This window comes from Lissotriton vulgaris, chromosome 7 (genome assembly GCF_964263255.1).
Source record: "Lissotriton vulgaris chromosome 7, aLisVul1.2, whole genome shotgun sequence".
NCBI lineage: Eukaryota > Metazoa > Chordata > Amphibia > Caudata > Salamandridae > Lissotriton > Lissotriton vulgaris.
The window spans coordinates 1,583,334,893-1,583,479,071 of NC_141695.1; the positions used below are offsets into that span (position 1 = coordinate 1,583,334,893).

The 144,179-nt window shown below is 43.1% G+C and overlaps 1 protein-coding gene across 1 annotated transcript; it reads left to right on the plus strand.

Moving 5' to 3' along the window:
* The first annotated feature begins 98,667 nt into the window (after positions 1-98,667).
* Positions 98,668-99,738, plus strand: MC3R (melanocortin 3 receptor). The gene has a single exon (XM_086929019.1). The coding sequence runs from the start codon at positions 98,776-98,778 to the stop codon at positions 99,736-99,738; it is 963 nt and encodes a 320-aa protein (XP_086785145.1). The 5' UTR covers positions 98,668-98,775.
* The last annotated feature ends 44,441 nt before the right edge of the window (positions 99,739-144,179 follow it).

Here is a 144,179-nt window from a genome sequence, read left to right on the forward strand (position 1 = left end):
TAGCCTCTGTAGTCTGTGGAGTCTATCAGCAACGCCTCTGGTCAGCGAGAAAATTGCCCCAACAGGTGATGGTAAGTGACGCCTTTAATAGCACAGGGAAGGCGGGGGGCGGGCCAGCGGGGAGAGTGGACCGGATGCTGTCTCCGTGGTCTCGCAGGGACTCCTGGTTGCTGGAGTCCCCGCACGCTCGCAGCCCCGCCGAGCCTCTCGCCCTTACCTCTGCCTTCCTGCTCCTGTTGCCGATGGATGGTAATCAGCGTCCTCCCGTGGGACGCGGCACCCGCGAAGCAGGTGCGGCGAGGAGTTGGCCTTTGGAATTAGCCTCTGTAGTCTGTGGAGTCTATCAGCAACGCCTCTGGTCAGCGAGAAAATTGCCCCCTCTGTGGGTTTTTGTGAAGATTTCCCTAGGACTTGTTTTTCCAGTCTTCTATTTTATAATATAAAGTAAGAGACTTCAAAGCAATGCATTCTCAAGAGATGCTGATGAAGATAGTCTTGCTATATTCTGGTGCATCATTCACAAGAACAGTACAGCGAGTGTAAGCTTAATACCATGGGCTGACGAAAAAAGAGACACATCTCCGCAGATATTGTGCTTCGAGGGAATTTGCTTCGGAACTTATGCTAAAGGCACACTTGAATGCAGTCAGTATTGGCTACTAGGCTCGCGCCAGTAATGTCTCAGCTCGTTTCTTCCCAGCAACACGGATTTATTCCAAAGCGAGACACTACAGCGCATATTAACATGGCTATCTCTGCTTTTGATGCTGCTCGGACTCAGTCCGCCTCATTCGGTATGATCCTATTAGATGCAGAAAAGGCATTTGACCGAGTGGGGTGGGGCTTTTTATGGGCGGCACTACAGGCATTTGGTGTTAAAGGCCAGCTCTTGAGATGGATTCAATCGCTTTATGAAAACCCTATGGGCAAGGTATCTTATATGGGAAAATGCTCTTCTATGTTCCCAATTAAGAGAGGGACAAGGCAGGGGTGTCCTTTATCACCCTTGCTTTTTGCTTTAGGTATGGAACCTTTCTTAGTTGCACTTCAACGTCAGGCTTTAATTAGTCCTTTTTTTATTGGCTCAAATAAACTTGATATCACTGTGTATGCGGCTGATGTCGCAGTTTTCTCTTCTGATGTGCCCCAAGCCCTGAAGGGTATTATAATAGAAGCGGGTATATATGGCTCTGTTTCTGGCTATAGACTTAACACCACTAAAACTCAAATTGTTATGAATTATCAATCCTCTGCCCCCGTTCCAGGAATTTGTTGTGTTGCAACTTATTTGGGGGTTAAAGTTTCTTCGGATATTGATTTAATTGTGGCATTAAATTATGAATCATTACTAAAAGAGACTGCTATGCAATTTAAGAAATGGCATAAATTGCCGCTTAGTATTATTGGCCGAATAAACTTAGTTAAGATGAAAGTTTTACCCAAATATTTATACCTATTTCGAGCAATTCCCCTACGGGTAAATAATTCTTACTTTCTCATTTTAGAGGAAAATATTAGTAGCTTTATATGGGGATATAAAAAAGCCCGGCGGGCTGTCTCTCACTTAAACTTCCTTTCAATCAAGGCGGACTGGCCCTCCCGGATTTTAAACTCTATTATTGGTCGGCTTTTTTTACTCGTTTTCGTAGCCTAATGGTCTCCGATAAATGTTTGTTCTTCCATAGATTCTTACTTGGACAGGATGCTAATATGTTCCTTTACAGGCTAAATGACCCTAACTATTTTAAAAGGGTTAAATTTAAGACGGTACAAGATACAGTTACTATCTGGCGTTCCATTATGGCTAAGTGTAATGTTTTTCTTCTACATTATAAAACACCTTTGTGGGGTAATCCCGGCTTTCCTGAAATTTTTCATGATTCAGCTTGCCGCTTACTTTTAGATTCCGGTATTAGATTCTTGGGTGATTTATATGATCACGAGGGATTTATGGCATTTGAACAACTAAAGTTGTGCTATAATTTACCAGAATTGGCTAGGTTCAAATGTTATCAGATCAAAGATTATCTAGTGCGGAAATTCGAGTTTACCACGGTATTAGATTCTGAGGTCTGGGATTGCATCTATAGAGAAGCAGATAAAGCCATGATTAGCATAGGATATAAGATCTTTTCTGGCTTTAACACTAGTGACATTACAAAATTGACTGAGAAATGGAATAGAAAACTGGCATTGAATGTACCATCTGATTTAATTACTCTATCTCTTAAAAGCCTAAATGTATCAGTTCAATCTTCTAGTCTTAAATTGCAAATGTTTAAAACTGTATGTCAATTATACCATACCCCCGAGAGAATTCTTAAATGGGCAACAAATAATAATTTTAGTGAGCGTACAAAATGCCCAAAATGCGATCTAAGTGGTGCTGATATTGTCCACATGTTTTTTTCTTGCCCTCATCTTAGTGAATTATGGGATGGAATAACTAATGTGGTTTCTGATAGACTTGCTCATCCTATTTCATTTTCATCAATTGATGTGCTGGTGGGTATATGCGGGGGTACTCGTGTATTTAGTGATTTGTTGAATATTTTAGTTACTTGTGCAAGACTTGTTATTGCTAGAGCTTGGTTTCAAAAAAATCTACCAACGGTTATGGAATGGTGGAGCCTGGTTAAGGAAACATACATTATGGAGTTTGCCCTTGCTGCTACAAGGGGCCTGCAAGCTAAACGAAAAATTGACAGAATCTGGGGGTTAATCATGTCTCAATAACAGTATACATTCCTTTCTTGCCTTTTTTTCTGTATGACCTCTACATTGCTTATGATTTATGGAATATATAATGTTAATTTACTGCTGTTGCTGAAACTTCTGCAGACAAATCTTGTTTATTAGGGTTTTCTCTTGTTTGTCCCCTTTGATGCAAATACATTTTTAAAAAAAAAAACAAAAAAGGAACTGATGCTAAAGGCACACTTGAATGCAGTCAGCAGGAAGTGTTATTATAAAGATGTATGTGGGTAAATAAAATGTACATTCCTTCATGCCTGCTTTGTTTCTTTCAAATTCATTGTAGTAGTGAGCAGTTTATATTTCAGAAAAATTATAGACAGTTGATCATGCTGTAGAATACCAATAAAGATGCTTGATGTGATTTATTCTCTAGTATCATTTCATAAATACAGATAAATGGAAAGCCACTAGACATGGGCAGTAGTTTTTCTTTTTTCCATATTTTGCAAAGCACTCTACAGGTGTTTCCTCAACTCTCAGGAAAATCTTAGAAATGCTTACCATCTTGGATTCAAGGGTTAAATTGGGTGCAAAGGAATTTATGCTTGTTTGAGCACTTGCATCTTTGTCTGCTCTGTTTTAGCACCTTCAATTCGTTGGTGTTAAAAATTAGGCTGATTATGCAGAGGTGAATTAAAAAGACAGTTCTCCTCCTACCATTCCAATATACAATCGTTTCTTCACATGGCCACCTACATTAATCCTTATCATCTACTGAGTCCCGTCAGGATTCACAATGTCTCTTGTCATCTTCATCCTCTACATGGAGCCAATTGTAGCTCTACTCAAAGTTAACAGCATCAAAATTCTCCAATATGTCCAATATGTTGATGCACAACTCTCCTAAAAGTCTCCTCTGCTAAGAACAACAAGCAAGAAACAGTACAAACCTGACTCAATAACAAAAAAGTAACAACTTTGAACCCCAAGTTTCACTGAGTGCCAAGCCACTTGTATTCACCTTGAACACTAACCTCATGCTCAGGGAACACATTGCCAAATGCCATAAAGATGTCCTGATCCAAACTCTCTCTTCTAAAGAAAGTGAACCCGTTTCTTGCTGAACGTGACTTCAGATTTGCTGTTCAAAACACCCTGCTTCAAAGTCTCCCAGACTCCACACAGGCACGCTTTAAGGGCATTCTACACACAGCAGCACATCTCAATTATGGCAAGAAGAAAGATGATCACATCAACACCTTCCTGTTAGAACTACCTTAGTTTCCTTTGCCAGCCCACAACATTTGTAAAATAAGGTGCATCATGTACAAAGATGTAATGACCAACACACCGCTTATCTTGTGGACAAGCACACCACCTCTGTTGGTTCTTGGCACACCCACAGCCAGGCCATTATCTGACTGGTGACTAAGAAGTTCAAAAAAACAAGTCAGGAGGGCTTTTCCATGTATGCATCCAGGATCTGGAACTACACCTCTATTTCCATAGGACTACATCAGTGTTGCTTGATCTTACAAAAGAATTGAGGATATACCTCATTATAAATACTATATTATAATGCAGTAGCAATCCAAAAACAAGCTACCTTTCATATTACTCAATGACTGTATGCTTGCCATTGGTAAACATACATAATATCAAGTTTTTTTTTCAACCTACAGTAATATCGAGTTTATAGTATCGAGGTACAAACATATTGAAAGGAAGAATATCATGGACCATAATCCATAATATCAACAGTAAAGTAAGACATATCAAGTTGTTTATTATCGAAGACAGTAATACCATTTGTAAAAATATTGTTAATAATATTGATGTTTTTTATTATTGTTATTTATTTTTGCATGTATTTTAAATATATGTATTCTAGATTTATGTTTAAGTATTATATTTATTATTTAATATATGTATTACATTTTTAGAAGTTGTAATTATTTTTTAAATCCATTTAGTGTTTTAGTTCCGTAGCAGGTTTTGGGTTTATTGGGGAATAGGGTGGGAAGTAATTTAATTGTAATATATTTAGTTGATTATTAATTATGTATTTAATATTTTATATTGTTAATTGTGTTAATTCATTTATTATTAATTCGTTATTAACTGGCTGTTAATTATTTATAATTAATTGGTAAATATATGAATTGTTTTTGTACCAGGATGTGGGTTTATAGGGGAATACAGTGGGAAGTAATGTAATTATAAGAAAGTAGTTATTAATTTGTATTTATTGGTTTTGATAATTAATTTATTGCTAATTAATTAATAATTGGTAATTAATTTGTATTAATTGATTAATTGATTAATTGATAATTATTTTAATTGTGTTTTTGTTTTTAGGAGCGGGTTGTGGGTTCATGGGGAAATAGAGTGAGAAGTAATTTAATTTGAATAAAGTAATGATTCTTTTTTATATATTGGTATTGATAATTTAATTAGTGTTAATAAATTAATAATTGTAATTAATTTTTATTAATTGATTAATTGATAATTATATTAATTGTGTTATTTTTTTAGGAGCGCGTTGTGAGTTTTTAAGGAAATAGAATGGTAAGTAATTTAATTATAATGAAGTCGTTATTAATTTTTCTTCGTTATTATTTATAAAGAATGTATTATTAATTAATTAATTTTTTTTCAAACAAATTTAAATAATTATTTAATTAATAAGTATTTTAATTTTAACCCTCTTCTATCCAACACTTTCCCTACTGTTGCACTCTCTGGTGTGGGAATAGTAAATGTAAACCCTTCGCTATCCAACACTTTCCCTACTGATGCACTCTCTGGTGTGGGAATAGTAATTTTTAGCCCTATGCTATCCAACACTTTACCTATTGTTGCACTCTCTGGAGTGGGAATAGTAATTTTGTCCCCTACACTACCTAACACTTTTCCTACGGTTGCACTCAGTGGAGTGGGAATAGTAATTTTTACCTCTATGCTATCCAACACTTTCACTATTATTGCACTCTCTGGAGTAGGAATAGTAATTTTAGCCCCTCTGCTGTCCAATATTTTCTCTACTGTTTTAGCTAATGTAGTGTATAATGTATTTTAAAAAGATTAAAAATATTTTGTTTTTGTAATTTGTTATATATATTTTTTATGTTTTGATTTATATTATTGGTGTATGTGTGTGTGTGTATATATATATATATATATTCACTGAAAAAACCATAGGTTTTAGCCCATATATAGTTAGGGATTAGCATTTACAAAACCTTAATTTACTCGCACAAAACCATAGAAATTCGCATATATAGTTAGATGCAATAACTATATATCGCGCAACCGCAACCCACTGCTGATGATGTCACATATTACTTCATTCATGACATGGTCAGTGACATCACTGATGACATCACTGATGACATCTCAAATGACATCACTGATGACATCACTGATGACAACATCCAGTGACTGTATGTTTCTGTAAAGTTAAAATATGTCTTACATATTAAAGAATGAGTGGATGTATAAGTGTCTGGATGAAGCATTTAGTAGGTGCATGACTGACTGTATGAGAGAGTGATTAAATGAGTCTCACTGAGTGCATGGGTTAGTGACTAAACTGTCTTAATTTGTGCATCATTATATCTGTTGTTCTGTAAACTGCTGCATGTGTTGATCAGTAGCTATATGAGTAACTATATGGGTTATTGATTGGTTGCACAAGTATTTGTATGGGAGATTGTGTGTGTGTGTGGGTGGCTGGGAGGTGTGTGACTCTGTGCATAGATGTGTCAACAGTTGATTCACTAGATGTATGGATTCAAAACTGCATGTGGAAACAACTGTATGGGTTGTTGACTGTGTGCATGAGTGTATTGGTGAGTGAATGTATATCTCAGTGCTACATGTCAAAGTAAGTACATATGTAAAACACAGTACATGTGAGAGTTGTCATATATAAATTACTGTGCATATGAGCCAGTGAATGTGTGAGTGGCTGTATGGATCATTGTAAACTTGTATCAGGGATTGTATAAGAGAGTAAATATGTGTTAGTATATGTTTGAATAAGTAAGGTGTGTATAACTGTATAGTTGAGGAAATGGAGGTGTGATTGATTTTCTGCATGAGTGACTAGGTGTGTGAGTAACTCCATGGATGAGTGACAGTCTGTGAGTGTCTGTTTACACTGATTGTATCTAAGATTATATTAGAATCTGAAGAGGTTCATCGTATTATCACATGAATGATATCATCAGTGATGTGATGAGTAATGTCAAATGAGATGTCATCAGTGATGTCATCAGTGATGTCATTTGAGATGTCATCAGTGATGTCATAAGTGATGTCATTTGAGGTGTCATCAGTGATGTCATCAGTGATGTCATTTGAGATGTCATCAGTGATGTCATCAGTGATGTCACTGACCATGTCATGAATGATGTAATATGGGACATCATCAGCAGTGGGTTGCGGTTGCGCGATATATAGTTATTGCATCTAACTATATATGCGAATTTCTATGGTTTTGTGCGAGTAAATTAAGGTTTTGTAAATGCTAATCCCTAACTATATATGGGCTAAAACCTATGGTTTTTTCAGTGAATTTCAATGGTTTTTTAATAGCAAATATCAAAAGCTGTCAAATGTCAAGTACGTGATAGGTAAAAACTTTTTCGTGTTTATGCACGCTGATGTGCTTTGAACGCTGCCCACCCCCCCTCTTTTCTCTTCGTAGTACTCTCTCTTTGCAGATAGTGAAGGGTAGTTAACGCAGGCCTTTGCCCCCGTTGTAATCCGTCGTGCCTGCTTGTCTCGCCATTTGATTGATTGTTATCCAAGCATTTACTGTTTTAGAATTGATTCTCTTTGGTTCATTCTCTATTTACAAACAAGCACAAAGTCGCAATACTCTGTTTAGTCTTTGCAGATAGTGAAAAATCGTGTAAAAAAACAAAAGTAATCGAGCAAAATCAGTAGGCCACTAATGGGATCTCTTTTTGACCTCGCTAAAATAGAAACATTAGGAACAACCCTTCGTGAGAAATACGAAAATAGTGAGATGAACTGAGCTCCACACCATGATGGCTGCAAGACAGCTCGGCTCCGCCACCCACCCCGCCCAAAATAACGATAAACTCTATGCAAATATTATAAATATATACAACACACCAGCAAAGTAACAGGGTAAAACATTTTATTAAATAACTATTTACATAACTATTTTATACTTTATATTGCCTGGTCCGGCTAGCTCAATCGATCGAGCATGAAACTCATGCACTCTGATAGCAAGCGTTGCTGCTGATGCTATGCAGACAAAAACTGGTTTTCAGTTTGTACATTCTTCAAGATTTTTCCATCCAAGGCTGGTTGAGAGTTTGTAGAACAATGGCTTTAGATCTTGCCCTCCCCTCTTTTGACTGTTGTTTCTTGTTGCCTATCTCTTTTGTTGTCATTTTACTGAACCTTTTTTGACTGCCGAAAGGGGTTCTGGTCCGACCGCTGGTTGGTGGAGACATTTTGACTATATCCTGGACCTGCCCGGCCTCGCCCAAAATGGCGCCGGTATAAGCAACGCTTGAGTCAGCTTTGTGTGAAGCCGCCATTTTGATTCAATCAATAGCGTCCCCCTGCACACATTCAGGGACCTGGTCGTGTCTTCAGGTCAAACGGATTGTGGGACAAGATGCAGAAAGGAAAAGGAAAAAAGTTCCGCCGGACCTCGGGAGCCGGCCGCCTATGTCATGGGCGATTTTTGGCCACACCAGGGCAATAGTGAAGCTGCAGCAGGTGCAAATAAGCTTCAGACAGTGTTACAAGCACTGCTCAGAACTCTCAACTATGGCACCCAACATCCAGGACTTGCCATCCGGATCTTGGCGCCTTGTACTGGTTCCGACCTATTCACACATTGGTCCGCTACTGACACCACCTCATAAGCCAACGGGGCACCCCACGCCGACTTTCGGCGCAGCATTGTAGGATGGCCACACCAGTGCGGCAACTTGCTAGACACCACCTCGGTGCCATCCAGATCTCGGCGCGTTGTGCTGCCTTCGGCCTACTGTAGCCGCAAGTGCGGACGCAACTCAGCTGGATAGCGAGTGAAACACCAAGGGGCGCCCCACTGCAGCCGAGGAGCCTCCATCTTGGGGGCGACGCACAGCATCACATTGCTTTCCAATTCAGTCAGATCCGCTACTGACACCACCTCACAGGCCAACGGGGCGCCCCACGCCGACTTTCGGCGCAGCATTGTAGGATGGCCACACCAGTGCGGCAACTTGCTGAACACCACCTCGGTGCCATCCGGATCTTGGCGCGTTGTGCTGCCTTCGGCCTATTCGCACATCGGTCCGCTACTGACACCGCCTCACGTGCCAACGGATTTTCTACGCTTTTTATAGCAGCGCGTAACGTAAGCATAACAGGTCATGTGACTTGTTTATAAAACTTTTCGTTGGTTCATTTTACTTTTGGTTTCCTAATGATAGAAGGCTTGATCATATGACCTAAAAATAACACTTTTCATTGGATTAAAACATATTTTTTTCCCAAACTATGAAAGCCCCACCTTGTTTCTGGATGTTTCAGACTGAAGCTGGCGTCAGCATGAGAGCACCACCATCTTGTGGCTCCGTCGTGGTCATTCCGCGAGCAATCATGGCAGCCGCTCCCCACCGGAAGCCTGCAGGAGTCGGGGGCCCCCAAGACTTTTGTAAAATCTTCAAGGCTCAGGGGACATCCGAGTTCCAAGGTGTCCCAGGGCCATTTTAGTGGACCAGGCCCAAATCCGAAGAGCCGTCCGCCATTTTAAGAGTCCTGTGGCAGCCGCCTATCGCTGCACCGCAAGAGTGGGCGCAACTCAACTACATGGTGAGCGAGACGCTGTAGCCGCAAGAGCGGGCGATAAACAGCTGAATGGAGGATGAGGCACAGTGTAGCAAAAGCGGGCGGAATGGCAACTGAAACGGTAAAGGGGCGCCCCAGTACAGCAGACGAGCCTCCACCTGGGGAGGCCCGTTCACGCTGCCTCACCCCCCCTCCCCGGGGCGCCCCACGCCGTTTTTCGGAGTAGCATTGTAGGATGCCAAAACCAGTGCGGCAACTTACTGGACATCACCTGGTTGCCATCCACATCTCAGCGCGTTCTGCTGCCTTGGGACTATTCGCACAACAGACCGCTACTGACGAGGCCTCCCCCCGCACCACCCAGGACGCCCCACGCCGTTTTTCGGAGCTGCATTGTAGGATGCCAAAAACCAGTGCGGCACCCAGGTAACATCACCTGGGTGCCGTCCAGAACTCAGCACGTTGTGCTGCCTTGGGACTATTCGCACAAAACACAGCTACTGACCATTGTTGCTTCTTTTTAAAAAAAATGTTTAAATGTATTTACTGTTTTTGTTGCGTTGTATATATTTATAAGTTATTAAAATGTTATAATCCTACTACTTTGTTGGAGTGCTATATATTTTTAATGTGACACATAATTGTAAAAACTTAGATGTACAAAGAGGCATCCCTAGAATCTTCCGCTTCAGGCTCGGACCCACACACCCTCACAGTGAGAATCCCCTCCCCAAGCACAATACAGGATGGTTATCAGATAGTAGGAACGCGTGTGGTGTGACGGATCTCATCGGGTGGGGGCCTTGATCTACTGTAACTCCTTTGAAGAGGGGTGATTCTCTACAGCTGGGGCCATAAACTACACCTGCAGGGCTAGGTGATAGCCTGGGACCGGCCTGGACAATCGGACACAGAGGAAGAGGAGTGTCAGAGGGTGCGATAGTGAATAGGGTGAAAGGGTGGTGTCGGGCGGGCACAGGGTGTGATTCTCAGGGAAGAGCAGCGCAGATGGGGGAGGTTTATGGCCCATGCATGAGAGAGAGAGCGGGGGTGACCAGTGCGTGGGGGAGATGCTTGCGAGGGTGGGGAGACATGCTGAGGATCGACGGCGTGCAGAGAGTGGGTCTGGTCAAGGCATCTAAAATGGCTGCCGTGCTCAACAAAAGTGTGGCATTGCAAAAAAGACAAGATGGCGCAGACAATGTTTATCAATAAGGATTAATTTATAACAATTATTTTTTACAAAATATTTACTTGCAGTGACAAAATGGCGGTCAACAGTTCCTGATTTCCATCGAATCAAACGTTAACAGACGTCACGCAGCAAAAAAAAAACGCTCACGCACAGCCGCTGGAAGACATGTATCAACATATATGAGCCTCCTCAGCCACCCTCAGAAAACATAAGGGGTCAGAATACGTCTCCCGTACCCCCTTATACCTAGAGGAGTGTCAGAGGGTGCGGTAGTGAAGAGGGTGAAAGGGAGGTGTCGGGCGGGCACAGGGTGTGATTCTCAGAGAAGAACAGCGCAGATGGGAGGAGGTTTCTGGCCCACGCATGAGAGAGAGAGCGGGGGTGACCAGTGCGTGGGGGAGATGCTTGCGAGGGTGGGGAGCCATGCTGAGGATCGGCGGCGTGCAGAGAGTGGGTCTGGTCAGGCATCTAAAATGGCTGCCGTGCTCAACAAAAGTGTGGCATTGCAAAAAAGGCAAGATGGCGCAGACAATGTTTATCAATAAGGATTAATTTATAACAATTATTTTTAACAAAATATTTAATCGCAGTGACAAAATGGCGGTCAACAGTTCCTGATTTCCATCGAATCGAACGTTAACAGACGTCACGCAGCAAAAAAAAAAAACGCTCACGCACAGCCGCTGGAAGACATGTATCAACATATATGAGCCTCCTCAGCCACCCTCAGAAAACATAAGGGGTCAGGATACGTCTCCCGTACCCCCTTATACCTAGTAATTTAATTAAATCGAAACACAAAATGGCAAATTCACGTTTCGCTACCAGTTTGCGACCCGGTTCGCGAACCGAGAAGCACTTCTACCGCGAAAAATCAAATTTTTATTATTTGCCCCACGGGACCCTTTAATAACCCCAACATCATTCCTAGGGGGTCAAGAAGATCTACCGTGCCCCCTTTCATTAAATTCAACCCTTCGTTTTTCTCCTCCTCTTGTCTCTCGATCCTACCGAGAGACAAGATGGCGGCCGCACCGGACTGTTTAGAATGTTGACAGACACCGGAGAGCCAATCAGCTTCGCTACGCAAAGCTCCGGTACGCGAAAAGTACGCGATCTGGTGCGCTATCTGGGACGCTGTCACAGATATATCTGTTTTTTAAAACGTTAATTTCTCAAAATCCACTGGAGCACATATATTGAGACCCAGCAAAGGCACATCGGGCTAACAGTCCCTACAATTTTGCCAAGTTTTGTGTAAATCCATTCAGCCGTTTGAGCTAAAAGTGAGGCCAAAGGCCCAATGGAAAAATGAATGGGAAAAACGCGTTTTGGGACCCCCTTTTTTCTCGGCCCCCCCTTGACGGAACCCCCCCAAATTTTCAGGGGCTGCTCCGAAACAAAATGTGCAATTATCCTGAAAATATCAGCCGATTCCGTCCACAAACGCTAAAGTTATTAGACATAGAATTTTCAAAAGTTCCATCGAGAAAAAATCCTAACTATATATACCTACTGGCGACCGCCAGTAGGTAATATATTTATATATATATATATATATATATATATATATATATATATATATATATATATATATATATATGCTTCACTCGACGGCAACCTTTCTGTTTGGATATATATATAATATGCTAATCGACCGATGGATACTGTGTGTGCCTGCACGTTGGCGGAAATCCTTACCGCTTGCCGAGGAGAAGAACTGTTCGCCTCTGTCCCGCCTGCCGAGTTCTCCCGCCGCCGCGCTTGTGTCAACTGCGGGCGGCGCGAGGAGAAACTCGCTTTCCCAGGGGCCTCTACGCCGGCGCACCTGGAACGCGTCACAATCTAGCGCCAGGAGGAGCTACTAAGGAGGGGCTCGCCCGGCCAATTGTGGCTGCTGCTAATCGACCGAGGGATACTGTGTGTGCCTGCACTTTGGCGGAAATCCTTAGCGCTTGCCGAGGAGAAGAACTGTTCGCCTCTGTCCCGCCTGCCGAGTTCTCCCGCCGCCGCGATTGTGTCAACTGCGGGCGGCGCGAGGAGAAACTCGCTTTCCCAGGGGCCTCTACGCCGGCGCACCTGGAACGCGTCACAATCTAGCGCCAGGAGGCGCTACTAAGGAGGGGCTCGCCCGCAACGCGGGACGCGAGCGGGACGCCCGGGGCGAAGCCCGAGCAAAGGGCTGGCCCTCTACGGCCCTCATCGGCCAGAAGAGGCTGGGCTGGGCCAGAGGTCCTGGTACGAGGATTACGTAAGTCACAGTTTCTGTTTTGTATCTACTTTGCCATTACCCTTCATCACTGAATGGCAACTGCGGCTACAAGCCCTGCTCTTGTGGGGTCGGACAAAAATATCACTAATCGAACACTGGACGATTACTTTCTCAAACCAGCTGTAGAAGGGAACAAGGAGCTTATGCTAGCTGAGAGGAGGGCAGATCGCCGTCGCTCTATAGAGCGCATCAAAAACAGAACATTCTCAGAACCCATAATGTCTGTTTCTCTGGACGACGATTTGATTAGCACCCCAGCAGACAACACCTCACTGACTCCCAGTGTACCCTTGCTCCTTCAAGAATGTTTAGCCCCGGCAGTGTCTTCCACCCAAATCCAACAAACCACTCCAACAGTGACCAATGACCTTAATAACACTTCTAAGATCTTGATATCTCCTACAATAAGGCCTGGTAAAGTTGTAAGAGGCAAAAACTCGAGGCTAGTGACACAAAAAACGCATGGGCCCCCTCCATCTAAAAGAAGAAGGAAAACAACAACTGTGAATAAGCCCAAAATAAGTCACACCGAGTTTGGTAAAAAGATGAACACTGTAACTATAACACCAATGGGAGCTCCTGATACCAACCAAGCCATAACAGTCAGTCCTATTCCCCCGACATCTTTAGCTCAAGCAATTACAGAATTAGACACTACTCACATCCAGATGGAGGAGGACTCGCAATCTGCCACCCCCAAGTCACTTCTGGACAATATTGAGTTGATTATACGTAGCTACATGCTCGCATTGTCAGAAAGATTTAAGGGGATGGAGTTAAGACTAGGTAAAATTGAGGGGGACTTGTCTGTGTTAGGAAATTTTGTACGCTCACAAGGACAATCTAAAGCACAACACCAACAAGTCATCACAACAACCCAATCCCTCCTAAAAAATACTGTGGGTCCCACGCCATCTAAACCCAGTACAAGCAATAGCCAGGCAGCAGTAGCAACCCCAGCTGCCCCTAATCCCTTGAACGTGGCCCCGAAAGCACATGGCGGCAATACCTGTAATAATTCTTCATCAACAGCTCCAACTGTTGTATAGGGTAGACCTACCACTTCAATACCATCCAGTAACACAACCACTTCCGCCAACATTCCATCCAGGGAACCTAGTACTCTCACGGATAGACTCCCTAGACCCGAAGGGAAGGAGAATAACTGGGGTAGAGGGGGCCAGCCTAGGACACCACCTACAGAACTCCCCCCAGAAGCATTACCGTACGTGGTTATACTCACTGGGGTCCCGGAACTGCCTAATGGTAAAAGAGAGGGATACTCACAACTAAAAAATAAAATAACACATTGGCTCTCTCTCTATAGACCCAAACCCATTGCGATAAATGGAGAGATAGTCCATGTCCGGCGCCTGTCTTGGTTGGGGGGCAGAGCGAAGGACATTGGCGGTGATGTTGTGGTTATAAATTTTAGAGACAGAAAAGCTGTACATCATCTTGAATTGGCCATATGGCAATGAAAAGAACTGTATAGTACCACGCCCCCTGACGTACTTTTACCCCAGATCCACTGTTTTCCCCCCACAATACCATAATAACAATACCTTCACCACTTCCCAATTCCTCAACATTGAGTCTGCTTTGAATCCTGTATACATGCACCAACTGGCTCCACCACCAGTTATACATGGGTGGAACACTATACCTTTTAATCATAAAACAGGATTTAATGGGAATATGTCAAACTTGTTACCATTTACGCCCTTAGAGCTCTCTAACAGGTTTGAGGCCTTTAGCGGCCTGGAGGATTGCGACTGATGTTTAAGGAGCGCAGAAGCTACGGGGGGTGGTGAAAGTGCCTCATGCACTATAAGGTCACTTGAGAAGATGGGGTGTTGTCGCAGTGAAAAAGATACACACACTGCTCTAACAATTGCTGTCAAAAACAGTAGTTCCCCTAAAGTATCATCTACCGTGTTTTCTGGGGAAATTGAGGTGTCCTCAACACTCCTACTAGATACAAGGCCAGTAAATGGTGACACCGAAAGTGGCGCCGATAAGACAGAAAGCACAGTAGGTAACCACGAAAATCACCCCAGTACACTATTGTTAACTATGGATTCTCCATCTAAAATCGAGAACTCTCACACCCAGCACGGGGCATCTGTCCCTATCTCTGAGCATCGGGAGTCAGTTGCAATGAGCACCGCGGGTTTGGTGGTCGCAGGCGCAGTGTTGCCTACTCCAACATCTACCCCAATTACCAGAGAGTTTGTTATTTGCCCTGCACCCGAAGACTGTGTAAACTTAATCTCATGGAATATTGCAGGCTTGGCAAAAAAGTTACGAGACCCAGTATGGCTAACATTCATCAGAAAATTTAGCATTGTGTGCCTCCAAGAAACTTGGATAGAGGATACAAACGTCCATATCGAGGGTTTTCTAAGCTTTATTATTCCAGCGGTTGCCTCGCCTAGGGGCAGAGCCAAGGGTGGCCTGGCCATCCTCATTAACCTAGGCCTGCGCTGCAATATAAGTAACTGCCACAATGTTAATTTGAATATACAGAAGATTGACATAAAAAATGGCAAGAATGTGCTGACACTGGTTAATTTTTATAATGCTAACAGTAGTAATGAAGTATGTAATATTGCCTCCCTAATTGATATATTGAGCAAAAATGTTCACACTGTATCACGGTAGTTGTTGATAGCAGGTGATTTTAATGTCCAACCATGTGGTAACCCAGCTAGTACGCCAATGGGGTCCTTAGGGTGTAATATTGAGGAAGGTTTTCACTTCTCCCATAGTAGGGGCGGTAAGAACTTAAACGACTTAGTGAATGAATACAACTTGACTATAGCTATGTCGTTGGTTCCCGATACAAAAATCTTTGACACCCCAACTTTTAAAGGACACGGGCAGGGATCCTTCATTGATCATATATTAATATCTCCAGATGTTGTTCAATGGGTCTCGCACTTTACTATTCTCACTAGTGTATACAGTGATCATAATCCCCTTGTCATAAACCTGGGTGGACCATTATTTGCAAAACGACAGTCACGCATTGATCATGGCACGCTAAGGTGCGTAAATGGCAGGCGTCGCATTAGATGGTCAATGATAAACCAAGATACCCTGTATACTAAAATAACCAGCGTATGTGAAGAGGAGCTGTCTGTTTGCCTATCGTCTGATTCAACCCCCTCGAACATTTTGTCCAGGTTTGAGGGGCTGGTTACCAAAATTGGTTCCATGCTCACAGCGCCAACAAAGGGACATAGTGAGAATAATTCCAAATGGTTTGATCATAATTGCTCAAAGGCAAGTAGGGATCTGAAACACGCATTAAAAATTAAACCCAGAGATTGTGACCTGATAAAAAATCTCCGCTTGGCTTATAGGAAAGCAATAGCTATTAGAAAAAAGGAAATTAAGGCCAACGTTATTGAATCCCTTTTAGACCCATCAGTGTTGGGGAACAGCAGCAAGTTTTGGCAAATAATTAACAAACCTTTGTTTGATAATCCAAACGACACAGCCCTTGGAAAAAACATCCCAGAGGGGGAGTGGGTGTCCCATTTCAGCACAATTTTTAAGAGTAATGAGCATCGGGAAGACTATGATTTTTTAACTTCAACTGCGACTCCACTGTGTTTCACAGTACAAGAGACTGTTAGGGGAATACAGGGTCTAACCATCAATAAGGCCCCGGGTCCGGATGGATTGCCGCCGGACCTGTTTAAGTCCAGCATCCCTTTCTGGGCTCCGGTTCTCACGGCTGTAATAAACGCAGCGGTGACAACTGGATGCCCAAGAATATGGGGTCTCTCGACTATAGTCCCCATTTTTAAGAAGGGCGACCGCAGCAGCCCGTTATGTTACAGGCCAATCTCTTTAATAAATTCAGTAGTTAAAGTGGTGGGGGGTGTAATTCTTAACAGGTTATCTACTTGGGCTAAAGATAATAACATCCTTTCACCCATACAATATGGGTTCAGACCTGGTCATTCGACCATTACGCAGTGCCTGAACCTATACCTTATTCTAAGCAAGTATACACTGGCGAGACAAGGCACTGTCTACATGGCATTTATGGACCTGTCGTCCGCTTTTGACTGTGTAGACAGAAGCCTATTATGGGCTACTTTGCTGAGAATGGGTGTAGAGAGGAACCTTGTCAACTTCCTCGCTGATCTGCATACAGATACAAGAGCGAACGTCCGTTACTCCCATGACCTTAATGTAACGGACGAATTTAAAATAAACCGGGGTGTTCGACAAGGCTGCATCTTGGCCCCATTTTTGTTTAACCTGTATATTAATGAACTGGAGGAATTTCTTCTAAACGTAGAAGCGGATTACCCCTTAGTTGAGCGCAAAGGGGTACCTGTATTACTCTACGCCGACGACGCTGTTCTTATTTCTAGAACAGCAATCGGTTTACAGAAACTATTAAGCTCCTTTTACAAATTTATGGAGTCACGTGGCTTAAGCATAAATAACTCCAAGTCCTACGTTATGAAAGCAGGTAAGGGTGTGTTGAAAACTGACTATTTCAGCATAAATGGGGAGAAAATCCCATCAACCAACTCCTTCTCTTACCTCGGGGTCCTGCTAGATCACAAGTTATCATGGGGCCCAGCAGTCTCTAAGAAGAAGGGAGAAACAACAAGGGTCAATGCGGCCATTCTTGGCTTTGCAAAAAAAATAGGCAATTGCCCGACGGCCGCATTGCTTAAACTGTACCAGGCAAAAAGCGTTGCTGTTGCCTGCTATGGGAGTGAGCTCTGGGGCTATCGTAAGATTAAAGACCTAGAGGTTACAGAAAATAACTTCCTAAAAAAGATTCTGAGACTGCCCAGGGGCATTGGGAACTACTCGGTACACGAGGAGCTGGGGATCCCCTACTTAGGCGACAGAATAGCAGTAAGCCCTGTCATATGTTGGTTGAACTGCTGGCTGAATAACGACATTCCATTAACACATGCCCTACTGAAAGAAGCCTTACAGCTAGATGGAAGGTTTAAAGTACCGTGGGTGAAGTACATAAAGGACAGCCTAACGGCAATTGATCGACAGGATCTGTTCCATGCCCCAAACTCAATTACAAAATCTGATGTGATCTCGGTTAAGAATGCTATACTACTGTTAAGATGTACTGACAGAGAAGAGGTAGAGATACAGAAGGTCAGTGTTAGGAATCATCTATTATTAAAAACATGCTTGCAAATGGAACCTTACCTGACATGGCCTATGTCTAGCTATGAACGGTTTCTGTTAACAAGGTTCCGCTTTGACCTCTATCATCTTCTACTGGCAGTTCCAAGTGGGGCACAACGGGGCGAAGTGTTGCCAGCTTGTGGCTGCGACGGAAAGTCTCCTCAAGATCTGGCACACTTCCTTTTTATCTGCCCCTATTACTCTACCCCACGGAAATTATACCTTAAACCGTGCCTCAAAAAATTGAGTTTCACACAAATTAAACCTGCACTTTATTACTTACAACTACTGAATAGCGATTGCACTTTATTTGTATGTAACTTTTTTTAAAAAGCCATTTGTTTTAGGAAAAGCATGGATGGCTAACCACGCTGCAAAAATTTTAGGTGCTTTTTAAGAATACAGTTATTTATATTTTTAACCATATATTGCCCATGCTCATACCATCTGATGTATTGTACTGTATACTGTGTCATTATTTGTCATCTGAAATGAACTGTTTGTAATGTTTTTAAATGTGCGTTCATAAATTGTACTTTTATGATTGTAAAACCTACAATCGAATAAAGATTTTGAATGAATGAATATATATATATATATATATATATATATATATATATATATATTGAACACCAAATGCCCGAAAGCTGTTTCGGAGGGTCACTCTGCCAAAAGAACATCATCCGGCTTGACTTTTCCTGCTCCCCACCGCGTGCTTGAAAGTTCTGTCTGCCTTACGCGTTTCGATGCACCTTGCATCTCATCAGAGGCTTGCTGTCACAATTCAGAGGAAGTGGCTTTCTTTTATTTCCATTAAGAACCGGCTTGATTAGTTCAGCCCCGCCCCCCGCATGGCATGCTGGGAGCGGTAGTTCCTGGAAGATTGCCTTGTTATTTTCCCTCAGTGGGTACCTCTTGTAATTGTGTAATTGTCCGCTTAACTTTCCCTGGTAGGATCAGTCACGAGGTGGAAAGACAATGTACTTGGGTCTTTCGGCGCTGCCTTCCATGAGTTGGTCTCATGGTGCCGCTTCTCAGTTGATCATCGGGGACGATCAATTTGTTTGTAAGAGAAGGTGCTCCCTCCACGACGTGGGCCGCCGTTGATATATTGAACACCAAATGCCCGAAAGCTGTTTCGGAGGGTCACTGTGCCAAAAGAACACCATCCGGCTTGACTTTTCCTGCTCCCCACCGCGTGCCTGAAAGTTCTGTCTGCCTTACGCGTTTCGATGCACCTTGCATCTCATCAGAGGCTTGCTGTCACAATTCAGAGGAAGTGGCTTTCTTTTATTTCCATTAAGAACCGGCTTGATTAGTATATATATCATTTTTATAATGTTGTTTAACAATTTGTAAGTTATTAAAGTAATTATTTATAAGTGTTATTAGGTAAGTATATATTTAATATTTTATACATATATATGTTTAACTTATTTTTACATTATATGTATTAGTTATAATTTTAAACATTTTAAATTAATTTTAACGAAATTGGGCCGTCTTTCAGCTAGATTGATCCACCCTAAACTGGGTGGCTTTCCTATTACACAATTGGATACGAAGGCTGGTGGAGTGCAGTACTGCCCCAATGACATTAATGATTCCTTTGCCGCATATTATGAACGCCTTTATACGGCTCCGGCGGAGGTCACTTGTTCTGTGTTTGGAGAGTTTTTGGAATCTTTGCCCCTTCTGGTGTTGGCGGAATGGGGTTGGGAGGAGCTAGGTGACCCATTTACCCTGCAAGAAATTAAATCCGCCATTCATGCCTTTGCGGTTGGTAAGATTCCGGGGCCGGATTGCCTTCCGGACGAATTTTACCAGTGCTTCTCTGATACACTGGCGCCACAATCGTGATGTATGCAGATGCCTATGAGACCGGGGTTCTACCTGACTCCACTCGGTGCACCCTCGTAATCCTCTTCCTAAAAGCAAGTCGCCGAAGGCCAGAATCAAGGATTATAGGCCCCTTTCCGTGCTCAACCTGGATTTCAAGATCCTGAGAAAGGTGCTGACCGGCAGGTTGGCCCCTTACTTGGAGGTGCTTGTGTATCCAGATCAGAATGGGTTCATACCTAACACCTCCTATAACCTTCGTAGGCTTTATTCCGTACTGTACTATTCTGATGCTCCGCTTCACCCTCGAGCTGCAGTGCTTTCTGTTGACCTGGAAAAGGCCTTTGATACAGTGGGATGGAAGTTTTTGTTTGAGGTGATGAGGCGCATGGGGTTAGGAGACGAATGGACCCGTTGGGTGCGGTTATTATAGGAGGCGCCTTCTTCCAGAGTCCGAAGGAGTCGGACAACATACAGGGAATACGGTGTGTTTCGAGGGACCAGACAGGGGTGACCCCTCTCCCTCCTTCTTTTCGCCTCAGCGATCGAACCTATAGCCGAGAGATTGCATCAAGGGGGTATTGGAATTGGACTGGACTCTGCTGGGCAGATGCATTACATCTACCTATATGCAGATGATCTTCTGGTGTATCTCGGGGATGCTGTGGTGGGTGCCCCAACAGTAATGCAATTATTGGATGATTTTGCTGGCCTCTCGGGCATGCAAGTTAACAAAGCAAAAACGTACCTATTCCCTGTGGCAGGCCCCCTTCCTAGGCCGGCGCCTAATATTGTATGGGCTCAGCACATGTTTGAATATCTGGGTATACAAGTGTTCCATTCATTAGATGACTTGAAGGAGGGTAATCTCGGAAAGGCGGTGCGATCACTGCGAGGGAGTGTTCAGTTTTAGTGTACGTTGCAGCTGCCAGTGATGTCCAGGGTCTCTTTATCCAAAATGGTCAGGCTTCCACGCTTGTTGTACTTGTTGTCAATCTTCCTGTCTTCATGCCTAGCCGGTGGTTCCACCCCCTTAATGCTATGCTTCGTGATCTGGTGTGGGGAGATGGCCGTTCCCGGGTGTCACTGGCAACGCTGCTGCGTCCGGCTGCTGAGGGTGGTCTGGGTGTGCTGAATTTTGAATACTATATGCTAGCTGGTCAATTACAGTGGCTGGCGCAGTGGTTAGAAGAGGTAAATGAGGAATGTACATTCTTGGCACACCTGGATGCCCGTCCTACATTGGTAATAGCAAAATTGCTACAGCCTAGGACGCTTACACAGTATTGTTCCTTACTACAATGCACTACCTTACAGGCCTGGCGGAGGTGTGTGAACCGAGGTCGGCAGATCGCTAAATACACCCCGGTGCTGCCCCTGGTGGGCCTGCTGCATGGTGATCCCCCAGTCTGTTTTTACCATTGAGCAACTGGCCCTCTGTACAGACGTGGTTCAAGATTGTTTCTTGGACAGGTCCCTAATTCCCTTCTATGGCTTAGTGGAGGATAGTGGTCTGCCCCCTGGCAAGTTCCTGCATTATGAAGCCTTGGTCCGAACTTTTGCACAGTTTTGGGAGGTGGATAGAGACGAGCCGGAAACACATCCGGTGCTTCACGCCTTGTTCACACTCGACACAGTGAGGCACCTTGTGAAATGGTTCTATGTGGCCCTTCAGGAGGCCTCAGTACTCCCCTTGACCAGACTACATGCTAAATAGGATGAGATTGGGGGTAAAGAGTTAACAGATGTGGAATGGTGAAGGGTCTTGCATTATCCCAAGAAAATCTCTCAAAACAATCGCCTCAAATATATTCAGTTTAATTATATGCATATGGCCTACATGACCCCACATCGATTCAATGTGACTAATGGAGGTGATGTTCATTCTTGCCCCAGATGCTCTCACCCAGATGCGGACTTTGGTGACATGATCTGGGAGTGTGGTGCCTTGCGACCTTTCTGGGAGCCAGTCCTGTGTAAGGTAACTGAAGTACTGGGCAGAGATTTACCTCTCACATTACAGACTTGCATTTTGGGTCTTATCCTAGGCCATGGAATCGTAAGGTGGGAAACAGACTTGTGGACCTATTGCTGGGACTAGCGAAACGCTGTATTGCACTGGATTAGAAATCTGCCAGGGGTCTATGGTTTGCGACCTGGCATAGAGATGCTATTGTGTCGGGTGGAGCAGAGAGTAGAGCACTCACAGCTAGATTCATGAAAGAAAAATCGGCTCGCAAAGGGCCGGATTCTGCGAATCTAGCCCATTGCGAGCGCAATTTTTGCATTTGGGATTGATCATCCCAAATCCAAAAATCGCTAATTGCAAAATCGCATATTTGCAAGGAATTACTAGATAGAGATTCCTTAAATGCAATTCATTATCCATTTATTATTTGCGAATTCGCTATTTCTGGCCGCTATTTACCGCGAAGTGTAACTTCGTGGTAAATAGCGAAAACTTAGAAAAATGCACTTTAGTGCATTTTTCAAAGTGGTATGTTACACACACACATGTCCTTTGGACATGTGTGTGCGCAACATCAGGCTACATTTACATTTCAGGGATGCAACAGGGTGTCCATTGGACACCCCTGCACCCTTGAAATCGCAAAATCAAAATGCGAATCGCTAATAGCGATTCGCACATTGATATGTCTTCCCATTCATTCCTATGGGCCTTTAGGCCCATAGGAATGAATGGGGAGTTATTCCATATTTGCGATTAGCAGTTTGCTAATCGCAAATAAGGAATGTGTAGGAATCACAATTTATTTAGCGATTCCTACATGAATCCTGTTTTGCAAGTCTGTAATAGCGATTCCTTATTATTCGCTATTACAGACTCGCAAAACATGCAGATGATGAATCTGGCTGTCAGTCGGGAAGAATCTAAGGGCATGAGGAAGCTCCCCATGGCTAGCCAATAAAGGGAAGTACTGGCGATCTGGGAGAATCCAGAGGGACAGTAGGAGAGGGAGATGGGTTTGGGCCCCAAATCAAATACGGATACACACCCAGGGGCGGCTCAGCCTACGTCACCTACCGATACTTGAGAAGGCTTGGGGCCCTGATGGGGCAATATGTCCATTTGCTGAGTGAGCGAGAGCTTACAGAGTCTGTGTAACCTGGAGGAGGCACCTTTATTGGTAGCTATGGGCATTTCACCTATGTGTCAACCCTCATGTTCTCTGCTGTAATTTCTTTCTATAAAATTCCCCCACCACAAGCCGAAATAAATGTACATGATATGTTTCCCCGTCTGCAGAAGGTCTTTTATTTGGGGTTTGTTGGGCCATTTGTTTAGGAGTTCTTTTATTATCATGCTATTGGAATTATGTTTTCGATAATTGAAGTGGAACTTTGCAAATTCAAATTGTTATTTGGGGTCGCTGGTAGATTGATGGTTAGCCCTACACTGCACATTGTCAAGTATTGAGTAGGACGGGCCATGTATTGTGACCTATGGCAAATATTATGCGTTGTGGCTATGCCGATAACTGTACTTAGGAATGTTTTGAATATGCTTTTTTTATAAGATTTGTATTGTAAAAATTGAAAATGGCAATAAAGATACTTCTATATCCAACAACACAGGAGTGACTGAAGGTTCAAAAAATGTAACAACTAATAAGAAAAAGTGGAGTGATACGTAAAAATAAACAACGTTTTTTTGTATAACCCTCACTCACCTGTCTATTGGGTGACATGCTTCATCATTGTTTTTTTTTCACCAGGCAGGTAAAGAGCCTACCTGGTGTGCTACAACACCCGCAGTTGCAGTGGAGCTGGACAAAGATAAAAACAGTGAAAAATGTGATAGTGATAAAAACTAAAAGGTGCGAACATTGATCAAAACCAAACTTTAATAAAGGTCAGTGTGGGCACGCGGTTAAAAAATTAAAAAGGACAGGCTTGACTGTGAATTTGAGTCACATTGTCCTATTCAGTAGGTCAAATGGTCGACATGTTTCTGCTCATTAAGGCCGATTTGGCCGAGCTTTCTTCAGGACCAGAAATACGGTACTAACACTGGGCGGTGTGTGCACTCTAAGGCGTACCCTAAACTCAGTGTTCTTATGAAAAATACAAAACTCACCGTTGTTAATACCGGTTCAGCCTGGTGTATCCAGGTTTGTAAATGTGAAACCGGAATCTGTCGCACTTCATGGGAACAGTGGCAGGGGTTACTTCCCATCGAAAAATACCCCGCCCGAAAAGATACTTCCCCAAACTTTTTTTTAAATTAATTTTAACTATGTTTCTTTTAATTATATGAATTATTTACATTATTTTTTAAACATTAAAAAACAATATGTTAAACAACATTTTTGTTAACAATATTTTTTTTCTCTATATTCTTGTACTTACCTTTCGGTAGATAGGACTTCGATATTCTGGACATCGATATTTCGGGTCTGATATTTTTTTCGTTGATATTCTTGTCGTTGACAGTCTGTCAGTGATTCCTTGCAATTGACCCAGTAAAGGGCCTTTTTGGCTATTTCTGTGCCATTCAAGTACCACATAACACATACATACAAAATGGATGCAAAAAATTGCATCGGCCTCCTCTGGCATATAATTTTGCACTGAACCCTAGTTTTCTAATTAGGTATTTGAATATGGCAGTAATGGCTGTAGTGGCTACAGTGTCACTGACTGACAATAATGCAATCTTTAGATGATGCTCTTTAATTTTGGAGGTGAGCCTGGGGTCACTTTCAGACATTATCAAGAGGTGACTTAAATTACATGACACCTCTACGTACTTTCCACAGTAACTTTAATGCAGTGGAACGTTAAATCATAAGTTTAAATTATGTGCCAAAATTGTGCAATCCATAATTGTTAGGTAGAGCTTTAGCACCTGATTTAGCTTATTGACTGACAACCAGGGTCAGGCAAAATAGTAATTAGACACTACAGTATAGCTTGATTCAGAAAGATTTTGCTATGAGCACGTGTGTATACTCTTGTATTACTCCTGGCCTACACCTGAATTTCAGGAATGAGTCAGAATTGTGACTTTTAATTTTAATTGTAAAGATTTGGAAGGAAGCTTGGAGTACACCACGAGTATGTAAAATCCTAAATAGGCAATAATTGCACATTCAACAGCTGCCCGTAGCTATCAGGACTGAGTTCAAAGCAAGCTTTGACAAGCTTTTGTTTATGCTAGAATATTTCTACATAATTCATGGCATTTCGCGTTATGATTGTTACGTGAAATGGCCAAGATTACACCATTGTGCCAATTTGACAGGTTATTCAGGTAAAAATCCTATTGTGGGAGCATGGGAATAATGCGAATGAACAGAACGCGAATGGCTGTTCACATCAGATGAGATTTTGCGTTTTTATTTACACAAAATGTATCAATGAAAGAATGAATTATGAGCTATAAATTTGATGGACCTGGATTGTGAGAACTTTTGCATAATGTTCGGTCAATTTTCCATACATTGCAGAAAGAAAATCAGCCGAATTTCATTCCGGGTTTGATCAAATTGTAGTGCCTTGACTGTCAGGTGAGATCTATATGTATCTAGCAGAGAACATGCAAAAGGGAACTGCACAGCAGATTAGCAGTTTGTGCTTCATCAGTGCTAATGATGACCTCTATCAGGAGTGCATATAATGAGCATTTATTATTGCCTTGATTTTCTTTGACATCATTTACTGCTGTTTTATGACATTTTACTACCTTCTGTATCTGTGTTTGCATTTTCTTTTCAGAACAGCAGCAAAATGGTGCCTAAAAAAAGAAATACAACATGGAACGGATTGCATCGCATTGACAACAAAAAATAAAAACATTTGACATATGTTTGTTTGTTGCTGATTGGCTACATCATCTCACCTGCGTATACACTGGCCTTGGTACCTTTTGAAAGGTTACTGCTGAAAGGAAAAACTTACTTTAAGACACTATAGCACAATCAGGCTTAAATTCTACTATAAACAATGACCTCTTATAAATAAAGAATGGCATGAATTCATGGAAGCTTCCTGTCCTTGTGAATAGCTACTTCAGGCGACATCAGCGACCAAGCCATATCCTAGGAAGTAATTTAATATTCAGAAAATGAAGCATTTACTCTTTTAATACGATTTATGCACAAAGTATTTTGTGCAGCTTTTTAAAATTGATAATTGTAGGAAAGTGCCCTTTTTGTCTGGCCACCCACCACTTTTGCTCCAAATGCTGAAGGTTATGACTCAGTGCACCGGAGTCTGTGTCCCTGACCCCAATGCCTGTGCTCTCTTCCAAAATTGTTATGCTCTACTTGATCATCTCAAATTGGTAAAGACTCTATCCCTTTATAAGTCCTTTATATCCCCTTATATATTGTCCCAGGGCATAGGTGGTAAAGGAGGCCCCACAGCTGCAGGACAGTTTTGTGCCACCCTGGGTGATCCAAACAAACTAATGGCATCAGAAACCTGCATTTGCAAACTGTGGAAGCAGTGCAAACTGCTCGAACTCAACTGTGCCCTCACCATCTGCGGCACACCCTATACACTATCTATATGTCAGGCACCCCTAATGAAGGCTTTCTCAGTCCAGGGGCAGGGTTCATTATAATTAAGGTGTGGACATAAAAGTGCAAGTCATATATAGTGGTGTTCCGCTTAGGAAACTTATAAAAGTGTAAGAGGTCTATAGGATAACATGGGCTTCAAAATGGGCACCCTCGAGATTGACAGCTCCATTATAGTACAACTAAAATATGTCATGTTTGGTATCAAACACCATGCCTTCTCACCTCTGACACAATTCGCATGCCCTGGGTGACGTGGCATGCACCCAGGTGGCTCCTTAGATGTTGTACACCTGGATGCCCCAGCTTCACTGTCCTCTGGCTGACCAGCCAGTGCTTTTCCACCTGCTGCCACCAAGACAGGATTCTGACCTCATGCTAGTCAGTGTGATCCCTCCAAGCAGTCAGGAACAAAGGCTTGAGCAGGAAGGAGCTCGCATCTCCCTCCTCCCAAGGAGGCTAGTAAAGTGGTAAATCAAGGGGGTGAGCTTCATAGGCTGCACTACGTCTGATATACATCTGGGATATCTGCCTTAGGAAGATATAGCTCTCCCCTTGCTCCAGGTGCACTTGCTCCAGGGCAAGGCAGGACGTTATATATCCAGGAGGTGTACACCTCCAGGAAGTCTGGACACACCTCTAGGGCGGGGAGTGCAGCCTGATCTGTACACCTAAAGTAGTCATCTTAGGGGGGCAGAAATAGTGATTCAAGTTCTTTATTCAAGTGTTTAGTAATTTAATTTTTCAGCACTATGAATATAAAAATGTAGACCTGGGCAGTTGTGGCAGATAGATTTATTATTATTTATTCTTTTTTTAACATACTTTGTTTGTCAGGTTTTTTTTTCTCCTGAAGAAGAGCATTATTAATCAATATCTTTACTAGATTTCAGTAGAGCTACATTGTAATGAAGCTTTCGTGTAAAATACAGTGTTCGCTTTTATGCTTCTTTCAGGTTCATAGTTAAAAAATATATGTAAAAGCAACCTGGTAAAACCATTATTAAATCATTTATAAAATTGTAACCCCATTTGAGTCTTGCGGTTCTTTTTTATGAATTCAATAACCCTGCAATAAATGAAGACCAAATTTGCTGTTAAGGGGTAAAGGTCTCCCATCAAGGTAAGGCCTCAATAGATGTTAATTGATGTAATTGTTCTTTGAATTTCTTTAAAACTGCTATGCTGTGATGACAGATGTTTCTTTGTAGCTTATATTAATCCTAGGATTTTTTAAAGTACTAGTGCCTTGTACAAGTTTGGATCTTGAGGTAGATGTTGCTAGGATGACTCACTCATTACTAAGATATGGGTGATCTTGAATGTTCTCCAGTGATCGGTTCACCCTTAGGTGATTTTATATTGTTAACCTTTAGTTTGTTCTATTCGGTTAAGGTTCATTATTAAAAAATGGTAACCTTGCCAACGAGAAGAGGCACCTAACCAAGTGACTAGAGCTTGCCTACAGGATCAAGTTTTCAGTTTTATGAAAATTGCTTTCAGACGTTTTTTTCTTTCTGTCATGAACGTCGGGCATGCGCAAATAATGTGAGTTAATGTTTCTTGCTTATATTTGCACAGTCAACATTCTTGGTCTTGCAACCAGTCCTTCCAAGTGGGGAAACGCTCTTTTGTTTCCCACATGCCAAAATGGAATTTCAGAAACTAGTATTTTGTGGACAATGACTAGTGAGCTCAAAGATATTTCTGGGGCAGCACATTTTTAAATGAATTGATAACTGTGCAGGGGTGTCGTCTTGTGTGAGGGTATTCTTGTCTATTGAATGAGGCACATATTTGGTTGCAGACTTTATTGCTTGATTAGAAGTCAATTTCCAAATGCCCGCACTCCAGGCTTCGTGTGCACCTAGTTCCTCGATAGCCTGGTTTAGGTGGAATCCTCAGGATCCTTTATTGCTGATCTGTATTTGCGCCTCGATTTCCTGCCAGTGCAGGTTATTGATAGATCCTCTTATAAATGCATGCAGTCTCCAGCATAGTTCAATTCATGCGCTTTTACATTGAAATGTTTGGCTTAACAAACTGAACTCTAGGGGGCCGATTCCGATACAGTAAAAAGCGCTCCGAATAGCCGTTCGGAGCGTTTTTCCCGTACATATCGTACCCTGCAACGTCCCCCGTACGTACGATGAAGTACGATTCGTACCAGGAGCTGGACTCCTATGAATCGTACAGAGACCGTACGACTCTAATCTCCGTACGAGTCTCACTCAGAACCCGCTGTACGCGACATCTGTACGGTTCGCGGCTGCTTTATATGACCCAGCAAGTATGATATGTGTCGGGTACGCACCATACGACCCTTTTTCTACGGGAGCTGAAAACAGCTGTAAAAGCAGAGTTCACGACAAAACAGGTATGGAACGGCCCCTCCGGGTACGGTGCGTACCCCCCATGATCGCATGGGTACCCCTGCGATCATGGGGGTACGCACCATACACCCAGAGTACATGGGGTATGCACCGTACCCCATGTACGCTGGGTGTACGGCGCATACCCCATGTTCGCTGGGTGTCCGGCGCGTACCCCCCATGATTGCAGGGGTATGTGCCGTACCCCTGCGATCATTGGGGGTACGAGCCGTACATTGTGTATGTGATTGTGCGCTTTCCGCATGAATCGCCCTTACCTGACGTGGACCGCACGACTCGTGTCCTGATACCCCGGTCCGGATCATACTCGTTGGGTCATACGGCGTGTGTACCATTTGTACGGAGACGGCTCCAGATGCGATTCGTACGGATGGTAATTTTACTGGATCGGATTCGGCCCCTTGGTGTACTTGGGCTGAGGATGCTGATATCGAGATGGTAAAAACACAGATTTGTATCTTGTAGGATGGCTGCTTAATGACATTTCCATGCCATGTCACTGTTGACATTAACTGGCATGCATGATAGTTAGCAGATGGCCAAATGAAAGGCAGCACAGTTTTTGTTTTTAGTAGTTTAAAGCCATAGGTTAGGGATTGAACTTTAGCTGGCAGAGCTACTAAATGCTGTTTACCATTCATTTGATGTTCCACGTTAAATCCCAGGTATTTATATGTATCAACTACCTTGACAATTTTTCCCATCCAAGAATCAAGAGTGTAACTTGTGTTTCGAGTCTACCAATCATACTATACTCTTTTTCAAGTTTAGTGCTAGATCTTGTTTATCCATGTAACTTTTTAGGGCCTTCATTCTGCGTTGTTGTCCCATTGGCGTTTAGCTTATTATGGCAATCTCTACATATTGAAGCCATCCTATTTCCTCTTGAACCAAGGTTGGTGGGTGGCATTTGTTCTTCGGGAGTGTGTCTGTAAGATATAGTTAAATAAGCATAATGCTAGAACTCGCCCCTGTATTAATCAATATTATGTGTTGATTTTATTTTTCGTAAGAGTGCCATCTCCAATTTCAACCAGAGCCCAAGTTCCTGTATATAGCTCTATGATTGGCCACAATAAGCTGTTTGGAATGCCACATTTGCCCATTTTTTTGCCACAAGGTTCCCCGAGACACTCAATCAAATGCAGACTTAAGATCTACAAAGCAGACAGAACGCAGAGTTTTTCTTTTTTGGGCCTTTTCTGTTAGACGTGATAGTGCTGTTAGATTCGATTGTGTCCCCATGCCGCCCCTAAACCCCGTTTGGAACTGAAGTAAGCTTGTTGTCTTCTATCCATGATTTGAGATGCTCAAGTAAACATGCATAGAGCTTTGCTTCTATGTTCATTAGTCCTATGAGCCTATAGTTTGTTGGTATTGTCGGATTTCCCCTTTTAAAAATCGCTTGGAAAATGCTGCCTTTCCAGGATTCTTGGATGCATTTAGTATGATATAGCTCATTAAAAAGTGGTGCAAAATAATAAGCCCAATAAATTATGTTTTCTTTAAAAAGTGTGTTGGGGATTCCATTTGGGCCTGCTGTGCCTTCTTGATTTTAGATTTTTTTGACTTTTGTCAATGGTTCTATTTCTATGACTAGGAATAGATTTTTCGTACAGTGAGTTGTATTCATGTTATCCCTTCCATCTGTCTGTCTTGCTAATGCTAGACCTCTGCTCATTTTGGTTTTTCCATCTGTCTGTCCCACTTCTCTTTGGTCTCTGATTCTGTGTACATTTCGCGAATGCGTTTTTCCCATGTGGTTGCATTAATCCCTGCGTTTTGGTGTCTAGTCTGTTTTAATGACAATGCAAAATGTTTTGCTGTTCGGTTGTTTGCTTCATATAAGAAGTTTGTTCCATAATTCGACTTGGTGTCTTGTATTTACTTTGCAACAGTTTTTCTTTTATAGGGTTCTTAGTTCACGTAATCTGCTATTGTATAGACTTATTCCTTGCTTTAGCTGCTTTGTGATTTTTCTAGATTCTCACAATATTTGAATTTTTTGATTTCTTAACTTGCTGGTGTACCAAGTTTGCATTCTGTTTCCCCCATTGTGCCACTGCAATTGTGCTTGAGTGACTGATCTTTCGTTGGGAATTTTTCCAAAAACGTGTTATTTATTGGGTCCCATGCCTTTTGTCGCTCTCCTTCTTCTAATTGCTCATTTTCCAGATTTTTAGTAAATTTTTTATTACATCAATGATTCCGGCACGTAGATAGACCTCAATCATCAGCTGCTTTATCCCCTTGCCCTACATTTCAAGCTTTTTATGTTAAATGCTACAGGGGCCAAGATTAGGTCTTTGGTTAGTGGAATTAAATTAAATTTATGATTTATTCACATGATTTGGGGAACGTGGTCAATGTCCTTGCTGGGAGATTGACATACCTGTAACATTGCAAATTGGCTTACTAGCATGTGATCTATCGTTGAACTTTTGCTTCCACTTAGAAAAGTGATTGATGCATGTGAATTCTCTTTTGTATTTCCATTCAAATGCCTTAATCCTAGTTTTTTCAGCTGGATTCTGTGAATCTGTGTTAAAATCTCTTGTGTTGCCTCTCAATTGTCTTAATTATTTCAAGCAGGATTATCATATACTTCCCTTTTTTCTCTTTTCTGGGGTGAATATAAACATTTATTAACAGGACTACTGTTAGCGCCGTACTTGTTTTTCTGTCTTTCGATCTTAGTCTCTTGAATCCAGTTTAACGCAGTTTCCAATTTTTCTATTTGCCAGTTGAATTTTTCGAACAAATAAGGGCGAGTCCCCCCCTTGGGATGACCGAATTTTGATGACTTCATTGCCAATTCTTCCTAATCTGTATATCCTATGATGTGTGTTGGTTCTAGATACCACCTTTCCTGCATCAGGATTATGTCATAATTCTGAAGGAATACCATGACATTGTTATTATGCATCAAGTTTTGTAGCCCATGCGTGTTCCAGGAGCAGGTATTGATCCCATCCTGCACCATGTCTGGTCTTTAGTTGTTTTTGTTTGGGCTGAGTTATTGCTTGATAATTGTGAAGCCATGATCTTTCCTGATTTTTTGACGTGCTAATTTCATAGTGCACCTGCGGATCAATGCCCAGATGTGCCTTTCTTGCAAACTTGAAAGGGTCTCTGATTCGATCCTGCACCTGCTACTCCCCTTAGGACTGTAAGCCCTCTTTCTTTTGGGGGAAGCAGTGGTCCTAGGTAGTGGGGGCGGTTGATCTTTTGTAGCTCTATCCCCGATGTCCTGAAAATTCGTTGATTTGTCAGTATTTGATCGACTATTTCCTTTGTGGCCCAATTTGTCACTGTTGCCTCACTGTTGTTTCTGTGAGGATATCTGAATTCTACAGATATGAAGCTGAAAGATTTGATATGGGCAAGGTCCCTTATTTCCTCTGTTAACTTTAAGATAGTACCTCTTCTTAAGGTGTCAAATAGCCCTCTTGACATATAGGGGCATATTATCAAGGACAGGCGATACATTATCGCCGCTTTTATCGGCAGGAAACTGCCGATAAAGCAACGATAATGGCCTTGATAATATGCTCTATGAATTCCAATCGAAGCCCATGTTAGATGTGAACACATCTAACATGGGCTTCGATTGGAATTCATAGAGCATATTATCAAGGCCATTATCGCCGCTTTATCGGCAGTTTCCTGCCGTTAAAAGCGGCGATAATGTATCGCCTTCCCTTGATAATATGCCCCATAGTTCGGAACTAGTAGGAGTTTGTTTGCTTGGAGGCCCCATTTTATTTGTTGCTTCTCCTGGTGACTATTCCATGAGGAGTTAAGATATTGTTGCGGGGTGTCCTCCTGCTGCCAACTTTTTTCCTTGTCTTAAGATGTCCTTTAACTTTCTTCATATTGTAATCGTATAAATCTCTGGTTCAGAACTGCCCTTTGACTTTCCTTGTTCTCACGACAATTTCGATTATCCTTGGGTTCAGATGCTCTAAATGCATCTGTTTCTTTCGAACTTTGCTGTGGCATGTCTAGCTGCTTGGTCTCTTTTTTTGGCTGTGTGTCGGTATCACCCTCCTGATGGTCTATAATTGTCATATCGAGAGCCAAAACCCATTTGTGTTTATTTTTTCCTGCTGAACTTGGTTTTGATTGTGCCATGTTTGCTGTGATTTTGATCCCTCGCGTGGTTTCCTGTCGTATTTCTTTAGGTTCTAGTTCCAACTTTTTTAATTTCTCAGCCTCTAATCTTTTCTTTCTTGTCTTTTTTTGCCTTTCTTTCCCTTTTTGATACCTCCTGTTTTACTTCCTCTGTGTTTGGCTTTACATTCCTTTTTTTTATTTCCCATGCTGGATATGGCTTGTCGACTGGACTTTATATCTCTTGAATTCACTGTTTGATATTTTGCCCGAGCAGGGGTTTGGATGATGGAAACACAGTCATCACTTTTTGTGGGGCAACTCTTGTATATCATTTGTTTTTGTTAATTGTTTTTGCTCCGTCCATTATCTCCTTGTGTTTGCTTGTTTGGCCTACATTGGCAGGGTATGTCCAGACATGGGTCCCTTGCTCACTTTGCCACTAAATTCAAGCAAGCCTGGCCGATGAGGGAAGCTACCCTGAAACTGGTCCCAGGATGCATGTTTCCGGTCCAGGGAAGACCTGACTTGGCAGTTCGGGCTGGACTGTTCCCATGGGGAACAGGGTCAAGACTGGTTTGCATATGGCTGGGTCTTAACTGTGGTGGTGAAATGAGATAAAGATGGTGTTATGTTATGTTATGTTATATGAGTTTGTAAAGCGCGCTGTTACCTAAGGGTGTCCTGGCGCTGAGCACTGTCTACCTGGAAAACCTCCATCCCTACAACCAGACTGAGGCTAAGCTGGAAACAACCATGTTTTCAAACCTTTCCTAATTGAAAGGAATTCCATGGCAGACCTTAGGTAAAACGGAAGGTCATTCCAGGCATTGGTGGCTCTGAGAAAAAAGCTCTTACCACCTCAGTTAGCCTTTTTAGCCCTAGGATTAGCCACCCATTGAATGATGGATTCAGCCTAGATCTGTGACTGGGGGTGAGTGTCTAAAAGATTTCAGCACTATGTCCATCATCTCCTTGTGTTTGCTTTGTTAATTTTTTTGCCTCCTATTCTTAAACTCTTAGCCTCATAAGCTGTCTTTCTGCTTGTGCCCTTATGTTCTTCAATATATCAGTGAGATGTGATGATAGAACTTGGGGCTTGTCACCTAAGTTTGCACACTGGCATGTAACTTGCTGTTTATTATTGTGCTTATGAGCTCTCTGAATAAGGCCACTTAGTGCCTGTAACATTTTGTCAATGCCCGCAATGTGCACTGCCAGGAAGTTTAAAAGGTCCACCTGAAGGTCCTGTTTGTCAGCTTAATGGTGGATTGCTGATGACATTGCGTCCATAGTCGAACAAAGTGCCCTCCATGTTTTGGCTGGAACTTTAGCTGCTGGATACTGGGCCCTTTTATTTATTTTAACTTCTACCTGTTGTCACTTTCTCCTCTAACTCCATATTCCTAATTAGGGTTTTGGGGACATATTTCCAGAGATTCATTGTTTTTTGTCTAGTGAACTGCTGCTGCCTGCAACAAATGGACTTAGGCTGACTGATCATTGTCCATCTGTCTTCCCTCCTCTACCTGAGAGACTAGCAGTGGGACCAGTGGGTAATTGATCCGGAATTGACTATTCTCATGCATGAGTGGTGTTGTTCCTAAATGTTCAATTAGGGGTTGTTCCTGTCACTCCGGTGGTCCTGATGGTGCCTGGTAATTTTTCTGTTAGTGCCCTTTGGCTCGAACAGTTGTAGCTTCTGAAATTGAGGGGAAGAAAGGACTCTCTTATACTTAGGTTGTAGACCTCTGCTTCTGTTGCCACTGTCTTAATTATTGCAGTTTCTTGCGTAATTAGATCTGCAGTCAACTCCTCTTGACCTTGACTACTTGACCAGGGGACACTTTTACTCCCTGCTGCTGACTTACTTTTGGCCCCTGATTCTAAAAGTAGGCTACTCTTTGTATAATTTAGCTTAACTGTGAGTTTCGCTGTTAAGAAATCTGTTATCTTAAACCCCTCCTTCTTTTCTGTTACCAATGCCTTTGCTTTGTTGAGGACTGATGTTTGAGGGGGAAATTTCAGCTCTTTTCCACCACCTAGACATACCACTGATTCCGACATGAAGTCGGCTTGGGGGACTTTTGCCTTGCTCTTTCTGTTTGTATCTTTTCCTCCTGACCTGGGACCCCTCAACTTCTTCTGGAGTGCATTACATTTATTTTCCCTCGCTCCTCTGGTTTCAAGATTTTTCTGTGCCTGCACTTCCTCTGATGGTGGACACTTTTTCTGGAAGAATTTGTGCTAAATTTGTTTTTGCTGTTTGCTGTTTGTTGTTTTTTGTGAGATATTCTTTTGTGTCCTTGTTTGCCACCCTGCAAGAGTATATTCAATGTCTTTCATTAAGATCACCTTCTTCCTGGGGATCAATAATCTTCTGCCTGCACCTCCTTCGTTGCCCTTTGCCCGTTCTGGTGAATAACTCTTTCTTATTGCGCCTGTTATTATCTTTTTGGCTGCTCTCCAATTATGCACCGGCCACACAGGACTAATACTGGCTGCTTTCATGCAGCACTGGGTCTGTTGTGGCCATTGCTATCGCAGAATGTACCTTGTCGTGCCTTGCCTCTTGGAGAGCTTTTCTGGGCAAGACAGACTGCGCACTGATTAGCCACTTGCGATATACTCCGTATTACCTCAGTCTACTCTGGGCTAGTGCTGGGTTGGACAGACAGCTGCGGCACAACACCTCAGTTGCTCCACGCAACTTCCTGGCTCCTCGCTGCTGCTACTGCTAAAATTAGGTGGTGGTGCAGGTGACAAAGCGGGTAATGGCAGTGAGGGGCCTGATGCTGTCAGTCCATCACTTGCTTTCAGTCAATTCCCCATAGCAGTCAAGGATGCTGAGGTTGTTTGGACAGAAGATGGATCTAGGCAGGAGATGGGGTGGTGGAAGTGATAACGAGGGGAGGGTGGGGACCAAGCAGGAGCCACCGGGCCAGCCCACATGCTGTGCCCAGACCTGTCTAGACTTCTTTTGCTGGGGCCTGGGCTTGCACTCTGAAGGGAGTCACTACACCCCCTCCACTCAGTCACGCTTTGCCTTACGGATGTCCTTGTCTCTGATTCCACTGCCGCCTGTCCTTGAACCTGGAGCCAGGACTTGCTGTCCAATTGCACCATACCAGACTGCTCCCTTCGGTCGCTCTACTCCCTGCGTCTCCTCTGCTCTCCTATGCTGAGGAACGCGGGTGTCGACCCTGCTTGACTCTGATTCTGCTTTCTTCTTGTCAGGCTTGCTGGATGGTAAGATTCATCAAAAAATGTTAAGGTATTCTCAAATCTGCTCCTTTGACATCCTTCAACCAGTTTAGTATTCAATGCCACAAATGACATGTGTCATCCTCAGACAGAGAAATCCGGTAGCAGAGTCTCATGGGAGCAGCACCTGTGGCCGGTGCGGGCACTGAGCAACCCGTGGAGTCAGACCAGAGTGAGCAATGCTTCTAACTCTCCCAAGCCAGCACCACAGCCCACAGAGGCAGTGCAGCAGACTGCATGGAAAGCACCCAAATTACATGGAGAGAAGGAAACTCCCTCACATCCGCAGAAATAGTGGGTTCCGGGTAGAAAAAGTGACCTACACAACTGTATGTGTTCAGCTCAGGGGTGGATTAGCTGCAGACACTAACCGCTCATTGGCTACTAGCTCCCACAACCTAAATATAGGATTTAAGGCCCCCCTAACACCAGAACCTCAGATCTGAACAACGTATTTGAAAGAAGGGCCAAGAGGAGACCTGTGATGCTGTCAACAGGACTTTGGCCACAGCACAAACAACAAGAGGGATACTTTGTTCCAGAGGCAATAGACTTGGAACAGAGTGAACGAGCCACATCCCTGGCTCAAACCCAACACTCCTAAAGAGAGTGACCATTGTGGAAGCCAAAAGCACCCTCAGTCTCCCATGGACTAGTGGTACTAGTCTCCTGCAAACTACAGGTAAAAGCACTCACTGGATCCAAAGAATGACTGTTCGTCAGGCCCTCCATGGGATTACCCCAATCCAGGTGGTCCAGTGCCTTTTTGGAGCTTTAGTGTCACCTACCCCAAAGTTTCAGGTCTCTGCATTACTCTTTTGGACCCACTGAAGTTCCAGATGCTTTTTGCTGTGCGTACTGCTGCCAGGGATTGTTGGCCACCAATCCGGTAACCGACCCCCACATGCGACGCTGAATCTACAGGGAACACTGTGTAACCATCATCCTATGTCAGCAGCTGTGTATCTGTTGTGTGTTTTGGCATTCTGTTTGCTGCAGCACCGTATAAGTGGCACAAACAGCATCACCATTACCTGCCTTTCAGCATCAAGGACACCCAGAACAACTCTGCACCCCGATTCCACTGGCTATGTAAAATTGACCTGACTGTTGTGGCCTGGACCTGGGCCCGCATGACATTAACCCTGGAAGGGTTCCACATAACTCGATCTGCAAGTGATTGATTGTCACTAGAGGTTTTACCCATTGATCGAAATCTTAATTTGTCTTTGTATTTTACTGCAATAATATATTATTGCTTCAAAAATCTATAACTCCGGTTATATGTATGCTATTCCATTAATTTTGGTGTCCAACTTAATATAAAAATAGACTCTATTTTTATAAATTGGTGAAAGATTTCTTGTGAGTCGTGTTAGTTACTTATCATCCATGTTGGTACTCTGCAATGTTTAACAAGTGTTCCCCTTGTAAAGTTTGACTGCTCTTTGCCACTGTACCACTGAGCTAAGGATTTATTAGTGTGAGTCCAAGGACCATCTTTGGGGGATTGTGATAATACTAAATTGTCTGGCTACCCAGTCATACCACATAATATTTCCCTTTCCTACAATAATATTACCATTGTACTACATTGTGTATATGAACCACGTCACTGATTCTATATTAATGTATTTCTTCCTTTTATTTTCTTTTTCTTTCTCCTTCCCTGTTCTCCATAGTTTATTTATTACCTTTCTTCTACACCTTTTGCAGACTTCATTGTATTTTTTATTGTTCATGGATTAGAAGCACTAAATACATGATTATACCTGAATAGTTAATATTTACATCTTGTATACTTTTGTTTTTTCAGACTTGTATCAAAATGTATAACCTGGTTGGCCTTTATTTAATCTCTGCTATTAGACCTGTCAGCATTAGGGTGGTCTTCCTAAAAACGTTTTGGCTTCATCCTTCTATTTTTCTGACTTTTTTTTGCTGTGCTTAGGACTCTGTGCACTTTACCAGTGCTAAACAGTGCTGAAGTGATTGTTCTCACTCCACAAAATATGGTAACATTGGCACACAATAGCACAGAAGATGGCCTCTTCCTAAAAAAGGCGTTTGCTGATTTTGATGGGCACCTCTCCTATTGTTGAGCCACGTAGATTCAGGAAAGATTCAGAATACAGGAAGCCCGGACATGTGCTTTTATTTACTCAATTGCAATTCTCATTGCTTTCTAAGAAGAAAATTTTAAACTAGCGTCTCACAGGCACCTTTTGCCCTTACAGGTCCACGATTCAATCCTGGCAATCTACTCTATGCAGAGCAATTACAAGTAAGCTTCTTTCACTTTTCACTTTTCATCGTCTCACCCTTGGGCCCACAGACATCTTTAAAAAGTTCTTTTCCCTAATTTTTTCACAGATAATACACAGACTTTTGTACAGCAGTAAAATAAGTGTATTGTCCCTTTAAAAAACTCCTAAGGCTGGCTACTTTGAGAGTATAAACCCATGGTTTTTATTGGTCTTCTTGTGCCCCTCTTTTCAGTTATCAACGTCCGGTGTCTGAATAATTAGTGCACACCACTCTTTGCGAAGGTAAGAGGCATTTGTCAATCAGGGCAACTAGTAGTCTGTTCCACTATATCTCCACATTTAGTGACCCAGGTCTCGTTTTCTCTCTCCCCCCACTGTTATGAGGTCCTGATGAGAACCCCCCAACCTGTCAGGGGTTCGAAACGCGTAGACCGTGTGTTTACACCATAAGATCTCTATTCACTAAATTGTGTTCCTGATATTCTTTAATACTTTTTGAGTTAATCAAACAAGTTTCTTTGGTGTACATTTAAATTTCTATTTTGTGACATTGGAATTGTAAATATTGACTTGTATGATTGTGTTGTGTGTGAGTACGAGAATGGAGTGCTGATGTTGATCAACTACGTCTAATTGATTGTTTTGTTTTTTATGCAAATTTTTTAGGCTAATGTCATTTTTATCAAAATTATTGTATGTAATGTTTGTTTTGTAATTTCCTCTGTGTATTTTTGGTGAATAATAACCAACAAAAAAACTTCTAAAAATCATATGACAAATAAATAGTGATTCATTCGAAAAAATAGTTTGAATCCGAACTCAGTTTAATTCTCTGTGTGAGACTATTTAGTTTAGTTTAGTAGTGTTCACGGTACTGGCATCTATTCTGTTATTTTGTGACTAGAGGATCTGCAGAACATATTGTATCTCCCTCCTAAGTATTCCCTTAAAACATATAGGGCCCGATTCACAGAATGAACTTATGACTCAATCCTAAACTTACTACTGTTTTGGTATTCACAGATTGCACTTACTACTTTTGGCATTCACAGAATGAACTTACTACTTTTGGCATTCACAGAATGCACTTACTACTTTTGGTATTCACAGAATGAACTTACTCATTTCGGTATTCACAGAAGTTAGGACTCCTAACTTTAGGACTCCTAAATGCCTTCTGTGAATACCGAAAGTCTTAAAATTAGGATTTTTCTCAATTTAGTAGTAGTAAAGTTAGGACTCCTAACTTTAGGACTCCTAAATGCCTTCTGTGAATACCGAAAGTCCTAAAATTATGATTTTTCTCAATTTAGTAGTAGTAAAGTTAGGACTACTAACTTTAGGACGCCTAAATGCCCTCTGTGAATACCGAAAGTCTTAAAATTAGGATTTTTCTCAATCTAGTAGTAGTAAAGTTAGGAATACTAACTTTACTACTACTAAATTGAGAAAAATCCTTTCACGTGACTAGATGTCTGAGGTTGGAGCTTTCATCTTTTAGGCGCTCAATTTTTTACCTCAAACTTTAGAAATGCATAACTCCAGTTCTACTGACAGAATATTTGTGACTTTGGTGTTAATTTATTAAAATGCACTCTATTTTATTAAACTGGTGTGGGTTTTTTCTTCTTTTGATTTTAACTTTATTTTTGTTTGTATGCTGCAGAAATACTTTATAAATTGCTTCTAAGTTAAGCCTGGACACTACAAGGGGGGTTGCTGGCCTCTTGGACCGCCCTGAGCAACGTGGACTGTATGCCACAACATCCTGTGTGTATTGAGGTGCTGGTGCACACATGTCATCTGGAAGTGGTGGGGAGCCTGAAGAACCTTGGAAGCTACAGGGGGAGGTTCCTGGCCCCCGTAAACAGTCCTGAACAAAGGGGACTCTATCCCCCATCATCATGTGGGTCTGGAACCGCTGGTGCACACATGTTGCCGGGAAGGGGGCATGGGCTTGGGAAACGTGTTATCGCTCTCAGCAGCAGTCCAGCTGCCTGAGGCACTTTCGACAGTACAAGGGGGGCTTCTGCCCCCATGAACTGCCCTGAATGAAGAGGTCTCTATTCCCCAACATCCTGTGTGCCTGGAGGCGCCAGTGCACACATGCTGTTTGGAAGGGGGTGTGGCCTCGGGAAATATGCTGAAAGCTCTCACTGCAGTATTGCTGCCTGAGGCACTTTGGACGCTACAAGAGGTGTTCCTGGCCCCAATGAACTCGCCTTAATGAAAGGGACACTATTCCCCAACATCCTGTGAACCTACACGCACTTGTGCACACACATCATCAGGAATGGGGCATGGCCTCAGTAAACGCACTACTAGCCCTCACTGTGTGGAATCAACAAGGGCCACACCTAGGCATAGCCTGGGCCAAGGGTGGGCCCGTCCTGTGCACATCAGAGCCTGGAGGAGGCTGGGCCACCCCTCTAAGCTGAGCATTTTGGGACATCCAAGGTACTGTGACTTCTGATGAATACCTTTTGGGACTGGTTTGTATTCCCATTTTTAAGCGTTATCTTTTTTTGTTTACAGACACTAGCTGTTTATGAAGGACTGATATTTTAACAACTTGGTGGGGTCAATTTATGAAGTATTTATTTATTATTACTGTTTCACTAGGTTTACATTCCGCTAGTGATGATTTTTTTTTAGAAGTTGTGTGATCTAGTCATATCTCCATCTCCATTTGCACAGTGCTCACAAAATGACTTTGATCTAACCAAACACTGCATTGGCACACTTAAATCCAACAACTGTACTCTTTAAGAAATCAACTGCTTAATAGACAAGGTTAAAACAATCATAGATGTGGATTGTTCCTCATGAGGCATACCAGGGGCTATTCCCAAAAAGCATGGGCAAAGATTGAAAAGTTACTTTAAAGGGAACTCCAATAGGAAATCCACTGCTAAACTCACCGCTCCGCCAAAGCCTGCTGTTGACTCAGCTTGTACTAGAGTGGCATCAGGACCACATTCCCCTGAAGATATTCTACCCTACACTAATTGTTTCTCACCCCAGGTAGAAATGGCCGGGGAGCATGAAACCATGGAAATTTCTAGCATGCCCATAGATGAACCAATTTTGCTATCTTCCACACCAGATGACGCGTCACAACTTATATCACAAATAATGGTGCTTGAGGCAAGGTGAGGGAACTAAAATATTGATTCTGTGCCATCAAGCACACTGACTAAGCAAGTAGTAGATTCAGATAGTATTTGCATGCAACAAACTGACCCTGGAACTAGGCCAGTTTGCAATCCCCCTTCTGTAAAAACACAAGAGGCAGTTTGTTTGCCTTACGACAAAGTTCATCTTAGTAGATCTGAGAGGTTGGAACCCCATAATAACCTATGGCCCTGAGACCTCCTGGTTCTTTCCAACACACCAAGCATTCCAGTAATTGCAATGGCAACTGGTCACAAGGTAGCCCTTGCCATAATGGACCTAGGCAAACTGTTATGTGCTTGCCTGGTCCCTTTGATGGCAAGAGACGTATCCATTCAATTAGCTCTATTTTCCTAGACAATCGTCCCAAATTACCTTTATACCAACGCTATGAAGGGGAGGACATGCGAAGAAATAAAGTGAGGGGGTGTCCTTCTGTCATTTGTAATGATATTATCAGCACCAGAAGACACTGGTGAAAAAATCAGGTATTTGACAGCATCAAACTATCCCTCAGAGACGGGGATTTGGTTGATAATCTGTTCGCCTTTGACATCAGAACCTCTCCTGCCCATAATGCTATCATCCTCCTTAAATACCAGCAGACTGAATATTTTACCCAGAGTGCTCCATGTAATTCCTCTTCTGAGGCTGATGGACAGTCTCCATTGCAGGAAGTCGACTGACTAACATTTTCTAATATCAACCCTTTTTATCTGTCAGTGACTACTCTTTCAGCTGATTTTTGTTTGCCAGGAGATCTCCCAAGCCTTTTTTTCCATACAAGGCTCTGACTGAATTTGAGCATGGCTACCTGGCAGACTCTACTTCAAGTACATTTAACCATGATGATCTGGCGTTCACAAATCTCCCTGGCAGTAGCACTCTAAGGTCTAATAATCCTGCAGCGTCCGATGCGTAATGGAACATGACTGGCCTCAAGACCAAAGTTGCATGTACTAAGTTCAAATAATTTCATAGAATCAGACAACATCTGCATGTTCCAAGAAACATGTTGTTTTTATCCCATTTTTAGACCAGGTCTAAACTTTTATATTCCAGTAAAGTCAAGAGTGATTGGAAGACTGTCTGGTGGGCTCATGATCTGGCTTAGAGCTTCTTTCGAATGAAAATTCCCAAAACTTGACATTGACTGCTCGAATATCTTAGGAATCCATCTAGTTAGTGACAAGTGTCTTAGCATCAAAATCTACAATGTCCACTTGGGAGGGGTTAAGGGTGGCTTGGCTTCTCAAACTGTCCAGTGCTTGGAAGACTACCTTGGTAGGCCAATCAATCAATCAGGTCATATTTGCAGACCAGTTCTTGTCACCCTGGAGGGTCTCCAGGTCCTTTTGGCTGGTCTTAGTTGAACAGACATAGCCCATTCCTGGACTTCGTCAGTGATGGTGCAGTGCGAAGGTGAAGGGCTAGGGTGTTCCAGTTTTGGCAGCAAGGCGGAAGATGGAGCATCCTCTGGTGTGGCTGTGACAAATGATTGGAATTTATGCAAGAGTGAGGTGTGCTGAGCGTATGTTCCTGAGTGGCTGGTGGAAGTGTAGGCAGTGGTTCAGGTAGGCAGATCCTTGATTATGGAGTGGGTCAAGATCTTGAAATGGCATCTTATCTGAACAGGGAGCCAGTGAAGGGCCTTCAAGTATTGTGGGTTCCTTTGGACAGGGTGAGGATGAGTCTGGCTGGTGCATTCTGGATCTACTATAGTCTTTTCATGAGTTCAGTGGTGGTGCCTATATAGAGTGTGCTGCCGTAGTCCAAACAGCTGCTGACGTGGGCCTGCGCAACCGTTTTCCTGATGTTGATGGGGAGACACTTGAATATCTTGCAGAGCATGTGGAAGCAGGCTGAGGAGACATTTCATGGATAATTCACCATCATGGATGATGCTGAGGTCACAGGTGTGATATTTTGGAGTGGGAAAGAGTTTTGATTACCACCACAAGTCGTTTAATGGGGTAGGGTGCTTGCCAAAGATTAGGACTCCTATTTTATCTGTGTTGAGTTTGAGGGAGTTGTCACTCATCCAGTCTGAGACATTTTTCATACTGTTGTAGAAGTTGGTTTTTGCTGAGCTGGAGTTGCCTGAGAGTGGTAGGAAAAACTGGGTGTCGTTGGCATAGGAGATGATGTTAATATGGTGAGATCTGACGATGTCTGTGAGTAGTGTCAAGTAGATGTTTAAGAGGGTAGGCAGAGGGAAAAACCTTGTGGTACGCCGCAGATGTTGTGTTTAGCCTGTGATGTGAAAGGGGGAGTTAGGCTTACTGGCTTTCTGGGTGCGTCCTGCAAGGCAGGATGCCATCCATTTGAGAGTGTTGTCTATAATGCTGATCTGTAGTTGGACCTTGATAAGAGTGTGATAGGAAACTGTGTCGAAGGCTGCAGAGAAGTCTAGCAGGATCAGGGTGGCTGATTCTCCTCTATCCATTAGGATTGAATGTCGTTCGTAGCGGTGATCAGGGCTGTCTTAGTACTGTAGTTGGTTCTGAAGCCTGACTGTGAAGGGTCAAGAAGGTTATTATTCTCCATTTGTTCGGTGAGTTGGAGGTTGATGGCTTTCTCCAGGACCTTTGCGGGAAAGGGGTGCAGGGAGATGGGTCAGTAGTTCTGGGGCTCACTGGGGTCTGCGGAGGGTTTCTTGAGGAGTGGTCTGACCTCAGCATGTTTACAAGTGTCTGAGAAGGTGGCAGTGGTTAACAAAGCATTGTGGTTGGTGGTGAGTTGGATGCTAATCTCGCCTCTGCCGAGGTTGAAGATGTGGTTGGGACAAGGGTTGGTGGGTACTCCTGAGTGGATTGTGTTAACTAGCTTGGATGTGTCTGATACGCTGAGCTCTTTCCATTTAATGAGTTGGTAGTCAGCAGTGGTAGTTGACTGATTACTGACGAGGTTGGTGGGTCAAAGCTTTTATAGATGGTTGTTATCTTGTTGTGGAAATGGTCAGTGAGGGTATTCAAGAGTTCCTTGAAGCTGGAATGGCATTTTTAGTGGATGATGGGCCGGTGAACTATCGGATGATGGTGAAGAATTGTTTGGCATGGTTGGAGCTGGGGTTGATTCTGTGGACGAGGGTCTCCTTTTTCGCAGCATTGATCTGTTTGTGATATTCGTTAAGCGCTGTTTTGAAGGTGATTCTATAGTCAAGGTTTTGGCTTGCGTACCATTTTCTTTGAAGCTTTTTGCATCTGCATTTTGACTTATGTAGCTCTGGTTTGTACCAGTTGCCTTGTTTGAAGGGTATGCACTTTTTGGCTTGTTTGATGGGGCCGACTTGGTTGTGGCATTCGTGATCCAATCATTGAAATCATGGACTGCCAGGTCCATGTTGGAAAAGTCTTTGGGCTGTGTGGTGCATAGGGAGCCAATCCACTGTTGCTGGGTAACCTTGGACCATGTGCGGGAGTGGGCTCTGTATCTTTTTAGGGGGTGGGCCCAGCTATGGGTAAGTGTATGATGGAGTGGTCTGACCAGGTGAGTTCAGAGGTGTTGGGGTATCTAATTCTGATAGATAGGGTCCAGTATGAGTTCTGCTTTCTGTGTAGAGTCTGTGACTTGCTGCTTGAGTCAGATGTTGTCCAGTATTTCCAGGAGGGCGATGGCACTGGTGTTGATTTTTTTGTCCAGATGGAAGTTGAAGTCTCCCAGAAATACACTGAGTTCGGATTCAATGGCAAGCAGTTTAATGAATTCAGCGATGGTGTTTCTGAACCCTGATTGTAATCCTGGTGGTCTGTATGCAAGGGTGCCTCTGATGGTGTTGTTTTTATAGGTGCAGAGCTGAAAAAGCATATGTTCCATGATGGGTATGGTTTCATCAGTGGAGTCAGTGCAGAGTATTTTTTTCTTGTGTATAATGGCAATGCCTCCTCCGAGTTTGTTTGGGCAGTCATGCTGCTTCATTGTGTAGCCGATGGGAGTTGCTGTGGTGATGTCCAGTTTGCTGCTGGGGTAAGCCAGGTTTCTGTGATGAAGGTCACATCTGGGGAGAGGGTAAAGATGGTGTTCCATATTTTATTTGCATACTTGTTCAGTGATCTGTCATTGAGCAGGAGGCAGGCGAGTTTTCCCAGGGTGGTCTTGACTTATGGTGGTGGAGTGGTGCTGGTTACGGTTGTGGTGTTCAGCTGTGGGATTGAGGTGAACTGGTAGCAGAAGTAGGAGAAGGGTCCCTTTGTGGAGTGAGATGAAGTGAGGCAGCAGTTGTTGGTTTGTCCAGGGTTGAGGGTGCAAAGGTCTCTGGCGGTTTAATGTTGGGAGTGTGGAAGTGTTAGGGGCCCTAGCCCTGGTTGCTGCCCAGGCACGTATAGGCGCAGACGGGCTTGCCTGTGGCACGTCTTTGGCGTGCCAGCTTCAGACTATGCAGCAGCCTCCATGAGTAGTCCTGGGAGGGGTTATCTAGGAAGCAGGAAGGGGTGAGGAGTGGGAGGTCCCAGCGTCATTCTCAACTTATAATAGCAGGGGACTTTAATACCGCTTTGAGCCCCCATGTGATGATGTTAGTTTATCTCACAAAGAGGAGGCACTATGGGCTATCCCACAACTCAATCTCTGTCCAGTCAAAGCTGAACCCAAACTGCTTTACAGCTTAAGATGCTCTTGCTAGAATTTGGGGTAAGGGCTCAAAATGGACGGTCAAAATCTGATCTGAAAGGGGCTTTAATTTTCAACAGACCATTTAATTTGAGACCCATTGACTATATACTAGTTGATTTGCGACTCTGGCCACATGTTATTGATACGATGGTCAGGGAAAGTTCCGAAAACTATTGTAACCATTTGTGTCTTAGATTACCTGAATTATGTTGAAGGCATTCTACTGACTTTACAATCTCTTGCCTTGCAAGGGACCTAGTGACCTATAATGATATGCAATGGCTTAAATGGCACCATATATCTGTTCTTCCAGATAAATTATCTGCAATCGGTTCAGCTTTACAGTCCAGTTTGGATAAGCTGGACAGTTTACTAAAGTCGTGAAGGGAACTGAGTTTAGTCAGTGACCTACATCTTAATTTTTTCACACAGATACTGACATACTTCTCTGAACTGGTGTCCTATACTCATAAACAGGAAATCAGAACCAACACCTGGTTCAGCAAGGATTGTCATCATGTGTGCAGTCATCTGGCTTTGGCCATGAAAACTAAAGACACGTCCACCAAGTGTCCCACCTATACAAACTGCTCTGACCCAAGACCTCAAAGCTTAATAACAAGACAACCAGATACTGGGAATCACAACTAGGCACCACACTCACTGAGCAGGAGATACACACCCACTTGGGCTTCCCAGTTGAAAAACATGATCTCCCCTGTTATAGCTCAGACGAAATTTTGGCTACTGCATAAGACATACTGGACCCCAGCACGCTTAGCGTCGCTAGGACTGAGAGAGAACGATTCTGCTGGAACTGTAACTTAGAGAAAGAGGACATGGCGCACCTTATCTTCCAATGTATTAGGGTTAAATAATTCTGGAAAAGAGTCTTCACATTCATAAATAAGGCCTTGGGCTGCACACTAAAAGAAGAATTTGCCACACTCACCACTGCACTCATAACAGCGGACTTAGCCATACAACAAGACATAAACCTCCTAGACTTCCTCTTAGCAGCAGCAGCCAAAACAGTGCTCATCAAATGGAAAGACACAGCCAAAGCCACATTTAAGGGGTGGCTGAACTGGGTAACCTTCCTTAGGGGAGCCGACATTACAGCGCTAAGAAACTCACCATGGAAGAACCTCAACAGAGTGATGTGGGCAACCCTGGACAAATTTCTAGACCCCTACGAACCCCAATGAAGGAAAAAAAACAGTTGGTACTAACCAGTGTCTCAATCTACAAAACGAGCAGCGATAGCAGGTCAGAGTAGTTGACTTGACAGGGGGCTGTACACACGTCAGACTCGATCACTCTCAGCAGGCAGGAAGTCACCACTAGACTAAAAGCCAGTACCTATATGTTTTGTGTTAAATGTTACACCTCTTAAACCTAGAAAAAGCGCCATTACCTATATGTTTTATGTTAAATGTGACAAACTAGAGAGGCAAGAAAGCTGAGGCATATGAACCTTCCCAATGTCCTACTAAACCCAGCGGCCAAACCTCATTGGCTGGGGTCCTTGCAAGAACATACACAACGAAGCCTATATGTTAAATGTCATATGTTGTAAATGTAAAAAATACCAATAAAAATATATTTTAAAAAAGAAGAAAACTAAAGATACTGCTCAAATTAGTTCTCTGTGAAAGAATTATGTGTCTACCTTGATCAAAGCTAAAAAGGAACAGAGTGATCTCAGGTGGTCAGACCGTAAAACATCCTATTATGCAAAAGATTTCATAAAAGACTGGTCTCTTGTCATCTGGGGTGGTAACGGTCCGCTTTCTCCCCCCACAAACAATGTATCTCCAGCTGACTAATTTGACTACTTCTCTGAATTGCATTCTGAAGGATCACGAGTTTCTGAGGTGGGAATGCTCTTTGCAGCAGAATCTTCCATCCATTCAGCTCTGGTGTTCTCTAGAACTTAAGCACAAAGTCACTGCTTTACACTATATTATTTATGCTGAAAGGTTGCATACAATTACTTGGCTCTCCCTCATCAACAAATAATGTACTCATTGGGCCTAAAGGAGCTCTAGGAGATCCAATTACATGACTATCCCTTCAAAAGTAATGCTGAAAAAGCAATATTGGTCCTGCCTTATGCAGAGTAACGTTGCCAAATCTGCCAGAGTCACACAGCCAGGGAGTTTCTCGATTTTAAATACTTTAGAGTACTAGAACACTACTGGGGTTGTATAACCAACCCACTGCATAGCAAATGTTATTTCCAATTCCTCTGTAAACATTTATTTGAAAATGGGGGTCCAATGATAGCTCTGGTTTGTGCCCCACATGCAATAATGCTGATGAAACCATATCCCTTGTCTTGTTCGCCTGCCCTGATTACTGCTTACATGGATCAAGCCTCTCTGTAAACAGTTGGGTGCATGCAGTCACAGCACCGCCCTAAGTTTGGGTTGCATGTGGTTCTTCAGAAGAAGGGCATCTGCTTCTTCGAAATATCAGAGGCCATTTTTGCTTATGAGGCACCAAAATGTCTTATGCACTTTAGTGTATTTTTGCACACTAGGGTTGTTTGTCATATTGTTGGAGGAATTTGAGAGCTTCATTCTACCCCTCAGGAATCATGACCCCAATGCATGTATAATTGGTTTTGATCCCTGTATCTTGTGAAGAAGTCTTTGTCTTTATGAAGTGCCTTTTCACACAACCTTCTTTATTCATTGCATTACTTAGTGTTTTTTCCTGTTTTAAATCACATTGTGCATTATATCATGTATTCCATACTTTTATGGCACTTATTTGCTGAAATAACATTATTTTGAATTACGCCTGACTTCTTTTGTGCCAAGCTACCAGAGGGTTAAGCATAGGTTAATTTATTTACTTTTGTGGTTCACCCTGACCAGGAATATGGCTATTGCTTGAGCCAGGTTAACAACCTACTCAAACCACAACCCAATTAGGCACATCTACATACTGAAATTTCAGATTTTAGAACATTGAGACTCCTTTGTGCTCTAATTCTGACTTTTATCTGTACCACAAACCAATCTAATAAGTTCTTAAGGACTACGTGAAAGCACATGAACTTGTCATGCACTTTTCATTTTGTTAAATGTAGATGTCTGCCTCTCTGCCTGAGATAACATTGCTGGAGAATCTCATGTTTTTACCTCATGCCTGTCTAAGCTGAGATCCCTAAGGCCCGGGCCTTCACCTCCCTATGCCTTTTAATATTCACAAAAGACCTACAAAACATCTGATTAGTTTGTATACTCTTATTTCGTATTATTTTGTGAATGGCATGCAGCTGCTTCTGGTTGTGTTCATCTCCTACCTACAACCAGAATAAATGCTTGAAAGGAACTCAATGCAAACATAGGATTACTGGATATTTGCCCATTACAAGTCCTGCATGGAATTTTCTGTTTGGATGTAGTACGAGTGGAATTTTAACCTCTTCTCTTCACATATCTATACCAAATGATCTTCAACTTCCCAAAAAGAATGGACTATCACGAAATTTAATAAGTTAATACAATACGGAAAATGAAAAAGCGAGCACTACCCAAACCAAACATAAAGCAACTACAAACACTCTCCAATAAAAGACATTTGCAGCCTACAGGAAATTAAGTTCGACGTTGTACATGATATGAGGCATGCACAAGTGCACAAGTAATAGGTCCACAATTTCCCCCATACTATCCCTATTTTAGCACTTTAATCTCTCATGATTCTATCAATATTTGTTCAGTCAGTGCTTTTTCTTTAGAAAAAGAAAAATACAATTATTACACACACACTACTGAATAACCTTCATTAATTTACAAACATGCATAACGCAAATAGAAAATACCTTAGATAACAGTGACATCTCTCATGGTAGAAAAGCAGAGCAGTCCAAAGTCTACTCAGAGGAGGTGTTGTGGGCTAGTAATCACCATCATTGGGACGCAATAATAAAATTCTATCAATATTTGTTCAGTCAGTGCTTTTTCTTTAGAAAAAGAAAAATACAATTATTACACACACACTACTGAATAACCTTCATTTATTTACAAACATGCATAACGCAAATAGAAAATACCTTAGATAACAGTGAAATCGCAATTGACTCTTAGGGTGATGAACCAAAAAAAACAGTGCCTCCTACCTATACCAGACACATATCATAATATAGAGTGGTGCAATTTAAATAAATCAGCCCATTTGGGATTATAAAGTGTTAAACGTATTACCAGAGAAAGAAATCATATGTTAAACATACCATTGTTTTCTGCACTCAATGATCAATATTACCATGCATAAATGTAATTATTAATATCAGTAAAGCATATCAACCTACATCAGTAATTACGGTTAGCATTATTATGCCATTAAAACATTTTAAAATGAACACAGCACTAAGTTTGTGTGAATTTTATGTAGTTTCAAACGATATAAAAAGCACTTGGCCTCAAAAGAGCACCATTTTCTGACCACAATAAATGTAGTCATTGAATCAGTCCCTACAGGGAACTGCACTCCCGACTGTAGAACAAAAACTCCAGCCTTGGAAGTGATTAAAAAAAAAAAGAAAATCCTATAGGGTTATGGTTTTCTTAAACCCACAATCATAGGGTAAATGTTCAAGTATTCCTTCTGAGAGGCTTCTGTAACTCCTACAGCCACTCTACAATACTTTCCTAAATTGTTAGTGGTACTCCTGTCCTTCTGGGGCCAGGTGGGAAAAATATGTAAATGAGAATGCCCCTCAAGGCATTTTAGGGCACTCCAAACTGGAGCAGTGAATATCTTAACAGAGGGTCTTCAACTGTGCTGGGAGCCTGTATTTCCTAGTTTCCTTTAGCTCTCCTTATTTTTGGGGGTGCCTCCAGAGCACCCTACATGCCTCCATTTGTTGGTGGCAGTCCATGAAGCCGAACCCTGCTGCCCACCTGCTCCCTATGTGGGCTGAATCTCTTTCGCTGCCCATGAGAGCCAGCATCTCTCCTCCCCTCTCAGTTCTCATCTGTGGTGGCTGCCTGGTGCCCCCAGACACAGGTACAGGAGGAGGGAGCCAGGCTTCCCCCTTCTGGTGCCGACACCCAGATTTGGGATCCCAGACCCCTCCTGCTCTTGGGGAAGCACAAAGGTGCTCTCTGAATTGACTCCTGGGAAGATGGGGGGCCTCGGGGCAGAAATGAGACTGGGGTGGGGGCCCCACTCATGCCTCTACCTGGGTGGAAATTAAAGAATCCTCCTTCCACCAACCCCCAGGCCCTGGACCATCCCAGGGAAATTCTTGACCAGGCATTCTTGAAAAAGGGTCAAATGTAACTAACCTTTAAAAGGTTATAACTGGGCTGATTCATATTCTTTTAAGCTCATTTTACTCCAAGGGGTGAGCTCTAGTCACCACAAAATGTTTTAGCAGCCATCCTCACCTCCAAGGCATTGTATTTCTCAGGGAGCTGGCTCTACTCACTCCTTACACCGTCTCTTCTCTTTGTCTCAGGCACATAAGTCCAGCTCTTTCCCCAACTGTTCCTCAGGGGGTGTAACAAGTCCAGCTTTACTGGCATTTGGAGACACCAACTAGTCCTGGGGGTCAACTGGGGCAGTGTCCTTGGTCTTTTTGGGCATCAGGGGACTTCTTCTTTCAGTTGTCTATGGCTGTCACAGACTCGGGGTCCAGGAGCAAAAAGCACCAACAGCACTTCTGTCCCTTATGCAAACTTTTTAAAAGGGAGTGGGAGGTTCTAGAAGCCAGGCAACTCTGGCAAATCCTAGGGTGACACATCACCAGTCCACCCTGTCCCAGCCCTTTTGAACAGCATGCTGGACAGTTCCAGAAGGTGGTATCTAGGAGTAACTAGTCATATCTGCTCTTGGTGTCTCAGCTTCGTGCCTCATGACATCGCTGCCATGGCCTTTTCCATCAAAACCTCAAAGAAGAGCCCCATCCTATGTTGGTTCCAGTTGTCTCAGCTCCTTCATTCAGTGGGCCTGGGCTGTCCCGAGCCCTGGTACAGTGTGACAGGTAATTAAAAGGTGCAGATTTTCATCCTGCTCCTTCCCGCTCAGGAGCACTGTTAATTACTTCTTTTGTGTAGGAAGGCTTTGTTCCAGCTGTTTGAGAGAACTATAAATACATTGGTCAAGTAGTGTGACAAAAAGCCAGGGCTCTGATCCTGAGCTGAGGCAATTCTGATGACCCATAAGGTGTACAGATACCTTCTTGGAACTCTCAGATTTGATTTTGGTGCACGTTTCCACCCCATTTTGATATGTCACTTGACTTTGTAGGTCAAAGGGAAACAAAACTGCACTACCAAAGCACTTTCTCCCCATGTGTAAAATAAAGTGTCACTGCAAGCAAAACAGTAAACAACACTGACTTTCCTTAAGAGTGTATACTAACATTGTAAAGACTCCTCCAGGTAAATAACTAAATCTGCAGAGTCCCCTCTGCACCAGGCTACCTGTGCACAGTAATCATGCTGCGCACAATTGTAATCTCACATGTGAAGCCCTCGCATGTGTACATATTAAAAGGTGGACACTGGTGGTAAACATATACAGTACATTTGCCACATGATTCCTCTAGGTGAGACATATGTGGTGAGACTCACCCACAGTAAAAAGTCCACAACCGTGTGATGCAAAATGCAAAAAAGTCTGGCTGGATTAAATTGGCGGAACCCTTCTCATCTGTTGGCAGCAGTTCCAGTATAAAGTGGCACAGCACTGAGCACTTTACCCACGCGTCATCACTTTTGCTTAACCGGCAGGTCCAACAGGACCACATTGACCAGCAGTCTACGTGCCAGGAGGTGCCAACACACATCGCTTACGCCAGGCAGTGTTCTTAAGCAGCTGCGGGCTTACGCAGCATGGGACGTGTGCTGGTGTACCCGGGCTAAGCCAGGGCCAAGGGCAGGCCCATCTGCACCCGTCCGCGACTGGACAAGGCTTGGCTTGGCCAGGACTCTTGGCTTCACATCAGAAGGTCAGGGACATCGTATTGGCAAAGCTAGCCCACCTAAAGGAAAGGAAATTAGGGAAACATAAAACCGTTATGCCTTCTGCAAAGGACCGCCCTCTAACAACATTGATTACTAGCTTTCTGACTACAGCAATGGGGGCGATAACAAGTGAAATAGAGTCTGTGGAGGTGCAACTGGGGAGCACAGAAAGCGCATTACAAAGCGGAACACTATCTGATCTAGACCCTGAGCTGGAGCGAGTACTGGAGTGTACAGCTGACGGCGCAAGTTCGAGGAATATTGATCAAGCCGTGGGGGCCCCAGCACCAAATGATCCCGAAACAGTCAGGACTGTAGGCAATACCAGCATTATACTTCGGGGGAGGGGTTCTAGACACCTTATGCCCCCCGCCATCAAAAAAACCTAAAGCATGTGGTAAGGCTAAGAAAGACGCATTGCCCCCGGCACCAGTAAAGAAAACCCTGGTGCCCCTTGCAAGGAAAGCAGAAATGGCGACAGTCCTAGATACTGCTCCAGCCTCTAAAAACATCAAACCTACACGGGACTCTGTGTCATTGACACTTCTTACTAGCACACTGGAGGTTATTATCAAGTCACTCCTTGAGCCATTGTTGGGAGTGCTAAACAGCATTGACACTTCTTTAAAAATAATAATTGGCTCCAACATTTTCCAAGCTAACTTCTGGCTCAGGTACTGTGCCTAATCCTACTTTTAACTCAAAGCAGGATATACTCAAAGTAATGTCTTCTCATTTGGTACCCCCAGCTAAAGATTGCTCTATCAACACCCCTCAGATTGCATTGCAATCAGCAATGCCGCAAATAGTTGAAGCTCAAATTTCAGGTGATGGCCGGACAGGTGTAACATCTAGGAATAGGGACACTGGAGAGTTCAATTCCGCAGATAGACAACATAATACATGTTTAAGTGGTAAACGAAAAAACACCAAAAGAACACTTCATCTTTCGCCAGATGCTACCCCATATTTCATCGTTCTTAAAAACATTCCACCCTTGCTGACAAAGAAGAGGACTGGAAGTAGCTCAAGAATACAACTGTTCATTGGTTGGCAAAAGACGCGGACTGGTCATGTAGCGAAAAATTGTATTTCAATATAAATATTGTTGAACGGGTCTCAAGGTGGACTCTCAGGCAAAAACAGAAATCGGCGATTGTATTGTTGTCAACTTTAGGGATAGATCCCTAGTGTACTGGCTCATGGACAGGCTCCTCTGCAGTGACAATGTGAGGGGCCCCATTGAGGCAGTACCACTGGGGTGCTTTTATAACCTGCCCACAAATAGAGGCCCTGGGTCTGAACCCACAGTTGCTAATATGTCATCTGCTTTTGTTATTCCAACTTTTAATCGTTTCTCTCCTTTAGATCATGTAGATTGACTGCATTCTTCGGTCTGGAGTTTGCCTGGCGTTAAATGCGGCTCATCACATTTACTACCTAATATCCAGGTGTCCAGGACGGTAAATTTTCCATCTCCCTTTATGACCGTGACAGATAGTGTCAATTTCGCAGGGAATCTTCCAACACTTCCCAATGTCAGACTTCAAGGAGAGATGCCTATTGTCTATGCATGCGGTCTGGACAACTGTGTTTCTCCTGTCATGTCTAATATAGTTAGCCCTACTTTTCAATTACTACTCGAGAACATTGCATCACCATTAAATGCTATGCTGTGTGGAGAGCTGGAACTTCCCGCGGCATCAATTGATATGAAGCTCAAAGAGGGCCATGTTCCACTTTCGCCTCCACAGCAGAGGGGCCAATTTGTCACAATAACATGACCGCCTGTAGAAGTATTTTTTTGGAACATTGCAGGTTTGTTGCAAAAATGAGAAATTAAAGAATGGGTTGCCTATATTAAAAACTATAGCATAGTATGCCTTCAGGAAACATGGATGGGAGATATTGCACATATAATTGGTTTTCTTTCCATTCATACTCCAGCTAATGTCTCCCTTGGCGGTGGTGCAAATGGAGGATTATTGACCGTCATCTCAACGACACTGAATGGTAAATTAGGAAAGATTAAAACTGATTCATTACATTTTCAGATTATTAATATCTAGTTTAGGACATTTTTGACATTGATCTTTGTAAATTTTTATCACAATAATTTCAATTTTACAAATAAAAGTAGTGCCCAAGAGCTGGAATACACATTGTGAAGCCACATAGAGGAGATAAATACGGATTTCATAGTACTTTGTGGAGGAGACTTTTATTGCAAATGATGTCCTCTTTCGAAACAGACCACATGTTATTTAGTACCGGGGGTCACAGATGGCAGGTGTCATATTAATAAAAATCCCTCTGGGAATATTTTTAATTCATTATTGTCAAAATTTCTCTTTTCCTTACTGTGGATCTTAATTAATTCAGTAGGTACTGATTTAGTAACATACATTGGAAGAGGCCGAGTATTTTAAACACCACTCCTTGGTTTTTACCATTCATAAAATTTGTCACAGTGATCACTACCCCTTAACTTTAGTGCTGGTGACCCACCTCGATGATCAAATTGCACCTCTTAGATCAGGCCCATTAATTTATATCAAGAACAAGGGGTTATTACGGAAGTGGTCTACCATAAATCCTGACCTGGTTTTACGTCAAATTCTAACAACTAATTTTGCTCAAGTCCTAGAATGACTGGAAGATAACATAAATCCTTCAGTTATGGTAACATCTTTCACAGCAATAACAGAGACTATAAATGTCGGATTAACTAAGAAATCTAAGTCTAGGACAAAGAGTGACGAAAGGTGGTTTAACAGTGACTGCACATTTTTCATAACAAATTAATTAAGATACTGAAAACAAAACCCTACCATTTATCAAGCTAGAAATTAGATATGAAGCTTGGGAACAACGTTATGTAGCCTGCTGGAGCAGAGATTCTATACTTTTCTGGCAAACTGTCAACCAAAGATTATTTTAATGGTACCAATAGTGGTAAAATTGATGTGGCAATTATGCCCGAGACTTGGGTGAACACTTTTCAGGCCTCTATAAAATTGGTAGTGATCCTTATTTTAGTATTAACATCAAATATGGGGCAACAACTATGGCATCCCAACATTAGACGAGGTGGACTGGGCCCTAACCCAGACTGTGAGGAACAAGGTCCTGACGGTATGCCCACAGATTTGTTTTTAGCCAACTCACCCCTGTGGCTCCCGCTGCTAACAAACTCCTAAGTTGCTATGTGGCTCAAGGACCCCCAGATTCCTGGAGGTTAGTGACAATAGTTCCCATCTTTAAACAAGCATTTGCAATGCAATAGGTCTCGCATTAGGAAAGTTTGAGCTATTGGTATTGTAACTGACAATTTTTTTTAATTATGTGTTGGTTTTGAAAATAGCGAAATTAATAGCTTTGTCATTTACAATGCCAATAGTTATACCTTTCGCAAATGTGACAACCTATAGCATTTGTAATGCAATATGTGTTGTATTTACGTGAGTTAGATGTATTGATATTACAAATAACAATGGTTTTTATTTTTTTAAATAATTAATACTTAAATTAAAGTTATTGTAATTTATAATGGCAATAGCTTAAACTTTTGTAAATAACTTTTGTGAAGATTATGTTCAGTGTATTTTATTGTGATGAAAATCCAAGAATAGAAGTGAAATATTAAAAACAATTGTGACATTTGTAATAAAGCTTGAAATATTGAGAGAACATATTTGAACCAGTTGTTGTTGAATGGTTGCACAGATTGATGCTGTGGTGGCGCTGAGTGATGTTGTTGTGGTGATGAGTGGGGGCTAATGTGTGAGGGGGCAGTGTATGAGGGTGCAGTGTGTGAGGGTGCGGGGTGTGATTGTGCTGTGTGTGTGCCCTAAAGTAGTGTGAGTGAGCAATGTGTGAGGGGGCAGTGTGTGAGGGGGCAGTGTGTGAGGGGTGTGATTGTGCAGTGTGTGTGCCCTAAAGTAGTGTGAATGAGTAATGTGTGAGGGGTCAGTGTGTGAGGGGGCAGTGTGTGAGGGGCCAGTGTGTGAGGGGCCAGTGTGTGAGGGGCCAGTGTGTGAGGGGCCAGTGTGTGAGGGGGCAGTGCGTGAGGGGGCAGTGTGTGAGGGGGCAGTGTGTGAGGGGGCAGTGTGTGAGGGGGCAGTGTAATGAGAGTGTGTGAGGGTGCGAGGTGTGCGAGGGTGCGGGGTGTGAGGGTGCAGTGTGTGTGGCCAAAAGTAGTGTGAGTGCGCAATGTGTGAGGGGGCAGTGTGTGTGAGGGGGCAGTGTGTGTGAGGGTGCAGTATGTGTGGACTACTTTACTGTGAGTGAGCAATGTGTGAGTGGTCTGTGTGAGGGGCAGTGCGTGAGGGGGCAGTGCGTGAGGGGGCAGTGCGTGAGGGGGCAGTGCGTGAGGGGGCAGTGTGTGAGGGGGCAGTGCGTGAGGGGGCAGTGTGTGACGGGGCAGTGTGTGAGGGGGCAGTGTGTGACGGGGCAGTGTGTGACGGGGCAGTGTGTGAGGGGGCAGTGTGTGAGGGGGCAGTGTGTGAGGGGGCAGTGTGTGAGGGGGCAGTGTGTGAGGGGCAGTGTGTGAGGGGGCAGTGTGTGAGGGCACAGTGTAATGGCGAAATATCTGTGAGAAATCACTTTTCACTAGTTCAAAACTCAACACGCTAAGCATTCCTTCTATCTGATGCACATGGAATGAGATCCACTGCCTCTTTAAGTTATAAGTGACACCTGTGTTTCTACTGTGCATCAAGTAAACAGCTTCCATTCATATTATATAATTCATGTTTAATTATTTCATGTTATCAGTTTGCTGACTTCTTTTTTACTTCTCGGACCATTACTGTAACATTTTGGGGCAACCTCTCAAAACAAGGCAATCCCTAATAAAAAAAAACATTTCTTACTATCTCCTGGATTTGCCCCACCGTGACGTTTGTGTGGAGAAGGACGGGGTGCATGCAAGGAGGGCACACCAAGGGAGTGCCAAGCATCAGCCTCAGGCTACTCATTTACCACAAAAGTCAAACGCTTCAACAGACAACACAAGCAGTCCCCTCACTAAAGCCAACCACACTTTGCCTTTGAGACTTTGATTTCACAGAAAACACATCGGTGTAATATTTTTCTACACGCATAGTCCCATTGGCTGACACGCCTGAGCTTGCTGAAGAGGTCAAATGACATTTGACACTTTGGCAACTACACAGTTAATTCTTTCAGTCATTAGGGATCACCTCTCCCTTCTACAGTATGCTTCGAACTATGAGAATGGACCCAAAATCGAGACCTCTCAACAAACCCAATTCACATTTTCACAAATGCATGCACGTTTTTATCTTTACTTCAACGAATACATTTGCCCGGCTCACTCACCCTGTGCTGCTGGACCGCTGTCTGCCCCGAGGCGGCCCCTGCCCGGCTCCTACTGAGAAGCAGCAAGCAGGTTCTCAGATGCCCTCCCCCGGCTTCCTGCCCAGCGCTTCACTTCCTGTGAGGTCACTGCGTGCGGCCGTCGGGACTACAGCTCCCGGCGTCCCACGCGCGCCAGCAGCTCCCAGCATGCCGGGTGGATTGGAAGCCAGATCAAGAGCCCCAGCCCACCATAGCAAGTTGGAGGAGACTGTTGCTCCTGTTAGACAGGCGCTTTCATGTTAACAAGCACGGACCTGCACCACAGAGGAGCCGGCGCGCGCACCAGAGGAGCGGGGGCAAGGGAGCGAGAAGACACGCTGAGATGAGGTAGGAGATGTGTGTGTAAGCGCCGGGGGTTCTGTGTGTGCATGTGTGTATGCTCGAGGGGGGGGGGGGGGGTTCTGTATGTGTGTGTGTATGCGCGGCGGGGGGTTGGGCTGTATGTCTGTTGGGCATGTGTTGTGAAAAGCCTGCCGGAATCGGAGCGCGTGTTGACGCGCGCGACCTGATCCCGGCAGGCTGCTGCTGCGTGCGCGTGACAGTCTGTTGTCCTCTCCCCTTGAGTCCGTGAAAAGCGGAATGATAACAATAGTCTCGCTCTGCGACAGCAGGCCTTTGGCCTGCGATCGCAGGGCGAGACCTAAAAAGGTGACAGGGCGGATCCCAAATGTTATCAGACAATACCTTTAATTGACTGCACCTGCAAGATCATGGGCAGAGTAATTTTAGAAAGGCTGGAGGCCGGGGTAACAGAAAACAGTACGTTATTTGGATATCCAAAATGGTTTCAGGAGAGGCCTGGGCACGGTAGAACAGTGCCTCAACCTGCATCTGGTCATAGGCAAATATACCTGGACCAAACCTGGATCCCTTTATTTAGGGTTCATGGACTTGATGTTTGCCTTTGAGAGGGAGGCTTTGGGAGAAGATGCTGGCAATGGGTATTGAACCAGCTATCGTGCATTTTTTAGCAGCTATGCATCAGGATGTCATGGGGAGTGTTCGCTAAGGAGCAGGGGGGAAACTCACTGCCCCAATCAAAATGAGCCACTGGGTCCGTCAGTTCTTGCCCTTTTTTTATTATGTAAATGTAGGATACTTGTAAAGCGCACAGCTGCCCATCACCGGGGCGTCCCAGCGCTGTATAACGCTGTGGAACCCTTCCTGGCTCTCCCTGTGAGAAGCCCCTCCTGGGCACCCCCAAGGTGAAGCCAGGCATCCCCTGTGTTGTAGGGGCTGTTGTGGAGATTAAGCAAGCTATTGCCCAGAGTTGCATCATGGGACCCCATGATTAGAGTAGGCGCCAAGGCGAGAATTATCGAGTCCGCAGACAAATGAGCCCAAGACCCTGCCGCGTCAGGAATTGAACCCTGGTCCCGTGCCAGACCTCTGCATTAGGGTCTGCCGCTCTAACAATTGAGCCACACTTCTCCACATTATGTCTGTATATAAATGATTTAGAAAACGACAATAAACATGGGAATATGGATGCTCCTCAGCTAGGCCGAAGGTTGTTACCGGCATTATTATATGCAGACGACTGTGTTTTAATGTCCAGAACTGGGGTGGGGCTGCAAAGGCTTTTAACTAGTTTAAATAACTTTATGAATGACCTTGGCCTGAAGACCAATGTAGCAAAATCCCACATTATGGTGGTGGACAAATCTCCTACAACTTTAAAGATATGTTTTATACACAATGAGAAATTGCTTTCTGTGCCTACCTTCTCCTATTTAGGAATTCTTTTCGATTCCAAAACCATTTGGCTTCATTTCTTAGAGGCCTGGACCAGGGGCTTCAATCAATATCTGGAGGCCTTAGATTTACTAAAAAAGTAGGCTCCCGTCCAATAAAAGTAATTTTTGAAAACTATAAGGCATGTACGCGTGCTGCTACTTTGAATGGTGCTAGAGTCTGGGTTTATTGTACATTGCAGGCCTACAGCGAGCTGAGAATATGTTTCTGAAATGCTTGTTGACTGTTCCAATAAGTACTGCCGCCACTATTTGTCACAGCGAACTTGGCGTGTTCCCCCTGTCTGTTCGCATACAACTAGCTCCTCTATTACTGTGGTATAACATTTGGGTAAAGGAAGAAGTAGCCCTGAACTGTGCTGTTATTACAGATTGTTTAAAGTTGGAGTGGGTGAATAAAATCCCCTGAATTTCTTATGTTAAAGCTTAGCTGAAGAATTTAGGATTGTCGGATTGTTTTGACAATCCAGGAAATATTGTTAAAATATCAAGGGCAAAGTTGAAGAGAGAATTTTTGGCTTACTCCTATTCGAAAAGAGGCATTCGGTAGATGGCAAAAAAAAGGGTTATTGATCACTAAATTCTAGTTTGCTCTTACCTCTCCTTTTATTTTAGCCATGCTAAATTGTATTATCTTATTAGGTTCAGGTTTGGTATTTCTCATCTCCTGGTTTCATACCCTTGTAACATATAATCTGGTGCCAAATTGGATGCATGTCCATGCGATTCAGAATCAGTACAGAGTACGTTGCATTTCATGTTTTTTTGTAAACTTTATGTTAATCCAAGACGTGGTTTTTAATACTACTTTTAAAATTCCTAAATATAAGAAAATGTCAGGCTGCTTTGCACTATCTTCAGCTTTTAAAAGATGAATGTATTTGCCTAATGTTCTATAATTACATCTTTTCTGCAGTTCGGCTTCGGAATATTGTTGGAAAATGATTTCCATGTATTTTAATACAATTTTTGCTTAAGCTTCCCACAGTGACTAATGATGATATTAGATATTGTTGCCAAAAAGTATTACGCATATAGATGCTCCCTTCTTGTCCGTTTACCATCACTAGTTTAAACACTGTTGTGCTTAAATGCCTTTGTAGTATTCATCTTAAGAGATTGTTATCTGGGCATTTGTAAATTGTTCCTTTCCATTTATGGAATTTCTATCTGATGTCTGTAACTCTATTAATTCCATTGTGTTTTTTAACCAGAAATGCTTTTTTCTTTTATGATGTACCTTTTTATGGCTTGGAATACAACCGAATAAAGATTTCTGACTGACTCACTGACTGACTGAAATTGGCGAAACTCATCCTGCAAAATAGAGACATATACTACAATAAATGTAATATTATTTTAATTCTTCATCCTGCTTATGATTTGTGAGTCTTTTCTGGGAGCACTTGGGAGTCAATGGCTACTGAAAAGTATCAATGGTGGAAATCGTCTTTTCCATTTGGGGACCCTAGGCTACCAATATTAGCACACTCTAAAGTATTAGCCATTATCCTCCCTTTTAGCACTTGACTGTACATTGGTGCTAGATGTGAGCAGTCCAGACTATGATAGGTGCTATGAAAATATAATGGGGCCATAACATAACGAATGTGAACCCGTTGGTGAACTTTTGAATATGTTTGCTACATTAAAGTCTACATCTGGCTTTGCAAGTTCTTGTTTGATTGAACATATTACAATGTTCGCAAAGAACCAGATTGATGGGGCAAATACAACAGAAAAGGGACTATGATGTACTTTCTCAGGTATGATATGCCTTACCCTCTACCTGAGTATGCTTTACTTCTGGTTGCAAAGCTCAACAACTCAGTGAGATTAAGAAATGTTTGCTGATCCCCATCTAAAGTAGTCTAAAAGGTTCTCACCTCAAACATCTACCACTCAGTTGATAACCACAACCTGTTGTTGTTTGCTGGTGCATAGGCCAAACCTTAGGGCCTCTAGTCTTATTTGATGACACATATATGAGTATGTCAATGATAGTGCTGTGAACACAGTCCCAGTTTCAGAGATTGGATAAGGAGACAAATGGGGTCACAAAAATCATTGCTTTGGGATGTCCAAAATCTAAAACCTTTACCCTCTACAGCAGTGTCCACTATAGTTTCTAAAGTTCAGTTCAGTTCATATCTTAAAGCAGAGCAGTCTTGATTATGACTTTTTCATATGTAGGGCAAACCCTGGCATTGGGACATCACTGGACCCGTGTGGTTGCTCAGGTTCAATTGGAAACGTTTGTTTAGGTTTAGAGTTAAGATCCAATCACACACACTTAGATGTTAATATTTCTGGAACAGTAAGTTTTAGAAAGTCGGTTCACATGGTTAAGGTTTCACAATCACAACTACAGCAAAAGTGACACAATCCAATTCCTGGTTTGAATGTGAAGCCTATGTCATTAATTCATGGAGAAACCCCTAAGAATGTGGCCTAACTGTGTAACCTAATAATCCAAACAAATATTACATATCAATTAGTCAGGGAAAAAAATGAAACAAAAAATTGACCTGTTAAAACTGGGTGTGCACAGTATCCAAGGCTAACAGATATCATCTTCTCTGTGCCCAATTTACCTCATTATTCAGAATTAACTATTTTAGCTTGCTGGGAATTAAAACAATATTCTCTGAAGCCTGGATTAATGTTAATCGTCTCACATATACTGGAAGTGTAGGTGTAACAATAAATGTGTTTCTTAGAGAAACTACAAGGCCAAAATGGACAATGGCTGAAGAACTGGTAACTGGTCTGAATTTTTACAAGAGATAAACAACATTTCAACAATGTTTAAAATTTAACAAATGGTTAGAACAGATGCCTAGATGATGTGATACTGTTAAAGCATATATTCAGGGAGAAATAACTAGCTTTTAATGGAAAATCAGGTGAACATCCAAAATTCAAAGGGACATATGTACGACGAAGTGGCAGAGCATGTCGTTAGCCTCCTGTGTTTAACTACACGCTCCCCCACTTCGGAAACACAAGTCTGCACCATATTTACAAGGATGTGGTTCAGGCTTGCGTTCTCCCCTGCGATGGCAGAAAGTTTCACAACTTAGCGCCAATGCAGACACCATTCCACCAGAGTGCAAGGGTGTCTATGCGCTGGGTAGGATTGGTTATGTGTAGGAAGGTATCCCTTCCTGCACATAAGCAATACTAAAATGCCATTTTGTAACTTTCATGTGTGCTGCTTCATGCAAAATGTTACAAAATGGCATTTTTAGAAAGGTTTGTTTACATACAGGAAGGGAGCCTCAGAGAAGTGTTAAGTTCGCAAAAGCAATCAACAAAGCCAATGTCAAAGGTTGATTATTCATAGAAACCATCATAAATGTCTCATAATAAATAAAGTACAATCATTAGGCAATTGGGGGAAGTTACTAACAAAAAAGCAATGAAGGAAAGGAGATAGCACAGCGCTCGGTGTCATATGTCTTAATTTTACTTATGTGTTTAAAATCAAGAATAGTGGAAATCTGACAACAACTTTATGACTGCTAATAATATCTATTGGCTTGAAATAGGGGAGTTTTAAACCAACTGTGCAAGATTTAATTGATCAAAGCTGTGGCAACTTTAGCCAGAGTAGTTAAGTAAATGAGAGCAGTTAAATAAATGGATGAAAGGATTCTCTTTCTGTCGGCAATCCGGAGATACTCATTCTTACCTCTTGGGTAGATCACTACCATGCTCTGTCGGCCACATGCATCATTGTTGGTATTTGCGATTCCTAAAAATGCGAAAATTAAGGATTCGCAATTTAGAAATCGCAAATACCTATGCATTAAAAATTCACATTTTTATTTGCGAATCAGTATTTTTCCTTAATTGCGATTCACAATTTGCGAATCGCAATTAAGGAAAACCCTTCCCATTGATTCCTATGGGCCAAAAGGCCCATAGGAATGAATGGGAAGGCATTCACATTTTGCGAATTTCAAACTGTGATTGGCAAAATGTGAATGCAATTTCAAGGGTGCAGGGGGGGTCCAAAGAACCCCTCCCTGCACCCCTGAAATGTAACTTCAAATGCAATTTACACACACAAGCCTCAAGGGCATGTGTGTGTGTAAATTAAAACTTTCAAAAATGCAATTTGTGCATATTTGAACGTTTTCGGTAAATTAGCATGAAGTTCGCCTTCATGCTATTTTACCACTTCCAAATTGCGAATTTGCAATTAAAAAATTATCATGCATTGCATTTAAGAAATCTGAAATTGCGATTTCTTAAATGCAATCGCAATTTTAGAAATCGCAACATGGTTGCGATTCCTAAAATTGCGAAATGCATGATGCATTCCAAATTAGTCAATTGCATTCGCAAACGGCCGAAAATTGCGATTCGCACCTTTTGCAAATGCAATTGACTTTGATGCATGTGGGTGTATGTGTTTTCTGCCGACTGTCTAGGTCCTCAAACATGACCATAACCCTATTAAGGTGCCTACCTAGTATCAAAGGGCCAACTGCTGAGGCCACAATAACGTATAGAATCTCCTTCAGAAATTCTTCCTGACTTTCCTTGGCTATCAGCAGAGAGGGTGCCCCTATGCATGCCCCCCACTGCCACCCATCTTCCTTCTCTAGGTCTTCTTTGACCATCCACTTTAAATTCAACCCCTACGCCACTTTTTTGCTGAGGAGACGAGTTGGAGGTGGTGTTTCAGAGAATGGACTTATTGTCTGTCCCCGCTCAGAATGTAGGTTTCTTGGAAACAGCCTTTGTCTGCTTCTAACTGTCTACCTCATGGTGTATCCCTATCCTTTTTGGTTTGCTTAATGAAGCATAAAATGTATGATAAAAAAGTGAATTTCTTTGCTAGAAATCTGTTGACTGGGCCTGCTTCATTGCTCTATTCTCACATTCCTCCTTGCTAGTTTGAACTACCCCTTTCCTACCAGCATTAGCTCTGGTGTCAGAGGTCTGGCACCAACCCTGCAGATTAATTCACTACATCAGAACACTCTATCCCCCAACCTATCCATCCATTCCTTTAGGGAGCTCCTAAAGCTTTTGTCTAATAACATCCAGTGTGTCACATGCAAGGCTGACTATGGTTTTTTAGTCCTCTGTCTATTCGAGGAAAAGAGGGATAACCTATGTTTGCATGTCAAACACAGTCTCCCCTGCTGTGCAGATCGTTCCGTGGCTCATTATGAATATTTGCTCCACCTCCTCTGAAGGTACATGTGGTTTAATTAAAATCAGTGGTCTCTGGGCAAAATAATCAAATATCAAGCCCTGGGCTGAATGTGATGCCCGCAAGTTAAGCCATGTCGAAGCCCTACTGATTCATTTTTATCCAGTGGTGGCACTCAACTATTTGAACAGGTGCAACACTGAGACTGTGATGGTTACCCATTGAGTGTGCATGCATTCAAAGCTTTTCCATAGTCTGTCATGTGTGCATCACTTGTTTATGATTACTTGATAGGTGAAAGGATGGAACAGTGGCAGATGGCAGGTCCGTCCGGAGCTGATCCGCGGGTTGTTGGGCGCTATTTGGTGGTGGTGTCTGCAAGACACCGTCAGCCAAATTAGGATGTGTGTTGGAACATGCTTTTCCGCGGCTGCTTTTCCGCTGTGGAAAAGCATGTGGAACTTTGCTTCTGGGGGCCCCTTGCGTGCCCCCAGGGTGAAGGGGGGGTGGGGGTGCACATGGGGGGTACCTATGGTACCCCCCAGCATTTACATGCACAAAGCGGCAGGCACCGCACGGTGCCTGCCGCTTTGTGCATGTAAATGTAAAACATGCAATTTTTGCTTGAAGCAGCACCCGGCGCAAGGTTAAAGATACAGGATGTGACTGCCAGGGTGGCGGTCACATCCTAATTGCACCGGAGGGACCGTCGCTGCCCCTGCGGATTGTCCCTCCACCTGGGGGATGGCGGACGGACGCAGGTCCGTCCGCCATCCTAATGAGCCCCTAAGTCAGGAAAGCAGAGAAAGCTGTCAGCATACCAGAACTGCTTTAGCAGTTCTCAAGGTATAGAATATTGTATAACATGAAGCCACACAACAGAGATGTTGCAATGAGGTCTGTACCTCTTAGATTCTAAAGGGGAATCTGAATAAAGCTACATTGCAATGCCCACTTATACCCACCAAAGAACCTTTGAGAACCCTATGACACAGACCCAATTATTTCCCAGCTTCAGAAGCATAAACTTGGCAACTACATTTTAGATTCTTTCCTTAAGTCTACATATTATAACATTCTTGAATTCCTCCCATTCCCTTATTCCGCTCGGGCAGTAGTCCTCCCTCCTCGTTAAATTTTCTTTATCCTTGCCAAGGGAGACTATCTCTTTCACACAGTGTACCTTTCTTTAACCATGATCTAATACAACTGCACCTGTGGAGGAGAGAAAAGGTAAGCATTGTGACATCCCAAAGCTTAAGGCCTTTGGTCAACTTTAGTACGGCAAGCATTTCAATACACATTTAAATGTATAACTACAGATACCTATAGATATAGAGCACTATTCAAATGGATACATTTTCAATTATTAAATAAATGGAGAGTATTACTTCAAGAAATACGTGAACATATAAGCAGTACGCTATTCAACCACACAAATGCAGATGTAAGTGAGAACTACAACGTGTTACTGTAAAGAAAAACACTTGTTTGCACACTCATACGAAGGTCGAGATTACACAGTAGATGCACTTAATGCACTCTGTTCAAGTGCACTACATTACATTAATAATGTTACATCACATGAGTTCATGAGGCCATACGTACACATACATGTGGCCTAATGAAACATGAAAGGGTAGAGCCAAAACTACACTGCTCCACAAGCAATCCTCAATGTGTGGAAAACCAATAAACCAACACAAGATCCAGAAGTTTTTATATGGCTCAAATGATGTATTTTGCTCCTTTTTCACAACTGAATATGTATATTTACTATTGAAATCGTCACTGAATTGATTTAAGTCAAATTTGACTGTCAGAAATGATCGTAATGGTTGATCTTTCTGAATTGTGGGACACGACTTTGTCTTCACCAGAGTAAGTTTGAAAAGCAAATATTCAAAATTTCAGTTTTTAATAGGAAGTCTAAAAACACAGTCCCCCTTGGTATGGGTGTGTCTGTGAGAGAGTGCGCAAAACAGTGAAAGTGTGTGTATGAAACTGTTGGCGAGAAAGAAATGGAGAAATAAGTGGAGGAAGAGTGTAAGGGAGGTGAAGGTGTGTGAAAAGAAAAAGCAAGTTAAGTCTGCAGGATAGAATTACAGCAGTAGGAAACATTTATAATGATAGCGGTAGAAACTCAAGATATTCACAGCAGGATTCAGTGAGTGCTGCTAAACTGTAGTTGAAAAAGGCCACCCACCTCAGCACCTTGAGACCCTCATGGGTGAGTTGTTGCGCTATATAAACCAAGACTGATTGACTGATTGAATGACAGCTGAACTCAAAATGACATCTGGAAGGGCAGGATGCAAGCATTGGTGGCAGATGTAGCAGTAAGGTCTAGCAGAGAATGGCAGCAGTAGGATCTACATGAAGTGATAGCAGCAAAAGTACAGGACATACAAATAACTGTAGCTCTGGAGAGAACAGAGCAACAGACTTACTGCATATGACAGAACCGTCACCAAATGCTCCAGGAGGGAAAGGAGCACGAAACAGCATAACAGCAAGTGTTACGAATGGAAATGACAACTGAATGAAAGGGGTACTTTCATTTCCTCATCTATCTATACACTCATTTCAGTAGATTAAGTATCCACTCCAGGGTTCTGTGTAAATGTCCACATCCATGCATCTACACTCCACACCGCATCCAGCAGAGAAAGCTCCTTCTCCTACATGGCAGCGAAGACCTAGGACAGCCTACCAGTACAGCTTTGGACCATCACCTCGCTTCTGGTATTCCGAAGGGCCCTCAATACCTGCTCGGTGGTGTAGCTAGATCTATGGCTGCCTGTGGTGGTCCCTGCTTTTGCCACCCATGGCTGGCCCATTGCTGAGCGTTGGGGGGTGGCGACTTTTGGCTGTGACCGCCACGATGTAGAGTGGGGCAATTGCTGCCCCTGAGACAACGGGTAAGAACGGGAGGAGGCTGCTGCCCCCAAAGCTCATGCAGCCCGGGGCAGACTGCCCCCCCCACACCCACCCCCTTGCTATGCCACTGGACCTGCCGCTGTTTGAATAAGCCCATCAGGACCTGCAAGCACCTGGATACCCTACCAGGTGAATGGCAGCACTATGCAAATCCTTGGTTGATTGATGGCACCGATGCCTCAACTGTTCTTGTCAGTGAATGTGGTAGCTTGCAGTGCTGCTACCTGTGTTCTTCTTGTTGTGTGTGCGGCAGAACCTTGGAGTGCTCCTGCTACCAGGCACCGATCTACCATTCAGCATGCAGCTTGAACAGAATGCTAATAGTAGTCTGGGTAAAGTCCAGTAGTATTCAAATTGTTTGTATTCACTACATGTTCTGCATTGTAAATGAAGGCTATGTGATTACAAATAAGTATGTGCTTAGTTTTCTGTTAGTATTCAAGAAGTACCACTCACAAATCAGTTGCCTTCATGCACTAGCCTTCCCAAAAAGAACACTATTGAATACTACAATTGGCATAAAATAGAATTTGAATGCTATAAAAAGACAGGTTAACCACTAAATGTAGTATTCTCAAATACACTTCTATTATTTAGGCTTTGACATCAAGCAACAATGGACTTAGACAATTGAGATGACAGGGATATTAGGCTCATTTTCGCCATTGTGTTTTTTTCTACTTTAAATTGCTACTTTAGCATTCTCTCTGTAAGAGATCATGGAGTTGGTAGCACAAGTCTGGCTGCATCCTGCAGTAATACCCACCGAACTAAAAAGCGAATACAAGGTTAACAGCGCCTGCTTGGGCAAAATGAAATGCATGAGCAGCTCCACAGATCCATTTCCTCCCGGGGGATTAACTTTGGCGCTGACACTGAAGTCATATTCGAATGCACCCAGCAGGAAGCGTTCTTAAGAAGGACGGAATATTTTAAAGTGAAGAAAACAGAGAAATATTAGATGTCTTCCCGCTGTGCTGTTTCTATTGGATTTATGGCGGCAGAGGGGACATCCAGCTTTATAGAGATGCACAAACTGTTGAATGTGAATCATGGAGCAGCATTCCAGATACACATTTTGTCAATGCCAATAGGCCTTTTCAGTCCATGATGAATTGAGGCACTCAAAACCCATTATACATGTGCTTTGTCAGTCAATCCTGCAGGCATACTCATTTATCCACCTACTGATCCATTCTTGCATTCATCCATGTACTCATCAGTAATAAAACAGGCACACAACCTGCTGCAAGAATATGGAAATTAAGTTAAGACAATAAAAGTATGAAAAATAAAATATGCCACCACTTAAACTTGGTGGGCATATGCTTGCATAACATGAATACAATTCAACATAGTAGCAAATGGCCATTGGTCTTGTAGTTAGTGTATTGTTTTAAAGTTCCAATCATGCTGCCACTTTAAAAACCAATATGTTGCCTTTCTTGGAGCAATAAGAACATGATTCACTAGTCACAATACTATTCCAAGATACCTGCTCAGTGAACATCGCATTGGAGGAGGCATCTTCTAATTCTAAAATGTACAGTGTATCACTTTAGTCCAAAGTCAAGGTGGCAATATAATTCTTATAAACATGGTCTCCATCTTGGAATGGTAAAACAAGAATACACTATGAACTATACTCTTCCAATATAGCCACCTAGTTTAGAATTATGGCCACACAGGAGGGCACACACAGCAAAGGACATGAGTAACAAGTGAGTGGCCTGGAAGGGGTGTTGACGAATTTGCATGGCTCAAACAAAAAAAAAGGAGAGGGACATTAGAAAAGGAAAACCAAAAAATGATAGGCCTCATTTACTATATTTTGATGCATGGCAGCTCAGCAAGCCATCCTGCTGCGCCGCCATGCATCAAAAAAGGGCAGGACTGCACAGTATCTACAACATACAGCACGTTCCTGTCCTTCTGCTCTGTGCCAGCACACAAACAACAGCTGTGCCCCAATAGAGACACGCTTGCACCATGGTGTAAGAGTGCCTGTGTCGCACTGATGATTTTTGTTGTGCAGGAAGGTACACATTCCTGCACAAAAATAATCATTAGTGGTGTTGTGCTGTTTCCATGTGTGCTATGCAGCACACATAGAAAGAGGAAAAACAAAGAGAAATACAAGTATTTCTCCTTGTTGAGCCACTCCTATGCCTCCCCTCGGGAGACGTAGGATTCTGACGCATTCTCAGGTTTATGACACTTTGTAAATCTCGGAATGTGTTAAGTTCCATGCATGTTGCGAGGGAACAACCACAGCAACACCCGTGGAACGCCCCTTTCACGCAGAGTAATGTGTGAAAGTGCTCATATTTGTAAGGCCACGAAAAGTCATGCAGGGTAACTTTACTTGGCCTTGTAAATATGAGAAGACACATTGCACCACCGGTGCATCTAAAAAGGTGACACACCAACTGCGCAATGGGCTTGTAAATGAGGCCTTAAAGGACTGGCTACCAACCCTAACTCTGACACACAGCCATTTTTATGCCGATGTGCACAAATGCTCAGGCAAAATGCTTCTTTTCATGTGGTAATAGAACCAATGGCAGAACTGGCCTAACCTTCCCCCATGCAGTATTCAGCATTTTTGTTTGTTATTACAATAGGAGACATCTATACCTGCCAGGTCCTCTTAAGAGAGCCCAGGAATGATTATCACAGTACAAATCTCCTACCCTGGGGTTTGTCAAAGGAAGTATTCACCACCACAACCCTTGCTTATTACAGTATCCTGTTAAATTCCATGAACATTTTAAACAGTGTAATATCAATCCACCCACCTACTTCTATTGTAGTTTTTCATAATAAACAGATCAGGCTTATAGCCGTCACTAATGGCTAGTGCCCATAACCAACACAGACTTTTATTGAAACCAGTGAAATTCCCTGTAAGAAAATACCTGTCAACAAGCTATTACAAAATGTAATGACAATTCTACCTTTCAGACCTATTGACTTTTACATGCTTTTCACAATAAATAAGTCATAAATACTGCATTTGTCATAACATTTGTCTGACATATAACCTTATTCAGAAATTTGTCTCCATAAATAGCTGAGTCTGCCTTTGTTCCTCACAAGTAACAAAGTCAAATATAATAACTCTTTGTCAGCAGAATCACACAACTTTTGGCAATCAAAATCTATACACAGGGGATTCAACTGTTGGATTCAAAGCCACTCCTTAAGGAGTCATAAAATTACAAATATGCACAAAATTTCAGTCAGCAAAAACATTATACAACCCCCCAAAAACAGAATACCAAGCAGTCTCCAAGTGTAAATCTTCTATCGTTAGTTTCACAGGGGGAAAAAACATCACAACCATTGCCTAGTTTGCTAATTTGTAAGAATCTCTGCAGCAAAATACATTTCTACAGCCTTTAACACAATGTAAGGACAATCCAATCATAAAGGCCTATTGACTTTTGCATATACGTTTCACAATAAATAAGTCAGGCCTGCTGTATTTGAAGTAACGTTTCATAATAGATAGATGAGTCCTTTAGGTTTGATCAATATCTTGTCGCCATAACCAACATAGTTTTGCTGTGCTTAGCATAAGCTTTACCACAAGCCAAAAAGTGTGACACACACAAGCAATGTTCTTCAGTGGAAGCAGACAACTTCGGTCCAATTAAAATTGCTGATTTGTATTGAATATTGAAGTAGATAACTCTATCCCCGTGGTGGGGGGTGTGCCAGCCAAATTTACAAATGACTTCCAAGCTAGTGGTTATTTATAAAGCATTGGCGGTAACCGCTGTCACACAGTGTTCTTCGCTATTTGGTGCAAGGCCCTGGCTACATGACAGAGCACTGCACCAAACAGCTTTCTTTTTTATTTTCAAAAAGAAAATCCTGACACAGGATTTTTGGGGGAAAATAATAACGAAAATACCCCACTCAACAGGGGAGCCCTCTCCCATGGTGAGGTGGGCATTATTCCTTTTTTACCTTCTCTTACCACCAGGGTTTACATGTGGAGATGGACTGTAAGAAAGAACTATGGGGCTTATTAGCAACAACCTCGTTAAAATGATCGCTGTTTTAGCGGCAGGAAACTGCAGCTAAAACGGCGATATTGGGCTTGCTAATATGCGTTACAGAATTCCAATAGAAGCCCAGGTTAGATGTGCAGGACATCTATCCTGGGCTTCTATTGGAATTCTATAACGCATATTAGCAAGCCCATTATCTCAGTTTTTGCGGCAGTTTCCTGCTGCTAAAACGGCGATCATTTTAACGAGGTTCTTGCTAATATGCCCCTATATGTCCACCCATCCTAATTGGGTGGGTGAGCATATAGCTATTTCTTAGATGGTCCTTACTCAGTCGGGCTGTCGGAGAGGTTTGGCTATGGTGGGGACGGAGTAGTCACTGTCGTAGCCAAACCTAAGGTCTGCCTGTATCTGAAATGGGTAGGCAGACCATTATCTTTTACGGAAAGCATACTACATTGCCTTAAAAATTGAGTATGCTTACTGCCAAGATATAAATTGGACACTTAGGGGCATATTATCAAGGGGGTTTATCTCTGCTTTTTTGGCTTTAAAAGCCAAGAAAGCGGAGATAAAATTATCTCCCTATTACCTAGCTGTCGCTAACACCAGTTAGCGACAGCTAGTAGGAGATAGCGACCATTTTGGGCCCCACTTTGCATGTCAGTGATATTTATCACTAATGACATGCAAAGTGGGCGTGCCAAGATGTTAGCGACTGGAAACAGTCGCTAACATCGCTATCTCCTATTACCAACTTATCGAGATATTCGCGCTAAGCGCGAATATCTCCAAAAGCTAACACCTGCCCTGAGCAGTTCTTAGCCATGTTATCCAATGGGAGGTGGATAACATGGCTAAGAGCATTAGCTCGGTAATGCATGAATATCGCTGACTTTTCAGCGATATTTATGCATTGCGGCCGATTTTTATCGCATTTGCAATAAACCTTGGTAATACCAAGGTTTATCTGCGATAAAAATCGCCGCAGCTCATCGGTAAATTTTTGTTTCTAACCAAGCAATAGCGATAATTATCGCTATTGCTTGGTAATATGCCCCTTAGTTTTGACAGCAATACTGCACATCTTTTAGCAATATCTGCAACAGTGTCCAGCAGCTAACATTGCTCCGGCGAGGACACATATATCTATCGGCAACAATATTGTTCATCCCAAAATTACCAATCATTAAAGATCACCTTGTATCTGTAATGCTAGTAATCATTACCTGCTGTCAGAAATGTCATTTCTTTCGCAGAATTACTGATATATTTACCAACAGCTTCATAATCGGAATGTTGGCGTTTAGAGAAGAATGACAGCGCATAACATGCAAGGAACTGCTTCTCCCATTTTCACCAGTTTTTTTGCATGTATCCATAGCTGTTGGTAAACATAAAAGCCGCCATTTCAACTCATAATAGATGCAAGTGCACAAAGTGGTGGACTGCTGAAAAACAATTTGTCTACAACTGATAGACCACCTCTCGACGATAGTCATTGCGCAGACCTTTAAGAATCTGCTGCTCAAAGCCTTAGATGATGTGATGTAAGCCACTTCTTTAAATTCTGACAATGTTCTAATGTACCACACTAGCGAAATAGGGGTAAAAAGCAACCAAAAGTGCAAAAAGTAAACAATCAAGCATTTAAAAAAAATCTACAAAAACACGCACAACCAGACATAAACAATATATTTTATCATATTCTAGTCATTAAGTTTTTTCTAGTAACTCATGGTTTTCTTTGTCTCTGTTAGTGTGAACTGTCCCTTTACTGAGCCTTTACGTAAAACAATTCTATATTTTTTTTAAGTTATAGCTCTGACTAGACATTCAGTTTTCCTTGTGTTATTTAGTGTGTCATGTTTGCAGCAGAGTCTGTACCCCTTATTCCCTTGCCTACTTAACTCTGCCACTCAAGGAAGAGTTTAGCATAGTGAGGTAACATGGTGATCAAAATGGAGTGCTTGCTTTAGGACTTGGGAAGCATTAATCACCAATAATCACCATTGAGGATTCTCAGCAACATCTGATTGCTCCAGGGCCCCCAAAAGCCTGATATGCCATAAGTGCAATGAGTAATTAGATGTGTGAATATCTACACCATTAAACAATTCATTTAGTATTTCATCATTTGCATTTAAATTCACTATTCCAAACATGACATACAATACACCTTGTGGCAATCTCTGCTGAATGGCCCTACAGTTGGATGAAAGTCTGTTACACCCTAAAGCTGAAATACAAATGAAACCCTTGTATTAGATGTACTAAATATTTTTAACTGAAATACATGGTTCTAAATAGATAATTGCGTTCAGTGATGTGAAAATTACTTCTGTCATCAATGTAACAAAGTAATTTACTGTAGTATAATGTATATGCAATTATATTGTACTTTTGATTCGGACAACGTACATTCACTTCCCTACTACTTGCAATACTTTAGAATCTTGATTGCTGAGCAAGTACCACTCTGAAATATGAGGAACTTTTTCTCCATTTATCCAGATCAATGCCACCAACACAGGTTTTGGGAGAATCCTGTGGACCTCTGGGACAAGTAGTGAAGGTCACGTCAAAGAGTCTGGCACCAGAGAAGCTGCAGTTGTGTACTGTCTAGTGCCGCCCTTCACTCCCATCTGGGTGGAGAGGGAGACTTTCCCTCTCTGGTCTTATGGGGGTGTGATGATCCTGCAAATTGCATGACCGCATTAGTGACACAATTATATAATTTGCTGGATGAGCACTCAGGAAACCGCCTCCTGGTTTCCCTGGCAGTGTAGATGGGAAATTGCGCAAAAAGGGAGGCATCACTGAAATGCTGAGAAACTCAGGTGTTTATTTACAAGCCTCTTGCGCCACCAGTGCATCAATATTCATCACGTAAAAAAAGATGCAGAGGAGGCACACGTTTTCCAGCTTTACCTCTCCCTCTTGGCAAAGCACTAAGGAATCACAGTGAGATGTGACCGACTGGTGCTTCCATTAGATGCCAAGCATTTTTTTCATATGGGGACCAGCCCCTTGGGCAAGGGCCCATTCTCCCCCCTTCAGCCTCCGCAATCTTACTAGTACTGTCAGCCTTTCAGCCTCCCCCGTGGATAGCAGAAAGCCCATGAGACCACAGGGACATTTTTATAAAACCCAAGGGTGTGGTGGTGGCCCATTGCGGCTTGTAACTCCGAGACCTGGATCACAGATGCAGTAACAAAGAATGCTGCATTGCATTTCTGCAATCCACTGTAGGACCATTCACCTGCCACCACTGCCTTTTCACTTGCAATGCTGGATCTCCTACCCTCACAGAAATCCACGCCACTCGCACTTAGCTGACCACGACTGCCCTGGAACCACGCCAATGCCTCCTGCTCAACACCCGATTGCTCTGCAAACATGCCATCAAAGTTTGGGACACCATCTCCACCCTTGCTCCTGACACGATTTTCATCACAGACACCTTTCTCAAACCCTCCTCCAGCCCGACATCGCAACTGCAATGCACAACGGCAACAAGATGACACACTGCGACCACACCAAACAACACAGAACAGGCATCGCCATCATCCACAAAGAAACAATCCATGCACTACCAACGAAAACCACATCACATCGATCATGGAACATCTTAACATCTGACTCCACACCCATGGCAGAACAACCATCAGAGGCACCCTTGCCTACAGACGTAAGGACCAAGTACCGGTTTCCGCTACACCATTACCAACATCATCACCCCTCTAGCCATCAAGTCCAAGCACTAAATCTTCCTTGGAGACCTCAGCTTCCACCTGGATGACCCCACAGGCACAAATTCTGCCAACCTCCTGGAATGCATGTGCCACATAGACTTCACCCAGCTGGTCACAAACCCCACACACAGAGCAGGACACACACTGGACCCGATCTGCATGGCCAGCGACAGAGTCAAATACAGCTATGAAACAAAACTCACCTGGACCGATTACTCCATCGTCCAATTCAACATTGCAGAATCACCATGCACTGCCACCAGCCCCCCCAACACCCCCTTCCACAACTAGAATAAGGTGGCACAGACCCAATCGATGGACTCCTTCAACACCATCCAGCCCAAACCCTTAAACAACCTGAAACAAGAAGTACAGAACTTCACAATCTGGATCACCTATGCCACCAACCTACTCACCTGCATCAAACTGCAGAGCCATCAAACAAGCCAGCTATTGCACACCAGAATTCAGGACATTGAAACGTAGCTGCAAACAACTGAAGAGAAGATGGCACACCAGCAGAGACACCACAGAGGGAGTGACCCGCCTTCAAGTCAGCCCTCAACTATTTCCACCAATAACTCAAAGATGCAAAAAAATGCCCTAACAAACCACATTGAAGCAAGCGCCAATCACACCAAGGAGCACTTAAGCATTGTCACAGAATTTTGCCCAATGGCCACCAAGAACATGAATGTCAGAGCCCACAATCTCAACATCATATCCTACTACGAAGAAACAAAGCTCATCGTCTCGCTCTCAGCAGACCCCACCACCAAGAAGACCAACTTCCACAACTGCATGAAGAATGTCATTGACTGGATGAAGGCCAACTGTCTGAAGCTCAACACTGACAAGACCGAAGTGCTGATCTTTGGCAACATCACCTCCTCTTGGAACTAAATTTTGTGGCCCGCCAAACTCAGACCTTGTCCCACACTGACAGAACATGGCCCCAATCTCAGCATTATCCAGGACAGCAAAATAATCATAAAACAACAGATAAATGCAGTCCCCTCCCCCTGCTTCAACACTCTCTGCATGCTCTGAAGAACCTTCAAAAGGCTACCCATCAGCACGCGGAAAACCCTCACTTGAATCCTAGTCACCAGCCCGCTGGACCATGGCAATGCACTGTATGCAGAAACCCTCACCAAACTTATGAGGAGACTTCAGACAATACAGCAGGGAGCAGCCAAACTCATCATGAACCTGCCCATATGGAAACGGACACTAGTTACACCTTATGACCATTGGTATAAGGAATAAAGATCAGAGTAGCCTCAAAAAACTCTCTGTTATGGTTGGAAGGAGGTGCGGTATATCTGGTTCGTCCGCCCCACATTAGAGTTGTGGCAGTTATCATTGGCTACTCCGAAGTAGTGAATATGCCAGCCTCACCCGAGGCGCCTCTGGTCTAGGGTGCAGTGTCCAGAGAATTTGAGTGAAAAAAGGGGTGTAAAGTAAAATGTGCAAAAAAGGAAAAAATTGTTAAAAAGGTAAACAGCCCGGAAGTTCTTTAATAGGGGTTGTTTTTACCACATTAAAACTTGGGTGGTACGATTTTAGACCGAGTTACTGGGTCTGATAGTATAATTAATAGGGTACGTCGACATGTTTCAGCTCCTTGGGCCTGGAAGGGTCTACGGAGCTTTCGTCAGGACTCACAAACATAAAGGTATTGTACTTACACAATTAGTGTAGTCTTATTTGGCGTACAAGCACTCTTGTTTTGATTATATAGTTAGGAAATTTTCCTTCATAATCTGCAATGAGACGAAAATAATGTACATAGATTGCATACACATACACACCTAATTTCGTTACTTTGTAATGTATTTCATTTTTGAAGTTTGGTTAAGTAACATTTTTCATTACCAAAACATCTTTTAACTTTGCGAAGGCAAATTAAGGAAAAGTAGAGATGCTAGTTCTGAGTCTCGCTATGGGTAAACAGAGCCTCATAAACAAAATACTGGTATGATACGCTAGTATCTATATTCCACAACCCTTATCTATAGTGCGTGAAAGAGACTGTAGGTATGACAAAAACACTCAAACACTATTACACTATAGTGTGCTCATAGGTGGAAATTACATTGTCAAAACATAAAGCAGCGCTATCATTGTTGCGGGAGGTGGGGTGGGCAGACGCTATGAACAGTGCATAACTCACTTGTAAAAAGAGGTAGTGTTTGCCTACCTTTAGCCAAGATTGCTTCGCTTTACCGGGGTATCGCTTTTGTGGCAGCGCTATCATAATTGCGGAGGGCGGGGCGGGCAGACGCTGTAAACAATGCATAGCTTATTTGTAAGAAAGGTCGTGTTAGCCTACCTGTAGTTAAGAGTGTTCCGCTTTACCGGGGTATCGCTTTTGTAGCCGTATGGAGCTCAGAGCTGTTTGTAAAGAGGACTCCATTAGTTTTAAGGGGAAATACTCGTCTTACCGGAGTATCTGGAGGTCATGAATGCCGGCGCCATTACCCGCGTGTGTGGAGGATTTCGCCTTGTGCTGACTCTGCCCCGGGGTGTGGCTTGAGTTAGGAGCACTGAGTTTTTAAAGGAGCCTGGTCAATCATCCAGGCGTGTCGATTTCTTTGGTTTTTTTCTCGGTGTATTGCTACTCTAGTAGCTTTATTGATCCAAAAAAGGCTGGATTTGCATTTTAGTCAATTTTTTGACACAATTTCATGTTTGGGCACAGTCGTGGTAGTACATCAGGATACCTGGTTGTATCAATTGGCAAATCGGTGCCAAGGGATGGCATCGTTCAACCCCTGTTCATAGGTTTTTAGGCGGTCCACCCACCTTTGTTCTTTTTCGAACAAACGTCGCTCGCAGTTGGTGCTTTTATCAGTAAGCATTTCAAGTACTGTCCAGTGGAGCTCTTCACATGAGTGACCCATCTCTACAAAGTGGGCACATAGTTTTGTGGTATTTTTCTTTAAGCGGATGTTACTTTTATGCTCACCAATCCTCAGCTTGATTTTGCGGCAGGTCATACCAATGTATTTTTTATTGCATTTGCAGGTGATCATATATATTACATGTGATGAGTTGCAATTCGTATGCTGACGTTGTGTCCATGACAGTGTCTCTGTTAGCTGTAGTGTTTTTGATACTGTGGTTGTTTTGCAGGCTACGCAAGAGCCGCAGGGGTAGTGGCCAGTTACCGGGTTCATAGTCACATCCCTCGTGATGGATTGTTGTTGTTTTCTCAAGGGGCGGGTATGGACCAGAACGTCTTTGATATTCTTTGTTCTGCGATTGGCAAACCTCGGCTTTGGCCAATTGAAGATTCCAGTGTTCAGGATATGCCAGTTTTTGTTTATCAATTTGTTTACCTCATATGTTGATGGGCAGAAGGTGGTAACGCAGGTCGTCAAGTCCTGTATTTGTGCCTTAGGGTAGCTTTGTAGAAGGCACTCCCTGGGTTGATTGTTCGCTCTTTTTTTGCAGTACTTTATTGTTTTTTCATTGTAATTTCTTTTTGACAGTTTCAGACTTAGCTCTTGCGCTTGGGTCAGATAATCTTCTTTTTTACTGCAGTTACGTTTTAGCCTGAGGAACTGGCTAAAAGGAAGATTGTCTCTGAGTGGCTTGGGGTGGAAGCTCTGATATGAGAGCAAACTGTTTTTAGCAGTAGGTTTTGTGTAGGTTTTTGTGTGTAGGGTGTTATTCTCCACAAAAATTGTGAGATCCAAGAAGTCCAAACTGTTGTTACTGGAAGTGTGAGTGAATTTTAGCCATGGGTCAAGATGGTTGAGCCAATGGATGAATTGTTCCAGGTCGACTGATGTATCCCAAATTAGGATCACATCATCTATATACCTCTTCCAGTAAAGGATGCTGGTAGAGAACATGTTAGCTGCATTGTGGATAAACTTACTCTCGAAGTTGCTCACATACAGCCCTGCCACCGATGGAGCGAAGGCACTGCCCATCGATGTTCCATGGGTCTGAAGATAAAGGTCTTCCTCGTAAGCAAAAACGTTTTCTTTCAGAGCTAATTTGCAACATTCGAGAATAAAGTGTCTCGGTGTGTTGTATTGCCAGTCTTCAGAGTAAAGTATATCTTCCAATACTTGCAGGGTGTCATCTTGTGGCAGACTAGTAAACAAGGATTCCACATCCAAACCCACTAGGATCATTGTGTCTGGATCAAATGTTTTTGCTTGGATCTGTACCAACAGGTCTCGGGTATCTTTTAGATATGATGGTGTTCGTTGTACAAGAGGTTTTAAAAATTCGTCCGCAAATTTTGAGAGCGGCTCGAGGACTGACCCTATTCCAGACACTATAGGTCTCCCTGGGGGGGAGACCTATTTTTGTGAGTTTTTGGAAGTGAGTAGAAGTAGGGAATTTTGGGGTCCGAGGTGATAAGATATTCAGCTTCCTTTTTGGTTACCCAATTCTTGATCTCTGCTTCGTGGACCATACTGGATATTGTGTTTTGCAATCTCTCTGTTGGATCGGTAGTTAGTTTTCTGTAGAATCTTGTATCTGAAAGGAGGGTGAGGCATTGGTCATTGTAGCCGTCTTTACTTAGAATTACAATGCCCCCCCCTTTGTCAGCAGGTTTAACCACTATAGTCTCATTCTGCCTTAGTGAGTCCAGGGCTGCTCGCTCTTTTTTGGAAAGATTTTGGAAGGTTTTTTTATTCTTGTCTAGAAGGTCCACACCTTTCATTAGGGATTGTTCAAAAGTATGGAATTCAGGCGGGACACTGGCATGTGGTGGATTGAATGTAGATTTTTTGCGTAATGAAGTATCACCTTCTATTTGGCTGTTAGTGGTGTTGTGAAAGAATGCTTTTAGCTTGAGAGTTCTACAGAATTCTGCTAGTTCGCTTTTCAGTTTGAAAGTATCCAGTCGGGGTGTTGGCACAAAGCTTAAGCCCTTGTTCAGGACTCCTATTTGGTCTTGGGTCAAATGTAACTCGGAGAGATTCACTACGAGAGATTGGTCTTGCTGGTTGATGGTTGTGTTTGTGCCATGCTCCTGGTCTGGATGTTTCTCTGTTGGTCCTGCCATCTTATTGACTTTTTTCGGCCTCTTGCTTGGTTTTGGCCTCTGGATAAAAAAGGTGCCTCTTGTTGGTGTAAGTTGGAATTTGTGGCCATTTGTTGTTCACCCAGCTGTGGCATCTGTTGCATGCCTCGGTTGAATGGGTCCATCCACCCTCCGTATTGTGGTACAAAAGGCGGATAGAAAGGCATGTTGAAACCCGGGTAGAAGGGTCTCTGCCATCTGTTCCCCCTTCTCGGGCGTTGATTCCTGTAATTATTACGTCCTCTTTTTGTAGTATAGTCATCCGCACTTGTGACGGAATTGTTGGAGGAATTGGTCCCTGTTGATTCATTGTCAGAGCCAGTATCCGGTGTTGTATATTCATCTGATGTGTATGGATGCATTTTTTCTCGGCTGAATTTCTTTAGATCTTTGCCGAGTTTCTGTAATTTACTTTGCATAATGAATTCACGGGTCTCATCCATTTCTTTATTTATTTCTTCCAGTCTCTTTTTGACGATAGCGGGATTTATGCCTTTCTTTAATTCATTTTCACATTCTTCAATTTCCTTTAATAGGGCATCCGATAATCTTTTTGCCGTCTTGACAATTAGAATAAGGTAGTCCAAGGTACACTTCCAAGAGATGGACGACCAATCCATCCTGAAAGCTAGATCATGCAAAAAAATTCTGGGTGCATTATTGACCCAAAGGCCTCTAGGTGCTGTTTTCACTCTTAAATATTCCGTCATTATTATTCCATGAATGGAGGTCCGGATCTGTTCTCTTTTTTTATCTGTCAGATTGTCCCAATCGTTGGTTTTTTCTAGGGCTTCTATGAGTTCTGCGTTTTGTAACAGTGGTTGCCCTGCCAGTATTTCGTCTATTTCTTTAGCATCAAAACTCAATCCAGGGATGCCTTCCATTACTTCTTTATATATTTGGTAATATATGTAGGAGTAAATGTAATCCCGCAGCTGTGCGCTGCCTATTCAGTGATTAATCAGAGGAGGGATAAGGGATCAGAGTCTCCGTTTCATTCCCCAAGGTTAGTTAATAGTTATCAAAAATAGAAAACGGACACTAGTTACACCTTATGACCATTGGTATAAGGAATAAAGATCAGAGTAGCCTCAAAAAACTCTATGTTATGGTTGGAAGGAGGTGCGGTATATCTGGTTCGTCCGCCCCACATTAGAGTTGTGGCAGTTATCATTGGCTACTCCGAAGTAGTGAATATGCCAGCCTCACCCGAGGCGCCTCTGGTCTAGGGTGCAGTGTCCAGAGAATTTGAGTGAAAAAAGGGGTGTAAAGTAAAATGTGCAAAAAAGGAAAAAATTGTTAAAAAGGTAAACAGCCCGGAAGTTCTTTAATAGGGGTTGTTTTTACCACATTAAAACTTGGGTGGTACGATTTTAGACCGAGTTACTGGGTCTGATAGTATAATTAATAGGGTACGTCGACATGTTTCAGCTCCTTGGGCCTGGAAGGGTCTACGGAGCTTTCGTCAGGACTCACAAACATAAAGGTATTGTACTTACACAATTAGTGTAGTCTTATTTGGCGTACAAGCACTCTTGTTTTGATTATATAGTTAGGAAATTTTCCTTCATAATCTGCAATGAGACGAAAATAATGTACATAGATTGCATACACATACACACCTAATTTCGTTACTTTGTAATGTATTTCATTTTTGAAGTTTGGTTAAGTAACATTTTTCATTACCAAAACATCTTTTAACTTTGCGAAGGCAAATTAAGGAAAAGTAGAGATGCTAGTTCTGAGTCTCGCTATGGGTAAACAGAGCCTCATAAACAAAATACTGGTATGATACGCTAGTATCTATATTCCACAACCCTTATCTATAGTGCGTGAAAGAGACTGTAGGTATGACAAAAACACTCAAACACTATTACACTATAGTGTGCTCATAGGTGGAAATTACATTGTCAAAACATAAAGCAGCGCTATCATTGTTGCGGGAGGTGGGGTGGGCAGACGCTATGAACAGTGCATAACTCACTTGTAAAAAGAGGTAGTGTTTGCCTACCTTTAGCCAAGATTGCTTCGCTTTACCGGGGTATCGCTTTTGTGGCAGCGCTATCATAATTGCGGAGGGAGGGGCGGGCAGACGCTGTAAACAATGCATAGCTTATTTGTAAGAAAGGTCGTGTTAGCCTACCTGTAGTTAAGAGTGTTCCGCTTTACCGGGGTATCGCTTTTGTAGCCGTATGGAGCTCAGAGCTGTTTGTAAAGAGGACTCCATTAGTTTTAAGGGGAAATACTCGTCTTACCGGAGTATCTGGAGGTCATGAATGCCGGCGCCATTACCCGCGTGTGTGGAGGATTTCGCCTTGTGCTGACTCTGCCCCGGGGTGTGGCTTGAGTTAGGAGCACTGAGTTTTTAAAGGAGCCTGGTCAATCATCCAGGCGTGTCGATTTCTTTGGTTTTTTTCTCGGTGTATTGCTACTCTAGTAGCTTTATTGATCCAAAAAAGGCTGGATTTGCATTTTAGTCAATTTTTTGACACAATTTCATGTTTGGGCACAGTCGTGGTAGTACATCAGGATACCTGGTTGTATCAATTGGCAAATCGGTGCCAAGGGATGGCATCGTTCAACCCCTGTTCATAGGTTTTTAGGCGGTCCACCCACCTTTGTTCTTTTTCGAACAAACGTCGCTCGCAGTTGGTGCTTTTATCAGTAAGCATTTCAAGTACTGTCCAGTGGAGCTCTTCACATGAGTGACCCATCTCTACAAAGTGGGCACATAGTTTTGTGGTATTTTTCTTTAAGCGGATGTTACTTTTATGCTCACCAATCCTCAGCTTGATTTTGCGGCAGGTCATACCAATGTATTTTTTATTGCATTTGCAGGTGATCATATATATGACATGTGATGAGTTGCAATTCGTATGCTGACGTTGTGTCCATGACAGTGTCTCTGTTAGCTGTAGTGTTTTTGATACTGTGGTTGTTTTGCAGGCTACGCAAGAGCCGCAGGGGTAGTGGCCAGTTACCGGGTTCATAGTCACATCCCTCGTGATGGATTGTTGTTGTTTTCTCAAGGGGCGGGTATGGACCAGAACGTCTTTGATATTCTTTGTTCTGCGATTGGCAAACCTCGGCTTTGGCCAATTGAAGATTCCAGTGTTCAGGATATGCCAGTTTTTGTTTATCAATTTGTTTACCTCATATGTTGATGGGCAGAAGGTGGTAACGCAGGTCGTCAAGTCCTGTATTTGTGCCTTAGGGTAGCTTTGTAGAAGGCACTCCCTGGGTTGATTGTTCGCTCTTTTTTTGCAGTACTTTATTGTTTTTTCATTGTAATTTCTTTTTGACAGTTTCAGACTTAGCTCTTGCGCTTGGGTCAGATAATCTTCTTTTTTACTGCAGTTACGTTTTAGCCTGAGGAACTGGCTAAAAGGAAGATTGTCTCTGAGTGGCTTGGGGTGGAAGCTCTGATATGAGAGCAAACTGTTTTTAGCAGTAGGTTTTGTGTAGGTTTTTGTGTGTAGGGTGTTATTCTCCACAAAAATTGTGAGATCCAAGAAGTCCAAACTGTTGTTACTGGAAGTGTGAGTGAATTTTAGCCATGGGTCAAGATGGTTGAGCCAATGGATGAATTGTTCCAGGTCGACTGATGTATCCCAAATTAGGATCACATCATCTATATACCTCTTCCAGTAAAGGATGCTGGTAGAGAACATGTTAGCTGCATTGTGGATAAACTTACTCTCGAAGTTGCTCACATACAGCCCTGCCACCGATGGAGCGAAGGCACTGCCCATCGATGTTCCATGGGTCTGAAGATAAAGGTCTTCCTCGTAAGCAAAAAAGTTTTCTTTCAGAGCTAATTTGCAACATTCGAGAATAAAGTGTCTCAGTGTGTTGTATTGCCAGTCTTCAGAGTAAAGTATATCTTCCAATACTTGCAGGGTGTCATCTTGTGGCAGACTAGTAAACAATGATTCCACATCCAAACCCACTAGGATCATTGTGTCTGGATCAAATGTTTTTGCTTGGATCTGTACCAACAGGTCTCGGGTATCTTTTAGATATGATGGTGTTCGTTGTACAAGAGGTTTTAAAAATTCGTCCGCAAATTTTGAGAGCGGCTCGAGGACTGACCCTATTCCAGACACTATAGGTCTCCCTGGGGGGGGAGACCTATTTTTGTGAGTTTTTGGAAGTGAGTAGAAGTAGGGAATTTTGGGGTCCGAGGTGATAAGATATTCAGCTTCCTTTTTGGTTACCCAATTCTTGATCTCTGCTTCGTGGACCATACTGGATATTGTGTTTTGCAATCTCTCTGTTGGATCGGTAGTTAGTTTTCTGTAGAATCTTGTATCTGAAAGGAGGGTGAGGCATTGGTCATTGTAGCCGTCTTTACTTAGAATTACAATGCCCCCCCTTTGTCAGCAGGTTTAACCACTATAGTCTCATTCTGCCTTAGTGAGTCCAGGGCTGCTCGCTCTTTTTTGGAAAGATTTTGGAAGGTTTTTTTATTCTTGTCTAGAAGGTCCACACCTTTCATTAGGGATTGTTCAAAAGTATGGAATTCAGGCGGGACACTGGCATGTGGTGGATTGAATGTAGATTTTTTGCGTAATGAAGTATCACCTTCTATTTGGCTGTTAGTGGTGTTGTGAAAGAATGCTTTTAGCTTGAGAGTTCTACAGAATTCTGCTAGTTCGCTTTTCAGTTTGAAAGTATCCAGTCGGGGTGTTGGCACAAAGCTTAAGCCCTTGTTCAGGACCCCTATTTGGTCTTGGGTCAAATGTAACTCGGAGAGATTCACTACGAGAGATTGGTCTTGCTGGTTGATGGTTGTGTTTGTGCCATGCTCCTGGTCTGGATGTTTCTCTGTTGGTCCTGCCATCTTATTGACTTTTTTCGGCCTCTTGCTTGGTTTTGGCCTCTGGATAAAAAAGGTGCCTCTTGTTGGTGTAAGTTGGAATTTGTGGCCATTTGTTGTTCACCCAGCTGTGGCATCTGTTGCATGCCTCGGCTGAATGGGTCCATCCACCCTCCGTATTGTGGTACAAAAGGCGGATAGAAAGGCATGTTGAAACCCGGGTAGAAGGGTCTCTGCCATCTGTTCCCCCTTCTCGGGCGTTGATTCCTGTAATTATTACGTCCTCTTTTTGTAGTATAGTCATCCGCACTTGTGACGGAATTGTTGGAGGAATTGGTCCCTGTTGATTCATTGTCAGAGCCAGTATCCGGTGTTGTATATTCATCTGATGTGTATGGATGCATTTTTTCTCGGCTGAATTTCTTTAGATCTTTGCCGAGTTTCTGTAATTTACTTTGCATAATGAATTCACGGGTCTCATCCATTTCTTTATTTATTTCTTCCAGTCTCTTTTTGACGATAGCGGGATTTATGCCTTTCTTTAATTCATTTTCACATTCTTCAATTTCCTTTAATAGGGCATCCGATAATCTTTTTGCCGTCTTGACAATTAGAATAAGGTAGTCCAAGGTACACTTCCAAGAGATGGACGACCAATCCATCCTGAAAGCTAGATCATGCAAAAAAATTCTGGGTGCATTATTGACCACTAAGGCAGAATGAGACTATAGTGGTTAAACCTGCTGACAAAGGGGGGGGCATTGTAATTCTAAGTAAAGACGGCTACAATGACCAATGCCTCACCCTCCTTTCAGATACAAGATTCTACAGAAAACTAACTACCGATCCAACAGAGAGATTGCAAAACACAATATCCAGTATGGTCCACGAAGCAGAGATCAAGAATTGGGTAACCAAAAAGGAAGCTGAATATCTTATCACCTCGGACCCCAAAATTCCCTACTTCTACTCACTTCCAAAAACTCACAAAAATAGGTCTCCCCCCCCAGGGAGACCGATAGTGTCTGGAATAGGGTCAGTCCTCGAGCCGCTCTCAAAATTTGCGGACGAATTTTTAAAACCTCTTGTACAACGAACACCATCATATCTAAAAGATACCCGAGACCTGTTGGTACAGATCCAAGCAAAAACATTTGATCCAGACACAATGATCCTAGTGGGTTTGGATGTGGAATCATTGTTTACTAGTCTGCCACAAGATGACACCCTGCAAGTATTGGAAGATATACTTTACTCTGAAGACTGGCAATACAACACACCGAGACACTTTATTCTCGAATGTTGCAAATTAGCTCTGAAAGAAAACTTTTTTGCTTACGAGGAAGACCTTTATCTTCAGACCCATGGAACATCGATGGGCAGTGCCTTCGCTCCATCGGTGGCAGGGCTGTATGTGAGCAACTTCGAGAGTAAGTTTATCCACAATGCAGCTAACATGTTCTCTACCAGCATCCTTTACTGGAAGAGGTATATAGATGATGTGATCCTAATTTGGGATACATTAGTCGACCTGGAACAATTCATCCATTGGCTCAACCATCTTGACCCATGGCTAAAATTCACTCACACTTCCAGTAACAACAGTTTGGACTTCTTGGATCTCACAATTTTTGTGGAGAATAACACCCTACACACAAAAACCTACACAAAACCTACTGCTAAAAACAGTTTGCTCTCATATCAGAGCTTCCACCCCAAGCCACTCAGAGACAATCTTCCTTTTAGCCAGTTCCTCAGGCTAAAACGTAACTGCAGTAAAAAAGAAGATTATCTGACCCAAGCGCAAGAGCTAAGTCTGAAACTGTCAAAAAGAAATTACAATGAAAAAACAATAAAGTACTGCAAAAAAAGAGCGAACAATCAACCCAGGGAGTGCCTTCTACAAAGCTACCCTAAGGCACAAATACAGGACTTGACGACCTGCGTTACCACCTTCTGCCCATCAACATATGAGGTAAACAAATTGATAAACAAAAACTGGCATATCCTGAACACTGGAATCTTCAATTGGCCAAAGCCGAGGTTTGCCAATCGCAGAACAAAGAATATCAAAGACGTTCTGGTCCATACCCGCCCCTTGAGAAAACAACAACAATCCATCACGAGGGATGTGACTATGAACCCGGTAACTGGCCACTACCCCTGCGGCTCTTGCGTAGCCTGCAAAACAACCACAGTATCAAAAACACTACAGCTAACAGAGACACTGTCATGGACACAACGTCAGCATACGAATTGCAACTCATCACATGTCATATATATGATCACCTGCAAATGCAATAAAAAATACATTGGTATGACCTGCCGCAAAATCAAGCTGAGGATTGGTGAGCATAAAAGTAACATCCGCTTAAAGAAAAATACCACAAAACTATGTGCCCACTTTGTAGAGATGGGTCACTCATGTGAAGAGCTCCACTGGACAGTACTTGAAATGCTTACTGATAAAAGCACCAACTGCGAGCGACGTTTGTTCGAAAAAGAACAAAGGTGGGTGGACCGCCTAAAAACCTATGAACAGGGGTTGAACGATGCCATCCCTTGGCACCGATTTGCCAATTGATACAACCAGGTATCCTGATGTACTACCACGACTGTGCCCAAACATGAAATTGTGTCAAAAAATTGACTAAAATGCAAATCCAGCCTTTTTTGGATCAATAAAGCTACTAGAGTAGCAATACACCGAGAAAAAAACCAAAGAAATCGACACGCCTGGATGATTGACCAGGCTCCTTTAAAAACTCAGTGCTCCTAACTCAAGCCACACCCCGGGGCAGAGTCAGCACAAGGCGAAATCCTCCACACACGCGGGTAATGGCGCCGGCATTCATGACCTCCAGATACTCCGGTAAGACGAGTATTTCCCCTTAAAACTAATGGAGTCCTCTTTACAAACAGCTCTGAGCTCCATACGGCTACAAAAGCGATACCCCGGTAAAGCGGAACACTCTTAACTACAGGTAGGCTAACACGACCTTTCTTACAAATAAGCTATGCATTGTTTACAGCGTCTGCCCGCCCCGCCCTCCGCAATTATGATAGCGCTGCCACAAAAGCGATACCCCGGTAAAGCGAAGCAATCTTGGCTAAAGGTAGGCAAACACTACCTCTTTTTACAAGTGAGTTATGCACTGTTCATAGCGTCTGCCCACCCCACCTCCCGCAACAATGATAGCGCTGCTTTATGTTTTGACAATGTAATTTCCACCTATGAGCACACTATAGTGTAATAGTGTTTGAGTGTTTTTGTCATACCTACAGTCTCTTTCACGCACTATAGATAAGGGTTGTGGAATATAGATACTAGCGTATCATACCAGTATTTTGTTTATGAGGCTCTGTTTACCCATAGCGAGACTCAGAACTAGCATCTCTACTTTTCCTTAATTTGCCTTCGCAAAGTTAAAAGATGTTTTGGTAATGAAAAATGTTACTTAACCAAACTTCAAAAATGAAATACATTACAAAGTAACGAAATTAGGTGTGTATGTGTATGCAATCTATGTACATTATTTTCGTCTCATTGCAGATTATGAAGGAAAATTTCCTAACTATATAATCAAAACAAGAGTGCTTGTACGCCAAATAAGACTACACTAATTGTGTAAGTACAATACCTTTATGTTTGTGAGTCCTGACGAAAGCTCCGTAGACCCTTCCAGGCCCAAGGAGCTGAAACATGTCGACGTACCCTATTAATTATACTATCAGACCCAGTAACTCGGTCTAAAATCGTACCACCTAAGTTTTAATGTGGTAAAAACAACCCCTATTAAAGAACTTCCGGGCTGTTTACCTTTTTAACAATTTTTTCCTTTTTTGCACATTTTACTTTACACCCCTTTTTTCACTCAAATTCTCTGGACACTGCACCCTAGACCAGAGGCGCCTCGGGTGAGGCTGGCATATTCACTACTTCGGAGTAGCCAATGATAACTGCCACAACTCTAATGTGGGGCGGACGAACCAGATATACCGCACCTCCTTCCAACCATAACATAGAGTTTTTTGAGGCTACTCTGATCTTTATTCCTTATACCAATGGTCATAAGGTGTAACTAGTGTCCGTTTTCTATTTTTGATAACTATTAACTAACCTTGGGGAATGAAACGGAGACTCTGATCCCTTATCCCTCCTCTGATTAATCACTGTATAGGCAGCGCACAGCTGCGGGATTACATTTACTCCTACATATATTACCAAATATATAAAGAAGTAATGGAAGGCATCCCTGGATTGAGTTTTGATGCTAAAGAAATAGACGAAATACTGGCAGGGCAACCACTGTTACAAAACGCAGAACTCATAGAAGCCCTAGAAAAAACCAACGATTGGGACAATCTGACAGATAAAAAAAGAGAACAGATCCGGACCTCCATTCATGGAATAATAATGACGGAATATTTAAGAGTGAAAACAGCACCTAGAGGCCTTTGGGTCAATAATGCACCCAGAATTTCTTTGCATGATCTAGCTTTCAGGATGGATTGGTCGTCCATCTCTTGGAAGTGTACCTTGGACTACCTTATTCTAATTGTCAAGACGGCAAAAAGATTATCGGATGCCCTATTAAAGGAAATTGAAGAATGTGAAAATGAATTAAAGAAAGGCATAAATCCCGCTATCGTCAAAAAGAGACTGGAAGAAATAAATAAAGAAATGGATGAGACCCGTGAATTCATTATGCAAAGTAAATTACAGAAACTCGGCAAAGATCTAAAGAAATTCAGCCGAGAAAAAATGCATCCATACACATCAGATGAATATACAACACCGGATACTGGCTCTGACAATGAATCAACAGGGACCAATTCCTCCAACAATTCCGTCACAAGTGCGGATGACTATACTACAAAAAGAGGACGTAATAATTACAGGAATCAACGCCCGAGAAGGGGGAACAGATGGCAGAGACCCTTCTACCCGGGTTTCAACATGCCTTTCTATCCGCCTTTTGTACCACAATACGGAGGGTGGATGGACCCATTCAACCGAGGCATGCAACAGATGCCACAGCTGGGTGAACAACAAATGGCCACAAATTCCAACTTACACCAACAAGAGGCACCTTTTTTATCCAGAGGCCAAAACCAAGCAAGAGGCCGAAAAAAGTCAATAAGATGGCAGGACCAACAGAGAAACATCCAGACCAGGAGCATGGCACAAACACAACCATCAACCAGCAAGACCAATCTCTCGTAGTGAATCTCTCCGAGTTACATTTGACCCAAGACCAAATAGGAGTCCTGAACAAGGGCTTAAGCTTTGTGCCAACACCCCGACTGGATACTTTCAAACTGAAAAGGGAACTAGCAGAATTCTGTAGAACTCTCAAGCTAAAAGCATTCTTTCACAACACCACTAACAGCCAAATAGAAGGTGATACTTCATTACGCAAAAAATCTACATTCAATCCACCACATGCCAGTGTCCCGCCTGAATTCCATACTTTTGAACAATCCCTAATGAAAGGTGTGGACCTTCTAGACAAGAATAAAAAAACCTTCCAAAATCTTTCCAAAAAAGAGCGAGCAGCCCTGGACTCACTAAGGCAGAATGAGACTATAGTGGTTAAACCTGCTGACAAAGGGGGGGGCATTGTAATTCTAAGTAAAGACGGCTACAATGACCAATGCCTCACCCTCCTTTCAGATACAAGATTCTACAGAAAACTAACTACCGATCCAACAGAGAGATTGCAAAACACAATATCCAGTATGGTCCACGAAGCAGAGATCAAGAATTGGGTAACCAAAAAGGAAGCTGAATATCTTATCACCTCGGACCCCAAAATTCCCTACTTCTACTCACTTCCAAAAACTCACAAAAATAGGTCTCCCCCCCCAGGGAGACCTATAGTGTCTGGAATAGGGTCAGTCCTCGAGCCGCTCTCAAAATTTGCGGACGAATTTTTAAAACCTCTTGTACAACGAACACCATCATATCTAAAAGATACCCGAGACCTGTTGGTACAGATCCAAGCAAAAACATTTGATCCAGACACAATGATCCTAGTGGGTTTGGATGTGGAATCATTGTTTACTAGTCTGCCACAAGATGACACCCTGCAAGTATTGGAAGATATACTTTACTCTGAAGACTGGCAATACAACACACCGAGACACTTTATTCTCGAATGTTGCAAATTAGCTCTGAAAGAAAACTTTTTTGCTTACGAGGAAGACCTTTATCTTCAGACCCATGGAACATCGATGGGCAGTGCCTTCGCTCCATCGGTGGCAGGGCTGTATGTGAGCAACTTCGAGAGTAAGTTTATCCACAATGCAGCTAACATGTTCTCTACCAGCATCCTTACTGGAAGAGGTATATAGATGATGTGATCCTAATTTGGGATACATCAGTCGACCTGGAACAATTCATCCATTGGCTCAACCATCTTGACCCATGGCTAAAATTCACTCACACTTCCAGTAACAACAGTTTGGACTTCTTGGATCTCACAACTTTTGTGGAGAATAACACCCTACACACAAAAACCTACACAAAACCTACTGCTAAAAACAGTTTGCTCTCATATCAGAGCTTCCACCCCAAGCCACTCGGAGACAATCTTCCTTTTAGCCAGTTCCTCAGGCTAAAACGTAACTGCAGTAAAAAAGAAGATTATCTGACCCAAGCGCAAGAGCTAAGTCTGAAACTGTCAAAAAGAAATTACAATGAAAAAACAATAAAGTACTGCAAAAAAAGAGCGAACAATCAACCCAGGGAGTGCCTTCTACAAAGCTACCCTAAGGCACAAATACAGGACTTGACGACCTGCGTTACCACCTTCTGCCCATCAACATATGAGGTAAACAAATTGATAAACAAAAACTGGCATATCCTGAACACTGGAATCTTCAATTGGCCAAAGCCGAGGTTTGCCAATCGCAGAACAAAGAATATCAAAGACGTTCTGGTCCATACCCGCCCCTTGAGAAAACAACAACAATCCATCACGAGGGATGTGACTATGAACCCGGTAACTGGCCACTACCCCTGCGGCTCTTGCGTAGCCTGCAAAACAACCACAGTATCAAAAACACTACAGCTAACAGAGACACTGTCATGGACACAACGTCAGCATACGAATTGCAACTCATCACATGTCATATATATGATCACCTGCAAATGCAATAAAAAATACATTGGTATGACCTGCCGCAAAATCAAGCTGAGGATTGGTGAGCATAAAAGTAACATCCGCTTAAAGAAAAATACCACAAAACTATGTGCCCACTTTGTAGAGATGGGTCACTCATGTGAAGAGCTCCACTGGACAGTACTTGAAATGCTTACTGATAAAAGCACCAACTGCGAGCGACGTTTGTTCGAAAAAGAACAAAGGTGGGTGGACCGCCTAAAAACCTATGAACAGGGGTTGAACGATGCCATCCCTTGGCACCGATTTGCCAATTGATACAACCAGGTATCCTGATGTACTACCACGACTGTGCCCAAACATGAAATTGTGTCAAAAAATTGATTAAAATGCAAATCCAGCCTTTTTTGGATCAATAAAGCTACTAGAGTAGCAATACACCGAGAAAAAAACCAAAGAAATCGACACGCCTGGATGATTGACCAGGCTCCTTTAAAAACTCAGTGCTCCTAACTCAAGCCACACCCCGGGGCAGAGTCAGCACAAGGCGAAATCCTCCACACACGCGGGTAATGGCGCCGGCATTCATGACCTCCAGATACTCCGGTAAGACGAGTATTTCCCCTTAAAACTAATGGAGTCCTCTTTACAAACAGCTCTGAGCTCCATACGGCTACAAAAGCGATACCCCGGTAAAGCGGAACACTCTTAACTACAGGTAGGCTAACACGACCTTTCTTACAAATAAGCTATGCATTGTTTACAGCGTCTGCCCGCCCCGCCCTCCGCAATTATGATAGCGCTGCCACAAAAGCGATACCCCGGTAAAGCGAAGCAATCTTGGCTAAAGGTAGGCAAACACTACCTCTTTTTACAAGTGAGTTATGCACTGTTCATAGCGTCTGCCCACCCCACCTCCCGCAACAATGATAGCGCTGCTTTATGTTTTGACAATGTAATTTCCACCTATGAGCACACTATAGTGTAATAGTGTTTGAGTGTTTTTGTCATACCTACAGTCTCTTTCACGCACTATAGATAAGGGTTGTGGAATATAGATACTAGCGTATCATACCAGTATTTTGTTTATGAGGCTCTGTTTACCCATAGCGAGACTCAGAACTAGCATCTCTACTTTTCCTTAATTTGCCTTCGCAAAGTTAAAAGATGTTTTGGTAATGAAAAATGTTACTTAACCAAACTTCAAAAATGAAATACATTACAAAGTAACGAAATTAGGTGTGTATGTGTATGCAATCTATGTACATTATTTTCGTCTCATTGCAGATTATGAAGGAAAATTTCCTAACTATATAATCAAAACAAGAGTGCTTGTACGCCAAATAAGACTACACTAATTGTGTAAGTACAATACCTTTATGTTTGTGAGTCCTGACGAAAGCTCCGTAGACCCTTCCAGGCCCAAGGAGCTGAAACATGTCGACGTACCCTATTAATTATACTATCAGACCCAGTAACTCGGTCTAAAATCGTACCACCCAAGTTTTAATGTGGTAAAAACAACCCCTATTAAAGAACTTCCGGGCTGTTTACCTTTTTAACATTTTTTTTCCTTTTTTGCACATTTTACTTTACACCCCTTTTTTCACTCAAATTCTCTGGACACTGCACCCTAGACCAGAGGCGCCTCGGGTGAGGCTGGCATATTCACTACTTCGGAGTAGCCAATGATAACTGCCACAACTCTAATGTGGGGCGGACGAACCAGATATACCGCACCTCCTTCCAACCATAACATAGAGTTTTTTGAGGCTACTCTGATCTTTATTCCTTATACCAATGGTCATAAGGTGTAACTAGTGTCCGTTTTCTATTTTTGATAACTATTAACTAACCTTGGGGAATGAAACGGAGACTCTGATCCCTTATCCCTCCTCTGATTAATCCCTGCCCATATGGACCCACATCACCCCACACCTTAGGAACTTCCACGGGCTCCTCATCTAGAAAAGATACCAATTCAAGATATTGACCCATGTCTACAAAGCCCTCAGCGACCTAGGTCCAGCATACATGAACCATTGCCTGAACTTCCCCCAACCATCCAGAGACATTTGCATCACCCCCATCCCCCTTGCACAAACACCGCACATCCACGGAAGTCAAAGCAGAGGCTCTTCCTTCTCCTACCTCACCGCCAAGTCATAGAACGACCTTCCCCTTCTCCTCCGGACATCAACCTCGCTGGCAGAATTCAGGAAGTGACTCAAGACGTGGTATTTCAACTGAGCCCAGCAACCTAGCACTTGGATACCCACATGGGGGATTAGCAGCACTTTACAAATATTGATTGACTGATTGATTGATTGATTAATTAATTCATTGACAGGGCCATGCCCCCAACATAAAAGACAGCCATACAGTCTTTCTGCCCCTCCTGGGAGGCAGATTGGTGTGTTTGACCTTGGTCTGCCTCTCCCAGGGATGATAGAAAGTTCTCTAGATGCCAGGGATTTATTTATTTAAAAAAAACAAATGGATGTTGTCAGCCCTAACTGGCCTTGGGCCATGTCCCCACCACAAAACGAAGTTTTCTTCAATCTCATTCCTGGGAGGGAGAGGCAGAAATACTTAACATGCTTTTGACGGTGACCTCAGTGACGTAACATAGGCCCCCTAAGCCCCCACAGTGCGGGGGGGGGCACTGAGCTGCAGAGGGCACCCTCAGCACAGTACTAAATCCGGAGTAGTGGCCCCTTCATGTACCTTGCAAGGGGGCCCACCCTCAAATTTCATTACGCCACTGGGTGACCTTCAATTGTTACTTCTTGCAACTGACTTTATTTGATGCATTATTGCTCATAAATATGAAACTAAGTTTGCGTCTGTATTTACTGTCAAATTTGAATAAACCTTTATGGTTTTGACATTTTTGTCCTGCAAAGTGGAGAAGTGTGGCTCAATGGTTAGAGCGGCAGCCCTTGATGCAGAACGCTGGCCAGGGACCAGGGTTTGATTCCCGCCTCGGCGGGATCGGGCTTAAATTCCTCTGACCGGATATTCTCGCCTCAGTGCCGAATCTAAGCATGGGCCCCACGCTGCAACTCTGGGCAATAGCTTGCTTAGTCTCCACAACGACCCCCGATGCACAAGGGATCCCTGGTTTCACCATGGGATGCCCAGGAGTGGACACCTCACAAGGAAAAGCCAGGAGGGGTTCCCTTGTGGTAGGAGTACAAGCGCCGGGATGCTTACGGGTTACTGTTCGCGCTATACAAATACAACACAAAGGTTTTCTGTATTGTCCCATTTCTGCTGTCTTTTGAGACTCATATGCACCCGACCCAGCCTCGCAACCCTTTGAACCTCGCAGGCATGGAAAGGTATGAATATAAAGGGCCATATGTATGAAACTTTGGTTTTGCGATTCCCAAATACGTTTTTTAGAGAATCGCTATTTGAGAATCGCAAAACGCTATGTAAGTAGGATTTGCAAATCATTTTGCGAATCCTACATATTCCTTAATTGCGAAGCGCAAATAGCAATTCACAATTAAGGAATATCTCCCCATAGAATGGGAAGACATTCTTAATTTGCGATTCTCAATTAGAGAATCGCAAATTGAGAATGCGATTTCAAGGGTGCCAGGGTGCCAAAAGGACACCCTGTTGCACCCCTGAAATGTGCATGTGTGCACATGTGGCACACATACATGCCCTAAGGGCATGTATGTGTGCCACATGGCACTTTGAAAAATGCAAAAAAGTGCATTTTTCAAAAGACATCGCAAATTACCACCAACTTGAAGTTGGTGATAATTTGCGATTCCTTAAGACCAAGTTGTACTTTTTCTGTGCTTCTTACATTGCATTTAAGGAATAGCATATTGGGATTCCTTATATGCAATCGCAAAGTAAGGAATCACAAATTTTGCGATTCCTTATTTTGCGAGGCAGTTTTGCTTTCATACATAACACTGAGCCAAATTGCGATCGCAAACGCCGAAATGGCCTTAAGTTTCTGATTTTTTCACACGTTACCCTTAAATATGTTTTTCTTAGAGCTTTGAATCTGGACAGATGTTAGTGATTTTTTTACTCGCAAATTAAAAGTGGCACAACAATCACAATTACAGCTTGCTCGGTTACTAATCAGATCGACAAAAACAAGTTTAAAGCATCTTAAATCAGATCCATATGTCGCTTCCCCAGGCCCATAGATATACTGCCTCAGAAAATCAGTCTGACAACCAGGGACATCTTAAGGACTTTTGGGGTCCTGGGCCAAACCGATTTTGTGGGGCCCTGTTCAGAAGAGCTTTGAATTTATGATCCAATTCCTGCTCTTGCATGCCCTCTTTGGCCAGGTTACTGACACGTCTTTTTAATATTGTAGATCGACAGCAGTTCACTAATGTTACTGCACATAATCAATTTATGAGTCCCCCCCACCCCCCTCCCATTTCACAGATGCGAGGTCCTGTTTTGATCTAAAAGAAACGTTTTCGTGGATGTTGCATGAAACATAAAAACAACTTTTCTTCTGTGATAGACTCTCACACATCAGCCACATTAGAACAACAAAATAAAGGAAAACGGTATTATGAACCCCATTTTAGAATTAATCAGGGTCATCAAGGCAAGACTGTCTCCAAACCAGTGCTGGCTCTATCACGGAAAGGCTGGGTCCCTGGGCCAGAGTCCACTTTACCCATACCTTGAAACGTCTGTGCTGTGCTGACAAATAGAAATCCCGAACCATCTGAGAAAACACAGCGAATATCTTGAAATCGCGGGTTAGCACATTCGCTATCTTATCTGCAGAGGGCAGCAGATCGTTTTCGAAGGCATGCATAGGCATTTAAATGTGGAACTGACGCACCTGTTGCTCGAGACGCGGCTTATCTGCCACTCAGCGAGGTGGCTGCGCGGTAAGTGGCCAGCCTGCCGCGCGGAGGGCTGAGGAGGAGCCGCTGCCCCTCCCGCTCTTTTCTATAAAATACACCGTGTTTTCATTTCTTTCTGCGACTGGAACAGCGCAAGATGCTGCGCGTGGTCTGCCCCGGCGAATCCGCCAGTCCGCCGAACTTGAGAGCGGCTGGGAGCAGCAATGCTCTGAGACTGAAGCTTCCGGACAAGTGAGAGGAGATACAGAGATGTTGCTGTGTGGAGAGTTCCCCAGTGCAAGGGTCCTTCTGCCGGCTTACGATCTGAACAGGAGATCAACTTTTGTGGGTGCTTCAGGCAGTTCTTTGTCAATGAAGACTTCACGAGCAAGCTTCTAGCTTCCCAGAAGCAGGATCAGCACGTGCGTGTTCAGCAGAGATTTATTGGAGCGAGCCTTGGCACCCCCTTGGGAGGGATTTGCACCAGTTTTTTTTGCCATAAAGTTGGAGTTTAATCCGACTGAGCCAGCAAACAATGAATGCTACACAATTCATCTTCACCTTGCCCACCATTCTCCTCAATGACACTGCAGATGCCAACGAGACTGCCCTCGCTGGCAACCGAAGCATCATTGACTTTCCTGAGAAAGGAGTCAACAAAACCGAGATCTTTCTGGCACTGGGCATCATCAGCTTGCTGGAAAACATTCTTGTCATCCTGGCAATCTTAAAAAACAAAAACCTCCATTCTCCTATGTATTTTTTCCTGTGCAGCCTGGCGGTTGCGGATTTGCTTGTCAGTGTGTCGAACTCTCTGGAGACAATCATGATTGCGGTGGTGATCAACGGATATCTGGTGATCAACGACGAGCACCTCCAGAAGATGGACAATGTGTTCGACACCATGATTTGCATTTCGCTCATTGCCTCCATTTGCAATCTTTTGGTCATTGCCATTGACAGGTACATCACCATTTTCTATGCTTTGCGCTATCACAGCATCATGACCGTGAGGAAAGCCTTTGTCCTCATCGCCATCATCTGGGTCGCTTGCATCGTCTGCGGGGTGGTCTTCATTGTCTATTCTGAGAGCACCACTGTCATTGTGTGCCTCATCACCATGTTTTTCACCATGCTTGTCCTCATGGCCACCCTCTACGTCCACATGTTCTTGTTTGCACGCCTGCACGTGAAGCGGATCGCGGCGCTGCCCGTAGACGGGGAAGTGCAGCAGCGGACATGCATGAAGGGGGCCATCACCATCACCATCCTGCTGGGGGTCTTCATAGTCTGCTGGGCGCCCTTCTTCCTCCATCTCATCCTCATCATTTCATGCCCGTCCAACTTCTACTGTGCTCGGTACACCTCCTACTTCAACACCTACTTGGTGCTGATCATGTGCAACTCTGTCATTGACCCACTGATCTATGCTTTCCGCAGCTTGGAGATGCGCAAGACATTCACAGAGATCATATGCTGCTTCGGCAAGAGTATTTAGTACTGAGTGGGATTGCCATATGTGCTGCTACTGTGCCATATATACAGTATAATCTGTATTGCATTCAGTCACTTAGGATGAGCTTGCAGGGCACGAGCCTGAATTGAATGTAACATGTCAATTGACACTGAATAGGGAAGGGTGTGAGTGATGGGCAAGAGAAATGCGAAGCCACCTTCACTAAAAGTGACTTTTAACTCGGAATGCTGACTAGTCCTGCTTGCCTCTGTCATTGCAAAGACAATATTGTTTTGCTGTTCCGCAACCTACACTTTTTGCAATGAGAAATGTTTACAATGTCAAATAAGCCATTTCTGAAGGTTAGCAGCATCAAAACTGCACTGTGTGGGCTGCTAGACAGATGCACAGAATTGGGTAACCATATAAAACTGCGATTTACCAGTTAATTGTATCTACACTGTTGAACTGCACCGAAATAGCGTGAGAAATGCGAATCAGGCTATTGGAGTGATTAACTCATAAGACCGTATAACAAAATGATTTTAACATGCTGGTGTTGTTTCTGTAAGACACCGGTTGAATGTTATGGGGCTTGGACTGCTTTCAGTGACATCATTCTGTCTCCTTAGCTGCAACCCTAACCCTAAAAGACTTAGAAACAAGAAGCCTTAAGTGTGTTTTATTGCGCTTTATGAAAGATAAAACTTACCTGGGCGTTCCTTGAAAATGATGCCCAATACCAACGCATTGTGTGTTGTTGCCTTGAGCTCAGCTCCACCTATATGGGTGGGGCTGCCACCCATACTGCACTGTGTGCAGCGCAATGTCACTCCTTTAGACACAGTGTGTGGGAAAATGAGGAAACCTATAGGTTCACTAAAAAAATATGAGGGAATACAGAACACACTTGACATTCGGGGAGTCAGATCACTAGGGCCCACTACTCAATGAGATTAATTAACAGTGTTATGGGGTTGAGCAAAACAATTATGTGGGACATGTTCTGCTGAGTCTGTTGAGTTTCACTGGATGTTGAACTTTGTATAAATAATGTGAAGATGCGTTTTTCTTGGCTGAGGACTTCCCAGGTCTGTAGGGCCACCACCTCCTTCCAGGTCACTAAAGACACAGTTTCCAGTACTGGACTTATGTCTGACAGTTTCATGTCCTAAATTGCTCCCATTTTAATAGACTGACTGGCGTACATGAGGTCAATGATCTGTAGGTGAAAAGTTTAAGAATGTGTCTGTAATGACCTGGTTCGAAGTGGTCACCCTACATATGTTTTCGGCCGGCAGTGCAGAGCAGAGGCTACATTAAAACTGTAATCTTAGCTCTGCATTATTAATCAGTCCCCTATAGTGACCAAGGGAAGTCTACAATTAAGATGCCATTGGTAAATTTAGGGCCAGAAATGTTCGTACAAAGATGCACACATATCATGGAGTAAAAACGTTAAAAAATAGTTCCCCTTAAGTACGGGTGACTCGTTTATTCTGCAAATATAAAACAAAATCTGTCCCATTGCCCTATTCAATTGGCCTTTCTGCACAGCCCTAGCAAGAATTGGGGGGGCAAATCATGTTGCACTGCCTGATTTGACCAAATGGCAGCCAATCATGAAATCCAAAACACTGAACATTGTGTTTCCTAAGTTCAATCAGCAGTTGGCGGGTCTATGCAGTCAGTCGGTACGCTGATCTACCTCCACCGAGTAGATCCAGAGACTGGTGGATCCTGAGCCTAACACACCTACATAGGGCTGGGGCAACATTACGCAATATCTGACAACTGCCTTGGGTGATGCAAGTACAGAATGTACCAGATTGTCCCCAGAAGCAATTCCTGAAACACTATTATCTTGGAAGACATTTCTTCCACTTAGGTTCCCCGATACGCTTGCACTAGTCAAGCACTTGGATGCCCCATAGGGTAAAAGGAAGCGTTTTGGCCAAACACATAATATACTCACCACCCACCAGGTATTAGTCTGCTAGAGTACAAACAGCATATTATATATTGATTTGCAACCTTTCACCAAACTCTTCCATCAGTCCATCCCAGCAGCTCACTGGTTCGCTGCACAGTAGTTTAAGCGGATAGAAGAGAAAATTGTGTCTTATTCCTTTAGACCTTATGAACATTTTCTTTCCACTCTGTATTTTGGTGGCTGTTTCTATCCTGTATTATTGACAACTTCAGCACTGACATAGGTTGCTGATAGCCACCCCTGAAGCTTCATTTACCAGAACACGTACAGCGAGGAGTGACAAAGAAAGAGAAAGGTGTCTGTGATTGTTGAACACCGCTGAGAGATGGCTTGCTGTCTGTGACTCAACGGTCATGCCCAACGTGGCTCTGTCTTTAGATAATATCTTTACTCGTGGCTCCTGCTCTGCATCGCTGAAGTCAATAGGAATGATTATTTCTTAAAGGAAACAATCCTATCTCAGGTTTCTGCGAGAGCACTAGCTATGAGGCTAATTTATTGAGGAAGGGGGCTAAGTGATGAGGATTCTGATATAAAATATAAACATTTCTACTTACTACTGTCATGGACTGTGAAAAGAATGTACATGCTGGTTTATGTTGAATTTCTAATACACCTCTATAATTCACAAAAAAATACAAATTTCCTGTTAGAAAAAAAGTGCTACATTTTGCGAATTCAGGCATGAAATTTTGCAAATGTTTTTTTTCCATTGGGACTTGTTCAAGCAATAGTCATCTTGAGCGAGACAATGACTAGAACAGAAGAAGATGTCTTGCGAAAGACAATTTGACCTCGAACATTGATGGTATCTTTCATGACAGGAATATGAAGACAATCTTTATAGTCAATTTTCAAGCAAGATAAAGTAAAGTATATTTCATGAAATTTGACCAAAAACATTGTGAAACAAAAGTTTGCAATTTTGTACACCGCTAACAATGTTACAAGTCCAAGCTACTTCAAATAGCAGCGATTCACAATTATTTGACTCAAGGATTTGAAGTAAATGCCCACCAGAAGGACTCTCTGACTTTGCAATTTGAACTTTCAATTGCTGATGGTTCAGAAATCGGATAGAAGAATTATTTTATCAGCCACACACACATTTAGAAACGACATCGGTTTGCAAGAAGTGCCTGTAAAACCAGCAGCTCGCCTGTTAAACAAACAGCACTTCACCATGAAGAGCACAGCGAGGCATCAGCGTGCTTCAGAGAGTTTCCTTCCGGCCGGGAACCCATTTGGCAACCTTCAGTGAGCGGAAATCACGTTTTGTGGCTTGCAGCTGCAGCTCATTGACACCCGCCACGCTATCATTTTCTGAACGGACTCCTCTCCTACAACTCTCGACGGAGCCTTTCAAAGCAGATGGCTCGGTCTCCCAGGCCTGAGGCACAGTGGTACTTCTGCAGACATTTCAAAACTTTTATTCAAAATGATGGCAAGGATTGCACCTGGAATTGACTAATGAATGAGTAAAAACTGAAGATGGCCTCATTAAATATCATGGGGGCGTACAGATCAGATATTGCCAGATAAAAACGTAAAACGCAACACTTGCGTTCAGTAGTTTGAAATGTAATGTGACAATATATTGCTATCAGATATAAAGTGTGACTTGTGCATCTCCGAAGCAGCAGTACTACCAGAATTCACCCACCACAGTCATTATAATCTTTAACCTATATCTATCTATCTATATATCTATATATATATATATATATATATATATATATATATATATATATATATATATATATATCTATCTATCTATCTATCTATCTATCTATCTATATATATATATATATATATATATATATATATATATATATATATATATATACATATAAATATATATACATATCTATGTGTGTGTGTGTGTGTATAAATAAATATGTGTATATGTGTATATTTATGTATCTGTGTATATATATATATATATCTATCACTATCTATCTATATCTATCTATCTATCTATCTATCTATCTATCTATCTATCTATCTATCTATATATATATATATATATATATATATATATATATATATATTTATATATATATATATATATATATAATTATATATATATATATATATATATATATATATATATATATATATATATATATATATATATATATATATGCATCAACAAACACAATCCAAGTGCAAGTGATGCCCTAATCAGATTAGACGGTCTCCAATTACGCTGGTGCTGATGTATCCAATTTATTTCAAGCTTGTGCTGCCCATGACGCGTTTCGGCCACGTACTGTGGCCTTGATCATATACATACATACATACATACATACACAAATATATGTGTCATCACTACTTTGGATGTTTAACGAGCAAATAGCTCAATACTGCTTTACAGAATGGATGACTAAGATGGCCACTTTTCCCTAATTAAGGTCTGTTTAGTCGCCAGAATGTAATACTTAATCTTGAGAATTCAATTCGCGAACAAAAGAAGTACATGTCAAAGTCTTTTTTGTGTCTACAAAGAAAGTGGTGTTAAGTATGGGTACATTTTAGTAGAGCTGCTGCTTTGGAGGAATGAAATGTTAAAGCACTGAAGTCGGGAGTAGCTATATTGTATGCGATATATGGCATGGCAATAATATCACAGCCTGTGCATCGACTTACTACGCTGGAGGGGATCTGATAATACTGTAGATGTATATTGACGTCATTGTTGTAGTGTCATACCACCGAACTGAGACCTTTCTTGTATTGAATGTAATGGAAAGATTACACGTATATGGGGCTCACACTGTTTAATGGACAGTGACATTTGTAAATTAAGGCTGACATTCAGATATTACTACTCAGGGGCTATCCCAATGGTATTTCTGCTCAAAAGTGTTTTCAGCGCCGACGAAAATTTTGAAAAAGAGTTTTATAATTTTATATTGCAGCCATGTAGGAGCTAAGATTCGACGTGATGGTGTCAATTTTCATCAGCAGCGAGGGTGTTGCTGTTCTAGGGGTGTCTACTGTTTCCATAGCTACTACTGCCTACTGCCTACACGTTTGAACAGCTTCTTCATATTTGCCTTACATTATAAGAACAAAAAAAGAGAGACTTTAAGAACATGAAGAAAGAAAGTTGGGATTTATTTTTTGCCAGACAGCACACTCAGAGCGAAAAAGAGAGAGAGAATGCCCAGACCTTCCCAAACGACCAATCAGGGGTGTGGGAACATGCTTTGCCTTCTGCAGATTAGTCTGTGCAATGTTGATGCATTTTTCTAAGGTGATTGCACGTTCTCTCATTTACATTCTGTGCATTGCACTGGAAATAAACTACAGAGCTAACTTAAATTTTTTTTTACCACTGTGTGATGAGTTGTTAATGACTTCCTGTGTTAATGACCTACCACCAACGGATAAAGTGCAACGGGAAGGGTGGCAGGTCTGAGGTAAATCCGAAAATGAGGCTATTGCATTCATTAGGAAACATTGATGTGCTTTATTCATTCTGTTTTATTGCAGTTACTCATGTTGCGCCAACGTGCCCCTGCATATGGCAGCATAGCGCTTTTACTAGAAGAAGTATTATGTTCAAGTTACAAGTAAGCAGACAGACTATCGTAAAATCTCAGGGAAATACAGTTGGGAGTGCAGTGTTGCAGGAAAAGTCCCCCATGTTCGCATGCCAGAATACAAGTCATCAATCAACCAACTATCCAAATTATCTATCCATTATCAGGTAAAACAAAAAACAGCCAAGTTTCAAATTCATCAGAAAATGAAAAGCAAAGAACATATTTCAATGAAAGGGTGTTTTATGCAGGTTCACCTGGGTGAAAGCACTTCCTAACACAAGAGATGGCTGGCCCTCTACAAAATTATAACTCTGTAGAGTGGATAGGGATATTGAAACCCAGTTTGGCAGACATCTGCCCATCTACACCGCAAAAGTAATCAAGCAAAGGTGTTGGCAATAGAAATAGTGGGGTAGTGGGGTATGTCATAAGCATGACCCTGAACAGAGCTAGATGGAAAACAGAGATGCTGGTTTGTCAATTTTAATATGGGGAAAAGTGGCGTACCGGCGGGCTAAGGGATTTGTAAATAAATTTGTTCTGACAGCCAAAATTTTGGAGTTCAATCATAGAAGGGTGAGATTGTTTCACAGGATTGGGGCATTAAAGGAGAAGCCAGTCATGTTTTCTCGATTTCTTTTCCTTTTGGATCACCAGTTTCATCAAAAGTGTGCTTCTTATGGCACAGGAGGGGCCAGTGAGTGAATGCTCACCAGGCTGACAACCAGGTGTATTGCTATGAAGACGGCCGAGAAGTGAGGTTGGCATTAGAGAGGCATCATAATGTCAAGGTACAAGTGCTTTTACCATGAAGCAAATGGTTTGTACATGGTACATGGAGACTATACTGAGATTAATATAGTAGCCAGGGGTCCTGACTCTGGTGCAAAGGGATTGAAGGAAGAAATTAAGTTGTAGGCTCTTAAGCCTCTGTAAACGTTGAGGTTAAAAGCTTGAATCAGTATATGACAAGGAACTCTGTGTTGATCTGATTTAGTTTAAGACAAATTGTAGTTATTGAGGAATAGATGGTGTTCAGGATGTATCTTAACTGAGGGAAATTAGATAACATCAAGTTGTGATAAAACCTAGTTTCATCAGTATACCGCAAATCTTTTATGCTCAATGCAGCTAATAATTCCAGATTGGAATACGCAAATTCTTGCTTTTCAGGGCCATATGTATCAAGCCTTTTTTGATTCGCAAAGAGCGGAGTTCGGCGAATTTAGGCATTTGCGAATCGCAAAAGGCTGTTTTGCATTTTTTTATATGTATCAAAAAATCGCATCATAAGGAATCGCATAAATTTGCGATTCCTTATTTTGCTATAGCATTTAAGGAATCGCAATTTTGCGATTCTTTAAATGCTATGTTTGAAGCATTTTTCTATAGCGAATTAAGCTTAAGAAATCGCAATTTACCACTAACTTTCAATTGGTGGTAATTTGCGAATTCTTGTAAAAATGCACAAATTGGCATTTTTGAATGTGGCATGTGACACACATACATGCCCATATGGCATGTATGTGCGCCATATGCACACACATGCTGATTTCAGGGGTGCAGCAGGGTGTCCTTGAGACACCCCTGCACCCTTGAAATCAATCTCATTTTGCGATTAGCAAATTGCGAATCGCAAAATTAAATGCATTTCACAATCATTTATATGGGCCTCCTGGCCCATAGGAATGAATGGGAAATTATTCCATATTTGCGAATTCGCAACTTGCGAATTCGCAAATAAGGAAGATTAAGGAATCGCAAAAAAATTTGATTTTTTTCATACATACCGTTTTGCGATTTCAAAATAGCGATTCCTTAAAAATCGCTATTTAGAAATCGCAAAACGGAGCTATGATACATATGGCCCTAAGTCCTTCTACCATCTTCAACACACAGACTGCAAGGCATTCAGAATATAACAGTGAGGGTGTTATTCTGAGGCCTTTCAAACTCTCTACCGGCCCACATTTGGCAAATGCATCCAAGTCAAAGCTCTATTTTTTGTTATAAAGCCACCTGCTCCCTAGATACGCTCCCCACATTCTCTTTCTCTTTAGATTTGTCTGCTAAACAATTATCTCCTGCTCTGCTGAGTCCCCTGTTCCTTTCTATCAGTTACAGTGCCATAATGCCTTAGGGCGACTGTATCACACATTACAAATTACCTCATTCATTCACAGTGGTGTAACGCAAACTCTAATTTAGCCAGTAGGACATCCATGCATAGGTGGAGAATTTGTAGGTTGAGAAAAAAATCTCAATCACTGTAAAGCTAGTTGGGGGAGGAAGGGGACGCAGTTTGATGAGTAGACATAGACATATAGTTGTCCAATGGCTAGAAGTAATATTAGGCAAATAAGACCTTGTGTGAGAATCATTAGGATTTGGTAATCAACAATTTTGAAGAGTGCACAGACATTGTGAAGATTTGGGATTCAGTTTCTACTTTACCAGTGATCATAAAAGTGCCTTTGACAACTTGCAGTTCACAGCTTCTTATCAAGACAACTTCATTTAAGCTTTGTTGGAACATGGATAACAACATGCATAAATTCGTAAAAAGCAATATGTATCATTAGATATCTGTTTTCCTAGGGGGAAGGATAATTCATTAACCTACACCTTTGATGAAAATAACAAATCCCACCAAAAACATTTTCATTAACACGCATTGTTTATGTACATATTTCTTCATACATCAAGGAGGAGTATCTATGTTACATTTTATAGACCTTCATAGCAGTGGTAGTGGGATTCTGCAGAGCATGCAAAGTGTGTGGAAGCAGGAGTAGCCGACTGCATTAACTTGTCATTTCTTCGTTACTTGGCTGTCGAGGAGGATGCAGAGGTTGCATGTGTGGTCGGTCGGTGTAGGTGTGGGTCTGAGTTCTGCAGGCCACCACCTGTGGTCCCATGCGGAGGCGTTCTTCCCGAAGATCAGTACTTCAGTTTGTCAGAGTTGAGTTGGAGGCAGTCGTCTCCCATGCATTTGTCTACATTGGTCATGGCGTTGTGGAAGTTAGTTTTGGCATTGGAGGGGTCCTCGGTGAGCGAGAGGATCATTTGAGTGTCATCTGCGTAGGAGATTAATTTGAGTCAGTGGGATCTGATGACGTCTGGGGGGAGTCATGTAGATGATGAACAGGGTGGGGCTGAGGTGTTATCCTTGTGGTATGCCGCATATGATGTCTTTGGGTGCGGAGGTGAAGGGAGGCAGTCAGATGCTCTGTGTGCGTCTTGTATGGAAGGAGGCAATGCACTTGAGGGTGCCCTAATGTGTGCCTATGTTGTTGAGTCCACTGTTGAGGGTTTTTTGAGAGACTGTGCCAATCACTGTTGAGAGGTTGGGGAGGATCAGGACCATGGTTTCCCCATGGTCGAGGGGTGTTTTGATATCATCTGTGGCAGCAATCAGTGCTGTCTCAGTGCTGTGGTTGGCATGGAATCCTGATTGAGAGGAGTCCCATAGTTGATTTTGTTCCAGAAATTCAGTGAGCTGCTGGTTGATGCCTTTCTTGAGAACTGTTGCCAGGTAGGGGAGCAGAGAGATTGTACGGTCAATTTTTAGATCATTGAGGTCATCAGAGGCTTTCTTTAGGAGGGGTCTGATGTCTGTGTGTTTCCATCTGTACAGGAAAGTTGTTGTGGAAATTGATGTCTTGGGAATACGGATGAGCTGCGTGCTGATTGGGTTCATTGCGAGGTTGTAGAGGTGATGGGGGAATGGTTCGGGGGCACCCCAGAGTGGATGGAAGACATGATGGCTGACGTTGTCAGGGTGGTGATCAGGGACCAGGTGGTGATGGTTCGCTAGTTTTCGCTGGCTGACCAAGGTCGAGGATGGAGGATTAGATGTTGTTGTAGATTTTGGTGATCTTGCTTTGGAAGTAGTCTGAGAGGGTGTTACATAGTTCTTGGGAGGAGTGGATACTGTTTTTATGGCTGTCGGACTAGAGAATTCTTTGTCTATTTTGAAGAGTTCCTTTGTGTGGTTGGCTGCAGAGTTGCAGAGGTGGTGATGGCTGATATCTTGGTTGCTTGGATGTGTCGGTGATAGATGCTGAGGATTGTTTTGTAAACTGTTCTGTTGACGAGGTTCTTGTTCGCATGCCATTGTTTCTCCAGTTGGTGGCAGTTGCGTTTTGTGCTTTGTGTTCTGGGGTATACCAGCTTGCATGTCTGGGGATCTTGTTGGATTTTGTGGGGCTACTCTGTCGACGCTGTCGGTGATACAGGCAGCGAAGTTGTAGATGGCCTAGTTGAGGTCTGTTGATGCCTCAGCATGGGAGCTGGTGAGGGCCTGTGACCACTGAGTTTCGGTGACCTTGCTCCATCTGCAGTAAGAGGAGATCTAATGCATGCTGATGGTGTGCTGGGCGTTGATGATGGAGAAGTGTACAATGGTGTGGTCAGTCCAAGTGAGTTCTGTGGTATGGCTGAATTTTATTCTGTCACTAGGGGTGAAAATGGGATCAAGTGTGGGTCTGGCTTTGTGCATGTTTTCGGTCACCAGTTGGGTGAGGCCAATGTTGTTCAGGTGCTCCAGGAGGGTAATGGAGTTTGCATCGTTGTGGTCGTTGATGTGTAAATCGAGGTGCAATGAGGTTGGGAGTGGTGTCGCAGAATGGTGCTCGGGATTCTGGGGGTCAGTAGGCAAGGGTGGCCATTATCATGCTCTACGCATCGGACTGTAGTAGGAACTTAGGGGTGTTCCATGAGAGGTGTGGGGTCATCGCTGGTGATTATGCACCTGATTGTTTCCTTGGAGATAATGTCAATGCCTCTGCCTTGATTGTTTGTTGCGGTCACAATGGATCATCTTCTAGCATTTACCATTCAGGAGTGAAGGTGGTGATGTCAGAGTTCAAGGAGGGGTTGAGCCACATTACAGTGCTGAAGGCAAAATCAGTGGAGATTATGGTGATTTTGTCCCAGATTTCCATGGTGTGTTTGCAGAGTGAGTAGGCGTTGAGCAGGATACAATGGAGTGGTTGTGGGTGTTTTTGGTCTTGTGGGCAGGAGGGGTGCAGGATCTTTCTCATGTTGTGTCGCAGGAGAAGTGGAAGAGGTGGCAGGTGAAAGGTCCTTTGGTGGATCACGGGGGAGGAGGAGACGCAGCTGTTTTGGCAAATGGGGTCCAGGTCCAGGAGTTCCGTGGTGTGCCGTCAGGTGGTGGGAGGGCAAGGGGTCTTGACTCTGGGCGTTGGCCAACTGGTGTTGCGTTGGTGGCATGCCCGTGGTGTGCGTCTAGTGCGTCGCCGTGCAGTAGCTTCTATAAGTGGTCTTGGTAGGTGGTCCAAGTTCAGGTAGCGCAGGAGCAGCAGGCAGTGCAGGGGAAGCAGGCAGTGCAGCGGCAGCAGGCACTGCAGGGACAGTGGCAGCAGGCTGCACATGGGTATCAGGCAGTGCAGGGACAGCAGGCATCGAGGGTCAGCAGGCAGCGCTGGGCAACAGGCACTACAGGGACAGCAGGCAGTGCAGGGGCAGCAGGCAGCGTGGGACAAGGGCAGGGGGTTACAGTACCTTCAGCTAGGGGTCAGGAGAAAGATGGGTGCCACCAGCTCAGCCTCTTCTGGACTCTGATGGGTGCAGATGGGTCCGCCCTTGGCCCAGGCTTTGACCGGGCACCAGCCGTGTGCATCCCATAATGCAGAAGCCACAGGTTCCATATATCCTGCACTGGGAGGCGTGAAAGTGAAACTACCAGTTGGCCCCACCTTTGGGGCTGCTGGTCAATGCAGTCTGTTGGGTCAGGTCTACTTGGCAGAGTCGGGTGTAGGAGGGGGTCTTTCAAGCACTCTCGCCTGGAGCAGGTAGGAAACAGGAGAGGAGAGACCTGCTGCAATGAAGGCAGCTTCCTGCGATGCTGAAGCTACAGGCTATCTATATCCTGAGCCCAGAGGTGCATAAGGGAAACTACCATCTGGACCTGCCTAGAGGGCTGATGGAAAATGCAGCCCGGTCTGTTCAGGTCTAGCTGGCAGGTGAAGTAAGGTGGTGGGAGGGGTCTTTCAATTGCTCCTGTAGCAGGCAGGAAATAGGAGGGAAGACACCTCCGGCAACTAAGGCATCTTACTCTGTAGTGTGGCCTGTAACAGATTAAATGACTTAACTACCCTAAACTTACATCAACTGAATAGCAAATATACTTACTCAGCCAGGCATATGTTTGATATTATTTTTACTTCGAAAAACCTGGTACATATCAGGGCCCCTTTTCTTTTTCCCTGGACGGTCCCCTCTGGCATTTCCAGCCACAATTGACAATAGCCCTTCCATTCATTCTACTAAAAATAGCAGCTCCCAATTCATGACTCTTTCATCCTAAACCAGGGCCCTCAAAGAACTTAATTTATTATTCAAACTTTGAACAGAGCCAGCTACTCCAATCCTGATTAGCACCTGATTGACAACTTTATCAACCTTAGTCTCTAACCTTGACCAGTCTCTAACTTTTCAAAACCCGAAACCCTGTGCAAATTATAAGATTGAACAACAACAGCAACCATGGTTGTCAAGAAAGCTTAAAGTATTTAAGTTAAAAGTATGGTAAGCAGAGGGAAAGTGATATATAAACCTTAACAAGAAAACCAACAAATCCACCTTAATGGTTACCTATGAAGTTAAAATCAAAGAGGCCAAAAAATACTACTTTCTCATCTGTGCCTCCAAATCCATGAATCTTGTCAATGAGCTATTCCACATAATAAATTGACCATAATCTCCCACATTCTCTCGAGCTGTAATTCAACACTTCAATCAACTTTGTGAAGATATAGCTCTCCACAACAAAATCAACATAATCAGTGAAAATATTTGTATGGAAATCATTCAGTCTGGGACACAGCAAGGAACTGGTGGATGTCTCAATTTTGGATGATGTTTTACAATTGACAGGTGATGGTGGTATTGGGCGCTGGTACTGTGAGAACTTTCTGAGGCTTATTTTCAATCCTGTCATCTCTTTTCACACTAACCACCAGCAGACTACTTTCCTGGCCCCATTTTTGTCCACATATTTCTTTACGGTCCCCATTGTTGTTCGCACTGTACATGCAGCCATTCAGGGGTGGCTCCTCCATTATGGCAGAGGAGCATCACCCCACTGAAAAATAAAATGATAATAAAACCATTTAATTATCTTTTTATTTTTCTTTACTGCCAGCGATGATTAGGGTGGGGGCTGGGACATCCTGTCCAATGTCTTTAGGGAGGAGTATTGTAAGTTTGCATGTCCGTTTGGCCGGCCGTCTAAGGCCGGCCTAACAGATATGCACACTACTGTTTCTCCAACCCAGCTGTGTTGCAACAGCTGAGATGGAAAAAGCCCCAGGCTCCCTGGGCCTGAGCCAGCGCCAAGTCAGCCCACTCAGGCCAATCACGGCGCTGCTCTCATGCTGGTATTACCCCTGCTTGGTATGCTGAAGCCTGTGCAGCATGACCAGCATCTGGAGAGGAGATCTGAGGCGGAGGGCACAGGAAGAGGTAAGTGTTTTTGAAAAAATGTTTTGCCCCTTACCCCGCCCCCCTGCGTTCGCAACACCTCACCACCCCAACATTGGAGCAGCCACTATTTCAGCCACTGGCTGACATTCCTTAACATCTAGTTGCCCATTTCTACATGTGCACTGATGACACCCAAATGAAATTTGTACTGTTGAATACAAAGAACAACACCTGCATGGAACAAAATACCACCTTCATGACCAACTGCTTAACTATAACATGGTGGTGGATGTCCACACACTTTCTAAAGTTTGATCCATCTAAGACTGAGGTATTGCCCACCCTAACTACCACTCATTCCCTCCTCAACACAGCCTAGCCTAAGATTATGCACCTCCATTTTTCTCCTGCTAAAACTGCCTGCAGCTTCAATATCACTGTTGACCAAATTATCACACTTAAGACTCAAGTGACAAAGACAAGAACTGCCTTATACAGGTGGTAAATCCCTTGATACAAGCTAGGCTGGCTTACACCAATGCCATCTACCTGGCTGCACTTAGAACACTTATCATCACCTCCAATTTTACATGATGCTGCAGCACAGCTACTCATAGGTGTCTCAAGAAGTGAGATGAGCAACCTGGAGTTGAAATCCTTGCACTGGCTACAGATCAAAATAAAGAATAGCCGATAACGCACTCACTATTGTCCACAATCTAGTGTACTGTCCCAGCCCTAAATTGAAATTCTGAGGTAATTACCTCTGCCACCTGGATGGACGGAGAACCATCCACTAAAGTCTACACCCGATCCAAAATATCAAGATCCAAACTTTGACCGGTTCAGCCTACTTAGCCTACCTGACCCCACTCCATCATGAAACATTCAGGAATCATTGGATCAGACTAGGTACTAATCTAAGCTATTTCAATCAGGAAAGTGTGACACCAGGAGTATCTTGCCAGTAACTTTCTTTGAGGCCGGGGGGTCCCCCTAATGAATATCTGAAGAAAATATCACTTCCTAAATTAGGTAGGTGATATCAAAAGCTGTGTTTTTAGTATACAGAGTAAGTGAACACACGGTATGAGAGTTTCGCACCAATCTTCAGCTATATGAATGAAGGCAATATATACCAATGATCGTTGCAGGACTTGGATCAGTGCTCAATTTGAGCTGGATTGTTTTCAGTGCTCAGCACCAGTACTTTATCATCAACATCAGCGCTTTTCATGAGCACCAGTTAAGGACACATCCGTTTATGGGGAGATTAAGTGATTTGCCCAGAATCACAGGGTGTTGAGCCAATGCCGAGACTTGAACCTGGTTCCCCAGCTCTGAAGGTAGTGGCATTGGCCGTAATGCCACATCCTCTCCCCGCTTTCAAGGTGAGTACTACAATCTGTTTAAGGCGATACTAACAGGAGAAATAGGCTGGTGCAAGCTGCCTCCTGATGAGAGCGCTGGCACTTATTTTTTTATAAAGTATCTACTGATTTGAATGGTCCTGGAGGAAGGTAGATGGCCTTTTTGGCTACCACATAACAAGCTGAAACATGTTGACGTGGGAGCGGGACGCCATTAAGCTCTCCAAACATGTCCCATTCCTTTTTTATTGGTGCCAAAGGTGCTCTTTATATTAAAATTATGACTTCAGAAACGAACAACCATAGGCATTTTACATTTTTCTTCTTCTGATGTTCTTGACTGAATCTACAGATAATAACAAATTGCTTCCTCCACAAGAGGGGTCTAGCCCACCTAAATACTGTAAAAACGTGGCAGATGAGGACTCGTTGATGAAGCATGCCATATAGAAATTTGCTTATGAGAGGCTGTTAAACAATCCATTGTTTTGCCCTCCAGATAACGAGACTCCTCTTTCTTTGCATGTAGGTTAGCTCTCTTTTGATATTAGAGCTGCCCACTCCATCATGCTGAGCCTAAAACTGTGAAGTGCAACTTCTGACTGGCGCTGTTTTTAAGTGCTTTTGTCTTAAATATTAAACATTCATATCTCCTGTTTCCCCGTCTACGATTTTAAATATTTTGGAGTCTTTTTCCTCATTACATTAAATTGGTTTGGGATTTTATTGAGGTTTTTTTTAAGTTGTTGGTACTGCTTTATTTTAACATACATTTTTCTGAGGAATTTCCAGCTGCTTCTGCCACAGCTACAAATGATGAGCAGGGATTATCTCAGCATTGACTTTTGATCTAACCCTACTGTATTTATGAAATTGACAAGGGCATCTACTTCTAGGATTAAATACCCTCTCTCTGACACCACATCATCCTCTTTCTATCTATCTGTATCTTTCTGTCTGACTACTTTCATGCTTCACCCTATCTTACCTATCTTCTTCACTACACCATTTTCTTTACCTCTCTGTCTTTGTTCTATTACCCACCCTATCCCAATCCTCTTCAAAGATCATTGTCTAGCCAAATAAGTGTACAAATAGAACGAGGAGAAGAAGGAAAAGGTAAATGAACATAATTAAGGAGAAATTCTTCAGATTTCACCTGATATAATGGTGAAAATCCTGGGGGCAGTGCTTTGATATTCTCAGTTGAAGGGATTATACCAGTAGGGAAGGGGTGTTTTTATTGTGCAAAAACCACAGTTGATGAACAGAATGCAGAACAATGTCATACATTCACCCCAGTACAGAGATCTGGGACTAAATCCATTGTTTTTTTGCACTCCACACCACCCCAGTTCAGACTTGGCCATATGCAAATCAGTCTGACCCTGTGCCTCATGGGAACAGTCCAGCCCGAACTGCCAAGCCATCCCTTCCCTGGACCGGAAACAAGCTTCAGAGGACCGTTTTTTTATTGTGACTACAAATATGCAGCAACAAACTACAATTTCAAGTAGTATGAGCATATGAATTAGTTTAATATTATGCGCCAGTCCAGTCAATCTCTTCTGAACTCTTTCATGTGTTTTTCCTACAAAGGAAGGAACATGCTGGATAAACACTACATTTTACATACAACGTTTTTAAGTACAATCAAATCTATTACCATGGTCACAAAAACATTGATTTTATCGATGCATGTTCAAACTTTCTTTTGGCACAATTTGGCCTGTAGGTGCCAAGCTGCTTGGGCTTTTGACTGTTTCTGAAAGCTTAGCATAAATTGAATACTGTTTTACATAATAGGGACTTGAATGAGATGAAAATGGGTAAAAACTGTTGATTTGAACCAAAACGTGATTCTAGTCTATTCTAGTATTAGTGAAGCCTTTCATAAAGGATTCCTAGTTTCACTTTCTTTCCTTGGTTACACCACTTTCAGAGACCACCCACACAGGTACATTTTTTTCATCCCAAATAAAGCGATGTCATTTTCAATAGCAGCTGTGCCGGCAACTGAATCCTGTAAAAGCTATAAAAGAAAAAATGGATTATCACCAGAGACATTTAAACAAAAATCTAAAATTAAGGTGTTATGTCCTGTTTCCCTACTTTGTCTATACAATTGATGCGACTCTAATAAGAAAAGGTGGATAAGACCCATTACAGTGCACCCCTGGATTGTTCATGTACATGATGGCGGCCCATCCTCATTGTTGGAGAACCTACTACACAGGCCCTTCCCTAAAACCATCCTGTATTTAGAGTACACCAGATTGTCTTCTGGTAGCATCCACACTATACAGTCCAAACATTTGAGGAAAACCTAAGTGGCACAAGCAGAATACACGGCAACACAATTATCCAAGTCAAAATTTTTGTGCTCTGTAAACCTCAGGGAAGGAACACGTTGACAAATGAACTTGTCTAGGATATGCTGCAAAAAATATAGAGATAGAATTCTAAGAGGACCCCGAAACAAAAATAACAAACATTGGAAAGGCAACATTTCAGGTTCCCTTTGTGATTTGCAAACCACACCCATTTGCTTTGCCAATGTTTGTGTGAAGCTGAAGAATGCCATCAAGTGCATTGAAAAGCAGCAGCCTAGCAGCAGAGGGTTAGAGCAACTGACATCAGATATAGTGTAAGCTGTATCACAGTGGCAAGGGAAAGGAGCTTTCGGGCAAGGATTAAAGCAGAGATGCAATGCGCCCAAAAAGAAGGCAAGGGTCCTAGCAGTGCCACAGCAGCTGGGTAGAAGAGCGGCAAGCGTTGCTCATGGTGTGAGCAGTGTCCATGTGGCAGCTATCCAGGTGGCATGAGAGAACAACCACCAGGAATGTCTACTACGTGAACACCATTTCAGCAGCAGGGGAGGCTAGCTGCGGGGAACACAGAAAGTACACAGTGACCTAGTGGCAGGGGAGAGGAGTGTTTTGCAAAGAATGTGTGCTGAGTAATTATTCAGATTTAAAACAGTCCCTCCAGTATCCCAGTTGAGGTGAAAGGATACATATTTCTGTGGGCTACTGTAAGATTCAGAATAATACAAGACGTGATTGATGATGTCTCAAGCCAGTAGCTGAAGAGTCTTGACCTAAAGAAGCCACTGCATGATGGACAGTGAGCATCTGAGGACCGGTCTTAGCCCCAGGGGCGGGAAGGGGGGTAAAGTGTGTAATTGTTCACACTGCTTGCTGCTGCCACTGCTATAGAAAGAGAAAGGCCGGTTCTCTATGGGAGCAGTCCAGCCTGAACTGCCAGGCAAGGTCCTCCCAGGACTGGAAACAAGCATTCTGGGACCGGTTTTGAGGCATAACCCCTGATCAGCCAGGCAAGCTTGACTCCAGTGGCATGGAGAGCACGGGACCCACGTCTGGGCATACCTGTCCCACTCAGGGTGACTAATGCAAAAAGAACAATTGATGGGCAGAATGCTGTACAATGTCAAACATTCTCCCCATTACAGAGAGTTGGGTCTAAATCCATCGTTAATTTTGCTCCCCATGCCTTTCCAGTTCAGACTCAGACATATGCAAATCAGTCTTGACCCGGTTCTCCATGGGAACACTCCATCCCGAACTGCCAGGCCAGGTCCTCCTCGGACTGGAAACAAGCATTCTGGGCCCGGTTTCGGGTCATCACTCCTCATCAGCCAGTCTATATTGACTCCAGTGTCATGGCGAGCACAGGATGCACGTCTGGGCAGACCAGTCCCACCCGGGGTGACTAGTACAAAAAGAACAATTGATGGACAGAATGCTGCACAATGTCAAGCATTCAACCCAGTACAGAGATCTGGGCCAAAATCCATTGTTTTTTGCTCCCCGTGCCGTTCCTGTTCATACCTAGCCATATGCAATCAGTCTTGACTGATCTATGACTGAGGGTGAGTGTCTGAAAAGTTTCAGCAGTCTGTCCTCCATCTCCTTGCGTTTTCTTTGTTTGCCCTTAATTGGCAGGGTATGCCCAGACGTGGGTCCATTGCTCACTTTGTTAGTGGATTCAAGCTCACATGGCTGATGAGGGGTCCAGGATGCTTGTTTCTGGAGCAGGAAGGACCTGGCAGTTCTGGCTGAACTGTTACCATGAGGCACAGGGTCAAGACTGATTTGCATATGGCTGGGTCCAAACTGGGGTGGTGAAGTGAGCTAATGAATGATGATGGATTCAACCCAGTTCTGTGACTGGGGGAAAGTGTCTGAAAAGTTTTAGCACTCCGTCCATCATCTCCTTGTGTTTGCTCTGCTATGCATGTGACACATATGGTCAATCTTGTCTTTTTTTCCATTGGGCAATTTGAATACCAGATATTTCCCCATGAGAATGTGGGTATTCATAAGTGACATGAAAATATATAAAATGCCAGAAGTGGTGGTTGATGTCACATGACATAGAAGTACTTGGCACCTGTGGATTGATGCACACACTGCAGAAATCTGTGAAACCTGCTGGAGCCACGGCTGAGCTTAGAGGCTACTGAGGACTGTCTTGTCTGGCATAGATGTGATGGGTTGAAGGGTTCCTGCCTCCAACCTGTTACCTAAGTCTGGGTATTGTGAGGATAGCTAAAGAAGAGGGGAGGAAGAGTAGGAGAATGGGTGGGTTCAGTATTATAACTGCATCCAGTTTGTATTGATCTAAAGGAGGCAGTGAGTGTTCTGCTACTGGAAACAGTGTATTTCTCATAACAGAGGAGCAGTTTGGCTCCCCTGTTGGAGGCTGTGTGTGTACTGTAGTTGGGAAAATTACGAGATGTGTTAAAGTAAATGTCCTGAGTTTGTAAATGTCTATAGGAAAACGTGGATATTTTGATGTAGTGTATGTATCAGAAAAGGTCTGTTCACCTGTAGAAGGGAGTGCGTTTAATGCAGATGGGAAAAATGTGTGTGGAAGTATATTTGGGAGGGGGGCTGTGGGGACTGCTAGATGGGAAAATGCATGTGTCTTTGCACTGGCAGCACTCATTGATTTTAACAGGTGCAGCACTGAGCCAGAGATTGCAGGGTGCCTAGTGTGTCTGTGCATTTAAAACCTTTTAGAAGAGGTAGGCACTTGGCTGCCTATTTAGAGCCTAGTTAGTTACCAATGTGGTGCAGCTATTCCAAATAACAATGACCTATTAGGTGAGATCTACTTCTTACCACATAGTACACCAAAGAATCAACACAAATAGCATGGCAGGTCTCTAACTGATAATAATAATAATAATAATAATAATAATAATAATGATAATAATAATAATAATAATAATAATAATAATAATAATAATAATAATAATAATAATAATAATAATAATAATAATAATAATAGTCAGATTTATAGAACGCCTGGTTACGCACATCGGCGTGTCCCCGCGCTATGGTAGGTGGGAGCAGCAAAATCACAGCAACTAAATGAGATGATGGTAGCAGTTCTTTCAGGATGCTGACTTGGAGCATCATATAAGCAAGAATGCTGTCAAAACTCGCACATTCACACCTATCCACCTATACATTCATCTCAGTGACTTAATCACCCACTCTAGAGATCTGCCTGTAATCTATATGTCACTCATGCCTTACCTTTTTATGTTCTGTGAGAGATGAAATGTCAGTTCTGTGGGAAAAAGAAGATTGCATGTATTGCCTTCCAGTGGCGGCTGGTGACATTTGAAAGTGGTGAGGCGTAAAAGTTCTGGGTGAGTGGCTGGTGGAGAGTGAGCGTAGGGAGCAAGCCTGACTGCCATAAGGAGGTTTTGTGCAGGTTCTTCGCTGAGAAAAAAAGGAGTGGGCAAATGGTGGACTTTCAAGCAAATCTGAGAAAGCAAGAAGGACAATGATGCAACTGTAAAAGTGTAGTTATGACATAAATAAAGAGACTTGGTATGATAATGACGTCTGGTGTGATTACTACTGGGACTGCATATGACAAAGAATCCACGAGTACGGAACAGATGTAAAATGAGAAGAAGTGCTTCGTAGGCACACAGATGCTGCTCAAAGGTAATTTATTACAAAAACTTCAATTGGAATCACTTTCTAGAAAACAAGTAATTACTGGCTCATGTATTGCTCGGGAATAAAATGTGAGATATCATCTTCTTCTGAATCCATGGGCACAATTGTGAAACAAGTGGAATTTCACCTGTTTCCCTTAAAATACCGACCGCCTGACATAGACAAACTCTGATCCTGTAAACAGGGCCATTTCACCCTCAATCATTCTCCTTCTCATCAGCAAGACATGCAGAGAGATTTGCACACAGATGGGTCAGTCACCACTATAATTACATTTCATCTGAGAGGCACCCAAATGTTAATATAAAGAGCTTTCTGCTGGCTCCGACCAAGAGGAAGAGAGTATGGAAACAGAAGTTTGCATCTCAACAAAAGGCAGGAGTGTTGTTGAAAATGTGCGCTAAGTAATGCTCGTCCTTTCTTTCAAGCACCCCGACCCCTTTTCCTGCTACAGACACAATCACCTTCAACACAGCTATCAGTGACAACCAGAGATAGACGGGGGTCACAACTACAAGCAGGTCAACAGTGGCAGATAACGGAACTTTTAAACCTTCCGAAATGCAAGATATTTTTCGTTAAAAAAAGCATAACTTAATAGTCATAAAATGTGCTGGATTTTAGTTTCTTTAAAAAAAAAACAAGAATGCAATATATGTAAATGGCTGTTCAGCTACACAGATACAATGGCGATGGTCTGTTAAAAGGAAGCCTGCACCTGGCAACAGACTTCCGCGGGCACCACTCCCTGTTTACAGGAAAGGAAATGTGGGCTGACCGACGACGTCCCCGCAGTGGACCCTCATAAAAGAGCAGCCCCTTCAGTGCCACATGATGGCACACTGGACAGCCTAGTGTCCAGAGAGCCCTTTGAGGTCCCGCTCGTCACTTCCGGCCGAGGTGGGGGAAGGGGAGAGGCATAAGTTCCTCCCCCGCCCACCTGGTGACCTCTTTGTCCCTCACCCTGACATCGTTTGGTCGTGTGATTCCTGCCTGGCTGCCTGGGACCACGAGGTTAGAAAGCCCCCCCCCTCCCCCCCACGGTTTCAACATTCGGGCTAGGCCCGGTAGGGACCCATCCCACCCATAAGTGCCCCTGGTCCCTGCGGGGTTAGCTGCATTGACACCGGGTGACTGGGGGCAACTTGGGCGGTGGGGGTGTTGTTCCCGAAGGCGGCAGCCGCGCTGGCCTGCACGGTATTTGGCGCGCACGGCCGCCGAGATGGGGGGAATTCTCATGAGCACGACCACCTCACTCGCTGGCACGAGGCAGTGAGGTAGTGGGCCCAGACATGGGGTGATGTAAATATATAATTTACCATCGAAATTTCTATGCAGGTAAGTACTTAATCAATAATAACTCAATCGGAAAGAAAGAAAACAGAGTCTGTGGTGTTAGAGTTCTTAGGGGTTTTATTCCTTGAAAAGGAATGGTCTAGACCTGGATATCATATTCTTCCCACCACAGGGGTGGAAGAAGGGATAGAGAGAGCGCGCTACATTTTATTGACAGTACATAGCTTATATACTTAATTCATGTCATGGAAAACAGTACAGTAGGCGTAACAGCTGAGAGAAGACAAGATAACAGTAGCCACGTGTTACTAATACGTAATCAAAAGGCGTGGACTAGGCGTGTGCTAGAAACGTCACAGATAGGTGTCACAAAAGGGGTGGCACTAAGCAGAAATGTTGCAATGTCAGCAGAAATCGGAAGCTTGGATGCGCGCGCAGCTGCATGACGTGTGATGGACGTGAAACTGGAGGGTGCAGGGGGCTTGACATTTGCACTGACGGAGAGAGACAGAAGTCTGGCATGTCAGATCAACTTGTGCTTCTATCATATCTGATATCTGGTGTTTAGGAACTGAGTTATCTGGGCAGAAAGGTCTCTAGGGCAGAAGCTATTCTATACTGGCTGTGAGTGCGTGTATAAGCGCCTGAGTGTCTGTATGAGAAGCGTGGGGGCATGGGCCTTCCATGGGAGCATGGCAACAGAAGCTATGAATTACTTGCACGGAGACAGGTCGGCCCTTTGGTCCTGTAGCTGAGGGGGATGTTTACTGAAACTAGCAGGCAGGAATGTATTTTCGAGGAGCGGAACAGATAACTCGAAGGTTATAGTCAATCTTGGCAGGCAGCAGGCTGAGCTGAACGCGCTGGGCCGCGCTAGAAGTAAGGCAGAGTTCACGGGTACGGGGGCAGCCTGGGCAGCCTGGCCTGAGGCTCCCAGAGTCAGAAAGGAGAAAAGGCTCGATGGCAGATATTCTGGGCCTACTTTGCCAGAGCTGAAAAACATGTAGAGTACACTACAAAAAGACGTTGGCATAGTATACTTAGGAACGGGCTATCCAACCCATTCAGGGTGGGTCTGAAAGAGGACATGTTGACGTTGGACGCAAATGTATTTGCGTCTTCATAGCTGGTACAGGAGGGAAGTTACATGCACTTTAACTCGTACATGGAGACGGTGGGGTACACGCTAGGGAACACAACTTGACCAGAATTTATATTTCCTCATTCCCTCCTTGTTCCCTACGGACCCTTCATGATATATCAATCATCATAAATTGATCAGTTTGTTCTTGTAACATAATTTGTTCGTCTCTCTTCCGTTGTCTATTTGAGAGAAAACTGGAATGTTCAATGCACGATGTGGCACACAGTCCACATATCGCCGGCCCACACTGTAGGCACAGGCAGCAGCTGAATACTATGACAAGGCCAAAACCTAGGAAGGATAGGATCTTCCATCCCCAAGCAGTTAACGTTGTCCAGAACCAACCGGACCAAGTCCAGGTGCCTGGATTCAGATGTATCTGATTTGCAATTTTATGCAGACGGGTAATAGCTTGATATACAGATGGCGCGTTTTGTGGGATGAAAACGCAGCAACTTGACCCGATGACCTTACAGGCTCCACCTCTATCTGCCAAGATGACGTCAATAACAAGACGATTTTGAAGGACAACAACCCGCATAGCAGATTGCTCCTCTGTTAGGTTACCTAAGGCGGAGGCAGTTTCATGTACTACAGCTTCAAGTGTTCTAGTTAATCTACGTATTAATTTACTGTTTTGGACGGGGCCTAAAAAGAAAAAGAATCCCTTATTAAAATCGGTGTACTGTTCCCATGCCGTTTCTGTATAGTCGACAAGCGGGAGATCTCTTCGGAGTCTATTCTTTACTAGATTTGTGTTTCTGTGGTAATCAGGAGGGGCTAGAAAAACAGGTGGCAGAAGGAATGCAATATAACAAGTACCATCCCAATCTGGAGGCAGACGTATGTATGCGGTATGACCACAAACAAAATAAGAGTGACTGATAGCTTTGAAGGACGATTTACCATGATCCCTGAATTCGACCACAGTAGTGCATTTACTATGACCTAAGTGTACTGAACCTTTCTTTTTGACACATAATTCACCAGTGACTGGCAATACTAGCATAGCGGGCAGGACTGGTGCAGCTTCGGATTCAACAGTAAGGATCATAAGGCTAATTGTGTAATTACCTAATCCATATACTTCATTCTCTAGATCAGTTCCTATTCGAGTGGGGAGTCCCTCCTTATCAGGGTAACAGACGTCGAGCAGGACTAAGTTCAAGTTTCCCCAAACCCAGCCCCCATCGAAAACAGCAATATCAGGATCTAAGGAATTAATTATTTTAAACCATGCCCCACAGGAGCCATTGTGAGTGAACGGGTACGGAAAGAGGGGCAGAGCTCCCTTGTAATTCTGGTAGGGAGGGAGTCGGCCACATATCCAGCAGTCTGTAGCATTGTTAGTCTGATGGGAGTGGTGTAACATACTAATGAATGTGTTGTTGCGCAGCGCAAGTCTGTAGGAGAGTTCGTGTGGAGGTAACTCGCTAAAAGAGTGTTCAGCAGAAACATTGTAAGCAGATTGTCCATTCTTGAAAATAGGGCAATAGATAGGGAGAAGAACGCTTGCAACAATTATCAGAATACTTAGAATAAACATGATTAATAATGTCACTATACAGTGACTACGCAGTGATTTGCAGTATGTACGTTTCTTGAACTCTCTCTCTCTCTCTCTATTTCGATCTAGGGGATACATGTCAGAAACTATTTAACCGATTCACCTAGGGGAGGACTTAAACAATTAAACTGTCTGACTTGCTAGATCGAAGCTTGAGTCTGTATTCCTCTTGAGGAGTTTTCTCTCGTTTGGAAACTTCAAAGTCACTGGGCTTGATACAGTCTTTGGAAGGGGTGGATGAGCCTGGGTCGGATTTCAGTTCATTACACAGCTTAACATGGCTCATGTGGACCCACCCCTTCCTGCCCTCAACCTTCACCGCTGTCCTCGTAGTAAGTAGAACGGTCTTCGGCGATTTCCAGCGGGGCTCCAACGGACTTTTCCGGTCGAAGTTCCTTATAAGGATCAGATCCCCTGGATGGACATCGTGTGGCTTTACATCAGTGTTGTCAGGGAAGGCAGCGGCAACCTGTGAACGACATGATTGGAGTGCAGACATCAAGGAGGCAAGGTAATCTGTCAACATATTGCAATCAACATCGGTAATTTTTTTAGGAATGGGCGTCCCCCACATATTCGGTGGTCTACCAAAGACCACTTCGTACGGGGATAGTCCTGATCTTGAATGGGCAACCATTCTCATGTAGAACAGCGCCACTGGCAGGGCGACTATCCAGTCAACCCCTTTCTCTTGACATATTTTAGCAAGACGTGTCTTTAGTGTCTGATTATGCCTTTCTACAAGGCCTGCGGCTTCGGGATGTCGGACACAATGGAATTTCCACTGATATCCTAGCAGCAAGGAAACCTGCTTCATTAATTCGGATGAGAATGGCTGACCGTTATCTGAGTACACGACACGAGGCATGCTGTATCGTGGGAAGAATTCACGAACCAGCTGCTTGGCAGTGGTCGGAGCAGTATAATCTGGGACTGGGTAGGCTTCGGTCCAACAGGACAGTGCACAAACAACTACGAGGACATATTTAAATCCCCGACAACGGTCCATCTGGATATAATCCATCTGGAGGACTTCAAAAGGATGATCGGGAGGATGAAATCCACCTTGCTCTACAGGGACGCTTTTACCTGGATTGAACTGACAACAGATCATGCAAGTACGCACTTTCTGTTTTGCTGCTGCTCGTAAGTGTTTATTGCTCCAGAGATTCTGCAAACTGTCTAACATTGCTTTTTCTCCTAGATGTGCTGGGCTATGTGCTGTATTGATTATGACTTGAACCATAGAGTCAGGGAGAAACCATGTAGATTTTCCCTTCGTCATCCAACCTTGATCTGTCTGGATCCCTCCTAGTTCAATCCATTTCTTTATTTCATCTGGGGTAGCATGTGTCTGAATATCGATAACATCTAGTGCGGGATCCCTAACTGTCATACAATTTGTCGGTCCTATTGTCTTTGTCATGTCAGTTGTCTGAGTGTGAGTCAATGCTGTATGTTTCGCTGTCTGATCTGCCAGGTCATTACCCTGGGAAACAGAATCTGTGACCTTAGTATGTGCTTTACACTTCATGACAGATATGCCTGAGGGCAGATGTATTGCTTCTAACAGTGCTTGAATGAGGGGACCGTGTTGTATCTTGGCACCATGAGAGGTCAGGAAACCTCGTTCTTGCCATAACATTCCGAAGTCGTGTACGACTCCGAACGCATAACGGGAATCAGTGTATATGTTAACATTTCTGTTCTTGGCTAGTATACAAGCTCGGGTCAGAGCGATGAGCTCTGCTGCTTGAGCAGACAGTGTGTCAATACGATGTGTTTCTTTAACTTCAGTTTCAGTGGTCACTGCATACGCGGCCACTAATTCTCCTGTACTTGTTCTCATGCATGAACCGTCCACATAAAGTGTCAGGTCTGGATTTGTCAGTGGGACATCTGTTAAGTCTCGTCGTGGCTTTGTTACTGCATTAATGATTTCTATACAATCATGCGGGGCTGGATCTGTCATAATTGTAGGTAACAGTGTTGCGGGGTTCAGAGTGCTGCAGCGTCTGATCTCTATGTGTGGCTGGAATAACGTTAACTCGTAACCTGTCAGTCGTGCTATAGTCAAGTGTTGAGTCTGGGTTCTGTTTAAAAGAACTTCCACAGAATGTGGAACTTGTACGGTTAACTGATGTCCTAAAACAATTGAGTCGCTCTGTCTGATTGCTAGTGCTGTTGCTGCTACTGACTTTAAGCACGCAGGGAGTGCCTGGGCTACTGAATCCAATGTACTTGAAAAATAAGCGCAAGGCTTATGTGAACCTGCTTGATCTTGGGTGAGGACAGACAACGCTGTACCATCACGTTCTGTAACAAAAAGTGTAAACGGTTTACTGTAACATGGTGTCGCTAAAACTGGTGCTTGGCATAATGCTTTCTTTAATTCCTCAAAGGCTTGTGTATGTTCCTGAGTCCAAGGAAGGACAGTTGAAGTTGCTGCCTCCTGCGTTGTTAACTGAATGAGTGGTTTAGCTAGAAATGCATACTGAGGAATCCATTGTCTGCAGTACGAGGTGAGGCCTATGAAGGCCCGCACTTCTTTTTGTGTCTGGGGTTGTGGCATATTTGCAATTAACTGAATGCGATCGGGAGTGAGCTGTCTCCCCACTTTGGACAGCAAGTGACCCAAGTACACAACTTGCTGAACACAGAATTGTAGCTTCGAAGGAGACACCTTGTGTCCCTTGTCTGCCAGAAAATGTAAAACTGTCAGTGATGCTTGTTCACATTCGGGCTCACTTCGTGCGGTGATCAGCAGATCATCGACGTATTGCAGTAAAGCGGTGTTAACTGGCATTGTAATACAGTCAAGTTGTCTCTTCAGTGCTTGGCTATAGATGCTGGGGCTTTCTGTGAATCCTTGAGGTGCACGTGAAAATTTGAAACTGCGTCCATTTAAACTGAATCCGAAGAGATATTGGCTCTCTGGATCAATAGGCACGCTGAAGAAGGCGTTCTTGAGGTCAATTACAGTAAAGAACGTTGCTTCTGAATCAATAGCAGTCAATAGGGATGAGATGTCGGGAACCACAGGGTACTGTGGAATAATGCATTTATTCAGTTCTCGAAGATCAATCACCAGCCGATATACTGGCGGTGCATTGGGATCAGTACGTTTAAGAATCGGAATAATGGGTGAATTACAGATATTGGAGTCGGTCTCTACGACCACTCCTTGTGTTATAAGCTCTTCAATGATTTCCAGTAAAGCCACTACAGCATCAGGTGGTAACTTGTATTGTCTGATTCGTGGTAGTACAACTCCTGTCTTGAGTGTAACACGGTATGGTGTGATATGCATACAACCTACATCAGTTGGGCCTTTTGCCCACAAGTGATCTGGTACATTTTTCAACCTGACATCGAATTCTCGCAAAACATAATGACCCTTGAAATCCCGTAGAAAGAGTCTAACTCCCTCCGGGGAACAGCAGATTATAGCTCCTAGAGCCTTCAATGTTTTAATTCCTAACAGATTTTCTGGACATGATTTTGTAAGTAACAAGTCTGTAACACGTGACAATGGACCCACAGCCAGGGGGACTGGTTCTGATACTTCATTTACAATGGGCTGTCCTGAAAAGCCAAGGGAAACATTCTGTGAGCCTGAGAGGGGTGCCCCTGGGACTTCATTATGACTTATTGTGGTGCGGCTTGCCCCTGTGTCAATTAAAAACTTTCTGTCTTTTCCCAATACTTGACTGTGTACATAAGGACCTTCTTGATCTACAGGAATTTCAATAAGAGGCAAGCCAAATTCCCTCTCTAGGCTGTTTCATGTATATCGTTGATAATCAGGGTAAGCGGACTGGGCATACTGGTACATCTGTTGTGAAACTTGCTGGGACGCGGCAATGGGCTGTGGCTGTGATACCGCTACTGTCTGTGCTGGAGGTGAAGAAGCATGCATAGGCTGTGTATTCTGTGTATTCTGTGAAGACTGATGCTGGTTATGATCTTGTCTAGGCGGATGCGGTCTTTCTTTAGTTTTACCTGTTGCTATGTTATGTTTCAGAACGGGGCATTCATGTACGTAGTGACCTGGCTGCTTGCAATAGTTGCATGTCCCTTTAACGGGAGCTGCGGCGTGACCTGTCTGGGTCGTACCCTTTCTATTCCCGTCGGTATGGACCGACTGGGCTACTAACATTTTCATTTTTGTGTCTTTCATACGTTTCTGTTCTTGATCCTGTTCTTCTCTAATTCTATTCTGATGGTATTGTAACATTTGTAGCATCTGAGATGGCGTATTTGCTTGCCATGTACTCTCCACCTTGTATACACGATTCTTGACTGCTAACAGAGAGTTCTCAACTAATTTTGATACAAAAAGATGCGGGTACGATTCGCTACTTGGTTTAAGACCACTATTAATAATAAAACATTTCTCGAATCTTGAATAAAAGTCACTAGTATCTTCGTCGGGCTTCTGTTTACATGCTGAAATTGCATCCCAGTCTTCTTTTCTAGTTGCCAATAATCTTGGCAGAACCTGTACTATTAAACCTGGTAATGCTTTAGTTTTGTCCCCAAGGCCTACCCCTGGGACACGTTTATTTTCTTCGTCTTCTATTTCTGCCCATGCAATCTTTGTGTCTCCCACCTCCCATTCCTTTTCCTTTAGTTTCTCGTAGATGCCCGTGGGCAGCAGTACTTTTAACATTTTCATGATATCATCATATGTGTAATCCCCCATCAGTAACATGTCTTTAAGCTCTCTGTGAAAACCTGCGGGGTCTTTATCATGGCTCGGGACTAGTTTCTTCATTTCTAACAGCTCTAACTTGGTCAATGGCGTGTGTACATATACACGCTTCAAAATATTGTCCGTACCCATAACTGGGTGTACTTCTCGTAAGGGGTTCTGACTTTCAATGCCACCCAGGCATTGCATGTGATACGTTTTTCTTTCTGGGGGCGGAGCAGGAACATATTCAGAGTTTATGAAAGTGTCATATCTGCGGCGTTGTTCTAGAATTATTTGAATTAATTTGGTACTTAGACCTCTCCATCTGTCCATGAGTAATGCTTCTAATAATTCGGGTAAGGGACCTGGATCCGAATGCTGATGTCTGTACTTTATGAGAAGGTGCTGAATCATGTATACACCTGCTAATTTCTGCTCGTCTGGGGAGAGGTTCAGAAATGTCTGTGCTACTGTGTCATCATTATATATGTCTGGATTTTCGGCCCATGATACGGCTGACCGGGCTAGTTCTTGTTCATCCATAGAATTGAGTACATGGTACCCTACTCGATCTCGAAGCCTTTTATCAGTTTCCTGGAACTGATGCTCAGCAGAATTCGGGTTTGTTAAGGCACAGAAAAGAACTCTCTTGCTTTCTGGACGGATGCCTTTCCTAAGGTAATTTCCTTTACCTACATATGCTATAGTGTCTAGAGTTTCTTCCGGTTCTTCACATTCTTCTTCCCCCTCGGAGGAAGCCTTCTCTTTCTCTTTTTGGTGTATTTCTATCACTGCTTTTCTAATTTTCTTGTACATACTAGCTATGCAAGTCCCCTTATCGTGTTTTCCTTCAGATATATTTTGACCCCACTTGGTTAATGCATCTAATTCACTCTGGTCGGTCCCAGGCCTATCTCGTTCTCTTATTAGGCAATTTATGAAAAAACGTAGTATCTGTGCTTGAATGTCAACTTTCTGACGCTCCATGGCATCTTTAATACTGTCGGGGTCTTTCCCAGTCTGGATAAACTCATATATTCTATCTAGGCGCTCCTTCATTCCTGCATAACACAGCAGGGAATCAGTAGCAGATCTTAACCGTAATGATGCCATCACCATTATATCGTCTTTGCCGGGTACTGGATCATATCTGCAAACTGAAATGGTTTCTTTAAATACGTCAAGACGGGGTGATTTGAACGAAAAAAGGATTCCGCAAGTCCCCAAGCGGTAACCTGCGTGTCGGTGGCGGGGTGTGAAGACCCCCGGTAGCACCCCCTGAGGCGGAAGCTTGAGCATTAGTTCTTTGTGGAGTCTGTACCTGAACTTGAATGTGTCTTTTAGTGGGATCAGGTAGAAGGGGTTTCGGTGGATCAGTTTTAGGTACGGGAAGTGGTGGAGCTGGTGGAACAGGGGAAACCTGTCGTGATACTGGTAGAATATGATTTTGGGGCGGGTTACCACCCCCGTCCCCGTCGTTAGGCAGGGCGCGGACAGGCAGATTGGTATAAGCGGGTGCTACATCCTCTAGGTAGGAATTCAGGAATATGTCTTTAGTGGTCCTATGAGTTACTTTGGTTGGAACCAATGGGGGCGGTAGGTCTTTCGGTATTTCTGAAATGGCCTCAGGTGAACCCTCGGCCGCGAGATACATACCGTTTACGAGATTATTTCGTGCGCGGTCTATCTGTTCAGTTTTTACTCGGATCCCCTCGGTAACTAGTTCGTTTTCTTGGGCTTTCTCTGATTCTTTAAGTCTATCTTCTCTACGTAATGTTCTTTCAGCACGTTTATGTGATTCCTTACGCCAAAACTCTATGGCGTCCTTCTGAGATTGTCTGGCTTTCTTTTTCCATAGTGCTTCCTCTACCTTCATGATGCACTCGGCATCCCATGTTCCGTTAACGGGCCATCTGTGTCTTTCGTCTAGATGTTTGGTATAGTCAGCCCATAAATCGAGATATAATATGGCGTCTATGCCATGCTTGTGGTACATAAAGTTACCTGGGGTGTCCCTAGGGGGGATAGGAATTTCTTCCTCTAGTATCCCTTTCCTAGTTCCTATCTGCTTTAACTTGTTAAAAAACGGCATCTTGTTTACTTGGTACTGAATGCTCGATCCTTGCTACTTGATACTGAATACAGCTAGTTATACAAGAAAACATAAATGCACATTAGGAAACAGTCACACTCATACCACGACATTAATCACATGAAAAGACATTTTGGAAACATATATGACTACCCCCTATATCAGATGTACTGCTAAACAGCACAGATACACTGCTAAAGCGGTGCAGAACGGATGTACTGCTAAACAGTACAGATACACTGTCTAAAACAGTGCAGACCGGACTTGTGTACCCAAACCCGTCTAGATACGTCCCAGCAATGGTACTCACCGGGAAGCACGGAAACAGAAGGCCTCGGAAAACTCGACTGGACTCGACACTTCGGAAAACTTCGGAAAAACTTTGGAAAACCTTGAAAAACTTCGGAAAACTGGTGGGCCTCTTGACACCTCGGACCTTGCTTCTTTCGGCTGGGCTCTGGTCGGGATCCTCCGCACTCCTCACCGCCTCGTCTGGGTACTGATCGTAATCTTCGTCACCTCCGTGGGCCAGAGGGAGATACAGGAAATCCTGCCAGTACGCGTAGTTTCCTTCTAGCTGATGGCAGGGGACAGAGTTTACAACGCACCAACCGGCGCGTGAGGTGGGGGAGGGGTCCCTGTTCGGGCGCCAAAATGATGTAAATATATAATTTACCGTCGAAATTTCTATGCAGGTAAGTACTTAATCAATAATAACTCAATCGGAAAGAAAGAAAACAGAGTCCGTGGTGTTAGAGTTCTTAGGGGTTTTATTCCTTGAAAAGGAATGGTCTAGACCTGGATATCATATTCTTCCCACCACAGGGGTGGAAGAAGGGATAGAGAGAGCGCGCTACATTTTATTGACAGTACATAGCTTATATACTTCATTCATGTCATGGAAAACAGTACAGTAGGCGTAACAGTTGAGAGAAGACAAGATAACAGTAGCCACGTGTTACTAATACGTAATCAAAAGGCGTGGACTAGGCGTGTGCTAGAAACGTCACAGATAGGTGTCACAAAAGGGGTGGCACTAAGCAGAAATGTTGCAATGTCAGCAGAAATCGGAAGCTTGGATGCGCGCCCAGCTGCATGACGTGTGATGGACGTGAAACTGGAGGGTGCAGGGGGCTTGACATTTGCACTGACGGAGAGAGACAGAAGTCTGGCATGTCAGATCAACTTGTGCTTCTATCATATCTGATATCTGGTGTTTAGGAACTGAGTTATCTGGGCAGAAAGGTCTCTAGGGCAGAAGCTATTCTATACTGGCTGTGAGTGCGTGTATAAGCGCCTGAGTGTCTGTATGAGAAGCGTGGGGGCATGGGCCTTCCATGGGAGCATGGCAACAGAAGCTATGAATTACTTGCACGGAGACAGGTCGGCCCTTTGGTCCTGTAGCTGAGGGGGATGTTTACTGAAACTAGCAGGCAGGAATGTATTTTCGAGGAGCGGAACAGATAACTCGAAGGTTATAGTCAATCTTGGCAGGCAGCAGGCTGAGCTGAACGCGCTGGGCCGCGCTAGAAGTAAGGCAGAGTTCACGGGTACGGGGGCAGCCTGGGCAGCCTGGCCTGAGGCTCCCAGAGTCAGAAAGGAGAAAAGGCTCGATGGCAGATATTCTGGGCCTACTTTGCCAGAGCTGAAAAACATGTAGAGTACACTACAAAAAGACGTTGGCATAGTATACTTAGGAACGGGCTATCCAACCCATTCAGGGTGGGTCTGAAAGAGGACATGTTGACGTTGGACGCAAATGTATTTGCGTCTTCATAGCTGGTACAGGAGGGAAGTTACATGCACTTTAACTCGTACATGGAGACGGTGGGGTACACGCTAGGGAACACAACTTGACCAGAATTTATATTTCCTCAGGGGCACCACGTTCAGTTATTTAGTCATTGTAAATTTGTCATATTTACTCATATATGTTTGTATGTACATTCTGTGTTTAATAGTGTGTGCCTTTTGCCTGCGCTGTTTTGACTCTATGGCCTGCTACCTTTGTTTGTTCCAGTCCTGTAACAGTTCTCTCATGTAACGTAAGTGGTTATATTGTACAGTGCTCTGACACCTTTGGGTAAAGTCTGCGCTTTATAAAAATGCATAAAATAAAATAAAATAAATAAAAAGAGCCCTGGTAGCATGCCCATCCTTATGGGGAGAGCAACCGGCCGCGGTATCTGCGCTGGGGGTTAGGGAATCGGGGGGCATATTATCAACAACTAGCGATATTTATCGCTAAATAAGCTTAGCGCCATTTTTTTTATCACCGTGCATCGCCGGATTTTATCGCAGAGATAACGTGCTACTAGCAACGTTTATCTCCAATGCGATAAAATATCCGGCGATAGCGGCGAAATGCGTGAATATCGCAGGGAATCCCGCCATATTCAGGCATAATCGCTAATAGGGTCTTAACCTGAATATCCACCTCCCATTGGATATACAGGCTAAGAAGTGGTCTGAGCAGGGGTTAGGATGTTGCGATATTCGCGCTTAGCGCAATTTTTTTCATCGCTACGCCTGCGTTGATAAAAGGCGATAGCGATGTTAGCGACTGCTTTCAGTCGCTAACAGGTAGGGTACGACCACTTTGCATGTCATTAGCGATAAATATCGCTAACATGCAAAGCGGGCCCCAAACCGCTCGCTATCGCCTACAAGCTGTCGCTAACTGCTGTTAGCGACAGATTGCTAATAGGGCGATAAAATTATCACCGCTTTGCGGCCGAAAACGGCTGCTAAAGCGGCGATAATCTCATATCGCGCGCCTTGATAATATGCCCCCTAGACCGGAGCCAGGCAAGGAAATGACTTCAGCAGTAAAATTCATGCTACATATTCAGGCGATTCCACCACTTCGAATTCCAGCTGGGTTTGTACTTAAAATTAAACCATTGCGACTTAGAAATTAAAGCCTCTGCCAATCATGGTAAATAACGTTAAATTATTTCATAACAGTCCAAAAGCAAGCCTGCAATTTCAAGCTGGGGTACATGATGGAACACTCAGAGTTTAATATCTTACATTTTAACCCCAATGAAAGAAGACATTGGAGTCGACCACTGAAGAGAGCAATGAAGTGCTGCACGGTGTAGGTGGTGTTGAAAGATATCGAGCTAGCACTGTTCATCTTTGAATTACAGGCCATTTGTCCAGGATCACACTATTTTATATTCAGTGTAATGGTGCGATTCTAACCCATGCCCACAGGTTCACAGTTTGCAATTTTCCCATTAGACAAGACGTTTCGTTTTGTAGGGTTAACATTTTACATACGTAGAAGCAGGAACACCAATTTTGAAAGACTTTTGCTACCTCCAGTTTATTAGTATTCTCTTAACTAAATTGCAGCAGCCGATTAAACCTTAAGCATCACAATGTTGATTCGTTCCAAGTCTTCGAGTGTTACTGGAAATGGGGGGTGAACGAGTACGATCCTGAATGAATGGTAGAAGAAGAGCTTTTTTTACTGTGAAGGACGAGTTAAGTGTTTTTTTCATGTAACAATGCTCTGGCCCTTTGGTGTTTCAGTGTTGAAGTTCACAGGGATGCACGGGTCCACTGGAGTGCGCACGGCACTCCAGTGGCAGACGAAATATATCCCTTGGCACTTAATGCATGAGTGAGAATTGATATATTGGGTATTGCCGGTATATTTTTCCCTTGTGGTGGCAACCCTACACGTGAATTTTTTTAACTCTAAAACAGGTAGACTAGGTCTCTCAGGTCGAGCAGGGGTACTCCTCAAGATTGGAGGTGAAAAGTGTTATGACTGCTTGCACAAGTGCCACTGCTGAGTTTTACACTGACACTGTTGTTCCAGTCAGTCGCGGCTAGCACTCGCAGTACTCGCGGGGGAGTCGCGCAGGGGTGGCGGCCGGAGGGGGAGGCAAAAAGAAAGTTAAAAAAAACTTAAACTTACCTGACCGGGTGGGTCCGTGCCGCCTCTGCTGTCTGCTCCTGGGCCGGAGTCTGGTGCGTTGGCATCAGTGTGCTTAATTTGAGCAGGTGCTTTCCGGTTAATTGTTCAATTTGAAAATAAAAAGAATAACACACCTTTCATGGTGACTGGCTGGTAAATGTTCACAGGCAGGCGGGCGTACATGTGTTCAGGCAGCCATGATTTTATATTACCATGTTAGTGATGATATCATCACACCTATCACAAATCCAAGAAGTCATCGACAAACGATGGCTTGCTTTCTATTCCCTGAGTTTGCTGCACCCTGCCACTGCCTGAGCCTAAGCCTCCCATTGGATAATTGTAGCTGGGGGCTGGCTCATGACAGAGTTGTTGAGGCAAGGAACCTGCGAGAGCGCATTTGGAACTTGGGATTGAGGGCCCTTGAGAAAGAATAAAGAAAAGTAAGTATTGACTTTCCACTTGCTGCATAGCCAGAGTAGAGTATCCTGCAGCCCTCCATTACTGCTATCCTCAATGTGCTCGATGCGGCTGTGGCCCAACAAAACTTCTGTGCGTCTTGGAGTCACCTGTAGAATCTGTGCGCTGCCCTCCAGCATGCTAATTGCTGAGCGTGTGCGAGTCCAGTAGGTGTCACAGCCATACTCACCATCATTGGCAGCATTACAGCTGTGGACAATGCCTGTGCTGTAGCATACAGGATCACAGCAAGCTGAGCAGTGGATGCGGATACCGTCGCCATCCCTGGACCTACTAATTACAGGCAGCACTAGCAGTGACATGAACTGCTGTGCTCGGGCAGCGCCTGTTCTGCAATAAACCCATCAATACTGCACTGATTATTATATATGCAAAAAGAGAACTTTCATTTGGTGTACATTTTGTTTTTGCACTCGGTGTAGGTAAGAAAGTAAAACACGTGATCTTCCTCTTCTTTAAGAATGACAACAGGAAAACGCAGAGTTCAAAATAGCAGGGACATGTACAGGCTGAAGACAGGGGTCACAGGCAGCAGCAGTGCTATAGGTAAGAGAGAGAGCAAGAGTAAAGAGGAAAAAGAAAAAACAAGAGAGAGCGATAAAACAGAGAAAAGGAAGAGAGCAAATCAGATACAAAGAGAAAGCAGACATGATGTGAAGAAGAGAGCAAAAAGAAGAGAGAAGATAGAATGATAGGATGTAGAGGACAGGACAGAGGGAAAAAAGCAGGAAAATGATAAACCGGTGACACAGCTAATCAGTGTTAGAAGAGTCATAGAAGTAAAGAGCCAAGATCGAGGGGGGAGAGAGCAGAGCATGGATAAAAAGTGAAGGGGAAAAAGGGCAGGGCTAGAATGAATAGAGGGCACGTCAGAAATACAGGGAATAAGGTAACACACCAGATGTGACAAAGACAATAGAAAACAATTAGAGGGGTGAGATTATAGACTCTTAGAGCAAAGACTTTGGGGACAGACAACAGATCAAGGTTAGAAGATAGAGACTGGGGCAGTAGGAGTGTTGAGAAATTAAGCTTCAACGTCTTCTGCGTGAGTGACTGGCAATCCCTCTCAGCCAATCCATACGCTGCTCCAGCAGCGCCAGGATTGGCTTGAGCAGCATTAGGAGACTGGGGGCTGCGCATGAAGCAACACTTGCTCTCCTAAGGGGAAGGCTAGTGTGCATGTTCGGGCTGGTCGTAAAAATGACCAGCCCAAAAACAAACATGTGCACTATTGTGCTGTCACTCCACCCTGAGAGCGCTGCCGCAGCCCCACCCCCTTCACCGTCCCTGTTCTACTTCTGACGCTAATTCTGACGCTAATTCCAATCAGGAGTCCTGATTGCTGCAATTAGCGTCAGAAGTAGAACGATTTCTAAATGGGGCCATGGCATTAGAGTGGCAACGCCCTCAATGGAGGCACTGCTACTGTACTGTGAAAGAGGGAAGCTTTATTTGCTATTGCCATGCGATTCTGGTTCTGTGAACAGTTAAAGCTTGCACTGCTGCTGCCCAATATGAACATGTCCTGTGAATGAAAAGGCGTATGCTGATGCTTGCTTCTCTAACCGTACCTGAAGTTGGGAAGCTTGCCCTGTTCGTAAACAAGGTGCACCTTTTCTATGAATAATTGTTAATAAAGCTGGTGCCCTATCTTATAACAATTAGAAGGATATTTTAGATGTACTTTCCTATCATGCCCAGGCCAGCCAGAAGCTTTGGTTGCCATGGGCAAAAATGTGTTGCAGATCCCTGACCCAAAGACCCTGGTTTCAGTCACAGCTTCACATCTTGACCAAACTATGGGACCATAGGCGGTCAGGAACATGTTCAAGAGGGTATGATGTCCAGAGTTAACTAAGAGCTGTTCTCCTAAGCTTCCATCGTGCTTTCACTTCATTACTATGGCTGCCTTTTTGTAGCTAGCACAAAAGCAAAAGGTGCTTTGTTGTTGGGTACGATGTTCACAGTCTCAAGGCCTCCACACTCCAGCTATTCACACCCAGTCAGCTGCGAGTGTGGCTTGACAGTGTGGGCATGGCCTTTTTCATAGCACAGATTATAAATATACTGACTTACCCGGTGACTCATGCTTTATCAATAGCACAAAATGAGCCCAATTGCCCCCCCCCCCCACTTCCCTTCTGAGGATGCTCATCATGCACTAGGAAGGAGGGACGTTTTTCTAATATTTGATTTAAAATGCTCTTATTTCAGGGGTGGACGTCTGACTCCAAGGTGCAATATTGAGCACCGAAACATGCCAGTGGAAAAGAGAAGTAGGGTCCATTGCTCAGCCCTCGTGTTTTTAATCTTGTGGTAGGAAGACACCAGTAAACATTGGGGAAGATTTATGAGATTTGGCTCAGGGCAGTATAGTAATTCACCATGGTGCGAGGGTGACTGCATTCCTTGTAGGATTGTTTTTGTGCAGTAAGGGGCACCTTCCTGCACAAAAACAAATCCTGGGAGGCTTCTCCTTCTTTCTAAATGTGCTGCAGAATACAGCACACATAGAAAGCGGAAACATTTAGGAGAAATAGTGATATTTCTCCTTGGTGCACCTCCCCTGGGGAGGCATAAGGTGTTAGTGCATCCTCAGGTTTACAAGGTCTTGTAAATCTGGGAATGCGTCAAAATCCATCAGTGTTGCATGTAAATACCCACCACAATGCCCACAACATGCCTCTTTAGCATAGAGTAAGGCAAATCAGTGATTTGCGCTGCCATTCCTTACTCCATATTAATGAGGTTGTTCAAAGTCACGCAAAGTGGCTTTTGCATGGCTTCATAAATGTGATTTAGTGGTTTGCGCTGCCGGTATGTCACAAGTGATGCAGCAGCGGTGTAAGGGCCTAGTATATATAGGCCATTGTTTTTAGGTCACACTAATACAAATTTAATATAGGTCTTCAACTTTAACAAAGGAAAAGCATAAAAGTCGACATAAGTGACATAACCACACCCAAAATAGTGACCTCATAAGTAAGAGACTCTACACCTAGTGAGCATTGCTACTCATGAATGCTTCTCACTGCAAGATATGGAACCCTCTGATGAAGCATACCACACCAGGTAGGTGAACATTCATCAACCTATACGAGTACATGAATGTATGTTAATTCCTTAAGAGATTTGGCTATTCCTTTCAGACATTTTGTACCTCTTGTATGTTTATGGAAATCGTACAGCCGTTTTATACCTCTCACACATTTTATAGTGTGATAGCTACCTGTGTTGTACCTGTCCTGTGTTTGGGAGGCAATAGTGTTATGTTCTTACTGCCACTGCTCTCTGCCTTATCTTATTTGTGTTAGAGAAGATTGTGATGATCCTTTCCATGTTGTATCTTTATTGTGTTGTGAAGCTCAATATACAACTTTCCGCTACACATAAGAAACAAATGATTCACATTTGTATTGCCTTCTTTTAATGCATGATGTGAGTAAAAAAGTGAATTTCCCCAAAATATATGAGCTGAGTTAACTTTTAGATTTACGCCTAAAACACACATTTTTTAAACGAATTAGTCGACTTCGTAAAATTAAAAAATGTAGCTGACAGGAAAACTTTGGCTTTTGCTGACAAGAGACCAATTCTGTAATTGTAGCCAACAGCAGTTTTTATACTGGGGTTTTGAGTCCTGCATGAAACTGTTAAAAGTAAAACTTAACTATAACATAACATCATAATATAATGCAACGTAACGTAACATAACGTAACAGCATATAACATAACATAACATGCAGTTAGTTGAAAAAAAAGAAAAAAGATGAGGGCATTTTATGTCATGGTGCCATAGAGCAGAGTTGTGAAATGCAAATTAAAATTTTGTTCTTGGCTTTCTTCCTTTTTTCATGTAGACTATCTTGTGTAAAAGAGCCAAGTAGTGAGAGGATCAAAAAGTCTCTCAGATCTAATTTCTAGCATCTCACTGCTAATGGGCAAACATTAACACTGCTTAGAAAACCAGCAAAAAGACTTATCTACCACAACAATGCGAGCAGCAACAGCTAGGTGTGTCTAGAAACACTTAGAAAGGAAAAATATGTCCTATCACTGCTAATCCCCCAAACATCCCTGGCTCAGAACGCGGTGCTCTATAGGTGGCATGCTTACAGCAAAACTGTACATACTTGAACAAGAGCAGAACATGCTGGAGGGGCTGCCCCGTAAGGCTGCCAGTGTACCTTTGAAGGATGCAGCTTCTTTTCTTCTGTACTGCGTAACTTATATTCCACCACACAAAGAATGTATGCATACTGTTGCAGCATATATTACTTAGCTTTCTGTCTCTTTAACTGCAAGGTTTCATCAGATAGAATCCTGAGTATCAGAGATTCCTGATGCAGCAGTAGTAGAAGAGATTTTGACCTGGAGGCTGTGTACAGCATTTGCTTGAGGTGGATGCAATAAATTACATAAACCAGATAAGTGTTGGAGCACTTCTTGACACATACCTACCTATGGTGCATTGTATGTAGTGCTTGAAATGTGTTGGGGCAATGTATGAACTATCACGGCCGGTGCAGGTAAGAGCTGTGAGGCGGGGGGGCATCAACATGCGACGGAATGAGGAAAATAAAATTTAAAAATAAATAAAACGACTTACCTTGTGCTCGCCATCAGCGATGCGGTGAGTGCAAGGTAAGTGGTATAATTTATTTTTCTATTTATTTTCCATATTATTTCGCCGGTTGACTTCCCCCAGCACCCCGTCCTCAATCTTAGCAGCACCGGCGGCAACCTGAACTATCCACTTTTAACTGTCATGGCAAAACACAAAATATGGCTACCATGAAAGTCTAAAGGGGTGAATTTGGGTGAGTGACTGATTGGGCGCTCACTGCCTATTGTATATGTACATACCTTCTCAGTGTAATCTTGAGGTGCACAAAGGGAGGAAGAAATCCCCGCTTCAACCCCTCAAACACAACCTAATCATAGAGTCATAATAATATTCAGCCTTAACCCTGAGCACACACTTTCTGTAAAAAACACCATTAATTAGGTTATTTCAATACAAATGCAATCAATATTTGTTGTTTTTCTTTATTTTCAATCTTCATTAAGCCTTTAGCCAACACGTGTTTCGTCGTGATAGGTTTAGCCCACGACTTCTTCAGGGCTTTCTCCCTTCTTAACGAAAAGTACAAATAAATCTTACTGCCGGTCTACTTCCGTCCCGGTAGTATCTATGTTCAATTTTCTATTCCTTATGTGTTAGATATGTATCCGTGTCTGTATGCCGTGTAGTTAATTTCGATGTCAATATTACATTTTGTATCCTATTTATGTCCCTTCGAAATCTCAGAAGTTCCGTGAGGTAATGTCTGCGGGTGGGTGCGCTTGCACGGTCAAACTTCCCCGCGTTCCAACCGCTGTCCTATCGTCTGAAGCGGACTAAACAAGAGGACAGCAGTCGTAATGCGGGGAAATCAAGAAAACAACAAATATTGATTGTATTTGTATTGTAATAACCTAATTAATGGTGTTTTTACAAAACGTGCATACCCATTGTTAAGGCTGAATATGGCTACCCTGACCAAAAATAAATTCCAGAAACACATGGAAGGGCACCCACATTTCAGACACTCTAAGAGACCATGCATATCATAGACAAGCATTGAAAAAATGCTGCTAACTTAGCATGACATAATGTATGTAACTCTTTTGAGTTATTGTATGCGACTATAGGGAGCAATATTTAATATTTTTTCTGTGTTTGTCTCTACGAAGACCGGCAGGCAATTCTCCCACCTGGATTAATGCCAGGTAGACGGCTGCATTAAAGGCTTTCAGGCTGGTTCCCTGCTGGTTTATCAATGATTCACTTCAGGTGGTCACATTTCTACTTCAGACGTGCACAATGTGCTTGTCTGCGCAAGGGACATCTCTCCAGGATCACGGGATAGTGTGATATCAACAATCCACTCTCTTAATAACATTGTCCCAAGCTGCAAATTGGAAACCTTGATGTAAACGTTCCTTTCAAGCCTTAATAAAAACCTTAAAGACTCTCTAGACTGCTGAAGTCGATTTTCAAACTGTGACTGATAGAAAAAGGAGCCTGAATAGTGACAAAGAAAAGGAGATAGAAAGGGATTATGTGCGTGTCTTTCTATTCAGTAACTTGCGACTTGCAGGACAGTTTTGCTTTTTCACCACTAGGAATGTAGATAGATGAACCTACTTGCTGTTATATCGCTATTACTAGTAAATCCAGCGTTTCGATTACATTGGGCAAACATGGGGTAGTGCCCTTTTGTTTTTTTCGGATTATCCTGGCTGTAGTTCTTAAATTGCAAATTTCAATTCTAACTAGAGGTTAGCCCAAAGACATGGAATAAAAAAAACATGTATTGTTTTGAACAAAAGAGGTTTAATATAAATTCCCATCACTGTTATTATTAAATTGCTAAAGAGTTAAAATTACAACCATGTTGGTGAAACAGTGGTCAAAGCTATAAGGTTTACTATATGGGAAATGGCTATATTGAATGATGTCTTGACACAGAGCAATTTGTGAGGAACTATTAGCAGTGATCGCACCCCAGTTTAGACAAAATTCAAATTAACTCATGACAATGAGTTAAGTTTTGCTCCAAAGGAGATCATTGTTCAAACCAAACTTATGAGTCCCCAGTCTATATACCCATCATCGTACCTTTTGAGTGGTGTCCTTGTCATATTGTCACTTCACATTATTTTTCAATGACAGTCCAGAGTACATCAGTGTCTTTGTGACTTCTCTCAATTTAGTGTGCTGTTAACTTAGTAAAGGATCTTTGGCACCTGATATTACTGGGGTGTTTGACTATCCTGATTTTAATTTTCTTCGAGGTCATCCCTATATAGCGTAGTTTGCATGGGCATTGAATCATATAGATCACGTTATCATATAGATTACGTTATTATAATTACAGTTGGTAAGACTGTGTTGTTCCCAGGGTGTTGGTAACCCAAATTTATAGTTTAATGTGATCTGTTAACCCCTTCCATGCTCATGACGGAACGGTTCCGTCATGAGCATAAGGTGGCCTGTGCTTATGACGGAACCGTTCCGTCATGGTTCCATAGGCCCAATGGAACGTTCAGCACCGGGGGAAAATCCGCGCAGCACAGAAGGGGTTAAGGGACAAATTGACATTTTCCACAGGGATAATGACCGTAACCTTTAGGGAGATCCAAAGGGGTATACTGATCATGTTGGAAGTTTTTTAAATTCTAATGAGAACAAGGATGTTTCTAATGCTTAGATTTCTTTTGAATGAGAAGCATAGTTTGTCAAAAGTTAACTCATTACTGGTTAGAATATGCCAGTATTTTAGACTAACTTTCTTAATTTTGTTAGAGACATTACTATACATGCTTATGCAGATAAGACCTTTTTTTTCTCCTTGTTTGCTATCTGATAGTAGCGTATTTCTTTGGTTCTTTCGGACCTTTTCTTTGCCTTTCCAATGATATTTAGTGGATATTCTGATTCTAATAATTTCTCAGTCAGAATCTTTGCTTTAGCTTTGTGATCTTTAATTTCTGAGCAGTTCCTTCTGATCTGTAGGAAGTGGCCAGCAGGAAAACCTTTTTCTTAAGGTGCGAGGATGCGCACTCTTGAAATGCAAGAGGCTGTTTTTGTTGGTTGTTTTAGCGTATAGTTTGGTTGAGAGTTTTCCTCTGTCTGCACGAATGGTAATGTCCAGGAAGGATATCTCATGTTTTTTTTATTCATTGTAAACTTCAAAATCACATTAAAGTTGTTCAATGATTCTAGGAAGTAGACATTTTTATCTTTGTTCCCATGACATATAATGAAGATGTCTTCCATATAGTGGAGCTAAAGCAGTGCTTCTTGTCTAAAAGGGTTATGTGTTCAGAAGTGTACATCCCCAAACCAACGGATGTAGAGACAGGCCACACTAGGAGCAAAGGTGCTTCCCATTGAATTCCAGGGTTGGTGAAAATAAATCTTTTCTTCGAATCTGAAATAGTTTTTTGTCATAGCTAGCCTTGCCAATTCCAAAACCCAATGGATTGGGGCATTATAAGGCCATTCTCTCCTTCTCAGAAGGTTCTCAATCACTCTCTCACTCTCATCTGGTGAAATGGTGGTGTATACTGACTTAACTTCCAAGCATAGCATAAAGTCTGTCTCCAGTATGTTCCTCAACATGCAAGTGTTATTTTTATTCATACCCTGTTTTGTATGCTGCAGGCTCAAGTCTTCTAGTTTATCAAACTGTTTTATTCTGGGAGAATCATACTTTCCTTGCACATCTGTCTGCGAAGGTGATAATATTATGTTTTTTTTTTGTTTAAGAGATTTGTATTAGAATTTTGCAAATATAATACATAAGCCATATGAAGACAAGTGTTTAGCTAAATAAAGTAAAACATGAGGCATATGACATAGGAAAAATGTACTTTGAAAGGAAGAAGACAAGAGGAAGAGGAAGATAGAGAAGGAGGAAGAAGAAAGAAAAGGAAGGATGAAAAGAAAAAGAAAAGAAAGGGAAAGAAAAAGAGATCGAAATCATGAATAAGGGGAATATTTGCAGAAAAGGAAGAGATAGAACTAGCAGTAGGTAGTAAAAGGGAGCCAAAGGAGATCAGATTTAATTTTTAAAGAAACAGAAGAAGATGAGGCGACAGCAATCCTATGTTCATCACAAATGAGATTCCACCAGGTAAGTACAGATAATTTTGAGTTATCTTTCCAAGAGGATAAAATTACTTTAAAAGCTAGAGCAATGAAAAGATCAAGTAACCTCGCAGATGAGGGTACAATATCTATGTCAGATGATAAAGATCCTAAAAAAACATTTAATAGCGATAAAGAGGTAGGTAAGCTAAACATTGGCATGCAAATATTCCAAACAGGAACCAACTACAAAAAGAAAATACAACATACA

Excerpts from the sequence above, each read along its gene's own strand:
- MC3R (XM_086929019.1), top strand. The coding sequence starts at position 98,776 with ATGAATGCTACACAATTCATCTTCACCTTGCCCACCATTCTCCTCAAT.